General features: G+C 54.4%; 6 protein-coding genes across 8 annotated transcripts in view; 1 reads left to right on the forward strand and 5 right to left on the reverse strand.

Annotated features, from left to right (window-relative positions):
- Positions 1 to 13,222: 13,222 nt before the first annotated feature.
- Positions 13,223 to 28,161, reverse strand: LOC140897826 (L-amino-acid oxidase-like). Of its 2 annotated transcripts, XM_073310938.1 has the most exons (7): positions 28,099 to 28,161; positions 23,289 to 23,512; positions 20,974 to 21,080; positions 20,150 to 20,351; positions 18,308 to 18,361; positions 14,818 to 14,948; positions 13,223 to 14,078 (listed from the first exon to the last, which is right to left on the reverse strand). In XM_073310938.1, the coding sequence occupies exons 1-7, from the start codon at positions 28,109 to 28,111 to the stop codon at positions 13,265 to 13,267; spliced, it is 1,545 nt and encodes a 514-aa protein (XP_073167039.1). In that variant the 5' UTR covers positions 28,112 to 28,161; the 3' UTR covers positions 13,223 to 13,264. The 2 variants fall into 2 exon arrangements, with proteins under 2 accessions (XP_073167039.1, XP_073167040.1); XM_073310939.1 differs by lacking the exons at positions 23,289 to 23,512; positions 28,099 to 28,161 and adding an exon at positions 21,755 to 21,921.
- A 27,185-nt stretch (positions 28,162 to 55,346) lies between these two features.
- Positions 55,347 to 91,303, reverse strand: LOC140897542 (uncharacterized). The gene is made up of 7 exons (XM_073310257.1): positions 91,229 to 91,303; positions 87,342 to 87,798; positions 85,746 to 85,823; positions 83,658 to 83,785; positions 57,451 to 57,563; positions 56,699 to 56,827; positions 55,347 to 56,215 (listed from the first exon to the last, which is right to left on the reverse strand). The coding sequence occupies exons 1-6, from the start codon at positions 91,301 to 91,303 to the stop codon at positions 56,704 to 56,706; spliced, it is 975 nt and encodes a 324-aa protein (XP_073166358.1). The 3' UTR covers positions 55,347 to 56,215; positions 56,699 to 56,703.
- Positions 91,304 to 100,802: 9,499 nt separating this feature from the next.
- On the forward strand, positions 100,803 to 103,367 carry LOC140897771 (protein S100-A16-like). Its single transcript, XM_073310793.1, has 3 exons — positions 100,803 to 100,899; positions 102,577 to 102,746; positions 103,159 to 103,367. The coding sequence occupies exons 1-3, from the start codon at positions 100,803 to 100,805 to the stop codon at positions 103,297 to 103,299; spliced, it is 408 nt and encodes a 135-aa protein (XP_073166894.1). The 3' UTR covers positions 103,300 to 103,367.
- A 3,853-nt stretch (positions 103,368 to 107,220) lies between these two features.
- On the reverse strand, positions 107,221 to 114,110 carry LOC140897770 (zinc-binding protein A33-like). Of its 2 annotated transcripts, XM_073310791.1 has the most exons (6): positions 113,299 to 114,110; positions 111,979 to 112,074; positions 110,516 to 110,749; positions 110,128 to 110,150; positions 109,215 to 109,519; positions 107,221 to 108,700 (listed from the first exon to the last, which is right to left on the reverse strand). In XM_073310791.1, the coding sequence occupies exons 1-6, from the start codon at positions 113,722 to 113,724 to the stop codon at positions 108,177 to 108,179; spliced, it is 1,608 nt and encodes a 535-aa protein (XP_073166892.1). In that variant the 5' UTR covers positions 113,725 to 114,110; the 3' UTR covers positions 107,221 to 108,176. The 2 variants fall into 2 exon arrangements, with proteins under 2 accessions (XP_073166892.1, XP_073166893.1); XM_073310792.1 differs by lacking the exon at positions 111,979 to 112,074.
- Positions 114,111 to 114,563: 453 nt separating this feature from the next.
- On the reverse strand, positions 114,564 to 121,037 carry LOC140897668 (nuclear factor 7, brain-like). Its single transcript, XM_073310572.1, has 6 exons — positions 120,518 to 121,037; positions 119,142 to 119,237; positions 117,456 to 117,689; positions 116,974 to 116,996; positions 116,421 to 116,692; positions 114,564 to 114,908 (listed from the first exon to the last, which is right to left on the reverse strand). The coding sequence occupies exons 1-6, from the start codon at positions 120,944 to 120,946 to the stop codon at positions 114,874 to 114,876; spliced, it is 1,089 nt and encodes a 362-aa protein (XP_073166673.1). The 5' UTR covers positions 120,947 to 121,037; the 3' UTR covers positions 114,564 to 114,873.
- Positions 121,038 to 124,632: 3,595 nt separating this feature from the next.
- The window catches only part of DDR1 (discoidin domain receptor tyrosine kinase 1), a 30,107-nt gene continuing 15,271 nt past the window's right edge, over positions 124,633 to 139,468 (reverse strand). Inside the window, 17 exon segments of the mRNA XM_073310937.1 lie at positions 124,633 to 126,444; positions 127,433 to 127,582; positions 128,380 to 128,614; positions 128,852 to 129,052; positions 129,966 to 130,093; positions 131,061 to 131,299; positions 131,898 to 132,008; positions 133,341 to 133,539; positions 133,885 to 134,048; positions 134,299 to 134,457; positions 135,146 to 135,392; positions 135,723 to 135,909; positions 136,722 to 136,824; positions 136,937 to 137,083; positions 137,864 to 138,047; positions 138,049 to 138,078; positions 138,080 to 138,095. Of these exon segments, the coding sequence (XP_073167038.1) occupies positions 126,304 to 126,444; positions 127,433 to 127,582; positions 128,380 to 128,614; positions 128,852 to 129,052; positions 129,966 to 130,093; positions 131,061 to 131,299; positions 131,898 to 132,008; positions 133,341 to 133,539; positions 133,885 to 134,048; positions 134,299 to 134,457; positions 135,146 to 135,392; positions 135,723 to 135,909; positions 136,722 to 136,824; positions 136,937 to 137,083; positions 137,864 to 138,047; positions 138,049 to 138,078; positions 138,080 to 138,095 (2,641 nt within the window). The 3' untranslated portion in view covers positions 124,633 to 126,303.

Consider the following 139,468-nt stretch of genomic DNA (forward strand, 5'->3'; position numbering starts at 1 on the left):
GGAACACATGAGTTATGAGGAGAGGCTGAGGGAGCTGGGATTGTTTAGCCTGCAGAAGAGAAGAATGAGGGGGGATTTGATAGCTGCTTTCAGCTACCTGAAAGGGGGTTCCAAAGAGGATGGCTCTAGACTATTCTCAGTGGTAGCAGATGACAGAACGAGGAGTAATGGTCTCAAGTTGCAGTGGGGGAGGTTTAGGTTGGATATTAGGAAAAACTTTTTCACTAAGAGGGTGGTGAAACACTGGAATGCGTTACCTAGGGAGGTGGTAGAATCTCCTTCCTTAGAGGTTTTTAAGGTCAGGCTTGACAAAGCCCTGGCTGGGATGATTTAACTGGGAATTGGTCCTGCTTTGAGCAGGGGGTTGGACTAGATGACCTTCTGGGGTCCCTTCCAACCCTGATAGTCTATGATTCTATGATTCTATTCCTGTGACACTTGCCCCTCTCGGGTGATCAGGTCCCTCCCTGGAGTCCCGGTTCCCTGCTCTAGATTTACGGTGATTGGCGGTTTTTAAAAGCAGGTTGGACAAACACCTGTCAGAGATGGTCTAGATAAGACTTAGTCCTGCCCTGGGGGCAGGGGACTGGCCGAGATGACCTCCCGAGGTCCCGTCCAGTTCTCTGATTCTATGAGTCCACTGCTGGGTGACCCAGTGGGGGATGCAGCCTCTAGTGGGTAAAACAGGCTTCAGCCCGGCTTGTGGGGCGGTCGCTTCCTGTCTGGTCTCCCCCAGGCAGCGTGGGGGAGTGTGAGAAGGCCAGGGGAACCTGCAGGTCTGTGCACTCAGACACAGCCTACTGGAGGCTGGTGTATAACCAGGGCATCGGGATGCCGTGGGGATGGGCAAAGGGATAAACACGGAGACAGGAAACTATGGACCCAGAAGCCAGCCTGGGGTAGGATACATTCTGCATATAAGTTCCAGGAGGCTGGAAGGGGTGTGTGTGTCCATCCAACCCCCATCCCCGCTGACTCCGGCTTGCACAGAGACAGTTCCACATGGCCCGGAGTGGGAACGAGGCTGAGCAAGAGATGGGCAAAAATTGTCAACGTGAAACTTTTCGCCAGCCAAAAACTGCAGATTCCGGTCAACGGTAACATTTTATGGATGGGGAGTAAAATTCTTGGGGGGAAATTCAAGCTGAAACGCTTTCGTTTTCCACTCACGAGAGCTTTTCCTTTACAAATTTCCTTCTGTTTTATTTCATTAAAAAAAAAAAGTTTAAAAAACCCCCCAAGCCCAGAACTGAAATGAAATGTTTCCTTCAACCCCAAACTATTTCCCCCCCCTCGTTTCTTTGGAACAGCCGGTCAACCGAACAATCACTGTCTCACCCCGCTCTTGCTGTGCAACCTGGCTTCTGCATGGACGACGGGAGAATCCAGGCTGGGGTGACCCTCCGCTTGCAGATCAGCGGGATCCCCAGGGGACGCGATCCAGGCTGTCTCTTCGGAGCAGTCCAAAAAGTACCGACAGTCCCTCTGTGTTACGCTTTGCCCTGGCAGCGAATTTCCATTCGGGAGAATGGAATTCTCCAAGGGGAGAATGAATGAGTCCAGCCAGACCCCACTGCACTGCAAAGAGGCCGTGCTGGCAGGATGAGCGAGGCAGGTGCCCAAGGAATCCAAACCCCTAAGGGCTCTGTCGCGGGGGTAGCAGCCAGCCAGGGTGGGGCTCACGTGTTGGGTCTGGGCCATCATTAGTGTCTCTTCCTGCTGCGATGGCAGCTGGGTCTGCAGCAGGACGATCTCTGCTGTCTCCCCCCCCCGTCAGGTGTGATTCTTTCTCATCCTTCAATCCCCCTGACAGCCAATCCCTACCTCATCTTAACCTAGGGTGACCAGATAGCACGTGTGAAAAATCGGGACGGGGTGGGGGGTAATAGGAGACTATATAAGAAGAGGACCCCAAAATCGGGACTGTCCCTATAAAATCGGGACATCTGGTCGCCCTATCCTAGCCACTAGACCCTGCCCCCATCTCAGAGCTGGGATAGAACCCAGGAGTCCTGGCTCCCAGCCCCACCCCCTTCTAACCACTAGCTCTAACCACTAAACTCCACTCCCCTCCCAGAGCCGGGGAGAGAACCCAGGAGTCCTAGCTCCCAGGCCCCCCTGCTCTACCACTAGACCCCCCACAGCTGGGGATGGAACCCAGGAATCCTGGCTCCCAGCTCCATCCCCTCTAACCACTAGACCCCACTCCCCCAGGAACTGGGGATGGAACCCAGGAGTCCTGGCTCCCAGTCTTCTCTGCTCTAAACACCAAAATATTTAACTCTCTCTAGCAGCGATGTGGCTTTTCCGGGGACTCCCTGGGGCTGAGCCCCGGCACCGTCCCGTCCCTGTTTCTCACGCCGGGCCAGATCTATCGCAATGAATCCGCCCTGCCCCTTACCTGCGCTCCCTCCTCTCCAGCCCACTCATGCCCCATGTGCGGGGCGGATGCTCAGGCTGCAGCCCCAGCTCCCTTCCCCTCTTCAGGATCATTTCCCGGTGCGCTCAGATCCCGTGCGAATCCACCCAGCGAAATCCACAGAGCCAAGAAAATCCACAGAGCCACCCAGCGGTGGGAGACCGTCCCCTGCCCATCTCTGTGCTCCGGAGACGCGGGAGTGAATCTACTCCTCAGGGTAACGGCCTGCTGGGGAGAGTCTCACCTTCTGCTCTCTGCTTTTGTTGCAGTGGAAAAAGCCTCCCAAAATGCTCCTCCCAGGACAGCCCAGAAGGCGGGGCTGGGGTTCACAGAATCACAGACTATCAGGGTAGGAAGGGACCTCCGGAGGCATCTAGTCCACCCCCAGCTCAAAGCAGGACCAATCCCCAGCCAAATCATCGCAGCCTGGGCTCTGTCAAGCCTGGCCTCAAGGATGGAGATTGCACCAGCTAGGTAACCCATTCCAGTGCTTCACCACCCTCCTAGTGAAAAAGTTTTTCCGAACATCCAACTTAGGCCTCCCCCTCTGCCACTAGCAGGGCCAGCTAGTGGCTGGTTACAGCACTCGCAATTCATTGCGCTCGGGCACGACACCCTCTAAACACGTGTTGCCAACGTGCCCGGAAGGCGGCCGACCCCTCCGGTGCCTGTCCCAGGTAAAACCCACCTGCAAGCAGGTGACCCCCTGGGCCTGTCTCATTGCACCGTTAATCGGGGTGATCAGCCTAGCCCGGGGGCCAGATGAAGGTCTATCAGCACCCAAGCTCCCCCGGGGGGCTTCCAGCACCTCCAAACCCGGCTCAGAAATTCCATCTGGACAGGGAGGGGGTTAGGGCTAAACCCTGGGCCCGAGCCTGGGTTAGCCATGCAGCGTAGATGTACCCACGGGGTTTGGGGCTTGGCCGCAGGGGATGAGTTCAGAAGCTGTTGCATTATTTATTACTATTGTGGTAGTGCACGGGAGATCAAATCGCAGCTCGCGCTAGGGGCTGTACGTTATGCTAGGGGCTGTACAAATACTTTATTCCTGTTTATTATTTGTGTCACAGGGTCTGCCCAGGTTTTCTCCCTCTCCTCCCTGCGCCCTGTGTTTGGGCTGGTGCAATAAAGAGGCCCAACACCTTCTTTTGCTCTTTCACCCGAGTGTCTTTATTTACAGTGCTTGTGCGGCTCCCCTTTCCCCCAACCGCTAGTCCCCCCCCCGCCAGGGTCTCCTAGCCCTTGAGGCTCCCTCCTGTTGGCGAGGAGACAGAGAGGTAGCCCGCCTGTCTCCTCCCAGGCTGGCACCCTGGGGGGCGGGGTTCTTGCGCTTTTGGGGGTTTGACCCTCTCCTCGCCCCCTTCTGCTCCCTCCATTGGGTACCCCCTGACCCCTTCCTCAGGCTCCATGTCCCGACTCCGGGCTTTGCCCACCGGGGGTCCCCAGTCAGCTCCCAGTAGGACCGGGTAGGGCAAGTCCTTTACTGATCCTACCCGCTGCCCCCGGCAGCGCCCCTGGACCTCCAGAGGCCCCGGGTCTGACCCCCTCTTGGGTGCAGCGTCTGGCAGGCCTTTCCCCGGTCCTGCTCTCTTACTTCACTACCTGCCTGGGCCCCTCTGCCTCGACATCTTCTTCTGTTAGCCCCACCGTCTCCGCTCCTTGGGTCTTTGGACCCAAACACGCAGCGGGTCCGGGAGCCCCAGGAGGAATTGTTCTGCTAGGACCTGGTCCATGACCTCCTCCATGGTCTGGGCTGGAGGCCTCAGCCACCGGGTGGTCCAGGCGGTCAGCCTCTGGGCGAATGCCCTGGGCCTCAGACCTGCTGTCCAGCGGGCCGCCCGGAACCACTGACGGTATCTCTCCGTTGAGAGTCCCACTCGGTCTAGTGTAGCGGCCTTTACCGCCTCGTAGTCCCTGGCCTGGGTCTCGCCCCAAGCCATAAGCGCGGCTTGGGCTTCCCCTCCCAGGTACGGGGCTAGCCGCAGGGGCCCACGTCGAACGCTCCCAGCCTGCCATCGTCGCCACCCACTCAAATGACCCCAGAAATGCATCTGGGTCATCTGTGGGGCCCATCTGGCAGAGCCCCCACCCTGGTGTCCTGGTTCTATCCCTGGATGCCGGACTCACCACCCTTTGGAGGTTCTGTTGTTGGGCCGCTGACTGCTCCCGGATAAACTCCTGGAGGGCCCGCTGTTGGTCCGCCCGCCACGTCATCAGGGCCTGCCTTTCCATCTGCTGGGTCCGTTGCATCTCCTGCACCATGTTCACCAGCCACTTCAGGGTCTCCTCCATGCTGGCAGCCACAAATAACAATGGCTAACATCACATCATCCACTGCCTATTGACAGAGATTTGCTTTCCTCGCACACAGCAGCAGGGACAGTGACACTAGGGGCTGAAAGTGGTGACTCAGATGTAACCACTTGTTGTCCACTTAGAATGTAAACACCTTGGGGCAGGAACTGTCTTTTTGTACAGCACCTAGCGCAATGGGGGCCTGATCATAGGGCTTGCAGGCCACTTGCCATCAGAGTAAGTGTGTGGCTGACATGTCGTGTCTAACAAGTGGCAGCCATACACTGTGAGTTTGAGCCCTCTCCCTGGCAGCTTTCCAAGAATGTGTGTTGTGCACATGAGCTACATTCAGAAAGGTTTGCCCTGAGAGCGAAGTGTCTGGTTTCGTGCCAATGTTTCAGAGTCCGACCAGGAGTGTGGGATTTTTTTTTTTCAATGAAAAGTTTAAAATGTGATAGAAAATAGCACTTTCTCTCCCTTCGGTCTTTTCCGTCTGAAAAAAAGTTTCACCTCTTGTTTGGATCTCGCAATCAAATGGGAGTTCAGTATTTAAATATATTTGAGTCTCTTAACAGAGAAGAAGTTGGAAGTTGAAATAAAAATGAAAGTCTCCACTTTTTTACCCTGTTCAAAAAATTTCAACTCGCTGAAAAGCGAGTTTTCTCCATTTTCTGTCATAAAAAAGCAGGGGACCCCAAAATACGCACCTTGGAAATAATAAATAACAAGACAACCAAAATGGAAACGTTCACTTTAAATTTTCCCATGGAAAAATTGATAAAAAAAATAAAAATCAACATTGTACCATGAAAAATCTCAATTTTGATGAAACCCGATTTTTTGAGAGTGAAGAAAAATTTTCAGTTGACACACTTTGATCAACTCCAGGGAATACCCCCCTCATGGTATTTCAATTGTCAGCTGTTTGGGGTAGGGACTGTCTGTGAACTATGTGTATGTACAGCTCCAAGCACAATGGGGCCAAGATCCTGACTGGGGCTCCAATAGAGATAAGACCACAGGAACTGCCAGAGTGGCTGAGCCCTGGGGCCCATCTACCCCCGTATCCCATCTCCAGCAATGGCTGGCACCAGCCCCTCCAAAGCAAGGCGTCGTTAACACTGCATGAGGCCACTGGAGAACAATCTGCCCCCTGGGGACAAGTCTCCCCGCCCCCCAGGAATCAGAGGTCGGGGCTCATGCCCTGAAGCAGGAGGGACCGACCCCCGTCCTAACTCCTGGTGGGTTTTGATGTGTACTGTGAGAACTCTGCGCACCCTTTGTGGCTTCCCCAGGCCTTTGAACACGTGTGGTTTCGCTTTCTGAGCTGTCTGTTCCTACGATGCTGAATGGCTCCATCCCACTGTGTTGAGAAGCCTGAGTCGAGGTGCTGTTCGCTGGCTGTAACGTCCCCGCGCTGGAGCGTAGCCACGGGGGCCGGTAGCAATCTGTCCTGGCAGGAACAGGGGCTGCGAATCTCCAGAGTGATGGGGGATTTGGGGAGCCCAGGTTGCGCTGTCTTAAAGGGGCCAGATCGTCAGAAAGCGTCGAGCACCCGCCCTACGCAAACCAGCCCCGTCAAAGCTACTTCAGCTGGGCCCCAAAAACCATAGGGGCCAAAATCACCAGTAGCTCCAAAAACCCTGGGCCGTAACTATTGTGCGGTGGCAGCCAGGAGGAGCTGGGCTGGAATGAGGCAGGGAAGGAACTACGGTAAATATTAGTGGGGAAAAACCTTCCTGCCCATGATATGGAGCCAGCCAAGGAGCGCCCAGGGCAAGGCTGGAGAAACCCGGCACCCGGGATGTCGAAAACCATGGCCCCAAACCAGGGCAGAGCCGCCCGTGTGTGTCTGTATGCACACGATTCATCCCATTGCAATCACGGGGTCTGCTTGCACGTGTGCACACGTAGGCCACTGCTTAAGTGTTTGCTGGCTCATGGCTAGATCCACTCAGAATGAGATCCAGGAGGGCGAACCCTGCCCGGGTCCCTCAGGGGAATGGCTGCATCAGGGACGTGTAGGATTTTTTCCCTCTTCTGTAATTTCTCTGTAGGAGTTCTTGTGGCACCTTAGAGACTAAAGTCTCTAAGGTGCCACAAGTACTCCTTTTCTTTTTGCGAATACAGACTAACACGGCTGTTACTCTGAAATCTGTAGGAGTTTGCATCTGGTCACATACGTGCAATGAACAGATTCACCATCAGGAGGAACCCTCTCTGTTCATATCCAGGGATAGGATGTGGACACTTTAAACCTTTGTGCAAGCGGGTAAACACACTTAGAGTTGGAGAGATGAGATACCTATTGGTAACTGGTGATTTCACCAGAAATACACAAAGTGATGAAACGCCATTTGCCTCCTTGATGACAGACATGTATAGCTAGGCAAAGTCAGACAAATGGTGCTTGCCAACTGCATTAGAATTTGCTTTAAGGATAAAATTTTGACATTATAGGGTGACCAGATGTCCTGATTTTATGGGGACAGTCCCGATATTTGGGGCTTTGTCTTATATAAGGGTCTATTGCCACCACCCCCCAACAACCCATCCCCCCTTTTCACACTTGCTGTCGGGTCACCCTATCTTATGATGTTGACCGTTTGTGTTTTAACGGTTATAAACCGTGAACTTTTTTTCAATGTCAGCATCTACTGTCATTAAATAGCTATTGTCTGACCGGCCCCCCACCCCATTGTTTGACCACACCTCCCCCCATAATTTCCCACACCGGTGAAATTTTAAATCGATATCAGTCATTTTTTTTAAAGTTTAAAACCCCTCGTTTTGTGCAACTATGAAAATGTAAATGGATGAAAATAGAAAAAAATCATCATTGCCATATGATCCCTCAAAATTATAAACAAATAACAATCAAATGCCGTCAAGGCTCAATATACTTCAGTAATTTACAGGGAAAGGACTTGGAAGTGTAAAGAACAGACCATGCTGTGCGTCCACGGCATTGCTTGGTTTTGAAAGTGGATTTAAACTCGAACATCTCTACTAATATTCCAGCAATGCTAAAAATTCTACAGCATAAATAGCTATCTCAAACATTTGTACAAGCAAATTCCAATCAGACAGTACATTGGAGTATTCTGTATTTGTACTCCTGGTTTGTTACACAGGTCAGTCGACAGCACTTAGAGGAGAGGAGAGTGATCAGGAACAGTCAGCATGGATTCACCAAGGGCAAGTCCTGCCTGACTAATCTAATTGCCTTCTATGATGAGACAACTGGTTCTGTGGATGAGGGGAAAGCAGTGGACGTGTTATTCCTTGACTTTAGCAAAGCTTTTGACACAGTCTCCCACCATATTCTTGCCAGCAAATTAAAGAAGTATGGGCTGGATGAATGGACTATAAGGTGGATAGAAAGCTGGCTAGATCATCTGGCTCAACGGGTAGTGATCAATGGCTCCATGTCTAGTTGGCAGCCGGTATCAAGTGGAGTGCCCCAAGGGTCGGTCCTGGGGCTGGTTTTGTTCAATATTTTCATTAATATTCTGGAGGATGGCGTGGATTGCATCCTCAGCAAGTCTGCAGATGACACTAAACTGGGAGGAGAGGTAGATACGCTGGAGGGTAGGGATAGGATACAGAGGGCCCTAGACAAATTAGAGGATTGGGCCAAAAGAAATCTGATGAGGTTCAACAAGGACAAGTGCAGAGTCCTGCACTTAGGACGGAAGAATCCCATGCACCGCTACAGACTAGGGACCGACTGGCTCGGCAGCAGTTCTGCAGAAAAGGACCTAGGGGTTACAGTGGACGAGAAGCTGGATATGAGTCAACAGTGTGCCCTTGTCGCCAAGAAGGCTAACGGTATTTTGGGCTGTATAAGTAGGGGCATTGCCAGCAGATCGAGGGATGTGATCGTTCCCCTCTATTCAGCATTGGTGAGGCCTCATCTGGAGTACTGTGTCCAGTTTTGGGCCCCACACTACAAGAATAATTTGGAAAAATTGGAGGGAGTCCAGCGGAGGGCAACAAAAATGATTAGGGGGCTGGAGCACATGACTAACGAGGAGAGGCTGAGGGAACTGGGATCATTTAGTCTGCAAAGAGAAGAATGAGGGGGGATTTGATAGCTGCTTTCAACTACCTGAAAGAGGGTTCCAAAGGGGAGGGATCTAGACTGTTCTCAGTGGTAGCAGATGACAGAACGAGGAGTAATGGTCTCAAGTTGCAGTGAGGGAGGTTTAGGTTGGATATTAGGAAACACTATTTCACTAGGAAGGTGGTGAAGCACTGGAATGGGTTATCTAGGGAGGTGGTGGAATCTCCTTCCTTAGAGGTTTTCAAGGGTCAGGCTTGACAAAGCCCTGGCTGGGATGATTTAATTGGGGATTAGTCCTGCTTTGAACAGGGGGTTGGACTAGATGACCTCCTGAGGTCCCTTCCAACCCTGATAATCTATGATTCTATTCGAAGTATTCTTCCATTAGGCTATCTGTGTCTGTGCTATGGGTGAGGTTGGCATAGTTATGTCGCTCAGGGATGGGGACTTTTCACAGCCCTGAGTTCCGTAGCTATGTCAACCTAACTTTTAAGTGTAGACCAGGCCTGAGGCTAAAGTTTGTTTGTTTTTTAAATAACATGTCATTTTGGAAATCTCCGCATTAGGGTATTTAGCTTCAGGTCTTGTCTGTATTTAAAGCTGCCGTGGTTGAACTCAAAGTGTGATTTTACAATCATCTAGATCAAGTGATGTAAATCAATCACAGTGTGGACAATTTTCATCCAATTGAAAACAATTTTATGTCCATTTAACTGTCGTCTGCAAGGTATCAACCTAAACTAAAGCAATATAAGCTCGGTTTAAATCGAACGAAGAGTCTCCAGACCATAGGCTGTTGGGAATATATTTTTTTCTGCTATAAAAAACTGACGACCAAGATTGGTTTCCCACTTTTCTTGAACATTTGCATTGACATTTCTCTGGGTACAGCATGCTTTAGATGAAAATGGGAATTTTCCTTCAGTCAAAAAGCCATCTTCCATTGGGGGGGAAAAAAAGTTCCAACAGACCATTTCTGATCAGCTGCAGTCCACACTGCGGTCCAGAGGCACTTTCGAGCCTGAATTTCCCATGTTATAGGCATCCATAAATCCAGCTGAAGTCACTGGGAAATACCGGTGCTCAAAATCTCTGAGAACCAGCCCCAAAGGAAGGATTTTCTAAAGTGACCAGTGACCGCAGCCCAATGTGAGACACATTATATAAGAGTGAAAATAATTACAAGTTATTTATTTATTTACTTATAGTCACACCGAGACAACCAACTAAAATCATGGTCCTTTTGTGCGAGACAAAGCACATACAGGATACGTCTACACAGCCCATGGCTAAATTTAGTTATTTGATCTCTGGAAAGAACCATGAGTGTAGTCAAACAAATGGCTACCTCTTTTAGTCAATAATAGGCTTGATTCATCACCCGCTAAAGTCTCCATGAGTCTCTCCATTGGATAAGGTTCTAAACCAACAGAACTGATCCTTTCAATAACCACTCTTACAGGGCTTAAGTATGACTTAAGTGTGGCATAAGGCTTTGTTCTGTCCCACTGCGTGGGGTGAATTTCACCCATGTGCATATTTCTGTAGCTGTTATCTAAGTGGGTGCTTTATTATTAAGATGCCACCGTAACTGGGTTTCCAATACGTGTTTCTTTCTTTTAATTTTAACGTCCCTGCAAGGTAAAATGTCTTGAAATAATGGATATACGATGGCAACTTTAGGCAAACACTTACTTATGTGAGTAACTTTAGACATAAATTTGTCCCGCTGAATTTATACACAAGCTCAGAAGTGTTCGGCTCATTGGGGCCATAACTTTATCTTGATACTTCTTTGGTATTTGGGTTGCGATATGATGGGGGCTCCAGCAGATGCTGTGTGTTTCCCTCACTCAGCTCATCCAAGATGAAGCGGTGGCCGGGCTCAAGCAAACCCCCATTTTTCAATGGAAAAAAAAGGTGGGTTGACAAACTCTCGTTATAATACGATGCCCCGACTTTGCTTGATGCAAGGTGTCAAGGAAAAGCTCCGTTGGAGTTCCAAGTTAATACTTCGGGCCATGCTGCCGCCTCTTTTCGGCAGTCCGGCTGTACAAAATGGCTACAAACTCCGTGGATCTGGCCACAGGATTGTCCCCTGCATAGGAAACCCCCTCATAGTTCTGAGACCCTCTAGCACAATCTTCAGCACCTTCCCCCCTCCACTGGCATGGGCAGCATGGCTGGGCAAAAAGGGGATGATCTCTACCCCGCAGAGGTCTTTGAATACCCCTCTGTGTCACTGCCAGCTGGGATAAGGCATAGCAGCTGTGATCCTCCTCTAGTTTACTCCATAACTGGCCTGGCAGAGAGAGGTCCCCCAGATCAGGGAGACAAAAAGCTACTCGTCCCACCTCCCTTCCAAGCTAAACTCAGGGCTTGTCTACCCCGCTGCAGCTGCCTTGCTGCAGAGCATCAGTGAAGATGCTCCCTCCTGAATGGGATTCTCCCATCGGAGTAGGTAATCCACCTCCAGGTCGACGGGAGAATTCTTCCACTGACTTAGAGGTGTCTACACTAGGGGTTAGGTTGGTTTAACTGCATCATTCAGGGATGCGGATTTTTCACACCCTTGAGCGAAGTAGTTACACTGACCCAATTTCCTAGTGCAGACCAGGCCTCAGACTCAGCCCAAGGGAGAGGTCACGGGGGCACCCAGATAGCTGGTCATGCATTTCAGCTGGCTTAATTAGTTCACGTGTACTCCAGTTCTTTAATGTCATGAATGGGGTCCAATAAGTGTCATGCAAGCTGTCAGTTGAATGTTAGACCTCAGTATGCGGGGAAAAGGGGAGAACATCTTCAGAAGGACAATAGGCTTTACCTATTTCAGAGGTGAGTCAGAAACAGTAGCATAGAAAGCAAGGAGTACAGGACTCAGAGAATGGAGAGCAGGACTTTTGAAAGAAGGTTAAATGAAATTATTTGGTAAGTAGAGAGAGAAAGGAAGAAAGTTCAGTAAGATGTAAATATTTGCACTGAAGCCGAATGGCCAGACATCAGGACTCATAAGAGGTAGATTCTATTCCCGGCTCTCTGGCGTCAAATCCCAGTAACTCAGTGTCCCCATCTGTAACGTATGGTTAATAATACTTACCGACTTTGAGATATATGTATGAAAACCACTTCATTAGAGCTAGGTATGAATATTTCTTAATGAATGTAATTAGATTTATAAAATGTGGCTGTCCCACATTCTTTGAGCATATCTGTATTGAACTTTCTTGATTTTTCTCTATACTTACAATATATAGAGAGAACCTGGACTGATATTAAATGCCCTAAAACTTTATTAATGCAAAGTAAAGGTTGCTCAGTGATACCTAGTAGCCTTGCAGAATGTGTTAAAACAAAAGCAGATTAAGCTACAGTGAATTAAGGCTACTTTACTTCTGAATGAGAGTGTCCACACAGCTGGTTAATGCATATTAATGGGCTTTGACATCATACCTGCAGTAACTTGGTTTTAACTTCCCTGAGTGTCCTGGTGTGGATAGGCCGGAGATAATGCTAATAGACTGGGGAAGCAGCCAAAAGAGTCTAAGGTCACCGCGCGACGGAGCATAGCAGTCTGCTACTGGTTTAGGCAGTTTCCGCACCGCCCCATCTGGGCTTCACCTAAAGAGTCGGATTGTTTCATTCTCTCATTGTACTCCCCCCCCCCCAGCCCCCTTCCTTCTGTATCAAGCTTGTCTTATAATTAGATTGTAAGCTCTGGGGGTTGTGTAATGAATGGTCCTTGCTTAGAGTCTGGTTGGGGAGCGTGGCCTACTGGTCATAGTTGCAACCCCTGACTGCCAAGGGGGTTGTTGGGAGGGGAGCCTGGGCCAGTCAGCTCTGACCTAGGGCCATTTAGGATACCAGTAGCCTGGCAACCAAGGCTGCTTAAGGCTGTCCTCTTCCTCTCATTCCCCCTCCCCCGGGTTCAGCTTAGTTCAACGGCTTCCCCGGGTGGGGAAACCCAAACCACAATAAGTAAAGGGGGTTACCAAGGTGCAAGGTCCACAGGATACTTCCCTCTCTGGTTGTCTCTGGGGCGGGTCCTCCCTACCCTGGGGGGGGCGGGCGATGGGGGCGTGCTTTGGGCTGCTGGGTCAGAGCCTTAGGCTTCCCTCTGCTCTGCGCTGCTGGATCTGTGGGCTGCGGGTCCGCTCACCTCCAGCTCTGCCCCCCAAACCAGCTAATTCCCGGCCTTTTAATGCCTCCGGCAGAGGGAGCATTTGCTGCAGGCGTGGCAGGGCCGGGCTGGCTGAGCCCAGAGTAATCCCTTAGCTCCTTGTTGCCCAGGGTGGGGTTTGTACGCCCCATCACGAGCAGGCCCTCTCTCGCTTTCCTTCCGCGTTTTTGGAGTGACTCACACAGCGGGACACTTCGGCGCTACCCCAACCACAACCATAAGGACGCTCGATGATTAGCCGGGCAATTTTTAATTCCCCATCAGAATCCCCGTGGGTTTGCACCTTCACCACACGCCCATCCGTCCATTACACTTCATTTTCCTTCCGCTTTTTCTCTTGCCGCCGAGACGATGCAGGGATAGCGCCATGGATGTGCGTGGCTGCTCTCACAGCAGCTTTCATAGCCGTTTCGATCCAGGCGTGAGGGTGAGCGGCGTACTCTCCTGCAAAATAGACCCGCCCTTCATTCTGAAACAAAGCTTTGGAGTAGTCGACTAACTGGTACGGGGTTAAGGAAACATATGCTCCCATTGCAAATTTGTCCAGGCCCCATTTCTTGACCACATGTTCATCACAGACGTTCTGGATATAAGTCTTGGGCAGTTGGTGGACTTCTGCCAGGTCGTCCAATACCACATCAACGCACTTTTCATCACTGAGGGGAACGAAGAATTCAGCTTCATAGTCCCAAGTGTAGGAAGCCAGGATCACCCCCACCCCACTGGAGAAATTGTGGCCGGGGTAATAGATGAATCTGGAGGGGCGATCAGTGATTGACCTCCCTCTATAGATTCCATCCTTCTCCCAAAACTTTTCCCTGCAGGCCAAAAAAATCTTCACGTCCTTTGAGTAGTGGAGGGAGCGCAGGGCATGGGTCTTGTTGGAGGAAAGAGGGGGAGAAAATTTAATGAGCCGTGCGGCTTTTGCTGTGGTTGTGACAAGGACATAGTCAGCCGTCACTGAGAAGGAGAGCGACGAGTCTGGCCTGCGATAAAACACTCTCACTTTTTCATTGTCTTGTAGTATCTTCACCGCTGTGGAGTGAAATAGAATATCCTCGTGCATAGCCTTGTAGAAAGCCTCTGGGAGCTGATCGAATCCCCCCGTGATCTCATCAAAACTGAAAGAAAGGCAGCGGGGGGCAGGGGGGATGGAGGGGGAGATGATGGTAGAAGAATTACAGCTTCCATCAATAGTTCTCTGAGTGAATATCACAAAAATAATGAGCGGATCTGTAAGGAGCTGCTTAGCTGAAGATATAATTTACCCCTTCCATCCCCTCCTCCCCCAGTGACTACTTCAGTTCCGGCTTCTTTTATTACAGGCAAGTGCCAGGTCTGCGGTAGTTAAGGTTCAGACCAGCTTTCCGTTTAGAGCTTCACTTTTCGACATGATCTAAATTCTGCATGATTACTAAGATTGCCTTAGAATTAGGTGTGCCTCCTGGGGATGGCGTAGGGTTAGTAATCCCAATTTGGGGTCATTTGGCCAAAGGGTTCCCTTGGTACAACAGAGTGATGGTCACTATACTCTCGTCAGAAGTTAATTGCTGAATTGCATGGGAATTAGAAGCCATAGATAGACACTTTCAGCAATGTTCGTCTCCTCCCTTGTGAAAGTGGCCCCTGCCTTGTATGGCTAGAGAAATATAGTAACGAAACCTGCCCTCTATGACAGTTCAGACCATTGGTGCCTTCTCGAAAGAAGGCAACTGGCCGCACTGATAGATGGATGAGATACATCTATCTGATCCTCATCCTCATTGTATCAGAAGATGGATGGATAGATAGAGAGATCCTATCATAGATACATGTTCTTCTCCATATAAAGCAAGTCATTAAAGATACTCTTCTTCTTACCCGTCTTTGAATGCAATATCGTCCATGACAGAGTACAGAAAAGACAGGTGGAAACTACCATCTAAATTCAGCACGTCACCAATCATGTCAATGGCTCCTCTACTTAATTTTCCTTCTTTAATCAAATATTCCTGGTTGGGGAAGAGAGGAAGGGCAGAAAGTGCATGCATATCATATCCACATTGAAACTTGACAGCTGAAGAGATGAACATAGGAATTATTCAGTACCCATGAGGGTTAGCCAAAGGTCACACCCATAGAGACACAGAGACCCCTTGGCAAACAGTCCCCTGTTCTTTGCAAACATCTCTCAGCTCAGCCCTGACAAACTGACTACACCAAACACATCTTACAAGCTATTTATCTATGAAGAGTAACATGTAAGGTATCTACAGAAAGCTCCCAACTTGTCAAGATTCATAACCGTGGCGAGATGTATGTATGGGTAGTATTTAAGGAATAAAGTATTTATACTGAAAGTATGCTTGATGGACTTGGGGTAAAAATTAGTCACCAGGGCTACTGTGTCTAGGTGACAACTCTTTCAAACCAGAGGGACTTGTTCCCCTCGCTCGGTCAGCCAGGAGGTAATGCAAGGTTCTGTTCCTACCCTGGCCACATCCCAGAACAAATTATCAAAAAAGACCATTATAACAGGCAAGAGATCGCCCTGGCTATGAATCAAGGCAAAAGACTGTTTCTGTATAAATAGAGTGTCAGGGAAGGCGTTCTGGATTCATTCACTGAGAAAACCCCTTAAGGCAGTGGTCCCCAAACTGTGGAGGAACATTTGGGGGGCTTGATGGGGCCCAGGCCAGCCCCCATTGGGGGCAGGGAAGGAGCACCACCCAGCCCCACTCTGCCCCCATTTCTGCTCCAACCCCAGCTGAGGCCCTGGCTTCGGCTTCCGGCCCCCAACCATGGCCCGGCCCTGGCCTTAGCCACTGACCACAGCCCGGTTCCCGGCTGCAGCTCATCTCCCAGCCACGGTCCCAGGTCTGGCGGTGGCTCTGCTCCTGGCCCTGGCCCCAGTCACAGCTCTGGCCCCGATCCCCAGCTCCCAACCCCTGGCCCCACTCCCGGCCCTGGCTCCCGGGGGTGGGGTTGGGGGGTGCAGACAGATTACATTATGGGTAAGGGGGAGCATGACAGAAAAAGTTTGGGGACCACTGCCTTAAGGAGCAGGGGCCTTTCATGAACATTTTGATGCTGGCTCTGGTGAACCCAGCCAACTTTGCAACAGACTGAGCTTTGCAAGGGAAGCCCACTTTAGTCTATTGGCAAGGTGACTATTGAGAAGGGTACGCCCAGCTTTGTGGTTTATGCTTTTACGTTCTAGCCATTTGCTTCTGTCACTTTCACCTCAATTCTTGTTAAATACTTATTCTTTCTCAAACAAACCTTCTTTCGGTCTGTTATAAGTGCTCACCAGGGCTATGTGGTTTACAGGAGTGGTGGTTTAAAGTAAAACTGGTAAACTGAGGTACACTGCAGAGGAGCTGGGATTTCTGAGTAACCCGCGGCAGGGACTGGATATCACAGGGGAATGAGTCTCAGGGATTGGGGTTCACGTACTGTTAACCACCCGCAAGGCAAAGCTATGACCTGCACGGCCCAGAGGAGAGAGCTTGAGTGACCGAAAGGCTGGTGGCATCAGGGAGCTGCCATCCAGCTACCCCAGCAAAGACTTCCTCGAGCTGGAGGCAGGGAGAAACAAAGCGACTTAGGCCTTGTCTTCACTACCACGCTACATCAGTGCTGCAAGATTTAGTGGGCCTGTTGAAGACGCAATAAGTCGATGGGAGATCGCTCTCCTGTCGACTTCAGTACTCCACCTCAATGAGAGGGGGAAGCTACGTGGATGGGAAAGTGTCTCCCGTCAACCTAGTGCGGCATAGACCCGATAGAAATCAATGTCATTTATAAAAAGAATCCAGGTTTTCTCATCCTCCGCATGCCCCCCCCACCCAAACTCACTCTCCTGCTGGTAATAGCCCATCCAAAGTGACCACTCTCTTCACAATGTGTATGATAATCAAGGTGGGTCATTTCCAGCACAAATCCAGGTTCTCTCACCCCCTCACCCCCCTCCAAAAACCACACACACAAAACCTGGATTTGTGCTGGAAATGGCCCAACTTGATGATCACTTTAGATAAGCTATTACCAGCAGGACAGTGGGGTGGGAGGAGGTATTTTTTCATATTCTCTGTGTATAAATAAAGTCTGCTGCAGTTTCCACAGTATGCATCCGATGAAGTGAGCTGTAGCTCCCGAAAGCTCATGCCCAAATAAATTGGTTAGTCTCTAAGGTGCCACAAGTCCTCCTTTTCTTTTTGCGAATACAGACTAACACGGCTGTTACTCTGAAAAATGTCATTTACGTCGACTTAAGTTACGGAACTTGACTAGCGTAACTTAGATCAACTTCCAGTGTTAGTGTAGACAAGGCCTTATTGTCCCAGGTGACTGGAACATCAACTACCCTCCTGTGTGATTTGGCAGCTTCCTCATAACCAATCACTGGAGTCGGGTGGATGATCCCCTTCAGGACGCCATCCCTCATCCCTTTTGATTCACCGGGTGAAATCCTGACCCCAGTGAAATCAATGGGAGCTTTGTCATTGATTTCAGTGCGGGCAGGATTTCATTCCGAGTGTCCATAGCAAGATTTTATTGCCTTTGATTAAACAGCCAGGGTCCAGGTCAGACCTCCTACAGCAGTGGTTCTCAACCAGGGGTACACGTATCCCTAGGGGAACGCAGAGGTCTCCAAGGGGCTACATCCACTCATGTAGATCTTTGCCCAGTTTTACAACAGGCTACATAAAAAGCACCAGGGAAGTCAGTGCAAACTAAAATTTCACACAGACCATGACTTGTTTATACCGCTCTATAGACTACACACTGCCATGTACGTACAATATTTATATTCCAACTGATTCGTTTTATAATCATATGGTAAAAATGAGAAAGTCAGCAATTTTCCAGTAATAATGTGCTATGACACTCTTGTATTTTTAGGTCTGATTTTCTAAGCAAGTGGTTTTTAAGTGAGGTGAAACTTGGGGTACGCAGGTACACAGAGGAAGCGTATCTCATTGAAATAACCGTGGATGAGGGCACATAGCTGGATGCCGCTCAGAGACCCAGGGTGAGAAGGAGAGATGCCACGTCGGTTACGTAGGAATGGAGGAGGGTCCTGTCTTCACTGCACAAACACAGGGCAGATGGGAGCACAGAGACCGTTTGCTTTCTACAGACTGATGTCTTGGGTAGGGAGAGGCAAAGAAGATGTGGATCCGTGGCCCTGCCCTCCCCCTTCCACAAAGCAGAGCCCGGAGGACCACAGGGGAAAGTATGCAAGGCCCCATGAGGCAAGCGGGTTTGCTCCACATAGCCAGGAGGGGTAGGAGGATTCAGACGTCCTACCTCCGACCATGGACTGTGTGAACATGGCACAAGAGACTGGAATGCCATATTCAATTACCTTGACGGAAAAGGAGTCATATTTCTCTCTCAAAACTCTGCAGTCTGTTGTCACCTGGGGAGCAACGAAGAAAACAGTGGCTAGTTTCACAGTCACAGCTCTACCTTTGCAGATTGGTTATTTTCCCTGTTTGCCCTGATGTACTTACAGGTGGTATCCTAGTGACTATGCCCACAGAGGCAGGACATGAAATGACGTGCTCAGGTGAAAAAGCTGTTAACAAGATCTTTTTAATGGGGACATAGGCATGGACTTCTCCTCTAGCTGGGGCGTGCTTGCCCCCCCCCAGGCCTCACCCCCGCTCCACCCCTTCCACCAAGCCCCTGCCGCTGCCCCGCCTCTTCCCACCTCTTTCCGCCCCCTCCCCTGAGTGTGCCCCATCGCCACTCCTCCCGCTCCCTCCAGGAGCCTCCTGCATGCCGCAGAACAGCTGTTCAAGGCAGGTGGGAGGCACTGGGAGGGAGGGGGAGGAGTTGATCAGCGGGGCCGCCGGTGGGCAGGAGGCACGGAGGGGAGCGGGGAGCTGGCTGCTGGTGCAGTGCTAAGCACCTGCGAACTTTTCTACTTGGGTGCTCCAGCCCTGGAGCACCCACTGAGTCGGTGCCTAGGAATGGGGACAAGGAGGGGTCATTTTTGTTTTCCCTTCCCGCAGTTCTCCAGCTGACTCAGCTGCTTTCGCTCAGACTTTTTGAACAATAAAAGAAATAGTTTAAGGCAATGTCTGCGGTCGCACTTTTGTTGGCCAAACTTTTGTCCGTCAGTGGTGTGAAAAAACACCCCTCCTGATGGATAAAAGTTTCACCAACAACAACGCTGGCCAACAGCTAAACTGGCCAACAGGAGATGCCAAAGAGAGGGGTGTGTCCTCATCCCTACCCCTCCCAGGGCGTTCGATGCCGATCTCTGCTTGGGGAGCGCAGCTATGAAGCCTCTCCTGCAGTCAGGAGCCTGAGGCGGGTCTTGAAATCAACAGCACCAGCCTCGTCGCGTTTCCCAGGAGTTTGGGTACTCACCGAGCTTCTGGGAAACCTCTGGTGCAAGTCTTCCCTCTATCTGATCAGCAGTGGGGATTTGAACAGGGGTCTGTTCCTCTCAGGGCGCCCTCTCTGGTGACACATTCACCCATGTGTACATTGCTAGGACTTCGGGGGCCGTTTCCCATGGTTCTCTGAGCCGCTCTACGATTCTGTCCCAGAACTTGTTTGTATTTCCGGGCCCCCGGGGGTGGGGATTGTGGGAAGGCATTGGAGGACTATCAGGACTCCAGGGTTTTAGCTTGCACCTTCACTGCACACGCTGAGTTGCCTACTAGCTCAAGTGAACACAGACCCTTAGCTGGAGCACCCACGGGAAAAAATTAGCGGGTGCTTAGCACCCACCAGCAGTCAGCTGCCACCCCCTACAGCCCAGCACCTCCGGCCCGCTGGCAGGTCCAGCTGATCAACTCTTCCCCCTCTCTCCCAGTGCCTCCGGCCTGCTGTGGTCAGCTGTTCCATAGCATGCAGAAGGGGCTGCGGGAGAGGGGGAGGAGTGGGGACAGGGCGCGCTTGGGAGAGGGGCCAGACCTGGGTGGGAAGAGGTGCAGAAGAGGTGGGGCGGGGCCTATGGTGGAGCAGGGGTGGGACCTTGGGGGAAGGGGTTGAGCTGGGTTTGAGCACGCCCAGGGAAAGGAGGAAGCCGGCGCCCATGCCCTCAAGCCATGCCAGCTAGCCTGGGTTGAAAGGACCACTTCAGCAGAGCGAGATGGTTTTGTGTGTGGATGAAACAGGGTTTAGGACCAAAATCTAACTTTGAAGTGAAGACCTACCTACAGTACAGGAGTCCATTCCACAACACACATACCGTATCCAGTGTCTGGTCATAAAGTTCACTGGCAGATTTCCCCTTCTCTGTGGGAAGCAGAGGGTATTGCAAGATATCAGGGTTCTGGTCAACATCTTCAGATCTTGCCCTGACGTTGTTCACCAAATACCAGGCATTGTCGTTAGTGTTATAGAATGGGTTCAGTTTAAGTTTGAATTTGGTAATATATTCACGCACAATCCTAAAGAAAAGAGGAGTAAAAAGAGAAAAATTCCAGAATGAGAGAGAATGTTATGTGCTCATATATAGTCCCGAGCGTGAATGGTTCCATCCTACCTAGGTAAATTACATTATTTTTGTGTCATATGGCTCCAAATCCATATTTTACCAAATCCACATTCAACCCTGTTTTGCAGTAGATGAAAAATGTGGATAACTATTTCAATAACGATTATAAACATGTTCAGAATAAAACTTTTAGTTAAATGTGTCATGAAACATTTTGCCCAAACTGAAACAAGAAAATGCACTAAAGAATTTACTTTTGAAAAAATGACATTGGGCATTTGGGCTGGTGGAGTAGATCGCCATAACTCAACCCACCCTGCACTTCTGCCCACCCAGTCCCATCCCAGCTTTGCAGGAAGAGTTACAGCTCCACGGAGATTTCAGTTCATGCACACAGACTGACTATTTCATGCAATGCAATTAGTCCACATAAGGAAGCAAGGGGAGATTTTAACCTACTCAAATTTAAGGCTTCAAAGATTTTTTTTTCTTGGAATTATCATAAAAGTCTTTAAAACGGGGCTTTCACTGTTCTGAACAAGGTTGGCGGGTGAGGAGGGCGAACTGTGTCTTACCGGTGGTCTCTTGGCAAACGCATGGCTCCCAGCTCCGCATACCAATCGTTTCTTCGATAGGTCAAGATACGTCCTCCCACACGGTTGCTGGCTTCCAGAATCAGGACCTAGGGGCAAAACGCAGGTCATGATTTTCAATCCCTTGCTGGTACCTAGTAGCTGTAGGTAGGGCTTGATTTATCCCACATCCCTTCTTTTGTAAATGGGCATCAAAGAAAGAACATTAATGTTTTATCGAAGTAATTTCAGATGATATGTAAGCATACAGGCCTTGATTCAGGAAAGCAGGTACACATATGCTCAACTTGAATTTCAACTTCGTAAGACTTAAGCATCGGCTTAAAGTTAAGCATGTTCTCAAGCATGCTTCCAGAATCGGGCTGTATTCCTGCATTGGGTACTCAAGGAACACATTCCAGTATGGAAGTTTTCATAACAACAGCGATTTTTGCATTAATTATTAATGCCAGATTTTCAGGGAGGGAGGTTTTAAACCAACAACATCAACTAAGCACTTCAAATATAGAATCATAGAATATCAGGGTTGGAAGGGACCTCAGGAGGTCATCTAGTCCAACCCCCTGCTCAATCCCCAATTAAATCATCCCAGCCAGGGCTTCGTCAAGCCTGACCTTAAAAACCTCTAAGGAAGGAGATTCCACCACCTCCCTAGGTAACGCATTCCAGTGTTTCACCACCCTCCTAGTGAAAAAGTTTTTCCGAATATCCAATCTAAAACTCCCCCACTGCAACTTGAGACCATTACTCCTTGTTCTGTCACCTGCCACCATGGAGAACAGCCGAGCTCCATCCTCTTTGGAACCCCCTTTCAGGTAGTTGAAAGCAGCTATCAAATCCCCCCTCATTCTTCTCTTCTGCAGACTAAACAATCCCAGTTCCCTCAGCCTCTCCTCATAAGTCATGTGTTCCAGTCCCCTAATCATTTTTGTTGCCCTCCGCTGGACTCTCTCCAACTGTGTATATAAATACACAAGCTCTCTCCGTTGTCTTTTCCAGACTCGGGGGCTGTAGTTCTTGGGTGGTTTTGAGAAGGGGCTGTAGAGGATGCTTAGGCAACCTATAGGGATAATGGAGTTTGGTCTTTCCCATGGCCCAAGACAGTAGCTCTTTCTACGGAAAAACAAAACAAAACGCGAACAAACAAGCAAACGAGTAAGAGTGAAAGTTAAAGGTGTTATGGGTTAGTTAATATCAGTTTTCACAGGTAGAGAATTTTGTCAGAAATATGGGAACTGTTCTTGGAACATTTACTTGACGACTCACCATTTCCATAAAAGCCAGTGATTCGAATATTTTTAGCTGCATCATTATGTTTCATACAGCTATGCTATTATCACACTAATAACCTCAACCTCAAGGCAATGACCATGTTGTCTGGAAATCAAAATAATAGATTTTTCTTTCTTTCTTTCTTTCTTTCTTTCTTTCTTTCTTTCTTTCTTTCTTTCTTTCTTTCTTTCTTTCTTTCTTTTGCAATTCACTCAGTTTACTTAAGTTCACATCGTTTTGTTCTTCAGCATTGTTTCCTCTATCACAGAGCTGAGCAAACTACGGCCCGCATGCCGGATCTGGCCCCTCGGGGCTTTGGATCCGGCCCAAGGGATTGCCCCCCGTGGCGCCGCGGGCCCCACGCTGCTCTCAGAAGCGGCCAGCACCATGTCCCTGCGGCCCCCGGGCCGGGGGGCAGAGGGCTCCGTGCATTGCCCTCGCCTCCGGGCACCGCCCCCCCCCCCCCGCAGCTCCCATTGGCCGGGAATGGGGAACAGCGGCCAATGGGAGCTTCGGGGGAGGCACCTGGAGGCGTGGCAAGGGCAGCGTATGCAGAGCCCTCCCCTCCTTCTCCCCCAGGGGCCGCAGCGCTTCCCGGAGTGGCACGGTGTGGGGCCAGGGCAGGCTTCCTGCCAGCCTGCCCTGGCCACCCCGGAGCTGCTTTAGGTAAGCGGTGCCGGGCCGGAGCCTGAACCCCTCCTGCACCCCAACCCCCTACCCTGAACCCCCTGCTGCACCCCACACCCCTCCTGCACCCCACACCTGCCCTGAGCCCCCTCCTGCACTCCGCACCCCTCCTCTGCTCCAATCCCTTGCCCTGAGCCCCTTCCTGCACACCGCACCCCCTCCCCCACCCCGCACTCCCTCCCGCACCCCAACCCCCTGCCCCGGCCCTGCATACAATTTCCCCACCCAGATGTGGCCCTCGGCCCAAAAAGTTCCTATCCGAAAGGAATGATAAGACTATTTCAGAGGAAAACTGCCTCCCTGGCCTGTCTCTGGCTCCTCTTGGTCATTATAATTACCTCGCAACCAGCATCCTTCAGCAGTTGGGCAGCAGTGAGTCCGCTGATTCCTGCCCCGACAATCACCACCTTCTTTGAACAATACGCTTTTTCCAACCCATTTTTGGCAATAGCCACCAGTTCTTCGTAGTCAGAGTCCATAAAGCATTTTTCCCACGCCTTCAGTTTGCGAGCGAGACCCTCCGAGCTCAGGACTACTACAAGGAGGAAGAGCTGAAGAAATACTAGAACAGAGATGCAAAGAAAACACCCATGTTGAAGCAAACTCACTCTCTGAGACCATGCAGCTCAGTAACATCATTGACATGCTACTCCTCATCTCTAGGAAGAGGCTACCAACCTCAAATGCAGAGCACTGTTATATTAACAAACCAGGAATGTTATTACAATCCAATACAATCAGCATATAAACCCAGAGAAGGGAAGTCAGTTCTCAAATCCTCTCACAGTTCATGCATTCTTATAAACTGTAAAATATAAGAACGGCCGTACTGGGTCAGACCAATAGTCCCTCTAGCCCAGTGTCCTGTCTACCGACAGTGGCTGGTACCACACGTGGCCCACCACCCAGTCTACCATTGAGGGTCCTGGGCCCCACAGATTCACTTAGATCTGTGCATACCACAAGGATGTGATGATTTTGGGGGCCAGCCATCAGCTGAGGGAATGGTGCAGGAGAAATTCATCTACTGTGGACAATGTGACTGAACAAGGTCTTCAAGATTTAACTTCATGAGGTGAATTGAGGAACCTAACCAGAGTCTCTGCTTGATGCCATTAAAAAAACCTCAGTTCTGCTTTTGCTTTCCACAATTCAAGATAAGGTTTTTGTTTTTCAAAATGGAAAGCTGTGATTCCCCCTCTCGATAACCACGAAGCAGCTCTGTGTCCTGTGGAGCGTAGTTACGGAAGGATCACACAAAGAAATACGTGGTGCATGAGGTCACCAGTCCCCTAACCCCTTACAGCTTTAAAATGCAAATCCACACTCGAAACTCTGTCTGGAAGTTCACGGGCAGCCAGTGCAGCTTTCAAAGCAAGATTATTATGGTGTTCTCAATGGAAAACTCCTTCCAAGTGAGAACCCACATTTTCCACTAGTATCAGTTTCTGACTGGTCTAAACTGAAGGTGACGAAGGCATGGAAGTCCCACATTTCACAGCAATGGTGACTCTGCTCAGCAAAAGCAGATGAAAAAATATATTAATCTGGGCTATAACTCCATCCTGAGCATCCACCAGCACTCTTGGACCTAACCAAACCCCTATTTTGAGTTTCTAATGGTGTCCAGCCCCACCAGGAGACGAAAGGGCTACATGGAAGGATGTTCCCTGCTGCTTTTGTCTCACCCTTTTGAGCTTCCTTTATCTCCCTTTCCTGCTTGATGACTCTGTTGACTGCTTCAATGCAAATTAAGCAGCGCACACAATCGTCTGTTTGAGACAGAGCTGTTCGCCAACCTCAGTTTGGGACATGAGTTAATAACACCATACAGTGGACTCTTATAACTACATGACAATGTTGCCACACATATGTTATCAGGACAATATTAATCATCAGATTATGAGTTTTCAATTGATACCTTACAAAACATACTTGGTACAAAAATGATTACCATAGTGTGGAGGGTGTGGACACAGGGCTACATCCTGTCACAAATCCTGTTACTCTTTTTAATAACACAAGAACTAGGGGTCACCAAATGAAATGAATAGGCAGCAGGTTTAAAACAAATAGAAGGAAGTATTTCTTCACACAATGCACAGTCAACCTGTGGAACTCCTTGCGAGAGGATGTTGTGAAGGCCAAGACTATAACAGGGTTCAAAAGAGAACTAGATAAATTCATGGAGGATAGGTCCATTAATGGCTATTAGCCAGGCTGGGCAGGGATGGTGTCCTTAGCCTCTGTTTGCCAGACACTGGGAATGAGCGACAGGGAATGGATCACTTGATGATTACCTGTTACGTTCACTCCCTCTGGGGCACCTGGCATTAGCCACTTTCAGAAGACAGGACACTGGGCTAGATGGAACATTGCTCTGACCCAGTGTGGCCGTCCTCATGTTCTAAATAACTATCCCATGAAACCAAAAATGGTACAGGGTCACCACAGCCATAAACACCCATGTAACGTGTTTTTAATGACAGTGTTGGAACGGTTAGCAAAAAGCAAAACCAGGAAGGACTGGGTTAAAGCCATCGATCCTCTTGACAATTATTATGTTCTCCTTACTCTGCAATTATCCATATCTTCAGAGGTGCTATGCTCATATTGCCACCGGGAAGCAAGGGCTGGAGGATTGCCACCACACCTGTGTATTTGCAGGGACACTGAAGGGGATAGAGCATCTTGACCTTTAGCAGCATGATCTTGTTATTCCCACAGCTTATATGTTTCTTTTGTTAAAAGGGACGGGGGGCATGGACTCCTGGCCCTCCTGTTTCTGGCACTAGTGCACCACACCCAATTGTGGCCGTGTGTGACATTGTGCTTCAGTTTTCCTCATGTCTTTTATGGGCCTATTTTGTCTGTAGGAGTGCCCTGACCTTCCATCCATGACGCCTTCAAATGCCTGACCCCATCCAGGACCACAGCATCCTTTAGCACATGGCTCCTCAACCTTTCTTCTGAGGCCCCCCTGACAGGCTATAAAAACTCCACGGCCCACCTATGCCAAAACAACTGTTTTCCTGCCTATAAAAGGCAGGGCCGGCGTTAGGGGGTAGCAAGCAGGGCGAGGGTCCAGGGCCCCACGCCACAGGTGCCCTGCATAGCGAAGTTACTTGGGCTTCGGCTCCAGCCCTGAGCAGCTGGGCTTGGGTTTGGGGCCTGAGCGGCGGGACTTGGCTTCAGCTTTCTGCCCTGGGCCCCAGTGAATCTAACACCAGTCCTGCTTGGCAGACCCCTGAAACCTGCTCGTGGCCCCAAACAGGGCTGCGGACCCCCCACCTGAGAACTGCTGATTTAACAAATCCAACAGAAATATAAAAATAACGACATCTTCGGCCTCAGCTGGCCACCCCTTTCCTTTGCAGGCGGGACCCAGCTACCATGCCCATCTGACCTCAGTCTCCGGTGCTTCACTCCACCCCACGGTCTAGCCCTGGCTCAATTCTCCCCACCTTCCCAGGGTTTTGCAGGAAAGCTGTCATCCCTCAATGGCTCCAGAGAGCCACTCAGGCATCAGTCTCACCTTAGGGGCATCCTGTTTGCTTCTTAGTCCCTTAAACCTTCTATCAGATGCAGAGAGAGGGAACTCACTACATCCTCACTCCTAGGTCTCCTTCCCCAGCTGACCTCAGCCATGGAACTGCAAGGATCTCCTGGTGGGAGAGGTGTAAGGACGCCCATGTGAGCTGGAAATGGTCACTAGGCATTCATTTTTCTTGACTTGTTTTAGCTGTTAACAACCAGAATGTATCCAATCCTCCGTTTTTACTTAAAATGTATTTTTAAAAGAAAATTCAAAATTTCCCATCAACGTTTTTGTTTAGAACTAAGGTCAATTTTCGGGGAAAAAAATATTCTTCAAATGACACATTTTGACCACTTCGTTTTCCAGAAACATGCTTTGAATCAGCTATCTTCACAGAAAGGACAGACCACGTCCTATTCATGGAGCCCTTCCAACAATAAAAGGACGTGAAAGCAGTCACAGAATCAAAGAATTGTAGGACTGGAAGGGACCTCGAGAGGTCATCTAGTCCAGTCCCCTGCACTCAAGGCAGGACTAGGTATTATCTAGACCATCCCTGACAGGTGTTTGTCCAACCTGCTCTTAAAAATCTGCAATGATGGAGATTCCACAACCTCCTTAGGCAATTTATTCCAGTGCTTAACCACCCTGACAGTTAGGAAGTTGTCTAACCTAAACCTCCCTTGCTGAAATTTAAGCCCATGGCATCTTGTCAGTTAAGAAGAACAATTTTTCTCCCTCCTCCTTGTAACAGCCTTTTATGTACTTGAAAACACTTCTCATGTCCCCTCTCCGTTTTCTCTTCTCCAGACTAAACAAATCCCATTTTTTCAATCTTCCTTCATAGGTCATGTTTTCTAGACCTTTAAATGCAGGATAATTCAGGACTGTGAAATATACAATTTAACTGTAACAGGTGCAGGTGAAAACAGTCAGCCAAGGTATAATGAATAATAATAATAATAATTAATAAAATCTTCATTTCTCTTCCATCCACATTTCCAAACGGATATGGGACAAGAAATAAACAGGGCATCCAACATATACTGTGACGAAAAACAGCCTGCAGGTGGGCGCGCCCTTGCCTTGGTAACTCAAGGGAACAATTCCTAAGAACCCCTGCAAGAATTTCAGCAGCATCCGTATTTTGACTTTTGAGTCAATGTATTTAAAATCTCCAAGGCTTTTCTGGTGTATTGAAATAAATATGTTCAGCACTGACTTACAACACTGTTGTCCCTTCACTTGGCAAACATATCATTTGCTCTCTTAACGTTTTAACTGAATCTAATCACCAAGCCAAAGCCAAGGGAAGTGCAGAGCTGCTACACCTGTGTCCCACAGTAAAATTGATTTACTGTGTGACTGAGGCCAAGTGCAACTGAAAATACCACACAGCTGTTCGTTTCCTCCTACATGCACACTGAAAGAGGCGTAGAGGGTTCCGGGAGAAGCTCAGCTGAAAGTGAGGAAGAAAAAGACAAAAAGAGAGAGACGATAAGAGAGAGAGAAAGATGTGAAACAAGAAAGCCCATTGATCCAGTAAGATGTGCCCAAAGGAACAATGTATTCCATCGCTCTGAAAAAGTTCAAAGAGAAGTTTCACTCACAGAACCTGTCCATTTCAGATGGTGGGTGAAGTCATGCAGTTGACCTCTTATTTTATACCCACCTTTTATATAGACTGACTGATAAATATCCTAGCAGGAACTGCTGACTCTGTGTCTAGTGAAACAAGGAGAGGGCTGTCACATGGTCTTATGGGACCTCCTCCTGTGATGTGCTCATAGCCTGCGGGTTACTCTGAGTTGTGTCACCTCCATCCAGGCACATAGGACTTGGGAGCAAAGGAATTGTGGTAGTAGACTCTGTCCCATCTATCTTCCTCCACACCCTGCTGAATCTGGCAGCCTCCTAGTCTTTCCTGGAAACCACCCCAAATTTCCCTCCGTATCCTCATGAGCCCATATCTTCTCTCCTGTTGAAGCTGTTCCCCGGTGGAAAAAAAATAATTTAAGAAGTCATTGGCACAGAGGGACCGGATGCTGGGTCTCCCACGTCAACGCTTTAACCACTAGGCAACGGAGTCATTCTCAGGCTTGTTTTCTTTCTCTGGCCCAATGGTTCTTTCAATAGTTAGCGGGTGCTTTGTTTCGGAGGCACAAGTTGAAATCTGTATTTCCTGGGTTTCAAAACATTTGAAATTTGATTTTATTTGTAGAAAGAATGAGGAGTACTTGTGGCACCTTAGAGACTAACAAATTTATTTGAGCATAAGCTTTCGTGGGCTAAAGCCCACTTCATCAGATGCATGTAGTGGAAAATACAGTAGGAAGATATATATATATACAGAGAACATGAAAAAACGGGGGTTCCCAGACCAATCGATTAAGGTGGGCTATTATCAGCAGGAGAAAAAAAACTTTTGTAGTGATAATCAGGATGGCCCATTTCAAACAGTTGACAAGAAGGTGTGAGTAACAGTAGGGGGAAAATTAGCATGGGGAAATAGCTTTTAGTTAGTGTAATGACTCATCCACTCCCAGTCTTTATTCAAGCCTAATTTAATAGTGTCCAATTTGCAGATTAATTCCAGTTTGGCTGTTTCTCGCTGGAGTTTGTTTTTGAAGTTTTTTTGTTGAATAATTGCGACTTTTAGCTAGGCATGCTGGTAGCACAGGGCCTGAGGAGGGAGTCTACATAACCAGACAATCCTGCTGTCAGGGTGCCAACACCTGAGATGATGGGGCATCCAGGATTTCCAGGTTTATGGATCTTGGGTCGCAGATAGAAGACCCCTGGTCGGGGCTCTAGGGGGGTGTCTGTGCAGATTTGTTCTTGTGCTTTTTCAGGGAGTTTCTTGAGCAGATGGTGTAGTTTCTTTTGGTAACTCTCAGTGGGATCAGAGGGTAATGGCTTGTAGAAAGTGGTGTTGGAGAGCTGCCAAACAGCCTCTTGTTCATATTCCAGCCTACTCATGATGACGACAGCACCTCCTTTGTCAGCCTTTTTGATTATGATGTCTGAGCTGTTCCTGAGGCTGTGGATGGCGTTGTGTTCTGCACGGCTGAGGTTATGTGGCAAGTGATGCTGCTTTTCCACAATTTCAGCCCGTGCACGTCGGCGGAAGCACTCTATGTAGAAGTCCAGTCTGTTGTTTTGGCCTTCAGGAGGAGTCCACCCAGAATCCTTCTTTTTGTAGTCTTGGTAGGAAGCTCTCTGTGAGTTAGTGTGCTGTTCAGAGGTGTGTTGGAAATATTCCTTGAGTCGGAGACGTCGAAAGTAAGATTCTAGGTCACCACAGAACAGTATCATGTTCGTGTAACATGATACCGTTCTGTGGTGACCTAGAATCCTACTTTTTGTGTGATCTGAGCAGCCCCATTACTGTGGCTCTGGTTTCCTTGAGACCCAGCTGGAGCACACAGCCTATCCCATGGTCAATGTGCTGAAGGTTGAATGCTACAGGGCCAGATTCCCCAGCTGGTGTGAATCCGTTTTAGCCCCACTGGAGTCACCGGGCCAGTCCTCTAGCTGAGGCAGATAAGCAGAGCTCTGTTGGAGTCAATGGGGCCAGATCCTGAGCTGGGGGGATTCTGTGTTGCTTCACTGAATGGCGGTATGATTTCCCTGCATCTTAAAGTGCTGGAATGTCTGGGATGCTTTGCTCTCTCTCCGTTAGCAAGGGGTGTTACTGACCAGCCAGACTAGGCAAAGAAACCTCTGCAAAGCAAACTCCTCAGCAGCGAACAAGGTTGTTTCTGAGCGAAGACAGTCCGTGCTTTATGTCTTGGCACAATTCTACATAAGCAATGGGCCAGTGATTGTGATCATGTTTCCTTTCCTGCCTGAAGACAGAGGAGATTTCCTGGGTAGGACGTGAACACTGATGGTTGAGCTGGAAGAAAAACACCAGTAGGAGAACACTTCAACCTCCCTGGCCACTCAGTAAAAGATTTAAGGGTGGCAATTTTGCAACAGAAAAGCTTCAAAAACAGACTCCAAGGAGAAACTGCTGAGCTTGAATTAATATGCAAACTAGATACCATTAACTTGGGCTTGAATAGAGACTGGGAGTGGCTGGGTCATTACACATATTGAATATATTTCCCCATGTTAAGTATCCTCACACCTTCTTGTCAACTGTCTAAATGGGCCATCTTGATTATCACTCCAAAAGGTTTTTTTTTCTACTACTGATAATACCTCATCTTAATTAATTAGCCTCTTACAGTTTGTATGGCAACTTCCACCTTCTCTGTATGTGTATATATATATCTTCTTACTATATGTTCCATTCTATGCATCCAATGAAGTGGGCTGTAGCCCACGAAAGCTTATGCTCTAATAAATTTGTTAGTCTCTAAGGTGCCACAAGTCCTCCTGTTCTTTATTCGATAATACGGTATCTAAGATCTCGAAATCAAGATTAGAATGAGTCAAAATTTTCCCATCCTAACTGTTAATTGATGAAAAATTGAGTATTTGATTAACTGAAATTTTTCATGGCCAGTGCCTGTTGAGTTTTTGTCGACAGATGCTGAAAGATTTTCAGTCTTTTGATAAAATGTCAACATTTTTGCGGGGGAAGAGAGCAAATTTTTCCAACCATCTTCATTCGAGATAGTGATGGCTGCCATGGTGAACGCTAAGGGCAGGTCTTCACTACCCGCCGGATCGGCGGGTAGTGAATGATCTATCAGGGATCGATTTATCGCGTCTCGTCTAGATGCAATAAATCAATCCCCGAACACGCTCCCTGTCGACTACAGAACTCCAGCTCGCGAGAGGCGGAAGCGGAGTCGACGGGGGAGCGGCAGCAGTCAACTTGCCGCCGTCCTCACGGCCAGGTAGTCAACCTAAGATATGCTTAACCTAAGATATACTCTGAAACCTAAGATATGCCAAGTTGCATATCTTAGGTGGACACACCCTTCCCGTGTAGACCAAGGCTCAGACAAATGAGTAGATGGTAGATTTTTCTAAGATGTGTTGTTATCGCTCCATCTCCTGTGTGTTCATCTCTTCAAAAACATGTTTCCTCATGCTTCCTTCTTCCTTTCTCTCATCCTTTTCCACTCTGCTAAAAGGACCAGCAAAGAAATGGTTAATGCTGGCATTCCATGTGCCACAATTACACTTAAGAGTTAACTCTTCTTGAAATTAACAGGAGTGGAGAGTTCACACCTCTCTGATTCGTTGTTCTGGATCCTCTGTACACCTCAGTGACATGCAAGGAAGTTCCCCCCTCCTTGGAGAGATTGTCTCAGGCTCTCTGCAGACTCAGGCATATGTTACTGTATCGGTTACACGTGGGTCACATTTAGAAGGGTTCCTTTGCAGCTGTGATGGCTGGACACTTACTTTTTATTTTTAAACGACAGATGAGATGCTGCAGAATGTAAATATGCCCTGCAGACCCACATGAGTACCTCCGGCAGACAGGGCATTTCAAACCCCTGATGAGAGGGTGCCTGGTTTATATAAAAGAGGCTGTCTGAAATAAACCATAGCATTATATTGCTGTACACTCAGAGAACTCCAAAAGCATCAAGGAAAGCAATGAAGAAGAAACTGTCATTCGACCTAAAAGGTGGAAACATGGGGGGTTTGTTCTAATTTAAGACAGTAACGAGCTGTCCAGTACAAGCCTGATTCTTAAAGAATCCGAGCAGTTCTCAGACTGGATCAGATCTGGGGTCCGTCTACATCTTTGCGATTTAGTAGCAGGTGTATTATAGTCAAGAAACAGGAAACAATTCTTCCACACTACTCAGCCCTGATGAGGCCACAGCTGGAGTGCGGTGTTTAGTTCTCAGCAACACACTTCGGGAAAGATGTGGACAAATTGGAGAAAGTCCAGAGGAGAACCGTAAAAACAATGAAAGGTCTAGAAAATATGACACATGGAATCATAGACTCATAGAACTAGAAGGGACCTTGAGACGCCATCAAGTCCAGTCCCCTGCACTCATGGCAGGACCAAGCACCATCTAGACTATCCCTGACAGGCGTTTGTCTAAGCTGCCCTTAAAGATATCCAGTGATGGAGATTCCACAACCTCCCTAGGCAATTTATTCCAGTGCTTAACCACCCTGACAGGAAGTTTTTCCTAACGTCCAACATAAACCTCCCTTGCTGCAATTTAAGTGCATTGATTCTTGTCCTATCATCAGAGGTTAAGGAGAACAATTTTTCTCCATCCTCCTTGTAACAACCTTTTCACATGTCCCCACATGAGACAAGATTGAAAAAGCTAGGTTTGTTTAGTCTGGGGAAGAGAAGACTGAGGGGGGACATGGTGACATTCCTCAAGCATTGAAAGGTTGATATAAAGAGGAGGAGGAGGAATTGTTCTCTTTAACCACTGAGGACAGGACAAGAAGCAAAGGGCTTCAACTGCAGCAAAGGTTTAGGTTGGACATTAGGAAACACTTCCTAACTATCAAGGTGATGAAGCACCGGGACAAATGACCTAGGCAGGCTGTGGAATCTCCATCACTGGTGGGTTTTAAGAGCAGGTTAGACACACACCTGTCAGGGTGGTCTAGAAAACACTTAATCCCCTGCACCGAGGGGCAAGTTCCCTCCTGACCCCTAATAGTTAGAGGTTGTCTTCTGCCCTGGATGGATTGATGGATCACTTGATGATTCCCTGTTCTGTTCATTCCCTCTGGGGCACCTGGCATTGGCCACTGTTGGAGGACAGGATACTGGGCAGATGGACCTTTGGTTTGAGCCAGTATGGCCATTATGTTCATATGCCCTGAAATCAGGGAGGGTTTATAGCTCTTCAAAAACCCTTGGGTGTCTGTCAGAATCTTTACTGTTACACCTCTGGATGTTCTATTTTCCATAGAAATGCCTCCTTCAGTTTTGAATCCTGCTAAGCTCTTGCCCTCAATAGTCTCTTGTGGCAGTGAGTTCCGCTGGCTAATTGTGTGATTAAAGCAGTGCCTTCTACCGGGTTTAAATCTGCCACTTTTCCATGTAATTTGGCTATTCCACTGACACCCCCCCTTGTACTCAGCCATCCTCCTGGGGGAAGTCTTCTGTGTGGCTCCTCTCCTCTCACTCCCCCACCAGTATAACTCCAGAGGGAGGGACCTCCCCACACAGTGAAACAGGCCTCAAGAGGGGTGTTAAGGGATACCCAGATATGAACCAGGGACTTTCACAGCTGACAGCATGACCAGTTACAGCTTGAGTTAGAGAGCCAGGTTTTTGAAACAGGGACAATGATGGCTTATAGTCTCTGTGGATTGGGCACAGCGAGGGACACAGAAGACACTGACCGATGGGCCACACAACCAGAACAGCTGTTGATTGTGGGGCTGTGTGACAGAGTTGCTGGGGGAAAGTTTGTTCAGGGTCTCCTGGTGTGAACGGTGCAATGTTGGAATATCTTTCGGATGGAGACACCCACACAGCTGGCTGCATCTCCGGGTGGGGTGTGGGAGCGGAACAGATGCGATTTATCCCAAGTTGCTTAAGGGATCTGCAAATCCAATTCTCACTGACATTTGGGTGGCCAAATCCCATGGGCGGGTTTGAATCTGTCAGCCCAGCACCACAGGAATTGCCCTGCCTTTCCAGTTCGGAGCATTGCTCATCTCTGGCAGAAATCAGACCCCACCCTGACCCTCAGGAGGAAGAAGCCATCCCTGATGCATCGTCCTGAAATCTCATGGCCCTACTCGATTTCAAAGCCTATTGGCCAGAAACTCCCTCCAGCCGGGACTCCAAAGAGAGGAAGAGCTGGACAAATGCTACAGCTGGTCCCGGGCTATTGCAATGGGTCCGTTGGTACCACCTTCCCCTGCCCCGCACGGCACAGAACGATCTCCGCTCTTCTCAGAAACCCTCACAGTATCTTACTTAAATAGATGGAGCCACAAGTAATTCTGAGATGCTGACACACAGCGTCCGTCTCCTCTGCCCTGTCAGCAGTTGGCACAGGACCAGCGACACCAGGCCCATGTGATCTCTGGGTAATGCCCAGCAGAGGTGGCCGGGCAGAGACATGGAAGCGTGAGATACCCCTGAGCCTGCTTCCGCCTGCTCGGACTCAGAGGTAACCCAGGCTGGGGCAGGCTGAGACTCGGGGGTATCACAGAGAGCTGGGAGGGAGCAGAGACTCCAGCCATCCCCAGGCACAGGGTGAGCCCCTCGGGGGTCCCTTGCAGAGTGGTGCAGTCACAATAGCCCTGAGGCTGCTGGAATTACGCTGGGGGTCGACACAGCCCCCTGCCCCCGGTCTGGTCCCGAGAGCAAAGCTGCCGTGGCCCCGTTTTCCCTTCTCAGCTGCACGGAGCAGACGCTGGTGGCCTGAGCAACCAGCCCCGAGAGTTTATCTTGGCACCATTCGTACGTCACTGCTGGGCAGCTGTTCACGCACGGGGGTGCTGAGAGTCACCCCAGCCTTGTGTTCACAGACAGCTAAATGGGTGAGGGGGAGCAGCCCATGCCCATCCCACCCACATGCAAATCCAGCTGTTCCCTTGATAGCCTGGGACAGACACCCAGCCCAGCACACTGAGAAGGGCCCGCACCTTGCAGGAGGATACAGACACCAGGAGCTTCATCTCACAACAAGTAGGTTATCGCAGTATGAGAAAATGAGATCGAACCAATGTCAGTCCCTACACCTGCTTTTGAATACACATCTCATTTCCTGTCATTTTACAACCGTTCACTATGTTTTTCAATGGGATTCTCCCCTGCCACTGTGTGAAGGACAAAACTGGGAAACCAGCTAACTCTATGAAAGAAGCCACATGAAAGATGAAGACTAACTGACTATACAGGGTTCTACTTTCATAAGTTTATAGTTTTGTAGATTTTAAAGGTCAAAGGGACCAGTATTGCTCATCTAGCCTGACCTGCATCACACAGACCAAAGAAACTCACCAAAAGATTCAGCCATCAGGCCCTTGACGTGTGCTTGAACCAGACTGTGTTTTCTAGAAAGACCAATCCAGCCTTGGTGCAAAGACTCCACGTGAGGGAAAATCAACCTCGTCCTGGGGAAGCTGCTCCAGTGGTTAATCACCCACCCTCAAAAACACTGGGCCTTATTTCCTGTTTGAATTTGTCCCACTGCAATGTCCAGCCCTGAATCTAATTCAGCCTTTGTCTGCAAGAGTAAAGAGCCGTCTGCTCTCAGAACCCTTCTCCTCGTGTAGAGACTTATAGACCAACACCTCCCATGTGCCAGGTAAGTGCCCCAGCCACTGGGTATAAATGAGGGCCCTGGCATCCCCTCCTCCTGCAGTGACTTAGTAACTGACACCTAAGTCCTGTGGAGAATCTAGCCCCCAATTTTATTGTTTGGCCTAAATGATTTGATGAATTCACAAAGAGTTCTGGGTGACCCAAAACTGTGTTTTGCGTGGAATACACAATACAGTCAGATAATTGCCCCCAGCTTTGTTCTTTAGTCTGTTGTTCTTCTCCATGAATGCATTTCATTGTGATCTGTGTTTACACCCCTTTATATAATAGCTAGTTATTGGCACGGTAATAATGTCACGCTGTCACACTAGTGATGTATGGAAAATAAATGTCACAGTTGCCCATTAATGCACTGATTGTCCTCAGCATCCTACCCAGGAATGAACCAGATCTGGTGGTACTGATTAAGAGTTGCCAGAGATTGACAATGTTCCCCATTCAGTGGTGAGAAAGCCAGAGCCAGCCGGGCTGCAGTCGTATCTCTGCATCAGTGTGCGGGGCCCGATTTACACCACTGTGTGGTCATTTACACCAGTGCAAAATGCTTCCAAATCCCAACACTGGATACTCACCTTGCACTAGTGTCAGTGACTGCACGAGGGGCAAGACCCTGGGGAAACAGGCTGATAGCCTTTGACTGGGTGGAGAGGGCACATTTCTGTGACAACACATTCTGGTCATTTCTAGCAATGGAAAGACTAAGAACTCTGTGAGTTCATTTCCTGGAATGGAGCCTCTGTTGTTTATGCAGATCCCAGAGCCACTTGTTAAAAAATGAATCCCTCCTGATCCAAATTAACAAAGATGTCCCCAGTCTCATTATATGGCCTCATCATCATGGTATCTGAGCACCTCACAATCATGAATCTATTTATACTCATAAACACCCCTGTGAGGTATACCCCTGGCTGGTACGCCCAGATGAAATTTTTGGCCAACATTTTTTGGTGTTCCTGAGAATTTTCACCAGATCGGTAGAAATTTTTCAGTTGCTTTGTAACTTTAAAAAAAAAAAGGAGTTTGGCTGCTGAAAATGGAAACATTTTTGGTTTCTAATGAAACTCCCCCAAAATCTTGTCCAAGGTGAAATTTTCTCACAGAAACATCTGTCTTGAAATGAAAAATTTTGACCAGCTCTGCTCTGCAGTGACTCCTGAGTTATGAAATGTCTGGATTTAGACCTAACGCAACCACCTCTTCAGTTGAGGAGCTTCCCCTGCCAATGTGATTTGGCAAGAAACCATGAAGTAATTCCTATCTGTGGCAACTGCTGAGGCCTCCAGACCCCTGGGGCTTCAGTTCAACCCTGCCCTGGCTCAGTTTACACAGAGAAAATTGCATTTGACTATCCCATGACCCCAACGAATAAAAAGGCCGTCGGTCAGCCAGATGGGACATTTCCCTTCTTCAGTTTGGATATACTGCTGCCTAAATCATTCCCAACTCTTCTTTAAAGCCTTCCACAGGGAAATCATTATTATTACTAAACAAAGCATCAAAAAGCCTCCAGGGTGGGCCCCACTGTGCTAGATGCTGCACAAAAATACCGCTACGCTGGGAGATGCTGATGGATGCCATCAAGTGAGTCCTTTGCTCCTAGGATAGTCGCAGACCTCGTCAGAGTCCACGGGTGGCTAAGCACCCGCTGTCCGACACAATGGAAGGAGCAATTAAACCCCTGTTCTGTAGTAAAGGCAGCTGGAGACAATGGAGGGATCCTCCAAGGCACATGGCAGGGCAGAGCTAAGCCATGTGGGCCGAGAGGTTTCCCTGACTGCAAATGCAGGGGCTAGGAGACTGGTTTGCAGTCTGTGTGCATTACAGGCAGGAAGCCAGGGGAAGCAATTGTGAGCATGGCCCTGAGATGGAGCAAAGAGACTGAGCTTTTTGGGCACAGAGCTCAATGGAGGGGCAGACTTAGGGATTTCTGAGCAAGTACAAGGCCTGTGGTTATTTGTTTCTGTTGTGTTCTTCTGAAATACAAGAAATTACACCAAAAATAGACCTGACTCATGTCACCGATTTCTCATTCTAATGGAAACAACCCTGCAAGGCCCTGAATACGGGCAAACCGCTCAGGCCAAAGAAGCAACAATTGTAATAGACTCCTAAATGATCCCAGACACAGTTCTGAGTCAGAGGATGTCCTGTGGTACCGAAGGCCATTCCTCTTGAGTGGCTTCAAATTTGTCACCGTGCCCACAATTCACAGTGTGAAACTGAATATATCTGTGCAGTTACCTGCTGTGGTTTCTGTCTTATCTCAGAGGGCTACTGGGAGCGAAGATTTCAGATGCTTTCCATTCTCAGTTAGATCAACGTCCATTATGAGCAAGGGAGGTGTGAAAGCCCCGGAATGTTTTACAATCGCTCAGTGTCAATGTCCTGAACCTTGGTCACTCACTGTGGGCAGCAAACCACTACCTGGAACCTGAGGGCTGTTTCCGCCCCAGCTGAGCTCTCTCAGAGCATGTGGGATGTCCATGGGCGTGGAGATATTGTGCTGGATTCTTGGTTAGGACCTATCCATCCCTGTCGCTCCAATCAGGTTGCACAAGGGATCCGGATTCTGGCCGGAAACGGCCTGCGGAGAATTGCTCTGGAATGTAAAGCAGGAGGTGCTGGGTTACTATGCTGACAGCCTGCTCCTTCCACCGCTGATGCAGGGGTGTGGAACACCACTCCATTGATCCCCCCCCCCATTCGTTGGATCTCCTGGCATAAGCTAGAGTATTGTTATGTGGAGACAGAAACAGACACTGCCCCGAAGAGCTTAGCTGACGCAGAGAAGACAGACAAAGGAAGGAGCCTTGTTCCCATTTTACAGCTGGGGAAACTGAGGCACAGAGTCTTGCCCCAGGTCACCCAAGGACTCAGTGGCAGAGCCGTGAATTGAAATGTGATCTCCTGATCCCCAGCCCATTGGCTCAATCACAAGACCAACCTTCCCCCATGTGACCTTCACCCTGGACCTGTGTAGAACTGCACCCCCCATGTTAGGGCAGTGAGAATTTTCTCTAGCCCAGGGATTTTGAACGCATTTTAAGAACCTGTGGAAACCTGAGGCTTTGGTTACTGCAGAGCCTTTCTCAGCCCACTAGCCCCTGCCAGGGTAGCTGGATCGTTCGTGCTGACACATGGGTTCTGTCTGCCCTGCCCTCCTCCTTGTCGAAGTCACTTATACTTGTGCAAAGTGAGACTGAAACATTCCCAAAGCAGAATCTCCCCTCACCCTCTGTGCACAGATGCCACTCAGGCCTGATTCTCCATCACAATCAGGTCGCTTTGTGACAGTTTTCAGAGTAGCAGCCGTGTTAGTCTGTATCTGCAAAAAGAACAGGAGGATTTGTGGCACCTTAGAGACAAACAAATTCATTTGAGCTTAAGCTTTCGTGAGCTACAGCTCACTTCATCGGATGCATTCAGTGGAAAATACAGTGGGGGGATTTATCTACACAGAGAACATGAAACAATGGGTGTTACCATACACACTGTAACAAGAGGATCAGGAAAGGTGAGCTATTACTAGCAGGAGAGCCGGGGGGGGTGGGGGGGGTAAGGGGCAGGACCTTTTGTCGTGATAATCAAGGTGGGCCATTTCCAGCACTTGACAAGAACGTCGGGGGGTGGGGCGGAATAAAGAAGGGGAAATAATTTTACTTGGTGTAATGACCCATCCACTCCCAGTCTTTGTTCAAGCCTAAGTTAACTGTATCCAGTTTGCAAATTAATTCCAATTCAGCAGTCTCTCGTTGGAGTCTGTTTTTGAAGTTTTTTTGTTGAAGAATTGCAATTTTTAGGTCTGTAATCGAGTGACCAGAGAGACTGAAGTTTCAGAGTAGCAGCCGTGTTAGTCTGTATTCACAAAAAGAAAAGGAGGACTTGTGGCACCTTAGAGACTAACAAATTTATTTGAGCATCTCCAACTGGTTTCTGAATGTTATAATTCTTGACCTCTGATTTGTGTCCATTTATTCTTTTAAGTAGAGACTGTCCAGTTTGGCCAATGTACATGGCAAAGGGGCATTGCTGGCACATGATGGCATATATCACATTGGTGGATGTACCGGTGAACGAGCCTCTGGTAGTGTGGCTGATGTGATTAGGCCCTGTGATGGTGTCCCCTGAATAAATATGTGGACACAGTTGGCAACGGGCTTTGTTGCAAGGATAGGTTCCTGGGTTAGTGTTTTTGTTGTGTGGTGTGTGGTTGCTGGTGCGTATTTGCTTCAGGTCGCTTTGTGCTGCTCTGGAAGTGTAAACGCACCTTAAAATGGATGCAAACAGCCCCCTGGAAACTCCCTATGCAAGGGATCTCTGTGGCTGGTGTGGAGCTTTTGTAAAGACCTTGCAAACAGCCTGCCCCCAGGCCCCCCAATACAGGGTGGATTGGGGGTGTGGCCAGAGCACACTGTGCTATAGCTTTAGCCCATGCTGCCCAGGGCTCATGGGGAGCAGAATGAAATTAGAGCAGCCCTGAGGCGGCTCTAAATTCTGCTGAGGGCTGGACAGGGCCCTGCAGAGTCCCAGAACACGGGGAGCACAAAGGCAGCCTCTTCATTTGTTGAACCTGCCTTATTGATTGACTGCACCGTGTTGATTCCCAACCACAGGGTCTATGTGATTGAGAGCCAGGCCCCATGTACTTCTTCTGAGGGAGGGGAGACTGTGACAAGAGGTGTTAATCATGGGAAGTTGGCTACACTGTATGTCCGCAACCAGACGCTCTTGTTTCCCGTCTGTTCAGATAAGACCCTCTCATTAGACTCTTTGCTTGTTCTGGGAAATTCACCCGTTGATGGTGACAGATGCAACTGCCTGCATTGCTCAGACACGTTATCCGGCCTGTGCACATTTCCTACTGTGGGCAAAGCCACAGGGGCAGTGAATGTTCTTTTCTACTCTCCCTTGGTCCTGATCTCAAACCAGCCCCAGGCCAGATCCCCACTTTGTGTCAATCGGCCATAGGCAGTAGGTCCAATTTACACCTGCTGATGACATGGCCCGTTGTTTGCTAGTTTGTCAATGGGCCGTCAAATGACTTGAGGCCTAGAACGAACCCTGCAGCTGGGCCGGAGAGTCCAGCTTCACAACGGAGAAACATCTGACAGTTATTGCAACATTACCCTGCCCTACGGATACCAGACCTCCCCTGTGTGCAAAATCCCTGGTCCTGTTCATATGCAAACACAGCAACAAAACCAGCTTTGAGGAGGAGCTGATCACATCCCCCAGCATCACCTGGGCAGGGCTGTCTCTGGAGCACCGAGGAAGAGCTGGGTTCTGTCTCCCAGCCAGTAGCAGAGTAATGGTGGCCAAGGCTGGATCTTACATACCCAGTCACAGTCTGACGTCACCACTGCAGTGACAACCCCCTGCTCTGAGTGTGCGTGAAGTGAGAGCCCCTGCCAATGGCATGGAAGAGAACCAGGGCCAGACAGTCCCATTAGAGTGCTGAGCTGAAATACCCCCATTTCTCTGCACTCAGGAGAGCGGGATTTGGAGTTAAGACACTGGCCTGGCGCTTGAAAACCATGAAGTGACCTCCTAGCGTGGTCATGGAAAGCAGTTTGCAGAAGTAGGTTGTTATCTGGAGACTGAGCTGGAGGTGTTGCCAAAAAAAACCCTGGTCATCCTAGATGCAGAACTGGTGGTTTCAGATGTTTGCTAACTGGTATGGCCTTGCACAAAGTAGGGGTGGCTGAAGATATTTCTACATATTGATGAATGGATTGAAACAGTGAACAGTTGCAAAAGTAAAACACAACAAAGGAGATGCTGTTTTGTGCCCATGGGAGTCTGTTCCCATTCGCAGCACAACAGACTTTGCACATGCACAAGACCTATTAAGTAGAGCGGGTGGAAAATTTCCCCATGGAGCGGGTTTTTCATGGGAAAATGCTGGTTGGACAAAATCAAAATGTTCTGCGGGAACGGGCCAATTCCAATGCAATTTCGTTTAGAAAAAATCAAAGCCAGTGGCTTTGGGAAGGTGAAACTCTCCATGTTGATTTTTAGTTTACGTTACATGATGCATCGCAATAGGAAATTTAAACGTTGAAATCGAAACCATCGACTGAAAGCCAAATTTTAGACACTCCTTTGGCGGGAGAGTTCGAATTCGGCCGTTTCGTTCCCGTCTGGAAGGAACGTCAACTTCAAAACCCTGACACTTCCTGCGAAGGGAAATTCCGGTCCCTGCCCAGCTCCTGCAGACAGACAAACAGCAGCGGAGGGATGAGGCCTTTGGCAAGGTCAAGCTTGGTCTCAGGTGACTGGGCTCCCATTGGAGGGAGAGCAGCACTGGCTGGCTCACGCTTCACCGCTGGCGGTAGAGGCAGGGTGAAAACATAGCAGGAGCTCTGCCTGCCCCCCCTGCAGCTAGCCCTAGCTCGCCCCATGGCTGCAGCGCTGGAATCTCTTGGTTCTGAACCAGCCCTGCTCCAGCACCCAGTGTAGGGGGTTTAGGGGCACAACCAAAGCATAGACAGGATGCACAAGCCCATCCGTTCCAGCTGCAAGAACAGAGCGTGTGTGTGTGAGAGCCAGGCCCCAGGTGTTTCTTGTACAATCACAGGCAGGGCAGGAGCTATCTGGCAGTTATTTGTGTTGCTGGGGGAAGGGAAGAGGTGTTTAGTTTGGGGGTTTGGTTACACGTTATCCCGGCAAAAACCTTGTGTGGGCCTGGTGCCAAACATACGTGTGGGCCCCCATGGGGGCAATGGAGCATGGTGCGGGGGGGCCAGCCCCCGGAGCGAGGGGCCGGCCAGGGGTATGGCATGGCAGGGGCGGCCCCGCTCTGCCCAGCCCAATGGGAGGGCACTATTTACAAACCGGCAGCTGCCAGACGCACAGCGTCCTGCCCGGCCCTGTGTTGCCAGCATGCCCCTTTCTCTCGCGGGGTGAGCCATGCCGTGCCACACAGCCCCCCCACCCAACACTGGAACCCCCCCCATCAGTTCCCTATGGCCAGAGCCCCCTCAGACCCACTTTGCCCAGACCCCCCCCCGAGTCTGCCACAAATGCACAGCGCCCTGCACACCACCACCCCCCTCCGGTGCCTCCCTCTGCATAGCCCCACCACAACTGTCCGGCACCCCCCACACTCTAGTGCCCCAACACACAGATCTTCCCCACCCCCTCACAGCCCAGCGCCGCCCCAGGTCCCCCACAGACCCACTCCCCCAAGCCCTACCTCCTGGCCGCACTCACCGGCCCTCTGGGAGGCGACTGTGTCTGCCGGGCTGAGCTGCCAATGCAGCCAGGGCTGGTCCCGGGGCGGAGAATCAGGCTGGCCCGCCGGGAGTGGCACGACCAGCCAGGCCAGGGCCTGCCCCAGCCAGCCTCCCTCAGGACCCACTTTCCTGGAGGGGCCCAGCCAAGCCCCCCACACACACACACACACACATTGTCCCCCCATCAACTGGCTGAGACTGGCCAGGCTTCTGCACCAGTCCCAGGTGGCTCAGCTCCAGGGAGACAGGTGGGACTGCACAGGTGGTGGGAAGCAGAGGCTGCCCAGAGCCGGAGGTGGACTGGGGTCCAGCCAGGGGGCAGAGAGAATCATAGAATATCAGGGTAGGAAGAGACCTCAGGAGGTCGTCTAGTCCAACCCCCTGCTCAAAGCAGGACCAACCCCAACTAAATCATCCCAGCCAGGGCTATGTCAAGCCTGACCTTAAAAACCTCTAAGGAAGGAGATTCCACCACCTCCCTGGGTAACGCGTTCCAGTGTTTCACCACCCTCCTAGTGAAACAGTGTTTCCTAATAACCAATCTAAACCTCCCCCACTGCAACTTGAGACCATTACTCCTCGTTCTGTCATCTGCTACCATGGAGAACAGCCCAGCCCCATCCTCTTTGGAATCCCCCTTCAGGTAGTTGAAGGCTGCTGTCAAATCCCCCCTCACTCTTCTCTTCTGGAGACTAAAAAAGCCCAGTTCCCTCAGCCTCTCCTCGTAAGTCATGTGCCCCAGCCCACTGATCATTTTCGTTGCCCTCCGCTGGGCTCTCTCCAATTTGTACACAACCCTTCCATAGTGGGGGGACCAAAACTGGACGCAGTACTCCAGGTGTGGCCTCACCAATGTCGAATAGAGGGGAACGATCACGTCCCTCGATCTGCTGGCCATGCTCCTACTAATACAGCCCAGTATGCCGTTAGCCTTCTTGGCAACAAGGACACACTGTTGACTCATATCCAGCTTCTCGTTCACTGTAACCCCTAGGTCCTTTCCTGCTGAACTGCTGCCGAGCCATTCGGTCCCTAGTCTGTAGCGGTGCCTGGGATTCTTCCATCCTAAGTGCAGGACTCCGCACTTGTCCTTGTTGAACCTCATCAGATTTCCTTTGGCCCAATCCTCCAATTTGCCTAGGTCCCTCTGTATCCTATCCCTACCCTCCAGCGTATCCACCTGTCCCCCCGGCTTAGTGTCATCTGCAGACTTGCTGAGGGTGCAATCCACACCATCCTCCAGATCCTTAATGAAGATGTTGAACAAAACCGGCCCCAGGACTTAGGTTCCCTGTAAGCTGCACAGCCAGGCAGCAGCCTATTTAGCGCCGGGCAGGCGTGGCCGGAGTGGCCCAGACCCCGGAGTGGCCCAGCCCAGCCCAGACCTAGGTGCGGCTGGAGCAGCCCGGCCCAGCTCCAGACATGGCCAGGGAGGTGCAGCCTAGCCCCAGTCCCAGCCCGGGTGGAGCGGCCCAGACCCAGATGCAGCTGGAGCACCCCTCCCCTGGCCCAAACCCAGCCCTGGCCCGGACCTGCTGGGGCCAGGGAAGGGGCACCTATCCTGCAGCCCCAGCCGTGGAGCTGCCGTGGCGGGGAGAGGTGCCTCTCCCTCACAGCTCAGGTGTTGCTGAGGGGAGAGAGAGCTGGGGGAGTCCTCTCTCCTCGCCGCAGACCCATAGCCCCCTCCCGCACCCCACAGCCCAGGGACATCCCCTGCGGTTCAGAGCCTGTCCTTTGCCTCCAGCCCCACAGCCCTGGCTGAGGATGGTGTGAGGAGAGGCCTGCCCCCCTGGGGGACTGTCACCAGCTGGGGCAGGTTAGAGCAACTGCCCCTTCCCCGGCTCCTCTAGGCTACCCCAGTGCTGGGGCCAAGAGCCAGGGGCCTGGCACAGCACCCGCCCGCTGCCGTGACCAGCTGTGAATCCGGCCCTGGGAGGCTGGTTTGTGGGGTGCAGAGGGTGGGTGCTGCATGGGACAGGGGCCAGGGTGGGTGTGAGGCAGGTGGGTCGATGCGGCGGGTGCAGGAAAGGTGCTCAGTGAGTGCAGAGAGGAGGGGAAGCAGGGGGATGGGAAGGAACCTGCAGACACAGAGAGGGTCAAAGGGGGGTTCCTTTAGGGAGGGGACAGACCAGGACATGTCTGAGCACAGCGGGGAGCGGGGAGGGCTCAGGGGCAGGAGGGGAGTGGCCAGAGGAGTTAGGGATGAGGGGGTGGGTGGATGGAGCTAGAAGAGGAGGGTGGATGGGGGAGCTTGAGGTTTACGATGAAGGAGGGACAATAACCCCACCTAATGGCTAGTGCACTGCACTGCTCTGGGGCTTGAGCGACCTGGGTTCTATTCCCGCCACTGACCTACTGGGTGACCTTGGGCACCTCACTTCCCTTCTTTGTGCCTCAGTTTTCCCTCCCATCCTTTTTCTATCTAGACTATCAGCTCTTCAAGGCCAGGCCTGTCTCTCATGCTGTTTCTGTGCAGCTCCCAGCACACTGGGGCCGGTGGGTGCTCCTGGAACACTGGTAATAATAAGTAGAGGGCGATCTCAAGGGGGGCGATCGTGGGGAGGGCAGAGTACTGTGGGATTTTGCCATCTTCTGTTCTGAGAAGTTGGCTAGATCCTGGGCAGAGAAGGGGGCGAGGACTGGAGGAGGGAGTCTGAAGGGGAGACGAGGTGAGGTGCGTTGCAGACCCTGGACTCAATGCGGGAGAAGCAGGGCTGGGCAGTGAGACGTTAGGCAGAGCTGTACCAGGAGCAAACTCGCTTGCAGGGCAGGAAGTGGCGTCTGAGCATACGGTTTCCAAACATGAGGCCCAGCTGCAGAGCAAGTTTGTGGTTTGGGGCGGTTTATGCATTTCAGAGCAGCAGATTAAGTTGTGGTGAGGTGAGAAGTCTCGTCTGCATTTGTGACCACATTTCAGCACCAAAGTGCTGTATTTTTCACACCAGATTCGTGTCTCTGTTGTGTTTGTTGTTGAAAATGGTTCCCGTCAGACATAACCCTGAGACCTGGGTACCAGGAGAGTTCTTCACACTACAGGGCGGAATCCCACAGCCGTGTCTGCTTCCTGCGTAGATAATGTTGTGTGAGCTTTGTCCTTGGGCTACCTTGCACACTGAGTCCCACACGTGCGCCTTGACAGGCTGAGAGGGATGACGTGGTGGGAGCCAGGGCCAGGGCTTATAGAGACACCAGCTACCATCCAATGCATCTAGCGAATCCCAGGAGCAGACCACAGAACTGCTCTGTCTCATCCTCCATAAGAGATGCATGATCGGGGCACCAGAAGACGGGGGGCGGGGACCAGGGGGCCATGGCCCCATCACTTTTAAAAGTGGGAGGGCTATGTTTTTTTCCTGGCTTAAGGGCAAGCAACAGGGGAGGAAGGCGGGAAAAGGACCGAGCGGCGGGCAGGGCCTTTGGAGAAGGGGTGGAACAGGGGTGGGGCTTCATGGGGAGGGGTGGAACATGGGCTGGGCTTTGGGGGGAGTGGTGGGGTGGGGGAGGGTCCATGGTCTGGGTGCTTGTGTCCCCCCCGCCAGTTCTAAGGAGCTTCCAGCACTCCTGTTCTTGAGGTCTCACATAGACATGTGACCCTGTCACATGATACTGGAATCCATCTTAAACCTTCTACCTTTCCATTGAGAGAAAGGGGTGGGGGCCAAGCACAGACAAAAGGCTTCCGCCTTGTGCAAAAGCAATAAAAGGGAGTGGAGCAGGAGAAAGGGGGCGGCCAGTCATGAGAAAACCCCTGCTTACCACCTGGAACTAGAACTTATCTGCAGGAACTAACAAGGACTGTACCAAGGACTGGGCCCAGACTAGGAAGGAGTCTAGTCTGTGAAAGAAGCTTATTGGAACATCTCTGAGGGTGAGATATTACCTGTCATCAGTTTCTCAATGTATTAGGCTTAGACTTGCGTGTGCTGTTTTATTTTGCTTTGTGACTTACTTTGTTCTGTCTGTTATTACTTGAAACCACTTGAATCCTACTTTTATACTTAATAAAATCACTTTTGTTTATTAATAAACCCAGTGGAAGTAATTGTTACCTGTGGGGGCAAAAGGCTGTGCATATTTCTCTTTCTGTGTTAAAGAGGGAGAACACTTACGAGTTTTCCCTGTATAAGCTTTATACAGAATAAAATGGATTTATTTGGGGTTTACCTTGGACACGTCAAGCCATCTTTCTGTGTCTCAGTTCCTCAATCTACACACCTGCCACCTGACTTCTCCCTTGTAGATATAGGGCCTGATCCAAAGCCCATTGAAATCAACCTGGAGTTCTCTTCGCTTTACTGGGCTTTTATAAGGACCTTAAATTGCAAACATTTAGGGGCAGGGTCTGTCTCTTATTGTGGTCCTGTGCAGCTCCCAGTGTAATGGGGCCCTGATCTCAGCTGGGGCAGGGACTGTCTCTCGCTGTGGGTCTGTGCAGTACCTGGCACAATGGGGCCCTGATCTTATTTGGGGCAACAAGCTGCTTCCATAAAATACATCATCATAATAATATAATAGACCTAAATGAAGCATGTTCTCTTGGAATAAAGACTGAGTTGTAAAGTGACTAATACAAAATGTGGCATTTAAGCCTTGCAGTGATTTCAGGGTACTCTCCAAACTTAAACAGGTGCAGAAAGCAAGAACCCAAACTGATACATATTCAAAACTGAACTCAAAATAACCAGAAACTCACGGAGGGACACAGGTGTTGGTCATATCAGGAAGCCATATGGATGTTTTATCTCCACGGGAACCTACAGTCTAATCAGAAAGCCAATGAATGAGAAAAGATCTGACAAAATAATCCCCCTGGGGTAGAAATCACTCAGTGTAATTTCTGTAAAATATTTTACAAAGTCACTGACAACTGCACAGGGATCTTGTCTCTTTCAAGAAATCACTTAGGAATAAATATTGCCTCCCATCCCTGGGTACTGTCCACCTCGCACACACAGGGCTGGAGAGTGCCTTTGTCTAACGCAGCCCTGCAGGGACGTCCGGCAGAGAGAAGTGCCCCTCCATCCCCTCCAGCCCCTGCTTCAGCAGCTGTGTAACAGCTGGGTGGGGAGGGACTGGGAGAGATGGGAGCACCGCACCTAGGGGGGTGGCATTAATACTGCCCTATCTCCACTGGAATCAAACCTAACTAGTCTGTATTATTTCAATGGCTGTAGCCCAGAGCTGCATCAAGCACAAAACCAGGGCCCCATTGTGCAAGGTGCTGTACAAACTCCGTTTACACTCCAAGCGGAGGACAAAGGGCTACATTTCAGCCCCTACTTTCTGCCCCTGGCACCTCTGTCCCTGCTGCTGTGTGTGAGGACAGCCATGTCCCTGTAAACAGGCAGTGAATGATGTTACGTTAAATAGTAGCTGGCAAATTATAGCCCTTTCAAGGAGTTTGCTAGGCAGTGTAACTTACGAGTAGCTGGAGGGGAATGTAGCAGAACATAGCTAAGTAGAGGGTTTACCTTAAAATATATGAGAAAGGTTCTGACCTCACATTGGGTTTACACTGATGTAGCTCTACTGGTGTACACTGGTTTACACTGATGTAGCTCTACTGATGTAGCTCTGCTGTGGGGCTGCTCTGGATTTACAGTGGGGTCTGAGAGCCAAATCCAGCCCTGACTCCATTGACATGGGTGGAGTCACTCTGGATTTATCCTGGGGTCCTGAGATCCAAATCCAGCCGTGACTCCATTGACTGGAGTGAGGTCAGTCTGGATGGATCCCAGCGTGACTGAGATCAGAATCCACCCCTAACACTTTAAAAGGCCCACTTGGTTGGTTGCCTTTCCAGCTGCTTCCCCTCCTCTCCCATCATGGAACAATGTGCAACGATTTTAGCCTCCAGCAGGTGTGCAAAACGAGGAGGAGACACCGTCCTGGAACACATGAGTTATGAGGAGAGGCTGAGGGAGCTGGGATTGTTTAGCCTGCAGAAGAGAAGAATGAGGGGGGATTTGATAGCTGCTTTCAACTACCTGAAAGGGGGTTCCAAAGAGGATGGCTCTAGACTGTTCTCAATGGTAGCAGATGACAGAACGAGGAGTAATGGTCTCAAGTTGCAGTGAGAGAGGTTTAGGTTGGATATTAGGAAAAACTTTTTCACTAAGAGGGTGGTGAAACACTGGAATGCGTTACCTAGGGAGGTGGTGGAATCTCCTTCCTTAGAGGTTTTTAAGGTCAGGCTTGACAAAGCCCTGGCTGGGATGATTTAACTGGGAATTGGTCCTGCTTTGAGCAGGGGGTTGGACTAGATGACCTTCTGGGGTCCCTTCCAACCCTGATATTCTATGATTCTATGATTCTATTCCTGTGACACTTGCCCCTCTCGGGTTATCAGGTCCCTCCCTGGAGTCCTGGTTCCCTGCTCTAGATTTACGGTGATTGGCGGTTTTTAAAAGCAGGTTGGACAAACACCTGTCAGAGATGGTCTAGATAAGACTTAGTCCTGCCCTGGGGGCAGGGGACTGGCCGAGATGACCTCCCGAGGTCCCGTCCAGTTCTCTGATTCTATGAGTCCACTGCTGGGTGACCCAGTGGGGGATGCAGCCTCTAGTGGGTAAAACAGGCTTCAGCCCAGCTTCTGGGGCGGTCGCTTCCTGTCTGGTCTCCCCCAGGCAGCGTGGGGGAGTGTGAGAGCAGAAGGCCAGGGGAACCTGCAGGTCTGTGCACTCAGACACAGCCTACCGGAGGCTGGTGTATAACCAGGGCATCGGGATGCCGTGGGGATGGGCAAAGGGATAAACACGGAGACAGGAAACTATGGACCCAGAAGCCAGCCTGGGGTAGGATACATTCTGCATATAAGTTCCAGGAGGCTGGAAGGGGTGTGTGTGTCCATCCAACCCCCATCCCCGCTGACTCCGGCTTGCACAGAGACAGTTCCACATGGCCCGGAGTGGGAACGAGGCTGAGCAAGAGATGGGCAAAAATTGTCAACGTGAAACTTTTCGCCAGCCAAAAACTGCAGATTCCGGTCAACGGTAACATTTTATGGATGGGGAGTAAAATTCTTGGGGGGAAATTCAAGCTGAAACGCTTTCGTTTTCCACTCACGAGAGCTTTTCCTTTACAAATTTCCTTCTGTTTTATTTCATTAAAAAAAAAAAGTTTAAAAAAACCCCCAAGCCCAGAACTGAAATGAAATGTTTCCTTCAACCCCAAACTATTTCCCCCCCCTCGTTTCTTTGGAACAGCCAGTCAACCGAACAATCACTGTCTCACCCCACTCTTGCTGTGCAACCTGGCTTCTGCATGGACGACGGGAGAATCCAGGCTGGGGTGACCCTCCGCTTGCAGATCAGCGGGATCCCCAGGGGACGCGATCCAGGCTGTCTCTTCGGAGCAGTCCAAAAAGTACCGACAGTCCCTCTGTGTTACGCTTTGCCCTGGCAGCGAATTTCCATTCGGGAGAATGGCATTCTCCAAGGGGAGAATGAATGAGTCCAGCCAGACCCCACTGCACTGCAAAGAGGCCGTGCTGGCAGGATGAGCGAGGCAGGTGCCCAAGGAATCCAAACCCCTAAGGGCTCTGTCGCGGGGGTAGCAGCCAGCCAGGGTGGGGCTCACGTGTTGGGTCTGGGCCATCATTAGTGTCTCTTCCTGCTGCGATGGCAGCTGGCTCTGCAGCAGGACGATCTCAGCTGTCTCCCCCCCCCGGCAGGTGTGATTCTTTCTCATCCTTCAATCCCCCTGACAGCCAATTCCCACCTGGTCCTAAACACTAGACCCTGCCCCCATCCCAGAGCCAGGGAGAGAGCCCAGGAGTCCTGGCTCCCAGACCCACCCCCTTCTAACCACTAGACCCCATTCCCCTCCTAGAACTAGGGAAAGAACCCAGGAGTCCTGCCTCCCAGCTCCCCTCCTCTAACCACTAGACCCCACTCTTCTCCCAGAGCCAGGGAGAGAGCCCAGGAGTCCTGGCTCCCAGCCCCCCCCCCCCGCTCTAACCACTAGACCCCACTCCCCCCGGAGCTGGGGATGGAACCCAGGAGTCCTGGCTCCCAGCCCCCCCCCCCGCTCTAACCACTAGACCCCACTCCCCCCGGAGCTGGGGATGAAACCCAGGAGTCCTGGCTCCCAGTCTTCTCTGCTCTAAACACCAAAATGTTTAACTCTCTCTAGCAGCGATGTGGCTTTTCCAGGGACTCCCTGGGGCTGAGCCCCGGCACCGTCCCGTCCCTGTTTCTCACGCCGGGCCAGATCTATCGCAATGAATCCGCCCTGCCCCTTACCTGCGCTCCCTCCTCTCCAGCCCACTCATGCCCCCTGTGAGGGGAAGACCCAGCTCCCTTCCCCTCTTCAGGATCATTTCCCGGTGCGCTCAGATCCAGTGCGAATCCACCCAGCGAAATCCACAGAGCCAAGAAAATCCACAGAGCCACCCAGCGGTGGGAGACCGTCCCCTGCCCATCTCTGTGCTCCGGAGACGCGGGAGTGAATCTACTCCTCAGGGTAACGGCCTGCTGGGGAGAGTCTCACCTTCTGATCTCTAAAAGAACAGGAGGACTTGTGGCACCTTCGAGACTAACAGATTTATTTGAGCATAAGCTTTCGTGAGCTACAGGCCACTCTGTGTTTGTTGCAGTGGGAAAAGCCTCCCAAAATGCTCCTCCCAGGACAGCCCAGAAGGCGGGCCTGGGGTTCATTTATGCACCCGCAGTGCCAGCTAGTGGCTGGTTACAGCACGAAAAATTCAGGGAGACTTGGCACGACTCCCTCAAAACACGTGTTGCCAACGTGCCAGGAAGGCAGCTGACGCCTCCGGTCCCTGTGCCAGGTAAAACCCACCTGCAACTGCGTGGCCCCTCCCCGGGCATGTCTCACTGCATCGTTAATCTGGGTGATCGGCCTGGGTTAGCCTCCTCCTGGGGGCCAGCATCCCCACAGCTAAGCTCTCCCTGTGTTACCGTTTCCTCACTGTTGCCACGCTCCTTTGTGCGGGTCTTGGGCAGAGGTGAAAGTGAGCCAGGTATGGAGCAAAGAAGTGGAGCAGGCAGTCCCGGCTGACTTTCACCTCTTTTGGCCGCGTAACAAACAGTTTAAACTCAAAGCTAATAAAAGCTTGGAAAGGGAAAACTCCCTGTCACCTTTGTTTGTTGCCTCTCTCCCTCTCCTCCTCCAGCCAGGCTGCGGAAGGCAGGTAGGCTCCCCGCTTTCCCCCGCCTGGCACTCCCCTATAGCTTGCAGGGGGACTGGCTGAGGGAGAACTGCTGTCTCCCCCCATGTCAGGTGTGATTCTTTCTCATCCTTCAATCCCCCTGACAGCCAATTCCCACCTGGTCCTAAACACTAGACCCTGCCCCCATCCCAGAGCTGGGATAGAACCCAGGAGTGCTGGCTCCCAGACCCACCCCCTTCTAACCACTAGACCCCATTCCCCTCCTAGAACTGGGGAAAGAACCCAGGAGTCCTGCCTCCCAGCTCCCCTACTCTAACCACTAGACCCCACTCTACTCCCAGAGCCAGGGGAGAGAGCCCAGGAGTCCTGGCTCCCAGCCCCTCCCCGCTCTAACCAATAGACCCCACTCCCCCTGGAGCTGCGGATGGAACCCAAGAGTCCTGGCTCCCAGTCCCACCCCCTCTAACCACTAGACCCCACTCCCCCCGGAGCTGAGGACTGCCCAGGGTGCCTGCCGCCTGCATAAGAACAGCTTAAACTCAGGGGTTCCCTCCGCGGTTCAGACCGCGGGATGAGGAGCCATTTCTGGCATCCTTGTTCATTTCACTCACAGGTGGGGGAGGGCAAGACCAGGGCGGGGCAGTTCTTTTCTGCCCCCTTGTTGAGGGGATCTCCAACAGTAATCAACAAAAACTACAATAGGCATTTGGCTGCACATCTTAAATCCAGAGCTAATAAAAGCCAGTGGAAGGGGAAAAGTCAATTCTGAAATTTCAAAAGCCACTGGAAGGGGAAAACTCAGTTTTGAGACTGACAGAAATTTCACTGACAGTTGTTGGGGGGGGGGGTGGGAGGTGAGATCAATTACTTGGCCCTTAATCACAAGGGGGCCCTGATCTCAGCTGGGGCAGGGACCGTCACTGTGTGTCTGGGCAGCGCCCAGGACAAAGGGGCCCAGATCTCAGGGGGGGTTACTAGGGCAACGTTAATAAAACTTTCCATTGACTTAGATGCCCTTTCAAGTTGAGTCGCCCCCTCGCTGCCCAGACACAGCGGCGCTATCCCACCCTGTGATATAACCCCATGGCCAGACTCTGCCGGCCCCTGGCCCGTCTCTGGGGTCCCAGCCCCGGCTCTGACCCTGCTGCCAGGACATGGGGCCCGTAGGTGGGAGGAGGGGGCTGAAATCGCTACCTTGGTCCCAGCTGGGGAGGGGCCCCCCGAGCCGCCCGACTTGGGCCGCAGGTTCAAGGCCGTGTAGCCCTCCTCGTCCTCCATCGTGTCCGAGTGAGAGGAGGCGGCGAAGGTGCGGGCAGGGGGTGGGGGGGCTGGGCTGTGAGATCGCACAGGAAGCTGAGCCACTGGGCTGCAGTCGCGTGGTTGGGGGGGGCCACGGTCAGAGGCTCCGGCCTGAATTTCCTCTCTCTGCTCCGGCAGATGTTGGCTCTGTCACACGAAAGCTCCCAGCCAGCCCCAGACGCCCCCCCGTCCTCCACTCCCTGAATGGGATCAGCTGCCCTGACACCAGGGTGAGGGGCGCAGTGTCAAAAATCTGAGCTCTATGGACAGGGTCAGAGCCTCTGCAGGTGCCGCTCAGAATCAGTCCCAAAGATCGAGCCCAGCCTATGATCGGACCCAGCGTGTGGATTTCCAGAGGGATCGACCCCCCCCCCCCATCCCCAGCCCAGGATCAGGCCCAGCGAGTGCCTGAAAACTCATTATTACCAGAGAAAAACAGCTCAGAGCACTGGGGTGAGACGGAGCCCCTCTGTGGGCCTGCAGTTCCCAGCTGCAGGTGGCAGGTGGCAGCCAGCCGTCGGGAAGGGGAGAGCACGGGGTGTGCGGCTCTGGTGTGACCATTTGCCGGGGATCCCAGCGCCAAACGCCCCCCAGCCGGTCAGGGGGGGCCATGATACCTCCCTGCGTCACCAAGCAGGGGGGTGAAATGACCAGGGCCAGAATAGCCCATAGACAGGCTCTGCCCCTCACCCTGGCATCAGGGCGGCTGCAGCTGCATTAGGGTGGAACGGGGGCGGCCATCACCGTCTGTGACCAGCCCCTGCCTGCCTGAGCCGACCTCTGCAGCAGCTGCGAGCCCCTGAGGCCGGACGCTCTGACCAGAGCCACCCAGCGCCTGACACGCTGGGTTGCAAGCCGCACTTTGAAAAACACTGGTCTCGGGCACAGAGAAGGGTTCTTCTGGCTTGGAAATGAGAAGGGGAGCAGCCCAGCCTGCTGTGTCCCTCCTGTCAGGGGCCCAGGGCAGGAGCCTGGCCCGGGCTGTGGCTAGAGGCCAATGGACCAGCTGGGGCCATCAGGAGGTGCTGTGGACCCTGTAGCCATGGTGCAAAGGGGCCGGTGTGAAACCTGCAGCCTGGCGTAAGGACGCATGGACAGGTTCACACACGTGTGTGTGTATAAACACGTGTGTACGTTATTATCATTTTTATACTAATATTATAAAATATAGAGAGCTATCGATATAATGATATCTAGAGTAAACCAGCTCCCGGGAGGGAAACTTCTTTTGTAAACCTCATGTGAATGGCTCCTCCCACTGCAGCAGGGAAACTGAGGCAGCAGCTGCATCCTGCCAACAGGGCTGTGAGCGCCTCTCCCCGCAAGGCCGAATGAACCGAGGACAGTGTGTGTCTCTCTCCTTTTTCTGCCCGATCCTCTTCATCTTTCCCTCTGCCTGCCAAGGGGTGATGTTCTCTAGGGGAAGGGCTCGCCACTCACTTGGGGAAGGGCTTTTCCCTGGACTCTGCCTAGAAAGGGCAGGGCTCAGCCTGATGTCTCTGCCCTGGGAAGGAACTTGTCTGTCATGAGCACAGTGGAGAGAGAGAGAGACTGCGTGTGTGTGATATCAAACAGCCAGGCTGTTCTCTTTCTGGCCATGCACAATCCCCAGGAACAATTCCTGATAGACAAACTGCAAACAATTACACACGAACCCACACCACCATGCTAAGCATCAAGTATGACACCAGTGGTTAGAGGCTCCAACTGAGATCAGGGCCCCGTTGTGCCGGGCGTTGCCCAGACACACAGCGAGAGACAGTCCCTGCCCCAGCTGAGATCAGGACTATATTGTGGTCCCTTCACCATCTGAACAGACAGGACAGAAAAAAGGGTGGGAGAGGAAACTGAGGCACAGATTGGGCAAGTGACTTGTCTAAAGTCACATAACATGTCAAAGCCATGGTTCGAGTCGCTCTGTGACCCATCAACAATAAACACACCCAGCTTTCGCACGGTTTAACAGAAACCTTTAATGTCCCCATGATCATGATGATCCCTAGCTCCGATCTCAAGCTTTGCATCTGTAGATCTCAAAGTGCTTCATGCAGGAAGGTCAATATCAATATCCCCATTTCGCAGATGGGGAAAGTGAAGCACAAGGGCGATGTTTACACGGCCGTTGGACACCTGCGCCTGGCTCATGCCACCTAACCCGGGCTCGAGCGAAGGAGCGGTTTAACTGCAGGGTAGATGCTGGGGCTCTGGTTGGAGGCCACACCGTCTCCCTCGTGTGACAGCACCTTCAGCATGTTGCCTTCGTCCAGCCCCAGGACCAAACCCTGACCGGGCCAGCGCTCGCCAGCCCTGTCTCTTCCGCGGACCGGACAAGCTCTGTCCTGTTGCACTCACAAGCCCAGTTGTCTCGGGGGCGGCTCCTAAAGACACTTGGGTCTGTTTGGAAGGTCACCTCTCAGCCTGGCCAGCCGCCCTGCCCTCCAGCTTTGCCAGGCCATCTCCTCCTGGGCTGCCGGGCCACGGGGTAACAGGGCGTTCGTTAGCCCCCAGCCGTCCCCGTAGTGCCCCCCTCACTGCCATGGAGCACCCCAACCCGGCTCCTCTGACAGAGACAGTGACCCCGGAGAGCGTCAAATAATGCACAGGGAAAGCTTCCATTTGGGATCGGGGTTGGGGGCACTGATCTACTTAAAGGTGCTCTAAGGAGGTAGCAAGTGGACAGCACATCCACACAGAAACCTCTGAAGCTGAGACCCCATCGTTAGTGACAGGAGTTAACGATCCGTTAGGGCAGGATGGGCAGAGGTGCGTCAGGTCACAGGCTGGACGGGAGCAGTGGGTGCGCCGGGGAAGAGAGCGGAGAGCGGAACCTGGCAGAGAGGTGAAAGGAAATGAATCGGGTGAAATCCAGGGGAAAGCCCAGATCCCCAGCTGGGGTCAATCAGTTCTGCTCCACTGGACACCGAATCGGGGCTAATTTACGTGACCTGGGGCAGACTCTTCTCTCCCAGTCCTGGGTGGGGTGAGGGATAAATTGCCCCAGGGCTCTGCAGAGCCTGATACCTGCAGCCCAAGCCCTGCCCCTGCAGAGCTCTCCAGCCCCAGCTGGAATACGCAAAGCCAGAGATTGGAATCGCTCTTCTCTAGGCTGAGGTAGCATTGGGAGCCAGGACTCCTGGGTTCCATTCCCAGCGCTGGGCGAGGGGGAGGGGCTGGGAGCCAGGACTCCTGGGTTCCATTTCCCACTTTGCCACCAATTCTCGGTGTAATTTGGGCAGGTCAGTGTCTGCCGCTCGGTTTCCCCTCGTGTGACACGGGGATAACGGTGCCGCGCTCTGAGGTCTCCCCCGTACCCTGCTCAGAGCAGGACGGCGTCTCGCTGGCAAATCGACTGCAATCCAGAGCCGCAGGTGTCAGAATGAAGCCGATTCCCCTTCACCATCCCACAGCTGTTCCCCTCAGCCGGGCCTGACACCGGGAGCCTGCGGGACAGAGGAGAGGGCCCCTGTCAGCGCGTGTGGATCCATCACACGCAGTCGGTAGCGGCTCTTCCCTGTTCCAACGGGATCCACAGCCATCGTCTCCTCCGGCTCTGCCCTGGGGGCTGCCCCCTCTCCCCACTGTCAGGGCCCTGGCCAGGATCTCGAACAGCCTCTCCCTGCCCAGAGCCCAGGGACCTGCTCCAGCCTCCTCCTCCCCGCTGGGCTAGACCCTGTCCATCTCCCTCCCCTGCTCCGCGTCCCCTCCCCACCGGGCTGGGCCAACGCTGCCCCCTCCTGGTCCCCTCCTGCCTCTCTGGCGGCTCTGTGTCTCCCCCTCCCCCCTGCCCCATTGTCTGGGGGATCCCCAGGGCTCTGGCCTGGCCCCTTTGCTCTTCTCCCTCCACACCCCGACTCTGGGCCACCTCCCCTGCCCCCAGGGCTCCAGCTTCACCTCCTCTGGGGACCTGGGGGGGGAATAGAAGGGTCTTTGTCGTCACCTTACACTGAAAATGACTTCCCCCAAAGTCCTGACCTTCCCCCAAACATCCCCTCCCCCATCTCTGTCCCCAGCCCCTGCTGCCCACAGAGGGGAGGGAAAGGGTTTGACTCAAGGAATCACTCACAGGGTCTGATCCAGCAGGGAGCCGTCCAGCCAGGTCCAGGCCTTCTCCGGGGAGGGGCGGGACAGTCCGACCCAGAACTGATACGTGCCTTGTGTCAGGGCCTGGAGGGACTCCTGCAGGGAGTGTGGGACAGGCAGCTGGGGACCAGAACCTGCTCTCGGCTCTTTTCTTGCAAATCCAAGTTCTCAACAACTTTAGCCCCAGAACTACTGTCTGGCTGTCCACCTATCCCTGTACACACCTATCCATCCCCACGCATACCTGTCCATCTCGCCAAGTATTCCCCATGTAGACTCTTCTGTCCACCCAGCCCCACACCTACCCCCTCTCTCTGTAGCCCTCAAGCCTCATAACTCTCTCTCTCTCTCTCACACACACACTCACACTCAGCCCCTCTCTCCAGCTGAGTTGTGTTGGGCGCATCCCAGAAGGGGGAGGGTACCGGTAGCTTTAATCCACCATTGTCAGTCCCTGATCTCAGGGCTGGTGATTTAGGCTGAGATTTGTCGTAGCTGCCTAGGGGATTTGGACACCCTGATATTAACAATTCATGGGAGTGGGGTGTCCAAGTCCTTTAGGCAGCACTGACAATCCTAGATCCACCATGTAGCATATACGAGTCCTCGGACTCTCTACCCAGGGCCCAGGCCTGCAGGGGCAGCTCCCGCAGGATGTTACCGTCCCCTTTACCAGCTCCTCCTTGTCCTGGATCACCAGCAGCTGGGAGCCCCTCGCTGAGCAGTCGGAGCGGCTCTCGCTCCACATTTTGGTTCTGCTGCCGACCCAGTAGCACTTGTCCCTGTGCAGCCGCCAGTCCGTGGGGCAGAGTTTGCACCCAGAGCCCCCTGCAGAGAGACAGGATTCATTAATGCTCTGAGCCCTCTGGGCCTCATTCCCGGCTACTCCCTTCCTGTGACGGGGCTGGGATAGGGATAAAATGGGTTTGAATCCCCTTTGTGCTCCCTGAAATCTGGGGTTAGGCCGGGCCCTGCCTGGCTCCTGGCGTCAGTTAGAGCAGCCTCGGGGCTGCTCTGCCTTATCCATTGCTCCCATATGGGCCCTGGGGAGCAGAGAATACCCATAGGGCACTGCCACCCATGCCACTGCTCCCTACTTTGGGGGTTGGGAACAGAGTGTGTGAGGGGCTCTTACTCCAGCCCCACACTAGGCAGGGAGGTCTCCAGGGCAGAGGGGACCTCATGGGGCTATTTGCATCCATTTTAAGACTACATTATTCTGCCAGAGTGGCCTAGAAGGGGCTTAGGACAACTGAAGATGCGTTGGGGGCTGGTTAGTGGAAATCTAACAGGATATGGGAGGGGAGGTGGTAACTGGGGAGCACAGGAGAGAAGGTGGGATCCCAGGGATGGCTGGGAATGGGAGGGGGTGAGTCCATGAGACCGTCTCTCTGCTGGGATCTGTCCCTGCTCTGCAAGCATTTGTCCATCCTGGTATTAGATTATTTTAAGACCCCCCTTGAGCAGTACCGGGCATGGCCACTAGATGTCGCTCGCCCCCCCCCCGTCTCAGCAGAGCCCTCACACCCAGTCCCAGCTGAGGCAGGTCCATTCCTAGCCTGGCACCCAGCCGGGCTGGTGGCTAGATCGGTGCAGCCAGCAGGGGGCGGCGTGTCCCTGCCCTGCAGGATCCCCACGGGCTGGGACGGCCGCTGGGTTTCCACTGGCCGTGCCCGGGGCGGAGGGCGGCTCAGAGACACACGAGCTGGGGTTACCTGCTGGGCCGGGCTGGGCCGGGGGGCACAGCTGGGATCGGAAACGCTCCAGGCGGGCGCTGCATTCTGCCGTGCTGGGGTCTGCGCTCCCAGGGGGTGTCGCTGTATCTCTGCTCCCGGCTCCCTCGCTCCCAGGGGCTGACGGGGTCCATCCCTTCTCGGACATCAAGTGGGAAACTGCAAAGCAGCGTCGGTGGGAGTGAGGTGGCGGGTCAATGTGATGGGGAGTTGCTGGGGAAAAGCACCGGCTGAGACACAGGGCCTGGCCCAAAGCCCACCCAGCCCCATCTCCACTGACTCCCATGGGCTTCAGAACAGCCCCAAAGGGCCACAGTCCAAAAGAGTGGCTTGGGATAGAAAATCAGTGGGAGTTGGGTGCCTAAACCCCTTGAGCCTCTTTGAAAACCCACCTCATCTTTGCATCTAGTTATCCAGCCCCCATCAAAGCAGTATCAGAACACCTCAGAGTCTTTGCTACATTTCGCCTCCCAACCCCACCCTGTGAGGCAGGGCGCAGGGCTGTTAACGCCTGCTATTCAAGGGGTTTAGGCACTTAAAGCTGCAGAGAGGCCCCGAGTGGGGTTTTCAGAAGAACCTAGGCCCAGATCCTCAACAGGATTTAAGCACCTAACTCCCTTGGCTGTTGGGCACCTAAATACATTTGAGAACTTGGGCCCTAGGAACCTAATGCCCATTGACTTCAATAGGCGTTAGTCATCAAGTGGGTTGTTTTTAGGCGCCTAGATGCAGTGTTAGGTACTTAAACTCCTGTGGAATTCCAGCCTTAAGGGACCAGCCCAGGGTCACACGGGGAATCAGTGGCAGAACCAGGAACAGGTCCCAGAGCTCCTGAGTCCCAGATTAGCACCAAAACCAGTGGCCAGCCTTCCTCTCGGGATGCCTGGGAGCTCCTGCCCCGTCCCACCATCCTGTGGCGAACAGCCAGCTCTGTCTGACATGTCAGCCTGGCGATGGGAACACGACCTTCAGGGGGAAACATTCCCAGCCACATTTTGGGGACGCCCCTTCTCCATTTTATCCACCAGCTACATTTCCTCACTATTACGTGCTGGGGACAGTTGTATGGAAACGCCCACGGCTGACGAAAAGCTGGGGGTCCACTAGGATCATTTCCCCCTGCCCCCAGATTTTGAAGCAAGTGGAAATGTTTCAAAATTTGAAATTACAACAATCCCTTTACAACTCCCCAGCCGGTGGTTCAGCCGAGTGCCCAGCGTGATCAATGGAAAGGCAGCGTGAGGAGGAAATCGGGATTCAGACTTAGCTCTGCCGTATGACCTTGGCCAAGTAAATTCAGCTCATTTGCTTTGACTGTCTTGTCTACTGAGATTCTGAGCTCTTGGAGGGGCAGGGACTGTCTCTCCCTGTGGGTCTGAACAGCTCCTGGCACAACGGGGCCCTGATCTCAGCTGGGGAAGGGACTGTCTCTCCCTGTGGGTCTGTACAGCTCCTGGCACAACGGGGCCCTGATCTCAGCTGGGGCAGGGACTGTCTCTCCCTGTGGGTCTGTACAGCTCCTGGCACAACGGGGCCCTGATCTCAGCTGGGGCAGGGACTGTCTCTCCCTGTGGGTCTGTGCACCACCCAGGACAATGTGGCCCTGATCTCAGCTGGGTTACTAGTGCAATGTTAATAAAACTTTCCATTGACTTAGATGACCTTTGAAGTTGAATCGCCCCCTCACTGCCCAGTCTAGTGTGGAAACAGCTCCTGTCCTCATTTTACTTCCTCTCCTGTACCACAAAGAGAAACCACCTATGTCGCTCCGGCCACCCAAGTAAACAAGGTTACAAACAGGGACAGGGCAGCAAACGGCATCTTCTGCCCAGAGCCCAGCTGGCTCCTTACAGCCCAGCACAGACACATTCAATAGGCCGTAGGCCCTTGGACCAGCCTTCTCTTACTGGTATTATATCTATGACTGTGGAGCCGAGAGGCCCAGCTGTGCCCAGACACAGAGAGAGACAGTCCCGGCCCCAGCTGAGATCAGGGCCCCGTTGTGCCGGGCACTGCCAGACACACAGGGAGAGACGGTCCCTGCCTCACAGAACTTGCAATCTACTTAGACGAAGGAGGCACAATCTCCATTTTATAGATGGGGAAACTGAGGCCCAGAGCACTTGCCCACAGTCACACAGGGAGAGTATTTCACGTCAGCGTGAAGGTGGTGCTCTTAAATTCCTAAAGGGCTCCTGAAAATCTCCCTGTAAATGGACAAGGCAAATCATCGGCTGGGGAGGGAATAGGAACACAAAGGCAAAGTGCCTTGCGCAAGGTCACCCGGCAGATGTGGGACTAGAACCCAGGTCTGGGCCGGGTCAGGCCGGGGGGCACAGCTGGGATCGGAAACGCTGCAGGCGGGCGCTGCATTCTGCTGTGCTGGGGTCTGCGCTCCCAGGGGGTGTCGCTGTACCTCTGCGCCCAGCTCCGTCGCTCCCAGGGGCTGCCGGGGTCTGTCCCTTCTCGGACACCAAGTGAGAAACTGCAAAGCAGCGTCGGTGGGAGTGGAGGCGACTGGTCAATGGTACGAGAGTTGCGGGTAAAAGCGCCAGGAGAGTCCTGCACAGACAGAGGGGCTGCCCCAAAGCTCATTCAGCCCCATTGCCACTGTCTCCCATGGGCTTGGGAGAAACCCCAAAGGGACACGGTCTGAAAAAGTGTCTGGGATTGAAAATCACTGGGAACTAGGTGCCTAAATCCCTTGGGATTCTTTGCAAACCCAGATCGTGTTTCCACCCATTCTCACCCTCAAAACGACCCCCAAAACAGGCTGCATGGGGATGGCCAGACTGAATCAGACCTGGGGCCCATCTAACCCGGGAGCCCAACTCCAAGGCTGGACAGCCCCAGCTACTTCTGAGCAAGGAGCAAGACAGCCCCAGTGGACAATGATACCTTGTCCCCCAACTTAGACCCTTCCTGCCCATCACTTAGAGGCTCATTGATGCCCTGAAGCAGGAGGGTTTATAGCCCCTGCCAAAGCACTTGGGTACTTCCTAGCCCTCTGGCTGGTCTCTTTCCTCATATATGTGTCCTGATCCTTCACTGAGCCCTGCTAAGCTCATGGCGCCAGTGAGATCCTGTGGCAGTGAGTTCCACAGGCTCATTGTGACTGAGCATCCGTTTTAAATGTGCTGCCTCTCAATGTCACTGGCCGCCCCTCCCGCAGTGTCTCATCCACGCTGCCAACTGACGCACCCGGACAGATAAAGCTATAGCCCTTGGTGACTCACCACAAACCGCCAGCAAGAGCAGAGACAGGATGAGATTCCCAGCCCCTAGAGCGACCTGAAGCCAGCCAGGACACTGACGGGAACCTGTAAGGAAACACAAGCAGAGCCGGGCTGAATTAACGCTACTCTAGATCCTGGCCTCAGGCCCCAGCTCCAGGAGTCAGATGATTGTACCAGGGTCTCAGCTTTCATTTAGAAGAGAAAGGCAGTTTTCAGCCCTCACAGAAGGGGAGAAAAGATTGAAAATGTGACCCCCAAGTGTTACTGTTACAGCAACACTGCCTGACTTTGGAGAGAGCCTGCACCAATTGCATGCACCCTGCTCCATGAATTGCAAAAACCCCTGTTTTGAAAGCTCTGCAAACCCCACCAGATGCATCCGATGAAGTGAGCTGTAGCTCACGAAAGCTCATGCTCAAATGAATTGGTTAGTCGCTAAGGGGCCACAAGTCCTCCTTTTCTTTTTGCGAATACAGACTAACACGGCTGCTCCTCTGAAACCGACCAGATATGCGCAGGAAACGAAGTCTAGTAGGTTGGAGCAGTGGGGCTGGGGCCCAGGACTCCTGGGTTCTATCGCTGGCTCTGGGAGGGGAGTGGGGTTTAGTGGTTGGAGCAGGATGTGTCTGGCAGCTAGGACTCCTATGTTATAGCCTCAAACCTGGCAAGGCAGTGGGGTCTAGTGGGTCAGAGCGGGGCAGCCTGGGAGCCAGGATGCCTGGGCTGTATTCCCATCTCGGGGAGGGGAATGGGGTCTAGTGGGTGTGTCCTTGTGAAAGATTTTCTCCCTTATCTGTGCCTCAGTTTCCCCCTATTGACCCATCTTTTTGGCTTCCAGAGGGGAAAGCTCCCCATGAGCGCTCTCACTCTTGCTCTGTCACTTTGTGGATCCCCCACGCTATTTACCTCTGTCCGGGGCGCTACTCCGCCCCCACCCCGTGATATAACCACATAGCCAGACTCTGCCGGCCCCTGGCCCGTCTTTGAGCCAGGACATGGGGCCCGTAGGTGGGGAGGAGGGGGTTGAAATCGCTACCTTGGTTCCCGGGTGGGGAGGGGCCTCCCGAGCCGCCCCGCTTGGGCCGCAGGTTCAATGCCGTGTAGCCCTCCTCGTCCTCCATCGTGCCCGAGTGAGAGGAGACGATGAAGGTGCGGGCAGGGGGGGGGGGGGGGGCTGGGCTGTGAGATCACACAGGAAGCTGAGCCGCTGGGCTGCAGTCGCGTGGTTTGAGGGGCCATGGTCAGAGGCTCTGGCCTGAATTTCCTCTCTCTGCTCTGGCAGATGTTGGCTCTGTCATGCGAAAGCTCCCAGCCAGCCCCGGACGCCCCCCGTCCTCCACTCCCTGAGGGGGATCAGCTGGCCTGACACCAGGGTGAGGGGCGCAGTGTCAAAAATCTGAGCTCTAGGGTCAGAGCCTCAGTAGGTGCCGCTCAGAATCAGTCCCACTGATCGACCCCCCCAGCCCAGGATTGGGCCCAGCATGTGTGAGAGTCGATTTCCACAGGGCTCGACCCCAGCCCAGGATCGGGCCCAGCGAGTGCCTGAAAACTCGTTATAGCCAGAGGAAAACAGCCGGGGTGAGACCGATCCCCTCTCTGGGCCAGCAGTTCCCCGCTGCGCCCTAGGTGGCAGCCAGCCGTCGGGAAGGGGAGAGCACGGGGTGTGCGGCTCTGGTGTGACCATTTGCCGGGGATCCCAGGGCCAAACGCCCCCCGGCTGGTCAGGGGGGGCCATGATACCTCCCTGCGTCACCAAGCAGGGGGGTGAAATGACCAGGGCCAGAATAGCCCATACACAGGCTGTGCCCCTCACCCTGGCATCAGGGCGGCTGCAGCTGCATTAGGGTGGATATACGGGGGGCGACCATCACTGTCTGTGACCAGCCCCTGCCTGCCTGAGCCGACCTCTGCAGCAGCTGCGAGCCCCTGAGGCCGGACGCTCTGACCAGCATCCCTGCCCCCCGCCCCCCCCCCCAGCTGCAGCTTCCTGGGTGATCGCACACCACAGCCCCTCACTGCCCTCCCCCCAGCACCTGCCCCACAACTCCTGACTGCGCCCCCCCCACCCCCCGCCACCTCCTCGCTCTCCGGCACAATGCAGGAACAGGAGGGCTCCCCAGCACTGAACCTGTGGCCCCAGGAGGGGCGCGTGGGCGTCCCGTCCCCAGCCCGGAACCAAGGTACCGAAATCCACCCCCCTCGCCCACAGGGGCTCTGTGTCACAGCCCAGGGGGCAGGGTGGTGGCTGCCACCCCAGGGCGGGGAACAGGGGGGAGAATCTGGACGGAGCCGGGATCACACTGGAGATGGGCCGGACTGGGCCGGGGGAGGGGGAGCGGCTGATCCCACAGACCCCTGCCCATGGGAGTAACCTGACTCCAGATCCCCGCTGGGGGGAACTGGCCGTAGCCCCGCTGGGGTCACTGGGGCCCGATTCCAGCTGGGGGGAACTGGCCGTAGCCCCGCTGGGGTCACTGGGGCCCGATTCCAGCTGGGGGGAACTGGCCGTAGCCCCGCTGGAGTCAGTGGGGCCCGATCCCCACTGGGGGGAACTGGCCGTAGCCCCGCTGGGGGGAACTGGGGCCCGATCCCCGCCGGGGGGAACTGGCCGTAGCCCCGCTGGGGGGAACTGGCCGTAGCCCCGCTGGGGTCACTGGGGCCCGATTCCAGCTGGGGGGAACTGGCTGTAGCCCCGCTGGGGTCACTGGGGCCCGATCCCCGCCGGGGGGAACTGGCCGTAGCCCCACTGGAGTCAATGGGGCCCAATCCCCGCTGGGGGGATCTGGCCGTAGCCCCGCTGGGGGGAACTGGCCGTAGCCCCGCTGGGCTCAACGGGGCCCGATCCCCGCCGGGGGGAACTGGCCGTAGCCCCGCTGGGCTCAACGGGGCCCGATCCCCGCTGGGGGGAACTGGCCGTAGCCCCGCTGGGGTCAGTGGGGCCCAATCCCCGCTGGGGGGAACTGGCCGTAGCCCCGCTGGGGTCACTGGGGCCCGATTCCAGCTGGGGGGAACTGGCCGTAGCCCCGCTGGGGTCACTGGGGCCCGATCCCCGCCAGGGGGAACTGGCCGTAGCCCCACTGGGGTCAATGGGGCCCAATCCCCGTTGGGGGGAACTGGCCGTAGCCCCGCTGGGGGGAACTGGCCGTAGCCCCGCTGGGGGGAACTGGGGCCCGATCCCCGCCGGGGGGAACTGGCCGTAGCCCCGCTGGGGGGAACTGGCCGTAGCCCCGCTGGGGTCACTGGGGCCTGATTCCAGCTGGGGGGAACTGGCCGTAGCCCCGCTGGGGTCACTGGGGCCCGATCCCCGCCGGGGGGAACTGGCCGTAGCCCCGCTGGGGTCAATGGGGCCCAATCCCCGTTGGGGGGAACTGGCCGTAGCCCCGCTGGGGGGAACTGGCCGTAGCCCCACTGGGCTCAACGGGGCCCGATCCCCGCTGGGGGGAACTGGCCGTAGCCCCGCTGGGGGGGAACTGACCGTAGCCCCGCTGGGCTCAACGGGGCTCGATCCCCTTGGGGGAACTGGCCGTAGCCCCGCTGGGGGGAACTGGCCGTAGCCCCGCTGGGGTCACTGCTCTGTGCGTCAGCTGACGGAACGGCGCACTGGGCTGATTTACACCAGATGAGGATCTGCCCCCCTGAGGGCAGAATCAGGCCCTGACGTTGCCAGTGAAATTTGTGCCCCCGACCCTTCTGTCCCGCAGAGTCTCCCCAGGTCCACAAGGCTCCGGGCGCGCGGCTCTGGCTGGGATCGTGCTGAGCCGGGTGGGGAAGTGCCTGGGATAGACCCCACGCCGAACTCCCTGCGGCTGGGGCCCTCTGCCTAGGATCCTGCCCCTGGGACAGCTCCTGGCTCCCTCAGATCGCAAACCCCGCTGCAGGCTGGGATTTTCCAGGAACACCTGGGCCAGCACCCGACAGGCCAGAGCCAAAGGCAGCTGTTGTGCGTGTCTGTGTGTGGACGGGGTGTGTGGAAGAAACCCGGAGTTGGTCGCCAGCCTTGAGCCCATCTCTAGCTCTGGGGGAAGCTGAGTCACGCGGATGCAAACTCAGCTGGGGTTTGGCAGCGCAGAAGTGCCACCTAGTGGCCAGTTCGGGGACTCACGGGGCGAGAAAACAGCTTTCCAAACAGCCTGGCCTCTGGGCAGACACTGTGAGCCCCCACCCCAGAGTTGACCCTCCAGATAGACAAAGGGTGGATTGGTATCCCCATTACACAGACGGGGAAATGGAGGCACAGAAATGCTCAGACACCGGGGCCACCTAATCCAGTGGGTTTCAACCTTTTTTCATTTGCAGACCCCTACCATTTTTTCAAATGGACGTGCAGAGCCCTGGGGAAATCTTACACATCGTCTGCGGATCCCAGGTTGAAAACCACTGACCTAATTAATCTCTGGCAGGGCTTAACATACAGATTAAGTGATTTTCCCAGGGTGACCCCGGGCAGGCTGTGGCAGAGTTGAGAATTGAACCCGGATCACTGAATGCCAGCGCTTTATGGTCCCCTTCCCGTCCTCTTTTCAGCCCAAACGACCCCAAAGTACAAGGAGCAAGGAGATCTATAGAATTCACTGCATCCAGCCCTGAAATGCAGCCCCCTCTGGGGTGGGTTGTGGCAGCTGTTCACTAGCCCACAGCAACGCAACGGTGAAGAGGAATCCTGTATCCACCTGAACCTGCAGGAGGAATTTCGGGAGGCAGAAAGGAAACCCACCGGCGATTCACCCCCGCCCCCCAGCACAGCACCCCCTTGTACCTGCCTCGCTCAGCACTGATCCAGAGGAACTTTCCGTCCAATTAACGCTGGCTCTCCCGTTTCCTCCAGTGGACGGATCCGGGATCAGATGCTGCCCGCTTAACCGGCTGCTGCCCAGGAGCAAACGCCATTGGTTTTCTCAAGCCATGTCTCCCGCTCAGTCAGGTCCCGATTGCTCGCGATCCAGGAGCGGGGGGAGAGGGTAAAGAGCAAAATGCTGTAACTTCCCCTGGAGAGCTGGGGATTTCACTGGGTGCCAGTGAATACGAGGGCTGGTGGCGTTTCCCCAGTGTGGGGCCAGGGGGCGCTGTGCTGCAGAGAGCGGGGTGGGGACCCAGTAGGGGAGTGCTCCCCCGCACAGTCCGTGTGGCTCCAGGGCAGCACTAGGGGGCGCTGTTCTACAAGGATCGGGGCGGTGGAGCTCAGTAGGGGGCGCTCTCCCCTCGCACTCAATGCAGGTCCCAACGCCCGACCTCTGGAGATTGAGGGCTGGATTATAGCCGGGGAAAGGCTCTGGTGTGTCTACAAACCGGTGTGTCTACACACAAGTACTGACAGCTCGTCCCGATTTTACTGGCATCGCTCTGCTGCTACAACTCCCCACACAGATGGATACGCTGGTCCCGACGTAAGAGCGACTTGTTATGATTTAGCTCCGACTCGGGGTCCTGACCCAAAAGGGGGTCGCAAGGCTACTGTAGCCGGGTCGTGAGAGTTACCACACATCATACATCTGGGTTTTCCCGGATACGGCCTCTTTTTTGCTCCTCTGATCTCCCTCCAGGTGGACAAATGTCCGTGATTTGGTGTTGCCACCCTTACTTCTGCGCTGCCTTCAGAGCTGGGCGGCCGGAGAGCGGTGGCTGCTGGCCGGGCGCCCGGCAGGGCCGCCACCGGCTCTCACGCTTTGTGTGGGTGGCTGGGGGAGTCGTCACAGCGGGGAAAAAATTTCTCCTGCTACAGGCCACAGCTGTGGGCTGTTAAAGAGGAATCGGGCTCGGGCTGACACCTGCCCTGGCGACATCAACTAGATTTGCCAGAAAGAAGCCGTGCAGCTCTAACCCCTGCCATGAATGCTCTGTGCTTGCGTATGAGTCCGGTCCTGGGCTGACAAAGAGCCGAGGGTGACCGTCACAAACTGAATTCGAGTCCACAGTGCGGCACAAAAGGCGAACGGCGTTCTGAAGGCCAGAGGACAGCAACAAAAGCGATTGACGGTTTAGAAAACCTGACCTAGGAGGAAAGGTTAAAAATGACCATGTTTTGTCTACAGAAGGGAGGCTGGTAAATATGTTAAGGGCTGTTATACAGAGGACGGGGATCAATCGTTCTCCAGGGCCACTGAAGGCAGGACAAGAAGCAATGGGCTTAATCTGCAGCAAGGGAGATTCAGGTTCGACATTAGGAAAAACTTTCTAATTCTAAGGACAATTAATCTCTGGACTAGGCTCCAAGGGAGGCTGTGGAATCCCCCTCACTGGAGATTTTTAAAAGCAGGTCAGACAAACTCCCATCGGGGACTGTCTAGGTTTACTTGCTCCTGCCTCAGCGAGAGGGGACTGGATTTGAAGACTTCTCGAGGTCCCGTCCTTTAATCATTCTCGCGGCTCTTCTCTGACCCCCATCTCTGATTTAGCAACATCCTCCTTGACCTGCGGGTACTACAGCTGGACACAGGACAACAGCAGTGGTCACAACAGTGCCAGATACAGAGGTCTAGTGTCCTAGAGCAGTGGTTTTCAAGCTGTGATCCGTGGACCCTGGGGGTCTGCAGGCTATGTCTAAGATTTCCAAGGGGTCCGCACCTTGAAATGTTGTAGGGGTCCACCAATGTACAAAAGTTTGCAAACCACTGTCCTAGAGCCCTGGGGCTGTTTGCAAGTCTATGAGTGTGCTGGTACAAGGGGTGGGGAGAGAATCTGGGATCAGGTCCCTCATATGCTGTGCCAAGGGGGTGTGAAACATAGTACCAACAGGGTCGAAGCATATTCTCAGTTTGCACTATTATAAATGACTGCAGCAGGGAGGGGGCACAAATGAATCAGGTGCTAAGGGGGGGTCTTAAGCTAGGAGGGAGACACCCCTGAGGGGGAGAGTGGAGCAGCTGGAAGAATTTGGGGGGCCAGATTAAAGGGGGTTATATGAACATGGGCTTCTCCAGCCTACTAACTACTAAGTTCTTGGCCTCTGTGATTTCTTGTGACAGTGAGTTCCGCAGTCTCATGACATGTTATATGTACAGATATTTCCTTTGATCCAGTTTGAATGTACTTATGAGTTTCATTGACTGTCCTCTGGTTCTTGGGACAGAGGGAATAATTCCCGACCTCCCTTCTCCATCCCATTCGTTAGACTTTTATCCTGTCCCCCAGTATCCATCTCCTCTCTAAGAGAGCAATCCCAGTCAGTTCAATCTCTCTTTGCGGGACAGTTTTTGTAGGCCACTGATTGTTCTTTCTGCCTGTTTGTTAGAAAAGGGCTGTCATTTTCACGTAGCGACACACAATGGCCGTATGGTAGTGCCTCACTGATGAAAATGCCACAGACTCTGAATATCTGATCTCAGAGACCCCAGCATAAATCCGGAGTGACCCCCCTGCAGTCAATGGAGTCGGGGCTGGATGCTGATCTCAGTGACTCCAGTATAAACCTGGAGTGACTCTCCACCCCCTCAGAAAATTAAAGGAATCATGGCTGGATTCTGATCTGCGTGACGCTGGTGTAAAATACAGAGTGACCGCTCTGAAGGTCCACCCGTTTACACCGCTTGGGAATCTAGTCCACTGATTCCAATTTGCGACAGCTGATTCACACCAGCTGGGGATCCAGCCCCACTAGGAGCTACGGCCTATTGACGCCAGCTGGGGGTGTGGTCTGAGGGGACTGGAACTTGCCCATCTCGCCACCACCCTGAGTGCTCGCTGACTGCCCTGACCGATTACGCAGGACCAGCTGCTCAGCGTGTGACTGAGGTTTGAGGTTGGCCTGGTTGACACCCTCAGTCACAAGACGAGGCATTTCGAGGAGGGCACTGGTGTTTCTGGGAACCCAAACCTCTTTCCTTCGGGGCTGTTTGTGCACTGAGATCGCCCCTGCCTGCCTCCAGCAGCCACCACAAGCTGCTTGGCCCAGGATCCTCAAAGAATTCAGGATCGGGACCGCTGTGCTGCCCAACCCTGCAACAACCCATTCCCACCCCGATCTGAAACGGGTTTAGAGGCGGGTCGGACCCGGATATGGAGAAGGAGACTGCTCGGCTCTTTCCCTTCCCTCACTGCCAGTGTAGGTTTGAGCCCAACCCGCTTCCCACAGGAATGGTGGGGAGTCCTGATCCTGTGTCACCGCTGATATTTCTGCACTGTTGCTGCTGCATTTCCCCGTAGTCACGTTGACACTGTGCCTGGAAACCGTAGCTTCACCAGGAACTTGCACTGCCAAGCCACCGAGCGCTGCAAAGCTTGTGGGGAGGAAGAGAGAAAGGAGATCAAAGAGCCTCATGGCCACAGGCGCTCAGGGCTGCATCCTCCTTCTAGCCATCTGCAGAGACTTTGCTGAGTCAAAATTCAGACCACCACGTAGCTCCAGGACACGCCACTCAGACCAGGCGGGCATGTCATCCGCTCTCCTCTGGCCAGTGACAACTCCTCCGGAGGATGGGTCAAGGAATCCTGCAGCGATTGGCTAACCTGCCCCCAGGGGAAAATTTCTTCCTGACCACAATATTAAAGAGGTTGAGTTCTGCCCTGAAGCATGAGAGTTATTTAATATTTAATATATATTTTAATGTATTTAACAGTGGGCTCTTCAATCGAGCAGAGAAAGCTCTAACACAATCCAGTGGCTGGAAGTTGAAGCTAGACAAATTCAGGCTGGAAATAAGGTGTAAATTTTTAATGGTGAGAGTAATTAACCATTGGAACAATTTATCAAGGGTTGTGGTGGATTCTCCGTCACTGACCATTTGAAAATGAAGACTGGATGTTTTTCTATAAGATCTGCTCATTTGGGCAAGTTCTCTGGCCAGTGTTATCCAGGAAGTCAGATTAGATTATCATAATGGTCCCTTCCAGCCTTAGAATCTGTGAATGCGGAGATAGACTGTGGAACTCTCTGCCACAAGATCTCACTGGGGCCACAAGTTAGCAGTGTTTAGAGGAGGATCACACCTTGATTTGGAGAATGAGACTCTCCAGAGTTATAACAGGAAGGGGTTCACAATCGCTGTGGTTGGCAGGGCTATAAACTTTCCTGCATCTGGGCAGAAACCAACCTGTGACCACGAGGTGTCAGGCTGCCAGTCCATAACCCACAGCCACTGAGTTCGACTCACAGTCCCTAGCTTTTCTTCGCACTCACCCTCCCTCTTCCCTTCCTTCCTTCCACTCTCTCTCTGCCTGCCCCAGCTCTGAGGACGAGAAACTGGTGTTTCCTCTATGCCGCATCCAGCGAGGGCTCACGTGGCGGGTGGCGGTTTGCGTTTCACACATGCATTTCCCCTTTCCCAGCCGGGCAGACTGACAACCCCACTGAGTCAGCCCCCGGCACCCCATGCGCACCCAACTCAGCCAGCCCCGGCGCGGATTGTCCCCTGTTACCCAATTTCTAGAGCCTGAAACGCCCCCAGTCATGGGGCTCCCTTAGGGGGAGGATTTCCCCAGAAACCGCCCCCTCTCTGTCTCCTCCACTTCCCAGCCCTGGGGTCTCCCCCAGCCCTTCGCCCTCTGGCTCGGGGCCTTCAGCCCATCAACCCAGCTAGGAGATCTCTGGCCGTGTGCCACCAGTGGGAGCCTTGGATCAGACCCTTGGTCTGCAGATCTGAGCTAAGACAGCCTCAATCCCTGCCCACCCCCCACCCCACCCCCAGCCCCCTGCCCCTGGGAGCCAGGTCAGTGCAAGGCAGACCCACTACCCGGCCGCTCAGAGCTCTGACGGAGCCCCTGGGCTCGGCAGATCCTGGATCTCTCAGTGGAGGAGAGGGGAGACCCTGTGTGTGAGGGGAGGCTACAAAGTGGGAGCCTGATCCTAATTCCGAGGGAGCTTAGGGGGAGGGGGGTGCATCCCCACACCCCAATCTCTCGGGGAGGGGAATTCTGCATGCTGCCTGATTTGGGGTTGGAGGGTGCAAGTTGGGGGCTTATTCTCAATGCTGGGATCTCAGTCCATTTACACCCCAATCCCATGGGGAAGGCATTGAAGCAGGGTGACCTCCCTGAGTCTGTGTTTGGGGGGACTACCCCAGATTGGGCCCCCATCTCAGCTCTGCAGGGTTTCCCGCATGTCTGTGTCTGGGGGGCACCTCCCCATTGAGATGCTGTGTCCAGAGTGCACCCTGATAAATGCTGGGGAGCTGGCTGAACCCCTAATTGTGGGGGGTAGCTTTCCTGGGGTGCATCACCCCTTGACGGCAGGATGGAGGCTCTGTGGAGTTCAGGGTAGGGAAGCCATCCAGATGTTGGCACCCCAGAGCTGGCTGCAAGAGATGAAACCAAATTTCATCCCAAAATTCCAAACTGATTTCATCTCGCAGAGTTCCAACTGAGCTAATTGTTGGGGATTTTATTTTTAATTTGAAAAAAATATATAAATCAAAGGGTTTCTTCCATGTATGCAAAATGTGCCCATTTCAAAAGTGGAAGAAAGAAGGAAATACAATTTCCAGCCATTTCTTAAATGGGAAAAAGGCAAAGGAAATAAAAGGAACATAAAGGAAGGATAAAAAAAACCCCACAAAAAAGTAGGAAAAGCCAAAATAATCTCCAGAAAGATAAGAACAGGAAAAAGAAAAGAAAAGAAAGAAAGAAAGAAAGAAAGAAAGAAAGAAAGAAAGAAAGAAAGAAAGAAAGAAAGAAAGAAAGAAAGAACCCGAAAAATATAATCTAATGCCAGCAAAATAATAATCATAAAATGAAGAACTCAGAAACTTGGGGGTGGAAAAGGAAAAGAAACAAACAAAACCTTTGAAAATATGAAAAAAAGGGTGAAAAAAAATTGGAAAAACTCAGAAATCTGAAAAAATAGAAAAACCCTGAAACTTGAGAAAATTGAAGAATGGAAGGGGGGGAAAAAGACCAGCCTGAAAACATAAACAAAGAAACGAGTGAAAAAAACAAACCAAGCCACCCCCAGTTAATCTGCACAAAACTAAAACTGAGAAACCAAGACAGCCAGACTTTACTACGTTTCCTGTGTTGACTGCCCGGGCTTTTTGCATCATGCAGACAGACCCTGATTATTGTGGGTGTTACAGAGCAAATGAGACCTCATCCCCAGCTGAGATCAGGGCCCCGTTGTGCCGGGCGCTGCCCAGACACCCAGCGAGAGACAAGCCCTGCCCCAGCTGAGATCAGGGCCCCGTTGTGCCGGGCAGGCCTGGAGACTGACGTGTGGAATTAATGAAGCTATGCCCTTGGCCTCACTGAAATCTTGTGGCAGAGAGTTCCGCAGGCTACCTGCATGCTTTGAGAGGAAATATTATTTCCTTTGATCTGGTTTCAAGTGCCCTCCTTTCAACACCATCAACTTTCTTTTGGTTCTTGTACCCTGAGACAAGGTGAATCTCACAGAACCCTACTGACCTCTCCTAACCCCACCCATTGTTTTGGGACCCTCTGTATTTGCTATGATTAAACGGCCCGTGGCTAGCAGAAATCTTCTCCCCATGTTGGGTCTTATAGACTGTGATCAAGCTACCTGTTATCCGGGCTGTGGGTGAGCTAAACAGATCAAGCGCCGGAAGGCAGCTCTCACAGACCTCAAGTCCTTTGCGCGGCTCTTATCTGAGCCCTTTCCAACTTAGCAAGAGCCTGTGTGAATGATGGACGCCAGAGAGTCTCCAGTAAGGATCTCCCCAAGGCTGTATACACTGGATCTTGGGGCACCCACCTGGTTAACCCCTGCCTCCAGTGAGAGGGAGTCTTGCTTACAGGAACTGGTGGTCAGTTCCCTAACCCCACCAGCCTTTCAGCTTCTCAAGCCCCCTCCTCCGGGCTAGGCCAGTCCTGTCTCTGGCTTGCAAGTTAACAATAGGTGGAGCCCAGTCCCCGCACCCCTTTGCTGCACTCCCCTGTGACATCCAGCCCTGACACTGGCTACTCACAGAGATCTGCCCCCGAAGGAGCAGCGGGCCCCCTCACTTTATGTCACCGCTCCTGTAAACCACACCACGAATCACAAGCGGGTTTGTTTCAGGAAGGACGGCGATTCCACTAGAAACAAGAAAGCGTGATCCGATTCTGCCCAAAACACCCCCGTTCATCATGGCACCTCCATGGGTGGGTTCAAAGCATCCTCTGTGTTATGCTGAAACAGTCTTTTGGCTTCATCCATACAGCTGGTGATCCCCGGGATGCTGCAACGTTCCTTTTATACCTCCACGTGGGATGTATTGTTGGCCATTGCCTTTGATGGTGTTCCCTTGACTGTTCAAGATCGGGGCAAAGGCAGCCAACTGAGCCTCAGATGACATCGCCGGCTAGCCAGGGATGGGTGGCAACTAGCCCCCTGCACTAACAAGCCCTGTAGACACCTTCTAAACTGAAGACCAGTTACAATGTTCCTTAAAAGCTACCTGTGCGCACATCACTCTATGATCCTGAACACGGCTAATTTCAGTAGAGACCTTATACGTTACACTTGATGGACAAACACCCGGTGAGCAAGGCATTTGATGGAGTGAGTTTGTCGGGTCTGAGACGAGCATTGCTTGCTTTGCCAAGAGGCCTTTATGTCACTGACACCACCTCCCTACGCCTGCTCTTAGCCACAACGTCGCGGACTGAAGTGCAGACGTAAGAGATTGGGGTGAGATCTAAAACCCACATGCTTCAGGGCATCGCTCAAGCGCTTTCATACAGCGGTCAGGAAGAAATGTTCCCTGGGGGCAGTGTCATGGAGGTCACTCACGATTCGGGTGCCTCCTGCTGGCCTCTCTGGGGATTAGCTCTTGCCAGACCTGAGGCTCCCTTCTGACACTCGTCCGCGTACCCAGCCACCTCTCCCTGCGACTCAGGGTGCTCGTTCTTCATGGCTTGGCCCTCTGACTAGGTCACTATAGTCCTCACCTTCTGGCATCCCAACTTCCCACTGGACAACTGTCCTAGGCAGCCTTCTGCCCCACTGCCTGGTCTGTGCCACTTCCCCCGTGGCTGGTAGGGGAACCTGGGCCCACCCTTTACGCCAAGTTCCAGTCCAGGGGCCTTACAGCCAGCAGCCAAGGTCTGCACAGCCCCTTACCTTGTTACGGTTTCCCCAGGCTGCTTCCTACTTTGCCTCTATCGGGCTCTTTCTCCACCCTCCTCTGGGTATGTCCTTCCCTCAGGGCCAGGACCCCAGAGCTTCTCTTCTCCCCCTGGTTCCTCGTCTCCCAGTCCATGGCTGGAGAATCACTCAAGGCAGCTCCTTCTGCCGCCAGCTTCCTGGCTCTGCCATAGCCCTGCCTGTTCCTTGTCAGCTGGGCTCTATTCCCAAATCAGGGGTTGCTTATCCTGCCTCATTCCCTCTCAAGTTAATCAGCCCCCTTCTCAGCCTCCTTTACCCCATCCCAGTGGGTCTGGGGTGAACATCCCGTCATGGGCAAGTTATCTAGTCACTGCGTGGTGCCTTGAGCAACGCTGAGGGCCTTTGTGGTTTCTGGGATGTTTGATCTCCTTCTTCCCCACCAGGTTTGCAGTGCGTGGTGGTTTTGCAGCACCGGCTCATTGCAGAACTGCGGTTTGCGAGCTAAGCAGCAACATGACGAAGGGGAAAATCCGCCGCGGGGAGCATAAATAGCTCAGCTCCCACTGCAGGGCCTGGACCCAGAATTGTGCCAGCAGGCCGAGGGTTGAGATCAAGCCTGATCGCTGAGCAGGTGAGTAGCTACGTGGAGGAGGCTGGATGTCTTTGGAGATCAGCTGCCTTCCCACTTGTTCCACTGCTAGGTCCTGCTTGGAGCGTCCCCATGCAGAATCCAGGGAGGTTGTTGTCCCCGCTCTCAGGGATTAACTGTATCCACCTTCCCCATCTGGGGATGGCAGGGAGGAGTCCAATTCCCAGGTACGCCGGGTTCATCTCTCTGGCACACATCCAAAGCATTGCTTTGATGAGGGTGTCTCTCAACTCCTGGCTGCCTGTATTTCCTCCCTGACGTCAGGGATGGCTTTCTGTGCAAAGTCTCCCCCTTCCTCCCCACCCCCCACCCCGATTCTAGAAAAGCAGCTTTGTCAGGAAACCTTGCTCCGATTCCTGATTTGAGTCCAAAGGTACCTTGATTCTGGATAGTACAGGTTCAAAAATTGAGCTGGTCAATTTCTTTGCGACGGGAGCATTCGGTTGAAAAATACAGCGCCCGATTTCATCAGCGTCCGATTGTTTCATGGGAACACGCTGATTTTGATGGCCTTTTCCACAAGTCAAAATGTTTCATTTCAATGTTAGCGAGACAAGGTGGGTGAGCTCATCTCTTTTATTGGACCAACTTCTAGGGCAGACATGGCTACCACAGCATTCCAGCGTTATCTCTTTATTTGGACACGTGTATGATAGCAAAATATTCATTTGCATGTTATTATACTTTAGATATTCTATTTAATATTATGTATAATCTAGTTACTAATAAGTAGAATAGAAAGATCAGAAGATAAAGACAAAATGAGGCTTGACAGCGGCTTTCATAGAATCATAGAATATCAGGGTTGGAAGGGACCTCAGGAGGTCATCTAGTCCAACCCCCTGCTCAAAGCAGGACCAATCCCCAATTTTTGCCCCAGATCCCTAAATGGCCTCCTCAAGGATTGAACTCACAACCCTGGGTTTAGCAGGCCAATGCTCAAACCGCAGAGCTATCCCTCCCCCCAAAATAAAACATCTTGACTAGAGCTGGTGAAATTTCTGGGCAAAATATTTTTCTGGTGGACAAAGCAGCTTCGGTGACCCCAAAACATTTAAGGGATTTGTGTCTATTTGGCTAAATTGTAAGAAAGCGGGGGGAGAAAAACCTTCACATTGTTTGAAAAACATCCAAATGTCTCAGTTGGAGATTTTTTAAATGAAAATTTTTGGTTGCTGGTTTCTTTGGGTTGAAATAACTTTTCATTTAGAAACTCCCTGTGGCTTTGTTTTGAAAAACCCACCCCTTTAAAAAGCGCCCAAACTGGAACGAAACATTTCGCTTCTGGTCAACCCTAATGTTCTGCTTGCCTCCAAATAATTAGCACGGCGCTTAGTGACTTGATGATGTGCCAGAAATTTTACAAACTGCATTTTTTCATTCAGCCCAAAATAAATCCCCCCTCCCCACAATTGTCGGCAAACCGGGGCCGGGGGTGGGGGAGAAATCATTATTTGCCCTGGTCTACTTTTGACCCTTTTGAAACAAAATAATTCGGTGGCCCCGAGCTGAAATAGCTTGGCATTTTCATTTTGCGGGGAAGTTTGGCTTTTTGTTCCAATTCAGAACAATTCCCCCCCCCCCGTCCCCCGCAAAATGTTAGGATTTCCTGTGGAATGGAAACACCCCATTCCCAACCAGCTCTAGTGGACTCAGGGCCAGATTCTGACCTCTGTGAGTCCAATGTAAATCCGGAGTGATCCCACTGATATCAATGGAGTCAAGGCTGGATTCTGATCTCAGTGACCCCGGTGTAAATCCAGAGTGACCCCAATGGAATCAGGGCTCAATTCAGATCGAGGGTCAATGTGGAGTGAAGCTATCTCCCTGCACGTGGCATTCCCACTCGAGGTTTCCTGTGTATCACTCTATTATCTGTCTCTCACACTCTTCCCATCCCTCACTCCCTGGAGGGTTCCCTCTCTCAACAATCTCCTCCTCCCATGCTCTCTCCTCTCTCTCTATCAGTCCATCTGCCTCCCACCCCAGCTCGCTTCTTTATCCCTCTCACTGGGTTTCCTCTCCCAGGTAAAGCCTCCTCAGACACGCTGATCCTACACATCTCGATGGCTCCCAGGCTTGCGGGGCATCTCTGGAGGACAGTGGGGCACAGTTGCCTTCTCCTCCTGCTGCTTTCCAGGGCTGTTACCTCCATCCAATGCCAACCTGAGCCATCAGGTAACCGAGAAGCCGATTGCTCTGTTGAAACTTTCAACCTTCTTCCAGCACATTGATTATTGATGTCACTATCCCATCAACACGGATCGCCAACAGGATCTGAACCTAGGACCTCCATCAGAGCCTTTTACCACTTGAGCTAAAAGGGCTACTCCATTTGAGAGCAGAAGTAGTAGGTTGTTATCCTCTAGTCTATATGGGACACGCACACTGTAACCTGTGCTAAACCAGTGTGGCCCTCTGGTTCCCTCTAGTGGCTGAACCACATAGAGGTTGATAAATCCGCTACAGGATTTGGCGTTACACAGATGGCTCTTTTAGCTCAGGCATTACAGGTGCATGCTCTCCACAGAGCTGAGGAGAGAACCCAGGAGTCCTGGCCCCCAGCCCCCACCTGCTGTAACCTACCAGACCCTCCACCCCTCCCAGAGCCGGGGAGAGAACCCAGGAGTCCTGGATCTCAGCCCTCCACCTGCTCTAACCTACCAGACCCTCCACCCCTCCCAGAGCCGGGGAGAGAACCCAGGAGTTCTGACTTCCATCCCGCCACCTGCTCTAACCACTAGACTCCACTCCCCACGCAGAGCTGGGGATGGAGCCTGGGTATTCTGAATGCGTATCCAGTGCCCTGTCTACATCACGTTCCCACTCATAGCCCCACAGCCCTGCCACCTCATGCTCTCCTCTCTCACACGCCGGTCCCTGTCTGCTCCCCCTTCTAGGCGCTGGCGATTGCCCCCATGCCCACTGTTCTGTGCCCAGGGGCAGCTCCTTGCGCGTCCCGCTTCACCTGCCCGCCACCCTGGACCTTTACAAGTGGCACAATTCCACGCTGACATGGGACCACGTCTACACCTTCATCAACGGGACATCACACCAGCTGCTGCGTTCCTTCCAAGTGCGGGTCTCTGTGTCCGGGGGCGACTTCGCGGTGCAGGGCGTACGCAGCGGGGACGGGGGAGTCTACATGTTCCAAGATCTGGATGCGACGTGCCTGGCCCGGCTCCATCTGGTGGTGTTGGGTAAATTCAGCCCAGGGGGCGGCTCAGCCTCATTGTTTGCTCGGAGGGTTTGGTGAGGGGTGGGGGAATTTTCCATCTCAGTCGGGGGGTGGAGCAACCCAATGCACTCCCCTGAATGAAAACGTAAAATGCCCACCACCGGTTCGTCCCGAAACTTCTGTGAGGGCCAGGGACCGCACTGCCCCATCTTGTGAAGCTACTAGAGCAAGCTGACCATGCCTCAAAACTTTTCAGAGAAATGTATCATTGGACAACAGTGATCGGGAACAGGGGGGCCTCGGTCCGAGATGGAATTTCTGGGAGAAGGAGCAAGAACTCAGACTAGCCAATAGGGCTGGAGGTTAGGGTACGCACCATGAGATGCAAATTAACTTTTTCCATAAAAGAACCCCCCCCCCCCGCAGTAGCCAGCCTTGGAACAAACTTCCTTCCTCTCTCTGTTTGCAGAACCTGTGGATTGGAGATGGTACCTGCTCCTTCTCATTCCAGTTTCGGCGGTTCTAGCCCTTGTGGGCTGGAAGCTAAAGGACGTGTGGGCGAGGATAGCCGTGGGCGACCAAGAAGGTGAAGACAGAAGGCTGTAGATGTGACCAGGGATCCCCCAAAATCAGCCTGTCGCTGTTTGTGTGTGTTGGGGACACAGAGGTCTGCCCACCACTCCCTTAATTATCCACACAGCTGAAGGCTGGTCTCCGTAGGCGTTCTACCCGGGTAACACACGCAGTGGTGAATCCACAGCTGTGTGTGCATAGTCACACACTTCCAGTAGCGCTGGTGCAAGCTGAGCCACGCCTCCGTGCATGGTGCATTGCATCGTGGGTAGTTAACCCAGGTGCTCTATGGCCCACTGGGTAAATTTTGCACTAGATTGTAGGATAGTTCCAGGAGGCCAGCGGGGGTTGCCTCCATGCTGTATCCCAGAATTCACCAAGGTAATTTTTGCACTGCATTGTGGGACACTTCTCAGAGGCCCAGAGCACCCGTGAGAAAAGGGATCAAAGGACCACAGTTTCCCCCTGCCCGCCTTCCCCATATCCCAGAATTCACTTGGTGTGCATGCCACTTCCAAACTGATCTCTGAACATGGAGCTCCAGGTCCTACTGAAACAGTAAACCAGTGCTGGCATAGTGGAGTGCCCACAGTGTGGTGGTGGTCTCTAGAGTCATGCAAGCCAAAATACCCCTTGGGATGTTGACTCTGAGCCCTAATGATGGTACTTGACATATCAACATGCTTAAGGGGTTGGTAAACTTCATTTGAGAGGGAGGCTGACCTTGTGTTACAGGACTGTACGCTATCCCCAATTCTGCCATAGCCTCTCTGTGTAACCATGGGTAGTTACTGCATTGCTCAGTGCCTCAGTTTCCCGCTCTGTAAAATGAGGATAATAAGCCTTTCGTGTATTTAGATGATAAGCCTTGCAAGGTAAAGACTGTCAGTAAGGCTCTAGGGCATCTGGTACAATGGCTGATCTTGGTTGGTGTGACTGTAATATAAATAATAAGGGAGAGAGAACATTGTCATCACAGAAGATGCAAATTGCCCCTCAATGGGGCCTGGCCACCACACTGCCCTGCTCAGATCGGCTTGTGATGCAGAGTGTGACGGTGCACTCCATCGGATTTTATGAAAATATGCTAATGAGTGTGAATATAATGTAACTGGAATATGTTTCAGGCAAAAGATCTCTTGTAAGGTATCATTACAAAGCTTATAATCTACTGAGTGTGGTCATCCTATTTGTATGACTGTATCATGCTTGTATCTGAAACTAGAAATATGAAATATAACTCTGAGGTCCTATTGTAATTATGCAAAGTGTGGGCCATCAATGGTGGCTTGGAATCTTGATGACTCCCATTAACCAGGACAATTGACTGTAGATGGCTCTGTTTACTTGCAAGCCTTCCTGTGAGTCACGCTGGGAAGAATGAAGGCTTCAGGGTCTCACAGGACATATGACCATGTCACCTGGTACTGGAATCCATCTTAAACCTGGGACTTTTCCATTTAGAAGGAGGGGTGAGGACCCAATGAGACAAAAGATTCCCGCCTTGTGCCAAAGGTATATAAGGGGGTGGAACAGAACAAGGCGGCTGCAGTAATGAGAAATCCCCCAGTTACCACCTGAGCTGGAACAAGGACTGTACCAGGCGAAAGGATTGGGCCCAGACTAGAAAGGAGTCTAGTCTGTGAAAGAAGCTTATTGGAACATCTCTGAGGGTGAGATTTTATCTGTATTCGGTTTCCTACTGTATTAGGCTTAGACTTGAGTGTTTTTATTTATTTTTCTTGGTAACTTACTTTGTTCTGTGTGTTATTACTTGGAACCACTTAAATCCTACTTTTAATAAAAGTGATTAATAAAATCACTTTTGCTTATTACTTGACCGAGAGTAAGTAATTAATGCCTTGGGGGAGCAAACAGCTGTGTATATCTCTCTATCAGTGTTATAGAGAGCGGACAATTTATGAGTTTACCCTGTATAAGCTTTATACAGAGTAAAACAGATTTATTGGGGGGTTGGAGCCCACTGGGAACTGGGTATCTGGGTGCTGGAGACAGGAATACCTGCTAAGTGGCTTTCAGTTAAAGCCTGCAGCTCTGGGGGACATGGTTCAGACCTGGGTCTGTGTTTGCAGCAGACTAGCATGTCTGGCTCAACAAGGCAGGGTTCTGGAGTCCCAGGCTGGCAGGGAAAACGGGCTCAGAGGTAATCTCAGCACATCAGGCGGCAGTCCCAAGGCGGTTTCTGTGACCCAACCCGTCACACAAAGCACTTCAAAGGATGTGGCTGCAACGTGTATTTATTATGCACTGAAGCGTAAAGAAAAGTCTGTGTCATACAGTCATTAAGACCAACAGTTGAAATTCAGTGCCACTTATTTATACGGCCACATACAATCTTGCTTGATGTATACTGCATAGGTCTGCAAACAGAACAAGCGCTGAGAATAAAGGAAATTCCCTTTGAGAGATGCTCTACTAACGATCAGATGAATGCTTGCTGCCAGTGGGTTAAAGATAACAAACACACTTCCAGTTATGAACATAGACCTATACGTTTCAACCAGTGTAAAATGCAGGGATGCTTTCAAAGATGTCAGGGATGATTTTAAGGCCAGAAGGGAAAATGAAGTCATCTAGTCTAACCCCGGCCAAATAACTCCTCCCAGTGGTTATCAGAGGGAATTTTTGTCTGGTCCCTGGATCCAAATCTCACTGGTGACCCAAACAGGATGTGGGGTGACTACAAAATGCAAGAAGATCCCATGTGATATTATGCTTAAAGCTTGGGCAGCTTTAGTCTGCAGTGGGAAATGCGAGGGGGAAATGAAAATGAGGAAGAAAGTGTTGGCTAATGTATCACGCTCTTCTCTTCCATGATAAAAGCGAAGGAGGGCGGGGGATGGGAAATTCCAGCTTCGGTGGATCCACCGGTCTGAGCTAGCTTCAGCGACAGGACGCCAAGTAACACCAGCTGGGAATTTGGTGTGTTTGTCTTTAACGGAGCAATATTGATTCACACCTGCAGGGATCTGGCCCCATTGATTGCAATGAAGTGACGGCTGAGTCACACCTGCTGGGGGTCTGGCCGCACTGACTCCAGCAAAGCGACACACATTTACACCAGGTGGGGCTCTCACCGGGGAGCTTGACATCTGTTCTTTCTCGTCTCATCAGCCCCTTCCAATCTTAAACGAAAGACCGTTCAGGCAGAGAGCATGCAGGCTTGCACTGGATTTCACCACAGTGTCTCAGGTTACTAAGCAGTGTGGCAGCAACCGGTGGAACTCACTGCTGCAGGAACACAATTCCACCTAATGATGATGGTAAGTGTGGGTTTGAGAGGAGAAACGGCAGCATGTGTGTGCAATCATACAGCAGGATCAGAAACTTAGGCTGGCATATAATTCCTCTGAGCCATCTGGTATGGGCATCTCTTGGAGGACGTATATCGTCGACAGTGTCGTGACGGTTGCAGCAGCATCTGTGGGTGAACCTGTCCCCGAGGTGTCCTTGTTTCTCATGGACAGAACATACTGGGGAAGGGAATCACAGTGTGAAGTTGACTCTGATCATTCAGCGGGCGACAGGGAGTGTTTCCAAGTAGGAGCCCAGTTAGTGGGTGTGGTAGGGGGCGTTAAGGGGCAGAGGCCATGTTAAGCTACCTTTCCACTCATAGATATGAGGACGGACACACACAGAGAGAATCCAGTGTGATTCACAAGGGCAAATGGGGTGTGAGACGTTCCCTCCAGCAGGGGGCAGTGTTATTTCTCTCACTCACTCACACCCGCACACACACGGTTCAAGGCATGTATAACATATTTCCTCCAGCAGGGGGCAGCATTCACACACACACAGACACACGAAAGGGGGGAGAACCCGCTCACCTCGCCCACGATCAGCACCAGGAGGCAGAGAACCAGGCCCGCTAGGCACAGCCGGACAGCATTGGGCATCACAGCTCTCCCTCCATCCAGCGTGGCCCATACCGGGGCGAGGGGCGGCGCCGTGTCCCCTGCAGAGAGGAAACCAAATTCAGAGCCCTGCTCAACAGCACAGCCCTAGGGCTCACCGACACCCGCCCCCCTCCGCACACACCCGCCTGCCTGTCACGGGATTGGGGGCGGGGGGGTCAAGCATGGATCACCCCGGCCCTCAATGTCATGACGCCGCACAGGAGAGCTGGGATCTAAGCCGAGAAGCCTGGACCAGGAACCTCCACTGACCCACACGACCAGGACTGTTTTGCAGTGCGGACGGGGCTCAGGCCCCGAGACAGAAGGTCTGCGCAGCGCAGGGCGGCCGCGTGAGCACAGCTGGGAGCCCCGTGGCCAACCACCATAAGGCCAGATTGAGCAGGCAACTCCCAGGCCGCAAGCCCCGGGGCCCACAGATCCGGGTTCACAGTGCAGGGTAGACGTAACATAAGAGGGGCTGGAGCGGAGACCCGGGACGCAGGGCCACAGGGGGCGAAGCTGGGAACCGGAGGCCTGGGGAAAGAATCATAGAATCATAGAACATCAGGGTTGGAAGGGACCTCAGGAGGTCATCTAGTCCAACCCCCTGCTCAAAGCAGGACCCATCCCCAACTAAATCATCCCAGCCAGGGCTTTGTCAAGCCGGGTCTTAAAAACCTCTAAGGAAGGAGATTCCACCTCCTCCCTAGGTAACGCATTCCAGTGCTTCACCACCCTCCTGGAGAAAAAGTTTTTCCTATTATCCAACCTAGACCTCCCCCACTGCAACTTGAGACCATTACTCCTCGTTCTGTCATCTGCCACCACGGAGAACAGTCTAGATCCATCCTCTTTGGAACCCCCTGTCAGGTAGTTGAAAGCAGCTATCAAATCCCCCCTCATTCTTCTCTTCTGCAGACTAAACAATCCCAGTTCCCTCAGCCTCTCCACATAAGTCATGTGCTCCAGTCCCCTAATCATTTTTGTTGCCCTCCGCTGGACTCTTTCCAGTTTTTCCACATCCTTCTTGTAGTGTGGGGCCCAAAACTGGACACAGTACTCCAGATGACGCCTCACCAATGTTGAATAGAGGGGAATGATCACGTCCCTCGATCTGCTGGCAATGCCCCTACTTATACAGCCCAAAATGCCATTGGCCTTTTTGGCGACAAGGACACACTGTTGACTCATATCCAGCTTCTCGTCCACTGTAACCCCTAGGTCCTTTTCTGCAGAACTGCTGCCGAGCCATTCGGTCCCTAGTCTGTAGGGGTGCCTGGGATTCTTCCGTCCTAAGTGCAGGACTCTGCACTTGTCCTTGTTGAACCTCATCAGATTTCCTTTGGCCCAATCCTCTAATTTGTCTAGGGGTATGTCTACAATACGAAATTAGGTCAATTTTATAGAAGTCAATTTTTAGAATTCAATTTTATACAGTCGATTGCGTATGTCCACACTAAGCGCATTAAGTCAGTGGAGTGCGTCCTCACTAAGCCCTTTAGATTGACGGAACGGGGTTGGTGTGTGGACGCAGTCATTTTTAAAACGACCTAATGAGGCTAAATTCTACCTAACGCCGTAGTGTAGACCAGGGCTAGGTCCCTCTGTATCCTATCCCTACCCTCCAGCGTATCTACCTCTCCTCCCAGTTTAGTGCCATCTGCAAACTTCCTGAGGGTGCAATCCACACCATCCTCCAGATCATTTATGAAGATATTGAAGAAAACCGTCCCCAGGACCGACCCTTGGGGCACTCTGCTTGATACCGGCTGCCCACTAGACATGGAGCCATTGATCACTACCCGTTGAGCCCGAGGATCTAGCCAGCTTTCTGTCCACCTTACAGTCCATTCACCCAGCCCATACTTCTTTAACGTGCTGGCAAGAATACTGTGGGATGCGACACAGAGCCAGGAACAGAGCCGAAATCCCCTGAGTCCCAGCTCGGTGCTGTAACACCAAGACCTGCCCCCTCCGCCCCACCCCCCCACACTGTGCCCCTCTGTTCTCCTTCCTCACCCTGCAGTTCGGTGCTGCTGGCAGGTGCTGGCGAGGTGGGAGGCAGGACGGTGGTGGGGTCTGTAGGGAGACTGGGGTCTGTAGGGAGACAAGCCAGAGCAGGGTGGGTGAGGGGGTTGGCAGGAGGGAGGGATCCCCTGCCGGGCTCTGAGTTCAACTCTGCACTGGCAGGGCCTCCCCAGGGAGCGGACTAGAGGCCGTGACGGGGGTGGGGGGCAGCACCATGGGACAGGGGCTGGCCAGGGTAGGAGAGTAGGGCGGGATGGCAGCTTTGCAATGGGATCCGTGGGGACAGCTGGGATGCCAGAACCCTGGCGGGGGTGAGATCCCCATGCGGGGAAGGATCAGAGATATAGGATCTCTGGTAGGGGGTGGGATCCCCATGGGGGGAAGCGGGGATGCTGGATCTCTGCTGGGGAGATGTGGGGGGGCAGGATCCCCATATTATGTGGGGGAACAAGGTTACAGGATCCCACGGGGGATGGGGGTGAGGATAGGAAGCAGGGAATGGGGGAGGGACGGGAACACGAGGGGGAGGGGAGGGGTTGCAATGTGGGATCCAATGGGGACTGGAGAAAGCAGATGGGGCAGGGGTTGGACCATAGGGGGTGGGGGAGGGGCTGGGACGTGGGATCCCATGGAGGGTGGGGGAGGGGAGGGAACGGGGGAGGGGTTGGGACGCGGGATCCCCTGACTCTGAGATAGCGCGTGGGGGAGGGGTTGGGACGCGGGATCCCCTGGGAGGACGGGGGAGGGGAGGGAGCGGGGGAGGGGTTGGGACGCGGGATCCCCTGGGAGGACGGGGGAGGGGAGGGAACGGGGGAGGGGTTGGGACGCGGGATCCCCTGGGAGGACGGGGGAGGGGAGGGAGCGGGGGAGGGGTTGGGACGCGGGATCCCCTGGGAGGACGGGGGAGGGGAGGGAGCGGGGGAGGGGTTGGGACGCGGGATCCCCTGGGAGGACGGGGAAGGGGAGGGGAGGGAACGGGCGTGGGGCGGGGGTGGGGCTGAGCTGCGGGGGACGGGGCAGGGGCCGGCCGGCGGGATCCCCTGGGAGGACGGGGGGGGGGAGGGGAGGGGAGGGAACGGGCGTGGGGCGGGGGAGGGGCTGAGCTGCGGGGGACGGGGCAGGGGCCGGCCGGCGGGATCCCCTGGGAGGACGGGGGGGGGGGGGAGGGGAGGGGAGGGAACGGGCGTGGGGCGGGGGTGGGCTGAGCTGCGGGGGACGGGGCAGGGGCCGGCCGGCGGGATCCCCTGGGAGGACGGGGGAGGGGAGGGGAGGGGAGGGAACGGGCGTGGGGCGGGGGAGGGGCTGAGCTGCGGGGGACGGGGCAGGGGCCGGCCGGCGGGATCCCTGGGAGGACGGGGGGGGGGGGGAGGGGAGGGGAGGGAACGGGCGTGGGGCGGGGGTGGGGCTGAGCTGCGGGGGACGGGGCAGGGGCCGGCCGGCGGGATCCCCTGGGAGGACGGGGGGGGGGGAGGGGAGGGGAGGGAACGGGCGTGGGGCGGGGGTGGGGCTGAGCTGCGGGGGACGGGGCAGGGGCCGGCCGGCGGGACCCCGCCCCGGCTGTCCCCGCCCGCCCCCCACCCCGGTTACCTGCGGCGGGGGCGGGGGCCAGGGTCAGGTTGACCTCGGCCACGGCCAGCACGTCCAGGCCCAGCAGGCTGACGCGGTAGATGCCGGCGTCCTCGGGCCGGGCGTCCCGCAGCAGCAGCGAGGCCTCGCGGGGGCCCAGGCCGGCCCGGCCCTCGTAGCCCCGGCCGCGCTCCAGGGCCAGGCGGCAGGACAGGCGCCAGGGGGCCGCCCCGCCGCAGCCCCGGGCCGCCAGCAGCAGCACCAGGCGGCCCGTGGGCTGGAAACGCCAGCGCACCTGGAAGACAGGGGGCGGCGGGGCCGGGAGCCGCAGGGCGGCGGGGAGCAGGGCCGGGCCCCCGGGGAGCGCGGCCACCGGGCCAGCCGGCACCGCCAGCGAGAGCGGGGAGCAGCCGCCTGCCGGGAGAGGCAGCGGGAGTGCCGGGGGTGGGGGGCGCTGTGCGGGCCCCCCACGTCCCCTCTAGGCGGCTCCCCACGTCCCCCGCCGCCCGGCCCCCCGCTGCCCCCCCGCACCCTCGCCCCCGGCTCCCCCGCGTCCCCCGCACCCAGCCCCCCGCTGCCCCCCCGCACCCCTCGCCCCGGCTCCCCCCGCGTCCCCCGCCGCCCGGCCCCCCGCTGCCCCCCCGCACCCTCGCCCCCGGCTCCCCCACGTCCCCCGCCGCCCGGCCCCCCGCTGCCCCCCCGCACCCTCACCCCCCGGCTCCCCCACGTCCCCCGCCGCCCGGCCCCCCGCTGCCCCCCCCCGCACCCTCGCCCCCGGCTCCCCCACGTCCCCCGCCGCCCGGCCCCCCGCTGCCCCCCCCCGCACCCTCGCCCCCGGCTCCCCCACGTCCCCGCCGCCCGGCCCCCCGCTGCCCCCCCCCGCACCCTCACCCCCGGCTCCCCCACGTCCCCCGCCGCCCGGCCCCCCGCTGCCCCCCCCCGCACCCTCGCCCCCGGCTCCCCCACGTCCCCCGCCGCCCGGCCCCCCGCTGCCCCCCCGCACCCTCGCCCCCGGCTCCCCCACGTCCCCCGCCGCCCGGCCCCCCGCTGCCCCCCCCGCACCCTCGCCCCCGGCTCCCCCCGCCGCCCGGCCCCCCGCTGCCCCCCCCCGCACCCTCGCCCCCGGCTCCCCCACGTCCCCCGCCGCCCGGCCCCCCGCTGCCCCCCCCGCACCCTCGCCCCCGGCTCCCCCGCGTCCCCCGCCGCCCGGCCCCCCGCTGCCCCCCCCGCACCCTCACCCCCGGCTCCCCCACGTCCCCCGCCGCCCGGCCCCCCGCTGCCCCCCCCGCACCCTCACCCCCGGCTCCCCCGCGTCCCCCGCACCCAGCCCCCCGCTGCCCCCCCCCGCACCCTCGCCCCCGGCTCCCCCGCGTCCCCCGCACCCAGCCCCCCGCTGCCCCCCCGCACCCTCACCCCCGGCTCCCCCACGTCCCCCGCCGCCCGGCCCCCCGCTGCCCCCCCCGCACCCTCACCCCCGGCTCCCCCGCGTCCCCCGCACCCAGCCCCCCGCTGCCCCCCCGCACCCTCACCCCCGGCTCCCCCACGTCCCCCGCCGCCCGGCCCCCCGCTGCCCCCCCCGCACCCTCGCCCCCGGCTCCCCCGCCGCCCGGCCCCCCGCTGCCCCCCCCCGCACCCTCACACTGGGCCCCCACGTCCCCCACACCCAGCCTCCCACGGCCCCGTCGCCTGGCCCCCCGCTGCCCCCCCCCTCGCCCCCGGCTCCCCCGCACCCAGCTCCCCGCTGCCCCCCCGCACCCTCACGCTGGGCCCCCGCGTCCCCCACACCCAGCCTCCCACGGCCCCGTCGCCCAGCCCCTTACTGCCCCACCCGCACCCTCACACTGGGCTCCCCCGCACCCCCACCACACAGCCCCTCACTGCCTCACCCACACCCTCACACTGGGCCCCCCACAGCTGCCACAGCACCACCACAGCCCCCCCACACTGTGCACCCTGCACCCCCCCTCCCCACCACACCCCGCCCCCCCCAACATGCCCAACTGTACCCTGGTACTGTGCCCCCCCTTCTTTCTTGAAGTAACCAAAATATTTTTCGCTTTCACACTCGTCCCTTTTCTCCTTCCCATCTTCCCCCATCCTCTCCCCACAGCCGTCTCTCTCCCTCCCCCGTAGAAGCAGCATCCCCCCCCCCCCAAAAAACCCTTTTGCTCACCCACAAAGACCCAGAGCAGGAACACCCCGACCATCTCGCCTGGGGCCAGCTCCCTGCACCACCGTGACCCAACACCGCCACTAGCCTTCCCCGCCGGTCCACAAAACCTGCCTTGACTCTCACACCCTCCCACACACGAGAAGACGCCTGGAGCCAGGGCCGGCTGGATGGAGCCAGGGTTTCCGCTGGGTGTCTCTTCTCCCCCCCCCCCCCCCCATGTTCTCCCGTCTCGTGCTCCTTTCAAATGTGGAAATGAATTATCCCCCCACCCCGGGCTGGACAGCGGCACTGACTGGCGCTCCGGGGGGAGCGCCTGGGTTCAACAGGCAACAATGACCTGAAAGCTCAAGGTCGCTCACCCGATGAGGCTGGTTCTGCTTCCAGTATGATTGGGCAATTATTGGTGGCAGCGGTGGGGAACTACTTGCCAGAGCCAACGTCAGCTGCAGCCACTAGGGGGCAGCAGGGTAGCACCCCACCCCCCTCAGGGGGTCTGATATTCCACCCAGTAGATGGTGTGAAATTTAGAACTGGTGCCCTCTAAAGGGGAAAAACCCTTCTCTGCTTCTCTGGGCAAGCCAGTTCCCCCCACCCGCCCCGGGGCTGGGTCAGAACGGACGACCCCTAGAAGGGAGAGACCCCATGTCCCAATCCCCGGGCATCTCAGTCCGGATATTCCCTGGCGTTGCCCCTGCCACAGCTGCATCCCAGATGGGTCTGTCTGGCCTCGTCCCAGGTGCAGTATGGGACGATGCAGCTCAGGCAACGGCCACTAGGGGGCGAGATCCAGCTGTTGGAACCTGCTGTCACATCTGTTCTGTGCTGAGCATAGAACCCGATGTGCCCAGCCATTATGACCCCCCCGCAATAGAACCAGCATCCCCAGTACACCCACACCGAGCCAGGCTGGGAGCACCCTGGGTGGTCAGGATGTGGGGGTGTGGGACACAGCTGGAGGGGAGTTCTAGGGGGCGCTGGGTGCGGCAGAGTGGGGGTTATGGGGCCATGCTTCTCATTCTGGGGGGGCTTTACCCAGGCGGGGTCATGGAGGTGCGGGCTCTGCCCTATGTTGGGAAGGTGGCAGGTAAGGAGGTGGGTATACAGGGAGGTATTAGGATGTCTAGGCAGTATACTGGGGGGTACAGGTGTATTGGGGTGTGCTGGGAATAGCCAGGGGGAATCAGGGGATGTATTGGGGTATACCGGAGTGCTATGGGGTCTACAGGGAATGTATTAAAATATAAAGGAGGATGGGATATGGGGCCTTTCCCCTGTAGAGGGCGCAGGCTGGCTCAAGGGGGATTGGAATGGGACACTGGGCCTTTCCTCTCTGTGGGGCACCATCTGTGATCCGGGCCCACAGTTGGGGGTCGGCTGGCTCAGGGAGGCAGGGAATGGGACACAGGGCCTTTCCTCTCTAGGGGGCACTGGCTGTGATCTGACCCCATGGTGGGGGACTGGCTGGCTCAAGGAGGCTGGGAATAGGAGATGGGACCTTTCCCCTCTAGGGGGCACTGTTCTGATCCAGCCTCAGGGTGGGGCAATGGCTGGCTCAGGGAGTGGGGAATGAGCTATGGGGCCTTTCCCTGCTAATCAGTTCTAATTTCATATCATCAGCTGGGTAAAACCGATCCCCGTCCCCACTGGTGCATATAGGACCCTATCGCCCCCTAGTGGCTGCAGCTAATCAATGGCACACACCGTCCCCCCTGGGGTCCCACTATGAGTTACTCACCCTGAGTCTTTCCCCAGCTCCCAGCGCCTGCCCCCTCCTGCATCGCTTTGTCGCCCGGGGCTCGACGGCCGTCATCCCGCTCCGGCTGCCCCGGGGGAGCGTTGCCCTGTGCAGAGTGAATGCCCACAGGCCCCGCTGCGACTGGCTAATGGTGCTGATCCGGGGCCGTCTATACTACTTCCTGCAGGCCTTCAAGGGCCACCTCATCCTCCACACATCGGGCCTCGTGGTGCAGGAGATGAAGAGAGACATGGAGGGGGAGTACTGGGTCCTCTCGGGGAAGAACAGAACCTGCCTGGCCCGCATCCTCTTGACGGCTGTGGGTGAGTCTCTTTCTGGGGGGCGCTGGTTCTGGTCCAGGCTGGGAGGCGGAGGGGGGACTGGCTGGTTCAGGAAGTGGGCCTTGGGGCATTTCCCCTCTAGGGGGCACCGGCTCTAATCCGGCCCCAGATCAAGTCATGACACGAAGAGGTGTGATATCAGTTGGTGGGTCTGAGCGCCCTGGTACCCAAACCACAGCTATTCCCAGGCTGGCAGCCCCAGTAGTGAGGCTGAGGACAGGCAAACGAGTGGGGCACCGGGACATGGAGCCTCGGGCAATGGCTGTGGACGACTGGGTTCAAGGCTGTGCTCTGTCACGTGGCCTAGCAAAAGTCCCCTCCTTGAGCCTCAGATCCCCCTTCCATCCTTTGTCTGTTTAGACTTTGTAGCAGGGACTGTCTCTCCCTGGGTGTCTGGACAGTGTCTGGTGCAAAGGTGCCCTGATGTCAGACTTCTAGGTACTATAATAATTGTGGCTCAAAGAAACCAAACCACTCCTGTAAACTGGGGGATTTTTGGTAGGGGGGGCAGGGGCAGAAGGAAATCTGCCCATCCACTGACCCTACTGTGGGTAAACACAGACCTGAATCTCAGCTGTAATGGTTCTTCAGGGTGCTTGTAATAGCAATACCCCAACTGGCCATGAGGGGGTGACAAACACCCCCAGAGCTAGAACCAGGTGAGCCGACTTCTCCCTTAACCCGCTGCTCTTGCAATTCCAGGGCCGCTGTTTTTCTACCGGTTTCTCCTTGTCATCCCTGGCCTGCTGTTCATGGCTGTGCTGGTGCTGATGTGGGACTGGCTTATAAAGGTCCGTGCTCACCCATTCACCACTGAGGGGCAAAGACATGGGCCAGTGATCGCTGATTCATAGCTGGCTGTAACCCCAGCAAGACGTCCACGTGAAACACACCAGCACAGCCTGATAATCTAGAGCTGCACCCACCACCCATCCAGCCAGAGCCCTCTCCTATGACACCGAATGGGCACACTACCTCTTCCACCCCATGTTCAATCACTTGTAAATATCTCAACTTGTACATTTCTAGGATAGTTGATTTTTAAAATACTGAATCAGTAACCAATTGGTTTGGTTGTTTCTTGGTCCAGTTTTTTTAAATAAAGTCTTTGTTTTTAAATTTAAAAAACCTGGAAAACATAAAAAGGTTGTAAAAAGTTTGTACTGGTGGAACTCCATGCCACAAGATTAGCTCAACAGATAGATTTGGAGAAATTGGATGGCTGGATGAAATGGGATGTATCTGGATTAGAGGGAGGGGTGTATGATCATGGATGGATCGCAGCATATGGGTTGGAGGGATGGATAGGGAGGTATATCTGAGGATTGATGGATGGATGGATATGTATGGGGAGAAAGGTGTGGGGGGATGTCTTTATGTGCATATGGGTGGAGGGAGAGAGAGGTATGTATGGGGATGGATGGATTGATATATGTGGGGTAGAGATGGATGTATATGGATGGGTGGGTAGATGGATGGATGGACGGACAGGGGAGGTATATAGGCTGTTAGATGCATGGATGGATGGGGTGGCTGGAGGGAGAGGTATGAATGGGGATGGATGGATGGATGGATATCTGTGGGGATGGATGTCTATGGATTGGGAGGGAATGTATGTAGATGGACTGAGAAATGGGGGTGTGACAGGATCCCTGGGGTGCAGCCTGGGACTGTGGGACCGCGGTGCCCCCTGAACTGTCTCCAGCCTGGGCAGTCTCTCACAATGCCCTGCTAGTGACCAGCAGCAAACCCCTCCAGGTGCTGTGATCACTCAGCACAACCACATGTGGAGACCCAACACCCAGCTACATTGCGTGAATGCTCCCAGAGCCACTCATGAATCACACAGAGAGAGGCACCAGCCAAATTATCTTATCAAATTATCTGGCCATTATCTTTGAAAACTCGTGGCGAACCGGGGAAGTCCCGGATGACTGGAAAAAGGCTAATGTAGTGCCAATCTTTAAAAAAGGGAAGAAGGAAGATCCTGGGAACTACAGGCCAGTCAGCCTCACCTCAGTCCCTGGAAAAATCATGGAGCAGGTCCTCAAAGAATCAATCCTGAAGCACTTGCATGAGAGGAAAGTGATCAGGAACAGCCAGCATGGATTCACCAAGGGAAGGTCATGCCTGACTAATCTAATCGCCTTTTATGATGAGATTACTGGTTCTGTGGATGAAGGGAAAGCAGTGGATGTATTGTTTCTTGACTTTAGCAAAGCTTTTGACACGGTCTCCCATAGTATTCTTGTCAGCAAGTTAAGGAAGTATGGGCTGGATGAATGCACTATAAGGTGGGTAGAAAGCTGGCTAAATTGTCGGGCTCAACGGGTAGTGATCAATGGCTCCATGTCTAGTTGGCAGCCGGTATCAAGTGGAGTGCCCCAAGGGTCGGTCCTGGGGCCGGTTTTATTCAATATCTTCATAAATGATCTGGAGGATGGTGTGGATTGCACTCTCAGCAAATTTGCGGATGATACTAAACTGGGAGGAGTGGTAGATACGCTGGAGGGGAGGGATAGGATACAGAAGGACCTAGACCAATTGGAAGATTGGGCCAAAAGGAATCTGATGAGGTTCAACAAGGATAAGTGCAGGGTCCTGCACTTAGGACGGAAGAACCCAATGCACAGCTACAGACTAGGGACCGAATGGCTAGGCAGCAGTTCTGCAGAAAAGGACCTAGGGGTGACAGTGGACGAGAAGCTGGATATGAGTCAGCAGTGTGCCCTTGTTGCCAAGAAGGCCAATGGCATTTTGGGATGTATAAGTAGGGGCATAGCGAGCAGATCGAGGGACGTGATCGTTCCCCTCTATTCGACATTGGTGAGGCCTCATCTGGAGTACTGTGTCCAGTTTTGGGCCCCACACTTCAAGAAGGATGTGGATAAATTGGAGAGAGTCCAGCGAAGGGCAACAAAAATGATTAGGGGACTGGAACACATGAGTTATGAGGAGAGGCTGAGGGAGCTGGGATTGTTTAGCCTGCAGAAGAGAAGAATGAGGGGGGATTTGATAGCTGCTTTCAACTACCTGAAAGGGGGTTCCAAAGAGGATGGCTCTAGACTGTTCTCAATGGTAGCAGATGACAGAACGAGGAGTAATGGTCTCAAGTTGCAGTGGGGGAGGTTTAGATTGGATATTAGGAAAAACTTTTTCACTAAGAGGGTGGTGAAACACTGGAATGCGTTACCTAGGGAGGTGGTAGAATCTCCTTCCTTAGAGGTTTTTAAGGTCAGGCTTGACAAAGCCCTGGCTGGGATGATTTAACTGGGAATTGGTCCTGCTTTGAGCAGGGGGTTGGACTAGATGACCTTCTGGGGTCCCTTCCAACCCTGATATTCTATGAAATTCCCCCCCCCCGCCCCCACAAGCTCCCAGCACTGTACCCCAGGAATATACCGTCTTGCACTGCTCAAGATGGGAAATGCAAATTTATTAATTGGTTCACCACTTCGTCAATGGAAAGTGGATATACACCAGCCTTTATAAAACCTGAGCAGATTTACCACAAACTTCAGGTAAACTCACTGGTAAAGATAAACAGTAAAACAAATGTATTGACTACATAAGATAGATTTTAAGTGATATTAAGTGATAGGCAACAAGTCAGAGGTAGTTACCAAAAGAAAAGAAGATATAAGCATGCAGTCTAAACCAGTGGTTCTCAAACTTTTTTTTTCGCAGACCACTTGAAAATTGCTGAGGGTCTCGGCAGACCACTAAATGATCTTTCCCAATGTTGTTTGTACCTTTAGCTAACTATTGTAAAAAAAACCCTTAATAATAAACATTTTTTGTTCTACATATAAAAGCACACAACTCATATTTTAATGTTAGTAGTCTTACCTATCTAATATGATGGATGTGCCTCTGTTCCCCGCTGCAGCAGCCCCCGAGCTGGGGCTGGAAGGGCTGGGGGGGTCTCTCCCCGTCAGCCACAGCCCAGGAGCTGGGGAAAGTGGCTGGCACCGCAGCCCTGCACGTCCCAAATTCCCCCCACCCCCTTCTTCTCACGCTACTTCCCCCCACCTCCCCCTCCCACTTACCCCCTATTCCCCCCAAGGCCACCACCTCACCTTACATGTGCATCTTCTCCAGGGTCCAGGCACCTAATCAGTGGAGCCACCATGCCTGCGCGACTCCCCTAATTAGGTGGGTGGCCTTTCACTCTCTCACGTGCAACCGCTCAGGTACACACCTTAGAGGGAACTATCCGCGGACCACCTGAATGGAGCTCGCGGACCACTGGTGGTCCATGGACCACAGTTTGAAAACCTCTGGTCTAAACTCTCAACCCTATTAGACTGGGCAATATCTAGATTAAGCACTTTTTCTCACCGCCCTGGATATTGCAGTCCCTAGTCTACAAGATTTCACCCTTGAAATCTGGGCCAGTCCCCTCAGTTGGAGTCTTCAGAGCGTCCTGGTTGCTTGCAGCATAGATGGGGGCAGGAACAAAGGCCAAGCCTGGGCCCCCGTGTTCTGCTTTATACCTCAGTCCATGTGCTTGGAGAACAGAAGTCCAGGCATGTCTGGGCGGCATTGCTGAGTCTCCAGGCAAGGTGAGCAATTCCCCTGGTGTGGCCTCAGGAGGGTGAGTCATTGCATTGTAGCTCCCTTGCTGCACAATGGCTGTTTGTTGACACCCCGCCTGAGGCATTGGTTACTTTCCGTGCTGTTGCCTCTGGGAAGCTAATATCTGGCTAATTCCCAATTTACAGCATGTTTTATTGACAACCGTACAACACAATTCTCATAGCTTCATATGCCTGAATGATACACATCTCTGGAGGGAGAAATGACTTTCAGCAGATCATGACCTTTCCCCTGATACCTTACAAGGCCTGCTGTATATGTGAGATCACAATTATATATAAATGAGGAATGTGGGGGTTACAAGACGCTCCCCGAAGGTACCATATGTCACGGAGGCATGTTTGGAGGTGGCTAGATAAGATTAAAAAGTAAAAGAAACATCTCTAGGCAGAAGCCAGACTTTAAAAAATATTTTCCTTAGTTTCTGCCTCGTGCTTGGATTTGTCCATATCAGCAGAGAGGCATGAAGAGCTGGTGGGACCTGGCCCGTGGGTGGGAAAGTCACAGAGCGAGATTCTCCAGTTCTGTCTCCGACAACATCACGGCCGGCTGGCAGCACGCCATGCCTGACTTCTCAGGGGTAGCTGACCTTCTGTTTGTCTACTTCTGAGACTACAGCCTGCGAGCCCATTTTAAGCCAGCCCGCGCGCTCCCACTAGGGAGTGGATCTGGGGCTTGCCCCGCTCTGGCGCTCCAGCCGGGGAGCAGGATCAGGGGCTGCACCACGCAGCTCCTGGAAGCCGCGGCATGGCCCCGCTCTGGCTCCTACAAGCTCCAATGGCCCCCTCTGGCGCTCCAATGGGAGCTGCAGGGACGGTGCCTGCAGATGGGGCAGCATGCAGAGCCGCCTGGCCGCGCCTCCGCATAGGAGCTGGAGAAGGACATGCCGCTGCTTCCGGGAGCCACTTGAGGTAAGTGTTGCTGAGAGCCTGCACCCCTAAGCCTCTCCCCACGCCCCAGCCTCCTGCTCCAGCCCTGCTCTCTGAACCCCTCAATCCCAGCCCAGTACACCCTCCTGCACCCCAAACCTCTCATCTCCAGCCCCACCCCAGAGCCCGTACCCCCAGCCAGAGCCTGCACCCCTTCCTGCACTCCTACCCCAGCCCTGATCCCTTCCCTCCCTCCTAACCTGTCAGTTCCAGCCCAGAGCACCCTCCTACACCCCAAACTCCTCATCCCCAGCCCCACCCCAGAGCTCGCACCCCCAAGCCGGAGCCCTCCCCCTCCCCCCCCCCACACCCACTTCTCCACCCCAGTCTGGAGCCCCCTCCCGCACCCTGAACCCCTCCTTTCTGGCCCCACCCCAAAGCCCACACCCCCAACCAGAGCCCTCACCCTCTCCTGCACCCCAATCCCAATTCTGTGAGCATTCATGGCCTGCCATAGAATTTCTATTCCCAGATGTGGCCCTTAGGCCAAAAAGTTTGCCCACCTGTATTATACCAACATAACAGCTTCTCTTTATTAAGCTAAAGAGATTTAGCTCCTGAGTCTCTCACTATAGGGCAGGTTTTCCAGATCTCATATCATTATTGTAGCTCTTTCTGAACCCTTTCCAGTTTGTCAACCTCCTTGTTCAGGGGTGGACCCTAGAAATGGACCCTAGAAATGTGCAGAGCTGATCCCCTGCTCCTACTCAATATCCCCCTGCTTCTCCATCCAAGGGTCACATTTACCCTCCTCGCTGCACCATTGCCCGGACTATATCTGGAGTAACATAGGGATGAATCAAACCCTCTGCTGTCTGATTCTTCTTGAATCTAAGGCCCCTTTGCATCTCTCCAGCAGGGTGAAGGAGTCGCAGAGAACTGGAGCTAGCTGAAATTTTTCCGTTGAGAATATTGTATTTGAAAAAGAAAGCATGAATAATATTCGTCAACAAAATGGGTTTTCCCTATCCTTTTCCAGGGTTTTTCTACAAAATCCCCCATTTTTTTTCAGTTTTTCTTCCCCCCCCCCCCACTTTTTCTGCAGTAATAAAAAGTGGGTGGCGGAAATGAGCCTCGGGAGAAGGAGGAGTTGTAACGGGGGGGGGGGAGAAAAACAGAAAAAAACTGAAATTTTCATAACCACCAATTTTCGATGGAAAAATATCAAAGAACCTGGTAACAAATTTGAAATGTCAGTACTTTTTGTGAACTCGTTTTCCTGCTTTCCAACCAGCTGCAACTTGAACATTTTGTCTCTTACAAACATTCCCACCCTCCTCTTAGTATTTATTATTTGTACTGCAGTAATCCCAGTCACGGAGCAGGGCCATCTGTACAAGCAGAACAAATGCAATGAGACACCCAGAAGATTTAAGAGAAAGGTGTGTCTCTTTATTTCCTGGGTCCAGGGAACAGCACCTGGTGGCTAAATTAACTAATTCTGTTGAAGTCACTCCCTCTAGTGAAATAATACATTCCCAGTTGCCTCAGGGTGATATGTATCTCTGCTCATTGGGAACGGGCTAAAGGTGGGCGAATGAAGGGACCGATCCAAGAGGCATGGAATATTTTCTGGTGCAGTTTGCAGAAATCCATTCACCCCTAGCTGCGCTGACTCCAGGTAGCAGGCGACTCTGTTGATCCCACTTCTGCCACCAAGCCAATCAGATGAACCAACATGAGGATTTTCAAAGAGTGAATTTCCTAGGGACTCTTGGAAAGCATGTGATTGGTTTTGGGTAGTCAGGGGCATGGCTGAAGGTCATCTTGGTCAGTACACAGCTGAGCAATGAGACTTCACCCCAAACCTCTTCCCAAGGATGGTGGATAGGGCCAAAACAGAATCTTTTATTGGGGTCAGGGTCAAGTATTGAATCAAAATCTTCAGCTGCCAGCCTAATGTCTTAAGTATGTGCCTGTTCCGCCCCACTTGACCTTACAGCATTGGGCTGGGACTCAGGAGATCTGGGTTCAATTCCCAGCTCTGCCACGGATGCCCTGTGTGATCTTGGAGAAGTCATTGCATTTCTGTGGGCCTCAGTTTCCCTATCTGTAAAATACAGGATAACATGAGGATTCCTTCATACTCACTGCTTTTTGTGACATTTTATGAACTTCTACTCACTTTCTTACAGCTGGGCTCACAATTAGGATACATGTGTAGGCCCAGTTATTACAACCAACCTCACTCTCCACCCAGAACAGACTCCAGGAGACCTAACTCCAAGCCCCACACTGCTGTGATCCATTAGACCCCCCCCTCTTCTCCCAGAGCTGGGTCTAGAACCCAGAGATCTGGTGCCCCATCCCTCACCCTAGCGTACTCGATCCATCCTCCCATTCCAAGCTCTAGGGATAGAACCCAGGAGTCCTTACTTACAGCCCCCTCTGCTCTACCCACTAAGCCCCACTCCCAGAGCCCAGGATGTAACCTAGGTGCCCTGACTCCTCTGGCGCTAACCTAGTAGACGTCACTGCTCTCCTAGTCCCAGGGCTCGGTTACAGACGTAACTGTCCTGCTCTGTCCAGCTTGGGGGAGACCTCAGCTGGAGTATGGTGTTGGGGGACCGGAAGCTGAAGAATGGGACCGAAGGAGCAGACCCACGAGATCCTGCGAGGCCATGACTGTGTTGGAAGGTGGAAAGGTTTCTCCGTGTCCCAGAATGTGGTAACAGGCCTATTTACCTATTTCACCTTGTCTGTCACTATTCTTCTGGCAACAGTGCAGGTCCAGACACGACAATAATTCTGTCTGAGAGAGCAGGCGTGGGAGGTCATCTTCTGTTGGTGTCCAATAAAGGATGTGGCCTCCCCCACCTCGTCTGTCTAATAGCCTGTGCCCAGCACGGCTACACCACCACGGTGTACAATAATCCTGTGTGGAATTGTGGAAATAAAGGCAACATTTGATGAAGCCTAAAGTGGGTAGACTTGTGACTCTGTTCCCGGGCTCACGCTCCCAACAATGTCCAGTTCTGGCCGTCACCCTCCGGGAAAGAGGTGGGAGAGAGTCCAGAGGGGAGTAACGAAAATGATCACAGGTGGCGAAAACCTGACTGAGTGGGAACGGTTAAAGGGTGACGTCTCGAGGGCCCTTCTAGCCCGACATGTCTATGATTCTATGAAGAATGATTCGAGGTCTGGAAGACGGAGGCACTCAGTCTGTGTGGTTGACCCAAGAGAAGGTTAAGCGGTGGCTTGATCATGGTCTACAGTTCCCTACGGGGGAGAGGCTCTCTGGTCGTACAGGGGGAGAGCATCACTGCTAGCTGAGGGCTCCTTCATCTAGCGGACGAAGGCACAATGAGTCCCCAGCGGCTGGAAGGAGAAGCGAGCGGTGGCCACTGGGAGCCCCCCGGGAACCTTCTACTGCTGCAGTGCGAGGGGGGCTCCTCTGTTCACTGACACGAGCAGAGCCCTATGCCTCAGCAGCTGCAAGGCACAGGGTTCAAAGCCTCCCTCCACCATGTCCTGCATGGCGCCCCCCATGGGACGCTCCGTTGGGGGGAAGGGTAGAGCCCTGTGCTGGGGCGAGCAAAGTTAAAACTCCTGCTCCCCACGTGCGTGCGCGCTCTTAACAAGTCAGCACTGGTGCTATCTCCGTCTGGGAAAGATGCCAGCAACCGTCCAGCGCCTGGGCTCGGGAGATGGGGAGGGGTTTTCCATGGATGTGGGACCGGTTGCCTAACGAGAGGCTGGACTTGAATGAGAGCCAGATGCAAGGCGACATTAACTGACTGCCCAGGTGCAGGGCCGGACAGAGAGAAAAGAGAACGAAGGGGCGGGCTGTCATCCTGTGGAGGTAGGTGTCCCCCCTGCCCCTCAGTTTGGGGGTTGGAGAGACTCTTAGAGCAAGAAGATGCAATAATTAGGGGGTTCAAGCATGGGAGGCTGGGAGCCAGGACTCCTGGGTTCTATCCCCAGCTCGGGGAGTGGGGTCTAGGGGATTAAAGCAGCAGGACTGGGAGCCAGGACTCCCTAGTGTCTATTCCTAGCTCAGGGACAGGGGAGGGACCGGGGGGTTGGAGCACAGGACTTGGAGGATGCTGGAGAGATGCGTCCTAATCTCAGCTCAACCCAAGCCCTCGGTGCCCTGTTATTGTGCCCACCAGTCCAATGCAGTGCACGGCCCCTTTGAGGCTCATTTAATCCACCTTTTTAAAGAGCCTGGAGATTTTAAATCCACTTTTTTTAATCCACCTTTTTAAAGAGCCTGGAAAAATAGAGAAAAAGCTAGGGAAAGGGCTGCTGATCTCCTCACTTCCTGTGCACAGCTCCAAATACTTGACTTAATGACCATGGAGTTGTAGAAATGTAGGACCTAGAGAGATCGTCTAGCCCGGGTCCCCTGCACTGAGGCAGGACTAAGCATTACCTAGCCCATCCCTGACGTGTGTTTGTCTAAAATCTCCAGCGACAGAGATTCCACAACCTCCCTAGGCAATTTATCCAAGGCAGAAAGTTTCTCCTAATGTCTAACCTAAACTGCCCTTTCTGCAATTTGAGCCCATTGCTTCTTGTCCTAGCCTCACAGGTTAAGGAGAACAATTTATCACCTTCCTCTTTACAACAACCTTTACATACTCGAAGACTGTTCTCATGTCCCCCCTCGGTCTTCTCTTCTCCAGACTAAACAAACCCAGTGTTTTCAATCTTCCCTCTTCGGTCATGTTTTCTAGCCCTTTCATCCTTTTTGTCGCTCTTCTCTGGACTTTCTCCAATTTGTCCACATCTTTCCTGAAAGGTGGCACCCAGAACTGGACACAATCCTCCAGCTCAGGCCTTATCAATGCGGAGTAGTGCGGAAGAATTACTTCTCGTGTCTTGCTTACAACGCTCCTGCTAATGCATCCCAGAAGGATGTTCTCTCTTTTTGCAACAGCGTTGGCTCATATTTGGCTTGTGGTCCACTCTGACCCCCAGATCCCTTTCCGCAGCACTCCTTCCTCGGCAGTCATTTCCCGTTTTCCCAAGTGGAGTACTTTGCATTTGTCCTCATTGAATTTCAGACCATTTCTCCAGTTTGTCCAGTTCATTCTGAATTTTAATCCCGTCCTCCAAAGCAGTTGCAACCCCTCCCAGCTTGGTATCATCCGCAAACTTTACACGTGTGCTCTCTGTGCCACTGATCATTGATGAAGATATTGAACAGAACCAGAACCAGAACAGATCCCTGCGGGACTCCACTCAATATGCCCTTCCAGCTTGACTGTGAACCACTGATTATCTATCTATCTATCTATCTATCTATCTATCTATCTATCCCCAGACACCCCCTCTATTTATCTATCTATCTATCTCCATACACCCACTCTATCTATCTATCTATCTATCCTACACTTGAGCGGGTCTGGCTATCTCCAGCAGAGGGCAATGTTGCACAAGCAGATATTCCCCAGGAAGGCCAAGACATGGGCCCTTGGCTGAGGTCTCTGGGGCTGATGGGACCCTAAAGGCGGCATCTGCCTTTGCTTTGCAGGTGGAAGGAAGCCGGCCAAGATGGCTGGGAAAGATTCTGAGCTGGAGAAAGGCCTCCATGCCATCGTGAACACCTTCTACAAATACACCAAGGGCCCGCCTGGAGCCAAGGTGCTGGACCATGCGGCTTTCCAGAAATTGCTCAGCAACGAGCTGAGCCATCAGCTCAAGGTGAGACCCGGGTACTCGCACCCCAAGGCGCCGGCAATTGCCAGTTGCTCACTGCTGGCAAAGGGGGCTCTGGCGGTGCCCCTCAATCGCGACCCTCAGCCCCCTGCTGCCCCAGCTCTGCCGGGGCCTCTCAAACCCGACCTGTAGCCCCCTGCGGCTAGCCCAGCCCTGGGCTCCCCCTTTCCTGCCACCAGCTCCGATGATGCCCCTTAATTCTTAATTCACCCCTCCTTTATCCACTTCTGCCTCTAGCTTGTAGCTCAGCGACACACAGACACACACACATCCCCGCGTAGCAGGTGTGATTCCCTCCAGCCGGGGGCATCCCTCGTCCGCCGCCCCACCAGTCGCAGCCTTCACTGGCCAGCTGCTTCCCCCACTGAGGCTTTGCCTTGTCTCCCTGGTGTTTCAGGAAGCCCAGAGCACAGAGGCAGGGAAGGACCTGTTGAAGAAGATGGATACAGACAACAACCAGCTCATCTCCTTCGAGGAATACTGGGAGCTGGTCACCTTAATCTGCCAAGCCATCGAGCGTTACAATTACAGCAAATAGAGACTGTTGAGCAGAAGCCAGTGGGGAAACTGAGGCAGGCTCCTAACTAGGCAACTCCCCCAAATCCTTCACCTACAGAAGTTAAAGCAAACCTGTCCCCCTCCCCCTCCTCTAAACCCAGTTGCCCTAAAACTCACCAGCTCGCTCGGAGACTGGAATCTGTCTGCCCACCCCTCCTCCCACTGCTGGGATCCCCATTCCGGCCTGCACCCCCCACAGCTCCCACCGCCAGGATCTCCACCCCGCCCTGTGCTCCCCACATCTCCCCCTCTCCCACCACCGATATCCCCACCCCGCCCTGTGCTCCCCACATCTCCCGCCTCTCCCACTGCCGGGATCCCCACCCTGCCCTGTGCTCCCCACATCTCCCGCCTCTCCCACTGCCGGGATCCCCACCCCGCCCTGTGCTCCCCACATCTCCCCCCTCTCCCACTGCCGGGATCACCCCGCCCTGTGCTCCCCACATCTCCCGCCTCTCCCACTGCCGGGATCCCCACCCCGCCCTGTGCTCCCCACATCTCCCGCCTCTCCCACTGCCGGGATCCCCACCCTGCCCTGGGCTCCCCACATCTCCCCCCTCTCCCACTGCCGGGATCACCCCGCCCTGTGCTCCCCACATCTCCCGCCTCTCCCACTGCCCGGATCCCCACCCCGCCCTGTGCTCCCCACATCTCTCGCCTCTCCCACTGCCCAGATCCCCACCCCGCCCTGTGCTCCCCACATCTCCCGCCTCTCCCACTGCCCAGATCCCCACCCCGCCCTGTGCTCCCCACATCTCCCGCCTCTCCCACTGCCGGGATCCCCACCCTGCCCTGGGCTCCCCACATCTCCCCCCTCTCCCACTGCCGGGATCACCCCGCCCTGTGCTCCCCACATCTCCCGCCTCTCCCACTGCCCGGATCCCCACCCCACCCTGTGCTCCCCACATCTCCTGCCTCTCCCACTGCCGGGATCCCCACCCCGCCCTGGGCTCCCCACATCTCCCCCCTCTCCCACTGCCCGGATCCCCACCCCGCCCTGTGCTCCCCACATCTCCCGCCTCTCCCACTGCCCAGATCCCCACCCCGCCCTGTGCTCCCCACATCTCCCGCCTCTCCCACTGCCGGGATCCCCACCCCGCCCTGTGCTCCCCACATCTCCCGCCTCTCCCACTGCCCAGATCCCCACCCCGCCCTGTGCTCCCCACATCTCCCGCCTCTCCCACTGCCCGGATCCCCACCCCGCCCTGTGCTCCCCACATCTCCCGCCTCTCCCACTGCCCGGATCCCCACCCCGCCCTGTGCTCCCCACATCTCCCGCCTCTCCCACTGCCCAGATCCCCACCCCGCCCTGTGCTCCCCACATCTCCCGCCTCTCCCACTGCCCAGATCCCCACCCCGCCCTGTGCTCCCCACATCTCCCGCCTCTCCCACTGCCCGGATCCCCACCCCGCCCTGTGCTCCCCACATCTCCCGCCTCTCCCACTGCCCAGATCCCCACCCCGCCCTGTGCTCCCCACATCTGCCCCCTTTCCTGCTCCTGGGATCCCTCCTGGCCTGCACTCCCCACACCATCTGCCTTGCCCGCTGTAACTTGGTCATGTTGCTTGAATAAAGAACCCAATTTGTCTCTTTTCATACCACAGTCGCATGGGGCTCGGTATTGCGCTGAGTCGGCAGAAGGCAGTGGGCGTGCTGGAGGGAATCAGACCTGCCGTGTGGGGTGAGGGGGGTGCCCCCCACTGGAGGGAATCAGACCTGCTTTCTGTGTGTGTGTGGTGCCCCCTACTGGAGGAACTCAGAGTTGGGGGGGGTGTGAGCGACAATCTAGCCCAGGGGTGGGCAAACTGTTTGGCCCGAGGGCCACATCTGTGAATAGAAATTGTAATGGGGGGCCATGAATGCTCATGAATTGGGGTTGGAGTGCGGGGCAGGGGGGGAGGGCTCTCGTTGGGGGTGCGGGCTCCTCGGTGGGGCCAGAAATGAGGAGTTCAGGGTGCGGCAGGGGGCTCCAGGCGGGGATGCAGGCTCTGGGGTGGGGCTGGGGATGAGGTGTTTGGGGTGCAGGAGGGTGCTCCAGGCTGGGATTGAGGGGTTCGGAGGGCAGGAGGGGGATCAGGGCTGGGGCAGGGGGTTGGGGGGGTGGGGAGAGACTCAAGGATGCAGGCTCCCAGCGGCACTTACCTCAAGCGGTTCCTGGAAGCAGCAGCCTGTCCCTTCTCCGGCTCCGACACTCAGGCACCCCCCATGCAGCTCCCATTGGCGTGCTGGAGGGGGCCATGGGGGGGGGCACGGGTGCACATAGTAGCAGGAGCGGCGCCCTCCTGTGGCTTCTGGGAGTCGTGTGATGTGGCCCTGACCCTGCACCCCAGCCCGTAGTTTGCCCATCCCTGCTTTATGGGGGGTTTTTTCCAGCTCAATTGACACAGATATTACCTAGCATTGGTCCCTGGGGGACCCCACTAGAAACGACCCCATTAGACGACAATTCCCAGCAAAAATTCCTTTGGGGCATCTATCAGCAAGCCAGTTTTTAAGGCAGTGGATGTGGGCTGCCTTGGTTTTTGCCTAGGGCTAATTCTCGAGGCAGGCTGGCGTGCAGGGCTAAGTCAAATGCCTTCCATATGGGATGTCAGCTTTCCTTTGAGTGTACGATGTTGACAGAGTAATCCTTATTTACCTAACTGGGGAGCTCATAAAAAACCAATACTGAGTTTGTCTGACACGACCTGTTTGCCAAGAAACCAGGCTGATGGGAAACTAACACAAGGTGCCCGGGTCTCTTTGTTCATTTCGCCTTAGGCCATGTGGGGATGTCTTGCTCCGTGTTGCAACATATGACAGATTCCAGGCCAAATTCCCTGCTGGTGGCGAACGACCCTTGATTCAACGGCGTTCCAGCCACTTGCCCGAAGGCTTCACTTGGCCCTGACTTCCTAGGAAGTTCCCACTTCTGTATCTCAGATACAGGTCAAGAGTGCACAGAGGCAGCCCTCCCTGGGCTAGATCCCCAGCCGGTGTCAATCGGACCTCGCTCCGTTGGGGCCCATGGAGCCAGAGCCCCAAATGGTGCAAGTCAGCGCTGGATTCAACTGGGCTCCACCCGTCTGGCACCTTTGCCTTCCAGCCCAGCTCATCTTCAGCGTTCACTGCCAAGAGACGGCGGGAGACCCGTTTCCCCCGGGAACCTCGCAACTCACTCAGAGGGCCGAGTCAGCGGTCTGCAACGGCTCATCCGTAAGGCTACGATTTCGTCAGGGATATTTTTAGGAAAAGTCAGGGACAGGTCACGAGCCATAAACAAAAATTCATGGAAGCTGTGAGCTGTCCCTGACTTTTACTAAAAACATTCCTGACAAAATGGGGAGGGAGGAGGGGCCAGCACCCTGCCCCGTTGCGTGCAACAGCTGGGAGCTGTGGCCCCCGCCCTCCCTGTCCAGTGGCTGGGAGCTGGGGAGGGGCCACCAGTGGAGGTGGGAGGGGTCCCCCACCTCCCACAGCAACTGGGAACTGCGGGGTCCCCCTCCTCCTGCAGGGGCTGGGAGTTGGAGGGTCCCCCACCTCCCATGGTAAGTAGGAGCTGGGGGCGGGGGTCGCCATCCGCAGCAGCTAAGCAGCTGCCAGGGTCCTCCTGCTGCCCGCGGGACTGGGAGGGTCCCCCACTTCCTGCAGGGGCTGGGCAGCTTGGGGGGCCCCCATGTCATGGAGGTCTCTGGAAGTCACGGATTCGTAGCCTTACTCAGCTGACATGCTCAGCTGGTCCGAGGCCAGAGAAATCAATTTCTCCCCCAGGGAAGGAGAGAAGATGCATAATCCTATATGTTTCAGAGTAACAGCCGTGTTACTCTGTATTCGCAAAAAGAAGAGGCCTTGTGGCACCTTAGAGACTAACCAATTTATTTGAGCTCGCGAAAGCTCATGCTCAAATAAATTGGTTAGTCTCTAAGGTGCCACAAGTCCTCCTTTTCTTTTTTTGATAATCCTATATGGGATTTGAACCTATAAAATCAGGAATCCAGAGTCTGATGTGTACATCCAGAATGACCCCTCCAGAGTCAATGGAATCAGGGCTGGAGTCTGACCTCAGCGACCCCAGTGTAAACCCAGAGCGACTCCACTTCAGCCAGCAGCGTGTACTTTCGAAGTATGCTAGCGTAAAGCGAAGGAAGTCCAGCAGTTTCACTAGATTTACAATTTGTAAACCCAGAGTAAGAGAGGTTGACTCAGTTGAATTACTCCAGGTTCCCACCAGCGTAACGGAGTAATAAACTGATGGATTTAGTTCACTGCATTATTGGGATGTAATTGAAGAATAACTCCAGAAAGGCCAGCAGCGTTACTCCAGGTTTACACTGGGGTATAATTGAGGAGCCAGTCCAGGAACCACATCGGATTCATGTTGGTGTGACTGCAAAATAACTCTGCTGACTGCGCCGGTGTTCTACTGGTACAAATCCAGAGTAACTCCAGTTAGTCCAGTGGAATTATTCCAGGTATGCTCACGTATCTGAGGAGTAAATCCATGAACTTCAATGGATTTACCTTGGTGTAAAGGGAGTAACTCCACTGCCTTCGCCTCTAGGTTGCGGGTTCGAATCCCATGGCTGTTGGGTTGGCTAAAACAAGGTGGTGGGATCTTGGCTTGTTCTAGGGAAGGGGCCCTGAAGCCATCATCACTGATCCTGCTGTTAACTAGCCCCCTGTCATTGGTGGATAAGCCAAGACTACCCGGGCCTCAGGAACTGAATAGAGAAGAATCCGTCCAGTTGTAGGACTCGGGTACATCAGCAGAGGGTAACGTGGGGCAATTTGGCCATGGCACCAAGATGGCTCCAATCAGGCCCCAGGGTCGGGGGACTGGCTGGCCCAGGGCGATGGGGCCTCTCCCCTCTAAGGGCGTCAGAGCTCCAGGTCCCACATGGAGAGGGGCTCGCTGGACTGGGTGCTCAGGAAGGGAACTATCTCCTCCACGAAGGAGTCCTGGAAGGTGTGCAGATGGCTCAAGCTGGAGCTGTTGTAGAAGGACAACTGGCCGCCCTCGAAGTCCAGATACACCCCCACCTTCTCCAGCCTCCCGCAGACGGACAGGGCGAGGCAGGGGTCCGTGAGAGCCCGGTACTGCCCCCCTCGCCGCTCGATGGCCCACACCCCTTCCCTGGCCCGGAAGCGGATGCGCCTCTTGCGTTTCACGGACCTCCGGGCGGCACCCACCACCCAGTCGGGGCTGTCACCCACCCGCACCTCCCAGTAGAGCCGGCCGCCCGCGCAGCCCTCCCGCCCCACCACACAGGGGCTGGCCGTGAAGCGCTGGGGCTTACGGCGCCAGAACCGCCGGCCCGGGCTGAACTTGACCCCGGTGGCTTCCTCGATGAGGACCAGGCTGGGGTGGGCCGAGTGGCAGTCCAGGGTGATGCAGGCTGGCACTGCAGGAGGAGAGAGGGAAAGGAAGGGGTTAATGGCTGGGCTGGGTTCTCTGGGAGGGGAGGGGGATTCCCCATCAATTAAAGAGATATATTCTCCCCCAAGTCAGTGCTGGCCCTATGGGAGCACGAGGGGGCACTGTGTTGCAGGGAGCATAGTAGGGGGTTCGGTAGGGGGTGCTCTCCCCTCACAGCCAATGCTGACCCCAAAACCCCACTGCAGGGCTAGGGGGCGCTGTGCTGCAGGGAGCAGAGTGTGGGACCAGTAGGGGGTGCTCTCCCCTCACAGCCAATGCTGACCCCAAAACCCCACAGCAGGGCTAGGGGGCGCTGTGCTGCAGGGAGCAGGGTGTGGGATGCTTTTTCCAACACTGGGGGCATGCAAATCAATACCATGGGAACGGCACCACCCCGTCGCCTTCCTCTTCCTTAGCCTCTTCTTCCTCAGCCCCCAGCACCCCCTCCTGATCTCCCGCCCCGCTCCCCACAGCCCAGAGGCCGAGTATGGTCACCTCACCTGGGTGGACTATCCCCAGTAGCTCCTTCCAGGCATAGAACTGCAGGGGTCCCTTAAACTCCCCGAGGTTCAGGTCCACAGGAACCACCCCATCGTCTTCCTCTTCCTTAGCCTCTTCTTCCTCGGCCCCCTCCTCGTCTTCCTCCTCTTCCACCTCAGGTTCCTCATCTTCCTCATCCTCTTCCTCTTCCTCCTCTTTCTCACATTCGTCCGTGTCGTCATCACTGGTTCTCAATTCCTCTTCCGCCTCCACCTCGTCCGGCTTCTCCGCCTCCTTCCCCTGGGCTCCCTGCCCCTCCCGGACCCTGTGGAAAAGCTTGAGGCTTGACGTGAGTGGCCCTACCGTGGTTTTCGAGGATAACGGCCTACCACCGCCGGCCAGTGGGGTTATGAAGGGAACAGCCTGCCCACCACCGCCAGCCAATGGGGTCGCAAGGATAACGGCCTACCTACACTGTCAACCAATGGCATCAGGAGGGTAGTGGCCTATGTACCGCGGCCAGCTAACGGAGTTACTGCTTTAGCTCAGGGGTAATGTCTGGCGTGTGTGTGGTCAGCTGGCCTGCAGAAGACAAAAGCCTACTACAGCTACTAGTTTATGGTGGTACTCCCATATGTCGAGCGGTAGAGTTCAGAGTTCGCTGGGTGCTCATGAGAGGATAATAACCTACTATGGCTGCCAGGTAAGGGTGGTACTCCTGGAGCTCAAGTGGTAGAGTTCAGCGTGTGCTGGTCCATGGGAGAGAACAGCTTATCCCTGCGACCAGCTAGATGGAGTAGCTCCTGTCGCTCACACGGTAGCGGCCCCTCCTCCTATGTCTGGTGGACCCTGGATTGAACCCTGCAGGTGACCTATGAACTCAAACTTTCTCATGGAAATTTTGAGCGTGGGGACAAACCCAAAGATACTCACCTCTCCATCAGCTCCTTGGCATCCTGGAGGAGAGGAGAAAAGGGATGGGAATGAGTCAACACCCGAAGGAGCTACCTCCGCCTCCCCCCACCTCTGTCTATGGGAGAAACTCTGCTCTGCAGCCCCATAACTGCTGCCTCACCCCAGTCAACAGGACCCTTGTTTCCTCCCTCGACCAAGTTTTGGTCCCCAACTCTGTTCCCTTTCAGTCCTATCAACCCCCATTGACCCATCTCTGCTGGCACCCATACCCCAGCTCTTCTCCCCTGCCCCTTGCAAAGACCTATCCCGCCCCCCCAGGCGGGCTCTGCCCCAGTTCTGCCCCCCTCCAGCCTTCCCTGTCCCCTCCCAACCCTCCCCCAGCCAAGGTCTGGCCCTTTCCCCTCACCTTGAGGAAGCCAATGTTGTCCTTGCGCTCCAGCCCCATGCGTACCCTGGAGAGGGTCTCGGTCCAGGAGGCCACTTTCCCATTCAGCTCCTGGAGCTTCTCTTCCATCTGCACCAGGTTCTTCTTCCTCTGTCGCTCCAGCATCTCCTTCAGGCCCAGCTCCCGCAGACTCAGCAGCTGGCGCATCTTCTCAAACTCCCCCGAGATGTGGTCCCACAGGGACTCGGAGCAGCTCTAGGCGATGGAAAGGTGTGGGGGGACAGGATGGAGACCTCAGTGGATGCCTGATCCATCAGGCACCAGACCTACTTCTGCACCAGGGATGGGCAAACTTTTTGGCCTGAGAGCCACATCTGGGTGGGGAAATTGTATGCAGGGCCATGAATGTAGGGCTGGGGCAGGGGGTGGGGGTGTGGGAGGAAGTGCAGGGTGTGGGAGGGGGTGCAGGGTGCAGGAGGGGGTTCAGGGCATGGGGTTGGGGAGGAGGAGGGGTGCAGGGTTCAGCAGGGGACTCAGGGCAAGGTGTTGGGGGCTCAGGTCAGGGGCTGGGATGCAGGAGAGGGTGCAGGGTGCCGGAGGGTATCAGGGCATGGGGTTGGGGAGGAGGAGGGGTGCAGGGTGCAGCAGGGGACTCAGGGCAGGGGGTTGGGGGCTCAGGGCATGGGATTGGGTGCAGGAGGGGTTTGGGGTGTGGCAGGGGGCTCATGGCAGGGGTTTGGGGTACAGGAGGCGTGTGGCAGGAGGTTAGGGAGCTCAGGGCAGGGGGTTAGGGTTCGCGGTGCAGGATGCAGGAGGGGTGCAGGGTGCGGGCACCTCAAGCGGCTCCGGGCTGGCAACAGCGTGCATTGGGGCTAAGGCAGGCTCCCTGCCTGCCCTGGCCCCGCGCAGCTCCCAGAAGTGGCCAGCATGTCCAGCAGTGGCTCCTGGGGGTGGGGTGGGGTGGGGTGGGGCGGGGCGGGGCAGACAGCTCTGCCGTGCGCTGCCCTCGCTTGCGGGTACCACCCCCGGAGCTCCCATTGGCCACGGTTTCCCATTCCCAGCCAATGGAGGCTCCGGGGGGCGGTGCCTGCAGGTGAGGGCAGCGTACGGAGCCCTCTGCTCTGCCCTTCCCACAGGGGCCGCAGGGACGCGGTGCCAGCCAATTCCTGGAGCAGCGCAGGGCCAGGGTGGGCAGGGAGCCTGACTTAGCCCCATTGCACCATGGGGCTGGCAATCCCACGAGCCAGATTGAAAGCCCTGATGGGCTTGATACGGCCGGCAGGCCGTAGTTTGCCCTCCCCTGTTCTACACCAAGGCCCATTGCAGGCTGAGGATAGAACCCAGGAGTCCTGGATCCCAGGCACCCCTCCCTGCTCTGACCACGAGACCCCACTCCCCTGCCAGAGCTGGGGAGAGAACCCAGCAGCCCTGCCCTCCCTGGGTCAAGCCCTTGTGCCCATCTAGCCCGGTATCCAGCCTCGTACCTGCAGCTCTGTTATGTTCTCCTGCTGGTGGCACTGGCTCTGCACCAGCCTCTTGAGACCTTCCTGCAGGGGCTGCAGAGACGCCTTGAGCTGTTCCTGGGCAGCAGAGATCCGGGGTCACCGGCTGGAGCCGGTGGGGACCGGCTGCCACCCCATCGAGATTCCCCGCCCAGCAATGGGATTTCAGTCCCAGATCCCTCCCGGGAATTTCAGCCCTGCCCAGACCTTCCCATTGGCTGCCCTTCCCCAAAATCCCTGCCTCCCAGGAACGGGCAGCCAATCAGAGCTGCGGCAGGTGGCAGGCAGAATGTGCTACCTTCCCCCACCCGGGAGGGGTTTTCAGGTAGGGGAGGCAGGAGCAGAAAGAGCCAGACAGTTCCAGCCACAGGTTAGTCCGCTCCCCCCACCACGCTGGGAGCAATGGGTCAGACTGCTCTCACCCCCCTCACAATAGGTCAGTCCACTCCCACCCTCTCCTGTTAACAATAGATCAGTCCACTTCCTACTATGAGCAAGAGGTCAGTCCTCTCTCCCCTCTTCCCCTGTGAGCAATGGGTCAGTCCACTCCCCTCTTATCCGTGAGTAGTGGGTCAGTCCACTCCCCCCTGAGAGCAATGAGTCAGTCTGCTTCCCCCCTCCCCCTGTGAACAATGGGCCAGTCCACTCCCCCCCCCCCGCAGAGTAATGGGCCTGTTCACTCCCCCCTCCCCCTTGATGAGCCACCCCCTGTCCCCGTGTCCCCCCCCCCGATGAACAATGAGTCAGTCCACTCCCCCCCCACAGAGTAATGGGCCTGTTCACTCCCCCCTCCCCCTTGATGAGCCACCCCCTGTCCCCGTGTCCCCCCCCCCATGAACAATGAGTCAGTCCACTCCCCCCCCACAGAGTAATGGGCCTGTTCACTCCCCCCTCCCCCTTGATGAGCCACCCCCTGCCCCCCCCATGAACAATGCGTCAATCCACACACACACACACCCCCCCCCTAACACAAGCCCTGGGAGGGGGAGGGACGAAGTGCAGGGTGGGGGCAGGACTGACACGTGGCTGATCGTGATCAGCACTGATGTGGGTCTCGACTTGTCTCTGGGGTGGGGGGCCCAGAAAGCTCTGATGTGGGGATGGGGGCACTGGGTTCACATGGGGCTTGAAGTGGCAGAATTAAAGGCTGGGCTGGGAAGCAGCCGGAGGCCAGCTGGGGTGGGCAGAATTGAACCCACGAGACCCTGCCTAGGGAACCCAGGAGTCCTGGTTCCGCCCTCCCTCCCCCCAACCTCTGAACCCCACTCTTCTCCCAGAGAACCCAGGCATCCGGGCCCTCACCTGATATTTCTGGACGGCGTTTTTGATGGGCAGGAAGTCGTGGCCGCGGTGCTGGGGCAGGTCCCGGCAGATCACGCACACGGGCCCCTCGTCCTGGCTGCAGAAGAGTTTGAGCGGCTCCTCGTGCTCTGCGCAGAAATACCAGCTCCCGCCTCCGCCCGCCTGGGCCCCCTCGTCCAGTTTGAGCAGCCGGGCTTTCTCCGCCAGGCTGCACAGGGCCCGGTTGAGGGCCACCCGGCGCAGGGCGAAGGGGTGCCGGCACTCGGGGCACAGCCCCCGGCGCTGCCCCTTGGGGACGCAGGGCTCCAGGCAGGCAGCGCAGAAGCTGTGTCCGCACTCCAGCATGCGGGGGTCCCGGAACAGGGACAGGCAGATGGGGCAGAGCAGGTCCTCCGTGAAACTGGAGATTTCCCTAATTGAGGCCATCACGGGATGGGGACGTCCCTTCTCCCCGGGGCCGGGACGCCGCTGGGCCGGGGCGTCCCTTCTCCCCGGGGCCGGGACGCCGCTGGGCCGGGGCGTCCCTTCTCCCCGGGGCTGGGTCCTTGCTGGGCCGGGACGTCCCTTCTCCCCGGGGCTGGGTCCTTGCTGGGCCGGGACGTCCCTTCTCCCCGGGGCTGGGTCCTTGCTGGGCCGGGACGTCCCTTCTCCCGGGGGCTGGGTCCTTGCTGGGCCGGGGCGTCCCTTCTCCCCGGGGCTGGGTCCTTGCTGGGCCGGGACGTCCCTTCTCCCCGGGGCTGGGTCCTTGCTGGGCCGGGACGTCCCTTCTCCCCGGGGCTGGGCTGCCCTGTCTCTGCCCCCAAACCCAGAGGCACTGGAGCCGGCTGCAGTGCAATGTGGCCAGGCTGCAGCTGCAACAGGACCCGCCTCCTCTGCTGACTCAGCGATTCCTCCTGGGGCTGCAAGGTGCCTGCCTCCTGCCTTCCCCCCCACCCCCCAGCCCTGACTCAGCACCGCTTTGTTTTCACCATTCCTCCCATTAACCCTCGCCTCTCCAGGGCTGCTGGAAATGACTATGCACCTCCGTGATTGGCTCTGCCAGCTGCCCTGGCTGTGCAGACAATGTGCGGGGGGAGGGGGGGTCATGGTGAAGTCATTTTGGGGGACAGACTGAGCAAACACCTCCTCCCCCCTTCCTGAAACTGCCCCACAGCAGGCTGTGAAGCCTGGGAGCCAGGACTCATGTATTCTATCCCCAGCTCTGGGAGGGGAAGCGGGGGCTAGTGGGTGGGAGCAGGGGGGGGCTCGGAGCCAGGACTCCTGGGTTCTGTTCTGAGCTCTGGTTTATTTGATTCATACACTTTGAAAATGTCCTCGTAACCAGGTTAATATCGTCCAAAGACTCGATAAAATCAGCTACTCATGCAACACGCAATGAAATGACGGTGTCCTGCCTGCTGGGCAACCCAGGTACATTTCCATGGCTTGTCTCTCACACTGGCAGGCTAGAGAGGCTGGATCCTGGTGGCTTCACTCTCCACCAAATCTCCCCCCTCAAAATATATGGCAGCTTTTCCTCTGAATCCGAATCTCTGAGGGCTGGGATCATCTGCACAGATGCATCCCAGGTGGTCGTCAGTGCCACGTGATAGATCCATCATGGACTGTGTCTAGAAAAGAAAAATAGTTGAATATTGATACCTTGCAGAGATGCAGCCAGCTCTGGGGTGGGGCAGCTGGGTAACAGCCACACAGCGACACAACATGGGAATGGCTTGCCTCAGTCAGGGTTGCAGCCAGCTCTGGGGCAGGGCATCTGGGTAACAGCCGCACAGCAACACCACACGGGCATGGCTCGCCCAGCACTGAGATGCAGCCACCTCAGGGGTGAATCTTGGCTCCCCCACGGTGTCTCCTAAAGGTAGGACTGTGACACTGCACCCCATATTCATCATAGTGGCATGATTATGACATAATTATGATGTATTTTGTACAAGATGTGTCCTGTGAGGTCTCTATGAAAAGTTGTTATTTGCTGGATATGATTATCCTATTTGTATGCATGTATCATTTGTGTATCTGAAGTTATGAATATTGACTGTGTAGCTGTATTTCAAATGGGCTTACCCTGGGTAACACCCACAACTAGCCTTCCAGGTACAACAATGAAGACGCTAGGCAGTGCTGATGGCTCATCAACAAAGACAATGGACCACAGAAGAGCTTAGCCTTCCTATAAACGTTTCAGCCAGCCTATGAGTAATGGCTTCTATGCCCCAGCAAGGGCATGTGACCAGACCACATGACACTAAACTCCAGTTTGGTGCCTGTATTCTGCCACAAACCAGGCTGGGAATTTAGCTTGAAACAAAGGGGTTCCCGCTGTGTGGAGAGACTATATGAGGTGGGGCGTGACATCATGACTGGTCTTCACTCCCCCACAACTCAACACCTGAAAGAAGCTCTGGAAGACAAAGGACTTGGAATGGGGGAGGGGAACCGAGGCTGCCAGGCAGATGTGGCTTGTGCCTTAAGAATCTGCAAGCCTGCTTGTACCGTCAGTCAGGGTGAGATATGGCTAATTCAAATCCTATCGATCTAGTATATTAAGCTTAGCTTGTGTTTTTGTTTATTTACCAGGTAATCTGCTTTGATCTGTTTGCTGTCACTTATAATCCCTTAAAATCTCTCCTTCTGCAGTTAATACACTTGTTTTAAGGTTTTATCTTAACCAGTGTGTCTTGAAGTGAAGTGCCTGGGAAAATCTCAGCTTGGTGGACACAGGCTTGTTGTGCATATCTTTCCCACATCGAGGGGAAAGCAAACTATATTAATGAGCTTGCATTGTACAGATCCCCATGCAGTGCAAGACAGTATAATTCTGGGTTCATACACCAGCAAGGGTGCAGGGCTGGGGAGCTGGGAAATTGGCTCCTGTCTCCTGTATGTCCTTGAGTGGCTTAGGTAAAGCATTCAGGTAGCTCAGCTGTGTGCATGGCACCACCTGCTGTCATGCAGGGTGATAACAGGGCCTGGAAAGGCTGGCTGAGTCACCAGCAGACCCGCGTGAGAAGGGCCAGCCCAGTTAAATGGTTAGGGTCACAGCAGTTCCCACGGCTCCCAAACTGCAGTCCGGGGGGTGACAACCCGTCACAAGGATAAGGGTGAGAAACCAGCCTGACCTGCTTGGATGGTCCCCAGCATTTTCTGCCAGGCCTCAAAGTCCAGCGATTCCTTGAATTCCTCGAGAGCTGGGTCCACAGCAACGATATCCCCATCTTCATCTTCCTCCTCCTCCTCGCCATTAGCATCATCTTCATCTCCTTCCTCCTCCTCGCCATTAGCCACATTTTCATCTTCATCAGTCGAATCATCTTCATCGCCACTGGACCCTTCATCACTTGCACCATCCTCTTCCTCCTCCTCATCGTGGCTTGACTGATCCTCCCGGACTCTACAAAGAGAGAAATCTACTACAGCAGCCACCTGTGTGTGTGCACACAGATCTCTCTCTCTCTGCGCACGTACGGATCTCTGTGTGTATGCGCACACATACGGATCTCTGTGTGTGAGGGCGGACGTGTGTGTGACGCCATGTGCAATTGTGTGTGTGTGTGTACAGATCTCTGTGGGACTCCATGTGTGATTGTGCGTGTGTGTCACAAAGAGAGGAACACGCAGACCAAAACAGTAGCCCTAAAAAGGAAGTGGGGGGAGGGATGGGGACACACTCACCTTCTCATCAGCTCCTTGATGCCCTAGATTAGGGAGAAAGAGACAGGATTGACTCCTGGAACTACCCTCCACAGTAACACTCCATGCCCCGTTGTGGGTGAGATACCAGCCCTATGGGACAGCCCTTTCCCAGCTCCCCCTGCTCAGCCCCAATTCCCACCCCTGCCTCATCCAACCACTACTGTCTCCAGCTGCTTTCCCTCCCTACTCCTTCTTCTGCATGTTCCTCATGCCATACACCTGCCCATCACCCCTAACCTGCTTCTGCCTCGACAGCCTGTTCCCCTCCCAGAGACTCCAGGAGTCCTGACTCCCAGCCCCGCTGCTCTAACCCACTAGACCCCACTCCCCTCCCAGAGCTGGGGAGAGAACCCAGGAGTCCTGGCTCCCAGCCCCATTACACAATCTCCCATCCCACAGCTCCATCATGTAGCGCCTCCCAGCCATGTTCCCATCTCCTGGCAGATGAAATCCTGCCTCACCCTGAGGAAGGCTGTGGGATCTGAGGTGTCCAGCCCCACCCGGGCCATGGACAGGGTCTCGCTACGAAAGGTCACTTCTTCATCCAGCTCCTTCAGCCTCTCCTCCATCTCCGCCCGGTTCTCCTCCTTCAACCTCCCCACAGTCTCTTTCATGCCCTGCTCCTTCTCCTGCAGGATCTGATGGAGAACCTCAAACTCCTCGGTGATATAGCCCAAGAGGTCCTGGGCATAGCTCTGCAGAGGGTGGAGAAACCAGCAGGAGGTTCAAAACACACCACCGACGGAGCATTTGCAGGAGGCAGGATGACCGGTCCCTCAGTTTCCCCAACTGTACAGTGGGGAGAACTGCACTTCCCTACCTCACAGGGGAGCTGGGAGGGTGAGCACAGGAAAATGGAGTGAGATGGGAATTTATTTGACAAAATGTTTTTTATAGAAAAATTTGGAAAAATAGAAATTGTGTGTGAAACAGGGTTTGGACATGACAAATCTCCTAAATCAGGAAACGTTTGGCGGGGAAGGTGAGCTAAAGGGCCAGGCCATGTTAATTTAGGGACAGTCACTGACTCCTAACAATAATAATACCTAGCACTTTTCATCCTCAGATCTAGCAGCCCCTGACAAGTTTTCCTGGCTCTGCCAACATCTGGGGTCTGCTCTGTAATCCTGAGTCCTGGCTACTGGCCTGTCATTAACGAGCATTCATCAAAAACCAGACTTGTGGGAAAGGCTGATTTTTCAAAAGGGGGTTTTCCGAAGGAAGTCAGTGTCATAATCCCTGTCTGACAGGTAGGGAAACTGAGGCACGGATTGGGGCAATGAATGGCCCAAGGTCATCCCGCGGCAGAGCCAGGAATAGAACCCAGGTGTCCTGAATTCCTTGCCAGTGCTCGAGCCACGAGGGCAGAGGTGGGCAAAATTTTTGGCCCGAGGGCCACATCTGGGTGTGGAAATTGTATGGTGGGCTATGAATGCTCACGAAATTGGGGTTGGTGTGTGGGAGGGGGCGAGGGCTCTGGCTGGGGGTACAGGCTCTGGGGTGGGGCCAGAAATAAGGATTTCAGGGTGTGAGAGGGGCCTCCGGGCTGGGCCATGGGGTTGAGGTGTGGGGGGGGGGCTCCAGCTGGGGGTGCTGGCTCTGGGGTGGGGCTGGGTATCAGGAGTTTGGGGTGCAGGAGGGTGCTCTAGGCTGGGACCAAGGGGTTTGGAGGGTGGCTGGGGCACGGGACGGGCTCAGGGGTGCAGGCTCTGGGTGGCGCTTACCTCAAGCAGCTTCCGGAAGCAGCGGCGTGGCCAATGGAAATTGCGGGGGCGGCGCTTGGGGCAGGGGCAGCACGCAGAGCCCCCTGGCTTCCCCTAAACGTAGGAGCCGGAGGGGGGACAGGCCACTGCTTCCGGGAGCCACGGCATGCGTGCGTGGAGTGGACCCCGACCCCGCTCCCCGGTTGGAGCAGGGCAAGCCACAGACCCCCAGCAGGGGCTGGAGGGCCGGATTAAATCGGTTGGCGGGCCGGATGTGGCCCACGGGCCGTCGTTTGCCCACCCCTGCACTAGGGTATGTGGCATCGCTCTCCTAGGCCTATAGCCATGGTCCAGCCAGTAGGAGGTGACAGCGAGCCCACACTGTAAATGTAGGTTAAAGCCTGACCCAATCTCGGGACCATATGAGGGGGATTTTGGCAATACCTCCAGCTCTGCTATGTTCTCCTGCTGGCGGCGCTGGTCCTCAGTGACTGAATTCAGATTGTCCTTCAGGGGGACGAGAGATGCCTTCAGCTTGTCCTGTGCGGCAGAGAAACCCACCCGTCAGCGAGGGTTTTTTACCCTTTCCTCACAGGTCAGGTTTTCTCAACCTTTGATCATTTTCGTTGCTCCCCTCTGGACTCTCTCCAGTTCGTCGACGTCTTTCCTCAGGGGCAGCGCCCAGAACTGGATGCAACATGGCAGCTGAGGCCTCACCAGGGCCGAATCGAGCAGGACAACGACCTCCCGCGTCTTACATACGACACCCGTTCACACACCCCAGACGATCAGCCTCTTTTGCAGCCGCATCACCTTGGTGACTCATCTTCAGTTTGTGAGCCACTGGACCCCCCAGTCCCTTTCCAGCAGCTCGACCACCTGGCCTGTCGTTCCCGGATTTGCAGCCGTGCATTTGATTTTTTCCTTCCGAGTGTAGTACATTGCCCGCGTCTTTATTGAATTGCATCTTGATTTCAGACCCATTCTCCAGTGACACAGCGAGGAGTCCCCCCATAATGAACTGGCCCCCCAGCTGATGTAACAAGACAGGAGCTGTGCTCGGGACAGAGTCCGGGAGCGTCCCCCAGCCTAGTTTGATCTACTTAGACCCCAAATTCCCCTCCCAGAGCCGGGGATAGAATCCAGGAGTCCTCACGTCCAACCTCTATCTTCCAACCCAGTAGATCCCACTCCCAGAGAACCCAGGCTTCCTGGCTCTCAGCTCCCTCCCCCCCTCTAACCACTAGACCCTGCTCCCCACTCAGAGAACCCAGGCGTCCTGGTTCTCAGACCTCCCCCCCACTCTAACCACTAAACCCCACTCCACTCCCAGAGAACCCAGGCATCCTGGCTCCCAGCCCCCCTGCTCTAACCACGAGACCCTGCTCCCCACTCCAAGAACCCAGGCGTCCTGGTTCTCAGACCCTCTGCTCTAACCACTAAACCCCATTCCCCTCCCAGGGAACCCAGGTGTCCTGGCTCTCAGGCCTCCCGCTCTAACCACTAAACCCCACTCCCCTCCCAGAGAACCCAGCTGTCCTGGCTCTCAGGCCCCCCTACTCTAACCACTAGACCCTGCTCCCCACTCAGAGAACCCAGGCATCCTGTTCTCACACACTCACCCCCGCTCTAACCACTAGACCCTGCTCCCCACTCAGAGAACCCAGGCATCCTGGTTCTCACACACACACCCCCGCTCTAACCACTAGACCCTGCTCCCCACTCAGAGAACCCAGGCATCCTGTTCTCACACACACACCCCCGCTCTAACCACTAGACCCTGCTCCCCACTCCGAGAACCCAGGCATCCGGGCCCTCACCTGATATTTCTGGACGGCGTTTTTGATGGGCAGGAAGTCGTGGCCGCGGTGCTGGGGCAGGTCCCGGCAGATCACGCACACGGGCCCCTCGTCCTGGCTGCAGAAGAGTTTGAGCGGCTCCTCGTGCTCCAGGCAGATGGACCATCCGGACCCTTTTCCGCCCGGCTGGGCCCCCTCGTCCAGTTTGAGCAGCCGGGCTTTCTCCGCCAGGCTGCACAGGGCCCAGTTGGTGGCCACCCGGCGCAGGGCGAAGGGGTGCCGGCACTCGGGGCACAGCCCCCGGCCCTGCCCCTTGGGGACGCAGGGCTCCAGGCAGGCGGCGCAGAAGCTGTGTCCGCACTCCAGCATGCGGGGGTCCCGGAACAGGGACAGGCAGATGGGGCAGAGCAGGTCCTCGGCCAGGCTGGACGCGTCCAGAGCAGACGCCATCCCAGCCCCGCGCCCTGAAATGTCCCCCGGCCGGGCGGAGCCACGGGCCCCGGGGCTTTTGCTTTCGTTTCCCGCACACACATGTACACCGCCCTGCCAGAGGAAAGGGAGAGCCCGGCAGCTGTCACCGCCTCGCACGCTTCCGCCGGCGCTCCAAAGTTCAGCTTCTTTTGTTTGCATAAGTCAGAAACAATGTCCAGAGCTGGGGAGAGAACCCAGGAGTCCTGGCCCTCCCCGGCTCTAACCCACTAGTCCCCACTCCCCTCCCAGAGCTGGGGAGAGAACCCAGGAGTCCTGGCTCCCAGCTGTAACCACTGGACCCCACTCCCCTCCCCTCCCACAGCTGGGGAGAGAACCCAGGAGTCCTGGCTCCCAGCTGTAACCACTGGACCCCACTCCCCTCCCACAGCTGGGGAGAGAACCCAGGAGTCCTGGCTCCCAGCTGTAACCACTGGACCCCACTCCCCTCCCACAGCTGGGGAGAGAATCCAGGAGTCCTGGCTCCCAGCCCCCACCCCCCGCTCTAACCACTGGACCCCACTCCCCTCCCACAGCTGGGGAGAGAACCCAGGAGTCCTGGCTCCCAGCCCCCACACCCCCCCGCTCTAACCACTGGACCCCACTCCCAGAGCTGGGGAGAGAACCCAGGAGTCCTGGCTCCCAGCCGTAACCACTGGACCCCACTCCCCTCCCACAGCTGGGGAGAGAACCCAGGAGTCCTGGCATCCAGCCCCCACCCCCACCCCCCGCTCTAACCACTGGACCCCACTCCCCTCCCACAGCTGGGGAGAGAACCCAGGAGTCCTGGCTCCCAGCCCCCACCCCCCGCTCTAACCACTGGACCCCACTCCCCTCCCACAGCTGGGGAGAGAACCCAGGAGTCCCGGCTCCCAGCCCCCACCCCCCGCTCTAACCACTGGACCCCACTCCCCTCCCACAGCTGGGGAGAGAACCCAGGAGTCCTGGCTCCCAGCCCCCACACCCCCCCGCTCTAACCACTGGACCCCACTCCCAGAGCTGGGGAGAGAACCCAGGAGTCCTGGCTCCCAGCTGTAACCACTGGACCCCACTCCCCTCCCACAGCTGGGGAGAGAACCCAGGAGTCCTGGCTCCCAGCTGTAACCACTGGACCCCACTCCCTTCCCACAGCTGGGGAGAGAACCCAGGAGTCCTGGCTCCCAGCCCCCCCCCCACTCTAACCACTAGACCCCACTCCCAGAGCTGGGGAGAGAACCCAGGAGTCCTGGCTCACCTGCTCTACCCCCATCCAACCTCTCCCTAAACCAATGTGTACAGGGGTCGGGGGGGGGTACAAGGTACAGCCGCTTTCTACACCCCTAATCCCTCCTGGAGCAGAGGCTGCAATGAGGGTTTCCACCAGTAGGGTGCAGTCGTGCTCTGAGGTATGACGTGACCCCTGCTCCCTCCGCCCCACCCCACCCCACCCACACCCACAGTCTCCTGCTGCTCAGTTTACAGGGTCCCTCCTAACTGGCTGCAACTTGCTTTTCATCTGTTTGTTTTTCCACTCCCCTCTTTTCAGTCTCTCTTCTCCACCCCACCCCCCTCTCCCCAGTTCCTGGCCTGCTCCCCAGCTCTGAACCAGGTCTTCCCACCCTGCAGCAACTCTCATCTGTTCATTTTCTTTCTCTCTTTCCTCCCCATTCTCGCCCGCCCGCTCCTGTGGGGAGCCAGGTCCTACTGACTTTCAGCCACTTTCTCTTTTTCTTCCCCCATCTGCCTCCATCCCTCCAGCCTCAGTTTTGTGACTGGGTCCCCTCCCTGCCTGCTGCCATCTACCTGTATTTGCTCCGTCTCTCCTTCCAGCCCTTTTCCCCCTAGTTTGGAGCTGGGTCCTGCCAACCGGCAGCAACCTTCCAGGTCCTTCTCTCATTCGTTTGTTCCTGGACTCTTCCTTTTCTTGTTCCCTTTGCTTGGATTCTTTCTTTGTTCGCCATTCCCCTTTTCCCAGCTTGTAACGGGTTCTCCAACCCACCAGTTTGCATTCTCTCTCTCTCCTTCTTTCATTCCTTTGTTCCTTCGCTTTCCTTCTTTCAGGGCCGGCATAAGGGAAAATGGCACCCGGGGTGAACTTGTTTTTTGGCCCCCCGGCCCGTGTGTGTGCAGTGCCCCCCAAAATTGCTCCAGCCCCCGTGGGTGCACCCCATTGCCCCTGGCTCCCCGCCCTCCCTTCACCCTCTAACCCCTGCACCCCTAATCCCCGCACTTCCCCTGCACCCTGTGCCCCAATCCCTGTATTGTGCCCCCTGCATCTTTAATCCCTGCACCCCATCCCGTGCCCCTAATCCCTGCACTCCCCCCTTTACCCAACCCCCCCCCCCCCATGCTGCGCCCACATGGGGAAACTGACCTGGATACATGGATGCCCTGCTGTTCGCTCCCCGGAACGCTGCTCCTCCACGCCCCCCAGGGGGCTGTGAGGAGGGGCGCGAGGTGTGACAGTCAGGGCTCCTGGCATCCAGGTCACTTTCCCCACCTGGGCTGCATAAGGGGAGGGCAGGAGAGCAGCGGGGAGCAACGCACTGCCACATGGTGACCCCCCCGACCGCAGCGCCCTGGGCAGTCGCCCGGGTGGCCCACCCCCGAGGCCAGTCCTGCCTTCTTTTCCCTTCCTTCCATCCCTTTTTCTCCCATTTTGTAGCCTGTAGTACCCAAGGTCCCCTCCCAAGCCGCACTGACTTTCATTCTCACTCGGTTACTCCTTTCTTCACTACTTTCTTTTCTAAATAGCCACCTCTCTTCTTTCCCCGTTTGGATCCAGGTCCCATCCCAACCTGATGCAACATTCATTCGTGCATTCCTACCCACGCCAGAGGAGCTCACCCAGCAATTCTGGCATCCAGCCCGTATCTGGTGGTTGAGCTAGAATGTATTTTGGATAAGACCAATTTTATCTTGATTTACAGACTCCAGGGAATTAGGAATCCACAAGGTTCCTAAGTAAGTTGTTCCAGTCATTAATTACCCTCCCTCTTAAATCATTGCACTCTTTTTGTAAGCTGAATGTGCCTAGCTTCAAATTCCAGCCATTGAATCTCATTCTATCTTTGTCTACTAGATTAAAAAGCCTTCTGCACTCAATTTTCGCCCCATGTGGGCCATGATCAAATCACCTCTTAACCTTCTCCTGGATAAACTAAATAGATCGGGCTTGTTTAGTCTGTCACTATAATGCAAGTTTTCCAAACCTGGAATCGTCCTTGTGGCTGTTTACTGAAACCAGGGGTGCCGGAACCGGGGAGGTCGGGGGGGACCATGCCTGCCCACTTTTTTACATGGGCGTAGTTTGCGGACGGAGGGCTGCATTGCCCCCTCAAACTGAATAGTGTAAGTCCCAGAACAAATCCAATTAGACACTCCCTCATTCAATAATGATTTCCCATTGAAAACTATGTCTTGAGATTTATCAGTATCTCAATTTTTACCCATTTCATGTGGGCTGCATTGATCTTTTCAGAGTGCTAATTTTTTTAATTGGGATGTTGTGTGGTACAAAAGTCTTATTGTATTACGTCAACAGAGTTACCTTTCTCAGCATTGTATATATAGATCAACCAACCAAAGTTGTGAAATCATCAAAAAACAGTATCAAGTTTGTCTGACAAAACTTTACAACCTAATTCCCACAACTTTTTATGAGGAAAGCAACTTCAAGGACACAGGTATAGAAAATGCAAAGCTTTTATTCACCACATAAAAGGAAACAACTAAACAACAACAACAAAAATCTATATATTAGTGTAAAAATCTTTTTTTCTCTACTCGCCAAATATGTACAGATCCCGTTTCCAAATAACAATAGTAAAAAAGAAGAAAAAACTACCAAGATTAGCAAGGAATTTAAAAAATGAATAAAAAGCATTTGACAGGGTTGTGTGTGGGTGGAGAGAGACAAAAACATACACATCCAAATCATTAAATCTATATCATAGTCACCAATATTTACTCCTTGGAAACAAAAATATGACCGGTTTCAGAGTAGCAGCCATGTTAGTCTGTATTCGCAAAAAGAAAAGGAGGACTTGTGGCACCTTAGAGACTAACCAATTTATTGTTACGACATTTATTTATATGTCAGGGGATTTCAGAGAAGTCTAAGGAAATTTAGTGCTCAAAAGCTCATTCATTTCTATGAGCACTTCACTCACCTTCACCTCCTTTGGGAAGCTCAGCTCAAGACTTTGCAAAGTGATTAGTGATTTCGCACCTTAAAGGCAGATTTTCTGAGAAGGCCCTTTGGCGTCGTGCCTCTTTCCCTCTACAAAAATGAATGCACCCTAAAACACTAGTCACCAGTGAAAATCTCACTGCCCCCAGACTCTGTAGTATGTTATCTACAATCTCTTGCTCCAAGTCTCAGGAGGAAGTAAAAATTAAATTACAAACAATGATGCCTGGATCCCCAGCTGGTGCCAACCAGCAGCAGTTGCACTGATGTTGACGGCATCAGCTGGGGATCTGGCCCTGCTAGAACAAACAGTGTCTCTTGCTTTGTTAGAGCAGATCACCGGCCCCCTCTCGACCAGTCTCCCTCCTCTGAGGGTGGCCTGGTTGCCTCCAGGCTATTTCATTGTTGTCCCGTCCCTTCGCCCCACCCCTCCCTTCCCTTGTCCATGTCAGTAGCAACTCCTACATCCAGTGTTCAGTTCACCCCAGTGCCATGACACCAAGGCACTATTTTCCCCCCAGTGTTAGTCCAGTCCAAGTGAAATTAAAATAATACAGAAGTCTGATCCCCAAAGCCAGTTCTGCCAAGTCCCTTTTGGAGTCATCCCCGCTGCAGGACGGCAGTGGGGAAGAAAGAAAGAAACAGCCTCCAAGGGATACAGAGGGGAAGAGTAAAAGAGGGAATGAGGGAAGGGAGGAGTAAGGAGCAAGGAAGGGTAGATGGGAAAAAAGGGAGTGAGAGAAAGAGGGATTGAGAGACGTAGAGGGGATGAGAGATGGTGACAAGAGAGAAAGTGAGAGAGGGACATGGAGTCTGTGTGTGAATGAGTGAGAGAAAGAGAGAGTGGGATAATGAAAAAAGGATGAATAGATAGAGAGAAGAAGAAATGTATCGATAGAAAGGGTCAGGAATGCCTGGAGAGAGAAGTGAGCTAGCTAGCTAGAGTGGCAGGCAGGCTGGCCAGCCAGGGATGGACAGATAGAGGTAGGGCCAGACACAAGGACAGATGCCCCTTAAGACGCCCCAGTAGAGAAGCTTCCAGTTCCCAGATCCAGCTCCCCACCCAAGCTCCTGCACAGACGACCCACAGCTGTAGCTGGAGAGATGCAGAATAGAAGCTGATGCCTGGGGGTCCACATGGGCTGGTGCCCCCTCTGCTCAGCTTGGCTCACACCATGTTGAGGGCGTCCTCAGACAGGAAGCGGTGGATGTGCTGGAAGGAGGGACGGTCCTTGGACTCGCGGACCCAGCAGCGCAGCATCACCTCATAGAGAGCCAGGGGGCAGGCAGGGGGCCGGGACAGGTATATCTGGGGGCAGAGAGGGGTCAGTGAGTGCCTATCCCACAAGCCAGCCAGCTGTCCCGCCCTGGTGCCAGATCAGAGCCAGCACACCTGTGACATAGTGTACCTCCATATTCACCCCTTGTATATGGTTATGATATATTACCAAGTATGCCTTGAGAGGTATCATTTGAAAAGTCATAACTTGCTGAACATCATTGTCCCATTAAAAGCTGTGTGTGTGATTGTAAACTGAGATTTTGCTACATGTTTGTTACTGAAACATATTGTGAGTCTGGCAAATGCCCACAGACTAGCTTCTCAGAAATCACAAGGGATTGTAAACAAAGGCCTTGCACGTCACCCCAAATGTCACGAACCAGAAGGTGCAAGCAAGAAATGTACAATTCACCTGAGAGATGCTTCGAACCTCACATACACAGGGGACTGCTTTGTCTACACCCCAGCAGGGCAGGTGGGGGGATGTTCCTCAAGGAGAGGAGGAGGATATAAAATAAGGGCATTACCATTTTGACACATGGACAGCAGATCATTTGGAAGACAAAGAGAAGAATAATTGAACTGTGTATTTGTGTGGGAGCGGGGAGAAGACTCACATTTCTAGGGTGCAAGGCTGGAGCTGCGGGTATTTGTGGGTGTCTCCCCGTGTACTATTCATGAGTGGCTGGGAGAGGATTCGTGTAACTTTGCTGGGTGCGACTTCACATGCTGATGACTGTGTGAGGGCAAAGTCTGGAGGGGCTCCCCTGAGCTGAGGGGGTGCAGAGATGCCACAGTCCAGGTTGTACCCTGGGGGATGTCACAACCTCCTAGAGGGTACAGGCCCAATTTCCACGCCCTGAGTCAACCCTGGAGCTGGAGGGAAGCCAGTGCCCCCTAGAGGGGAAAGACCCCATGTCCCATTCCCCTGCCCCCCTGAACCAGCCATTCCAATGCCAGGAACCGGATGGGAACTGGCGTCCCGGGGGGGGTGGGAATGCCCTGTCTCCAGTACCTGCTCGCCCTGGTCCCGGAAGAACTGCCCAGCATTCTCGATGACCTGCTCGTCGGTGAGCTGGCTGTAGGGTTGCTCCTGACACAGCATCAGCACCTCCCAGAGCGTCACCCCGAAGGCCCAGACATCGCTGGCCGTGGTGAACTTCCCCTGCATTGGGGGGCAGGGTTAGTGCGTGTGTGTACAAACCCCAAGATGGAACTCTTCCCCCCCATCCCAGTCCTCTTTCCCTGCTCCCTCCTCCTGCCCCATTCCCCTTTCCCTACCCAAATTCTTTCCTCCTCGGAGCTGTAATGAGGCATTTTAGCGCTCGGGGCAAGCAAGCATATTTGCGCCTCCTGGAGCTGATGTGTGGGGGGCGGGGGGGCACGCAGGGTCATGTGCCATACTCCTGCTTCCCATTTAGCACAGAGGTTTTCAAACTGTGGGATGCCCTTCCTCCCTGCCAGGGTGCACTCCACAGTTTAAAACAAATTACCTCCTGCCAGGAGCCAGTGGGTCAGAAGCTGGAGGAAGCCGACAAGCCTGCTCAGGCCCCTCCACTCTCTTCCCTACCCTGCTCCCCAGGCCGGGCCACCTCTGCTCACTCCCACACCATTCACTCCCTTTCCCCCTCTCTTCCAGCCTTTTCACCTTCTCTCCTTTCCACACTCCCCTTTTCCCCTCCCTTCCTCCTTCTCCCCGTCCACACTCCCCCGCTTTCCCTTTTCCCACTCCCTGTCCATTCCCCACTTCTACACTCCTCCCTTCTCCCCTAGACCCCGCCCTCTCTCCCCAACAGCCCCCCCTCCCCCCCAGGAGGATGCACTCTCAAGCCATCCAGCAAATGGGCTGCACACTGCGCCCCAGGATGCCGGCATAGTCCTCCCTCCACTAGCCCCACCCCTTTCCCCAGGCCCCACCCCCTCTGCACAAGACCCCGCCTCCGGTGGGGGGGGGGGTCTCACCATGAGGATGCACTCCCAGGCCATCCAGCGGATGGGCAGCACGGCGCGCCCCTGGATGCGGTAGTAGTCCCCCGAGTAGAGGTTGCGGCTCATGCCAAAGTCGGCGATCTTGATGGTGAAGCCCTCCCCCACCAGGCAATTGCGCGTGGCCAGATCCCGGTGCACGAAATTGAGAGAGGCCAGAAACTTCATCCCCGAGGCAATCTGAGCCGCCACGTGGACCAGCGTGGGGTAGCTGAACAGAACAGGAGGAGAGGTCAGAGATATTCCCAGCATGCACTGGGGCAGCTGAGCAGAAGAGCAGTGGGAAGGGATGTCGTCAGAGATATTCCCAGCATGCACTGAGGTAGACAAAGGGAGGGAACATCAGATATTCCCAGCATGCACTGGGACCCCCGAGCCCCACACCAGGGTGCAGGGTTGGCTGGGCTAGGCCTCCTTGGCCTGCCCTGGGGATAGTACCGGGGGGTACCTGATGGTGGGGGCATCGCTGGTGCTGCCCCCCAGCTTGTCCTCCAGCTCGTGGCTGCTGAGAAACTGGTTGAGGTCCCCGTTCTCCATGTACTCGGTGATCATGCACAGGGGGTCGTCCCGCACACACACGCCCAGCAGCCGCACGATGTTAGGGTCCTTCAGCCGTGACATGATCTTCACCTCCTTCAGGAAGTCGTTCCTTGGGGTGGGGGCAAAGGTCTCATCAGCACCCCATGGTGCACTCATAGAATCATAGAATCATAGAATATCAGGGTTGGAAGGGACCCCAGAAGGTCATCTAGTCCAACCCCCTGCTCAAAGCAGGACCAATTCCCAGTTAAATCATCCCAGCCAGGGCTTTGTCAAGCCTGACCTTAAAAACCTCTAAGGAAGGAGATTCTACCACCTCCCTAGGTAACGCATTCCAGTGTTTCACCACCCTCTTAGTGAAAAAGTTTTTCCTAATATCCAATCTAAACCTCCCCCACTGCAACTTGAGACCATTACTCCTCGTTCTGTCACGAGGGAATAATCCACGGCTGCACAAGCATCCCCCTCGTGCAACATTCTGGTGTTGCACATGCATCCCTGTCGCATGCTCACAATGGGACAGTCCAAGGGGCCACAAGCTACCTTCTCATGCAGTCATGATGAGCGAGCCATGGTGAAACGACCATCTGCCTTGTGCAAAGGAAGGTCTCTGGTGACACACCTGTCTCCCCCAGTACAACAGGATGTTCTGAGTTTGCACGCGCATTCCCTTCTTGTGCACTCACAGTGGATGGTCTGAGGTGTAAGAAGCATCCACCCCATGCAATGGGACATTCCGTGTTTGCACAATTGCCCCCCCTTCCCTGTGCACTCACAATAGATGGTTTGAGGTCACAGAAGCATCCTTCCTTGTGCATCGGGACGTGCCATGTTTGCACACGTGTCCCTCCTCTTGCACTCACAAGGGATGGCCTGAGGTCTCACAAGGAACTCTCCCTTTGCAGCAGGAGATCCTGTGTTTCCACGATCACTCCCCCCGTGTGCACGGAGATCCTCCATATTTGCACAAGCATCATCCCCCACCTCTCCCCCCCCCCACCCCACAACTCTCATGCACTCACCTGGCGTTCTTGGTAGCATCAGAGCGCAAGATTTTCACGGCCACCAGCAGGGGGCGCCCCTTGCGCACGTTGAATGGGAATTCCAGAATGGGCAGATCCTGGGGACTTTCCACCTCGCAGAGATGCACCTGAGGGCGGGTAGAGAGCAGCAGCCAATCAGCACCTGGCAGGGTCAGCCACATAACCCACCCACTAATACACCCTCCCTGGGACTCATCGCAGCCTCCCAGATCCTTCCGCCTATAAAATAGCCCCCCCCCCCCCCCGCTTCCTCAGAGCGGGGATGGGGAAAGAGGAGGAGGAAGGTGTGGAGGGGAAAACAGGTGTACCAAGAAAGACAGACAGAAACAAAGGGGAGTTGGGAAAAGAGATAGACAGAGAAGGTGAGAAAGTAAGAGTCAAGGCTGGTTGGAGGGAGAACGGACAGATGGATAGAGAGAAAGAAGAACGAAGAAGGGAAGAGAATAAAAGAACGAATTATGAAATAACACGAGAGGCTGAACCAAGGGAACGAACGAAAGAATGGAGGAAAACGAATGAAAGAACAAATGGATCAAATAACGCATAAACGAATGCACAGACGAACACACGCACGAATGAAAGAAACAAAAGAACAAAGAAAAACTACTGACTGAAGGAAAGAAGAAACAAATGAGTGAAGACGGCAAAGGAAGTACAAACTCATGAATGAAGTTATGATAAAAAGGAAATCACTACCAACTGAATAAAACCACGAATGAATGAATGGATGAAGGGAAGACTGAAAGGAGCAACGACTGCACTAGCGACAGAAAGAACAAAGGAACCGACAAATGCATAAACGAACAAGTGAACGACTAAATTAGTGAAAGACCAAAGGGGCAAACGAACACAAGACTGAGTGCCCGAGGCAAAGGCTGAACTCGTGAGTGGCAAAACCAACAGACGGAGGAATGAACGAAAGGCTCAGGGGAGGACCAAAGGAATGAAGAATGGAAGAACGGATGAAAGCACAACATGAAGGGCACAATGGGAGAATGAGCCGAAGTGAAAGCAGGCGGAAAGCTGGGACGGTGGCGGGGAAGGGAGGACGGCGCATGGGGTTCAGGGACCCACCTCTCCAAACTGCCCCTCCCCTAGCTTCTCCTTGAAGAGGAGACGCCCCCGGGGGAACTCCCCCAGGGCCATGTCCTTGCCGGCCAGCGCGTCCACGGCCACAGCAGGCACAGCGTAGGTGTTCCCGCCCGTCACCCCCTGCAGGTTGATAATGTCTGCCTCGGCGTAGTGCGGGACATTGTTCTGCGCCGCGGCCTGGCCCCCGGCAGGGTCTGGTTCCATGTAGTCGCCGCTGCAGGCTGCGGGGGGCAAAGAGACTGGGGGTTAGCGGGGATGTTCCTGTCAGTGGGGAGACCCTGATATGCTCCACCCCAGAGCTGGCTGCATCTCAGTGCTGGGATCCCTGTATAAACAGCTGCCCCATCCAAGAACTGGCTGTCTCTCAGCGACGGATGTGGGATCTCTGTATAAACAGCCACTCCACTCCAGAGGTGGCTGCAACTCAATGCCAGACAAGGGATCCATGTATGAACAGCTGCCCCAGCCCGGAAGCGGTTGCATATCAGGCAAGGGATCCTTCTGCAGCGTCGTTATGTGTGAATGCGCCCCACCCCAGAGCCAGCTGCATCCTGGCATCAGGATGAGGAGTCCTGCAGAGCTGAAGGTACAATGTTATCTCTTATCAAAGCCCCGACCCCTCCCGGTCCCATAAGCCAAAGCAGAGAGGTTCATGGGAGTAGAGGGCCACGGGTCAATGCCAACCTGGGTTATGCATGCAGACAGGGTGGAAGGTCGGACAGGTGGGAAGCAGAGAGCGCCCCCTAGAGGGGGACAGAGGAATGCAGCCCACTAGCTGCTGCGCTCCCAGGTCGGGCCGCCACGTGGCGCCCTCCTTACCATCTGTGTTGATTGGCTTAGCCCCGTCGGCTGGCGGGCGAGCGAGCCCTCCCATTGGCTGGGCGTATGTGGCCAGGAAGAGCCGATAGGCCGGGTTGTTGAGCAGCAGAGCTGTCGGGAGAAGGGGATGTGGGGCGGGGATGGGAGGGAGAGACAAGCGGATGGATGAGAACGGACTGACAGACGCACACGAGAGGGGTGGGGCATGGGGAAGGGGGTGGGGCTGCATTATGCTCCTCCCCTTTAGACCCCATCTTTCCCGAGACAATGGAAGGGAGACAGACATTCCTGACACATGAGGGTAATAAAGCCAGGCCCCTTCTCTGGGGCAATAGAACCCAGGAGTCCTGGCTCCCAGCCCCATGGCTCTAAGCACTAGACCCCACTCCCCTCCCAGAGCCGGGCGTCAGTCACTCTCTGTGGCCATGGATGGGGGAGGACACACAGGATGAGATGTGATGGGAGGGGTAAACACAGCAGGATGGGGGAGGGGGTCCCAAATCTGCAGCTGAGGGGGGAGGGACAGCACCAGAGAAGGGGGCATGGGAGGAAGCTGCCTCCCCCTTCCATCTCTCTGCCCACCATGGATTTTCCCTCCATCCATCTTTCCTTCCTGGCTTTCTCTGTCCCCTTCCTGCAGCCCTCCTGCTCTCTGCCACGGGCCTCCTTTCCTCCATCTGGCCCTTCCCCATTCACACTCTCCATGACCCTCTCTCTCTCATTCCTGCTCTTTCTTCCTCCTCCACCCCCTGAAATCCCTGCATCTCGCCACTTCTTGGTCTCTGCCTTTCCCTCCCTCCCTTTTCTGCCCACTTCTCCATTTCTCCCTCGATCCGTCAGCCAATCATCCTGCTATCTATCGCTTCATCCCTCCATCTGTCCATATGTCCATCCATCCATTTATCCATCCATCTCGCCATCCCTTCATCCATCTGTCCATCATCCAGACATCTGCCCCTTCATCCACCTGTCCATCATCCATCCATCCACCTATTTATTCATCCACCTGTCAGCCCATCCATCCATGTGGTCATCCATGCATCCACCTATTTGTCCATCCATCAGTCCCTTCATCCGCCGGTCCACCATCCAGCCATATATCCATCCCTTCATCCTCCCGTCAGTCTATCCATCCATCCATCCACTCATATGGCCATCCATCTGCACATTTTCCTGTCTGTGCACCTATCCATCCACCCATCAATCCATACAGTCATCCGCCTGTCCGTCCGTCCGTCCATCCACCCACCCACCCCTCCATCTCGTCATCCATCCATTTGCCTGTCCACCCATCTGTCTATCTGCCTGTCAACCTATCCACCTCTTTCTCCCACCCCTTCCATCTACCATCCTGTCCCCTTGGCCTTGGCTCTCCATGCTTGGATGGATCCTCTCTCTCCCCATGGCATGGCTGGTGGGTCCCTCCGATTCCCTGCCCCTCACCAGAGTTCTCGGCACCATGGGGAAGCTCGGGCAATTTCATGCGGGCACGGCTGGGCTCCTGATACTCGGTCTCCCCCGAGTGGATGCGCTCGTAGCGGTTCGAGTGGCGTTGGGAGCCCATCGTGTTGTTGATGACGATGGTGTCACCCGGGACCGACAAGTGCACGGTCAGGTCATCGTCGGAGATTCGCCGCTGGGCCTGAGGGGGGCAGCAGAGAGATCACACCAGCCCTTGACACTGACCACAACACCCCACTCCCCCCCCACCCAGGGTAAGGAATGAACCCAGGAGTCCTGGCTCCCAGCCCCTGCTGCTGTAACCCATTAGACCCCAATCCCAACCCCCAGAGCTTGGCCAGAACCCAGGTGTCCTGATTCATGTCTGCCCCACAAAATGTAGGAGCAGCAAGCGTGTTAAGGAATATATAGGTATATGCTCTGTAATGCCACCGAATGGCAAATATAACACACACTCACATCCCTATCCAGCTCTGCCAGGGCCCCTCAATCCCAACCTGCAGCCCCCTGGCCCCATCTCACTTACTTTCCCCAGGATCTTTTTCCAGTATTGCCTCCAAAGGATGAGGAAGATGACGACCAATAGCAGCAGGATGATGGCCACCAGGCAGCCAATCAGAATGGAGGTATTGCTGTTATCATCCTTGGCGATTGGCTGGCCAGATTTGGACTCTCCTTGGACCTCGAGGTCTGAAATGTAGAGAGAAAAGGAGAAAATTTGGGACCAGTCTCAGTGGGCGGATCCCAGGGAAGAAGGCCACAGTAACCGCGTGCACTGTCCCACCCCTTGCCGAGTGGCTTACCCTGTATGCATCCGATGAAGTGAGCTGTAGCTCACGAAAGCTTATGCTCAAATAAATTGGTTAGTCTCTAAGGTGCCACAAGTACTCCTTTTCTTTTTGCGAATACAGACTAACGTGACTGTTACTCTGAAACTTACCCTGGAGTGTGAGGTTGGACGTGACCCCAGTGTCTCTGTGAAGTGGGGAGCCAGGGTCTTCCAGAACAGGGGGGGCTGCAGCACCCCTGCCCGAGGGCCGGGGGCCAGCCATCGGGGGCCAGTGGCTTGTTCCAGAAATGGACACGTTGTCCACCACATCTGGGGAAAGAGAGGGAGCGAATGAATGGATGACAAATGAAAGAATGAACTCAGGAACACACTAATTGAAGAACGAGAGGGGGTAAAAGAAGAACCAGTGAGTTAACCATCAACAAGAACCAACTAATTAATGAGTGAGAGAACTATCAATGAAAGAACAAAATAAAGAGCTAATGAACCAACAAAGCAATGCACCAATCAACATGACCAACCAACCAACTAACCCACCTACCATCCAGCCCACCACAAATGAACCAAAGTAACCAACACATTAAACAATGGCATAACCAACCAATCAAAGCACAAGCCAACCAACCAACTCATTAAGGAACTGACCAGCCAATGAACCCAACAAATGAACTAAACTAACCAACCAACAAGCCAATCAAAAAGCTTACCAAACAGCTAACCAATGAACTAGCCGACCAACCAGCAAAATTCACCAGACAACCAATCAACCAGGCCACAAGTCAACTAACCATCAGCCAGCCAGCCAACCAGCGAACTAACCAACTAATGAAGGAAAACACGGAAAAACTCACAAAAGAAAGACTGACTAATTAATGAAAGATTTAATGAAATAAATAATGAGCGAACCTACAAAAAAATTTGCCAAAGACCCTGAATGAACAAATGAGCTAACAAACTAATTGATTAATGGATGAGCTAACGAACGAACCCAACTCACCTGAGAGGAAGGCGATCTCACTGAAGAGCATCCAAGTGCTGGAGAAGTGGAAGTGGCATTGTAGGAATCGCCCAAGGTGCCCCTCCAGGGGCACAGTGACTGACCGGGCACTGGGGTCCTTGACGTCCACGGCCAGCATGTGGGAGACGAGTTCAGGCTCCCAGGCTGTGGGGAGGCTGCGTTTGAACCTGCAATCCACCTGCCGGAATATGCTCACCCCCCGCGTGTGCATGTTATTGCAGTGGACCTGGGGGAAGAAGGAGGGTCAGCCACGGAGAGGACACCAGCGCCCCATAGAGGGCAAATTCCCGCATTCCTGCACCCTTGAGCCAGCCAGTTCTTCCACTCTGGGGCAGGATGGGAGCCGGCGCCCCATAGAGGGGACAGGCCCCGTGTCCCATTCCCCATTCCCTTGAGCCAGCCAGTCCCTGTCCTGGGGCCGGATGGAAGCTGGAGCCCCATAGAGGGAAAAGGCCCCATATCCCATTCCCCACCCACCTGAGCCAGACAGTCCCCCGCCCTGGGGCCAGATCGCAGCCAGTGCCACCTAGAGGGGACAGGCCCCGTGTCCCGGTACCTTCATGTAAGTGAAGGCCCGCAGGCTGTCGAACTCGAACTCCATCTCCATGTAGCCTTTGGGGAAGGAGTCATTTCTCCAGCCCACGTAGTCGTAACCCGGCCAGACCCGCAGCTCCTTAGTCTGGGTGAAGTCGTCCAGCCCCACCACGCCATCCGTCAGCTGCCCCAGCCCCCCAAACTGCAGTCTGCCAGGAGGAGACATAGCACCATGGACAGGGGTAATGCCAGCTCCCCACCAGCCCTGAGTCAGGTGCTGCACTGGGAGGGGGATGGCCCCCAGGGGTCCCTCCAGACCCATAGGAGGGGGACTGGCTGGGACTCCTGGGTTCTGGCACTGAGGGAGTGAGATGGGGGAGACCAATGTATCAGGCTGGTACACTGGGGAACAGGAAGGGGGACCTACAGGAGAAGTCAATACACCCATCTTCCAATCTATCCATCCACCCACCAGATCCATCCACCCATCTACTCATCTAGTCACCAGATCCATCCAACCATCCACCTACCAGATCCACCCATCTTCCGGTCTATCCATCCACCCACCAGATCCATCTGATCTATCCATCCGCCCACCAGATCCTTCCACCTTCCGGTCAATCCATCCGCCCACCAGGTCCATTCATTTTCAGGTCTATCTATCCATCCATCCATCATCAGATCTATCTTTCCATTCATCCGTCAAACCATCTTCAGTTCTACCTTGTCAGATACATCCATCCACTCATTCTCTGGCCTGCCTATCCATTTACTCACTCATTCTCAGATCTAGCTGAGGGGGAAGGGGATTGTTTAGGGGACCAGGCAGGGGGTCAGGGGCCGGCAGAGTGTTTGTTTAGGGGTTTGGGTGGGGGTTCACCAGGGGGGGACATGGGAGTCAGTGGGGATGGGGGCCAGGGGACAAGGGTGGGAGGGCCAGCAGAGAGTGGAGTAGGGTGTGAAGGGGCGGATCAATGGGGGTGGGGGTGGGGGACGGGTATGGGGGGCAGTATAAACTCACTTGCTGACACTGTAGCCGTCATAGGTGGAGTCGTTGAGGTAGACAGGCTCCGACTGGAGGACCATGGTCTGGCCCAGGGGGGCGGTGTAGGACTGCAGCCCGTCTGCAGCGGGAGACACAGAGGGATGTGCGTCAGCCACCTTGACCCACACGATGTGGGGCGGGGGGGGCGGGAAGGTAGAGCGAAGTAGGGGGTGGGGGGCAGGGAACCTCACCGCGCCAGATGCAGCCGTACAGCTCCACGCGCAGGCAGACGCTCATGACGCGGTCGGCGCGGGGGTAGAAGCGCACGTAGCGGGCGATGATGGGCGGCCCCAGGTCCTTCAGAACCACCTCGTTGGTGTTCTCGTTCCCAGAGATCACCTGGGCCGGGAGGGGTTAATCACTCCCGGAGCCGGAGCCCCGCCCCTCGCGCCAGCCCCACCCACCCCATTGGGACCTCCCCCACGGCCAGACATCACAGCCCTGGGCCCTATCACATCACAGCACAACATCACATGACACCATGGTGTTGCCACCCTCCACCCCCCCCATTTGATGTCAGCGTTGTCGGATTGTGACATCACAGCCTAGAGTAATGTCATCACCCTCTTGCAGGAGCCGGATGATCCCTGTAACACTGTGACCCCCACCGTGACTGGTGTCCTCAGAGTCACATGGTAGGAGGATGTCACAGGCAGGTGGACAATGACTATGTCTGAAGGGGCAATGACATCACAGAGATGACTGTGATGTCACAAGCGGGCATGATGTGACATACAAGGGGTTTTGGTGTTACAGACAAGTCATGATGTCAAAGTCGCATTGAGGAGACCTCACAGAGGGTCATGAGGTCACAGACAATGATGTCACAGGGAGCCGTGACATCACAGGACGACAGTTATGATGTCACGGGGGTGGCGAGAGAAGGGGAAAGTCCAGCATGACGGAGCCTGGGCATGAACCTACCTTCCCCAACTCACTGCCCCCCTCCCTCCATTGCCACCCCTCCTGCCGCTGTCCCCTCACCACACCCGCCCCCCGCAGCCCCATTGCCCCTCCACCCCCTCATCTGCCTCCCTTCCCCTTCCCATGCCCCTCCCCGCACACCCTGCTGCCCCAGCAGTCTGTCCCCTTTGCCCCTCCCCACATCCTCCCCCTACCCTCGCTGCCCCAGCGGTCCCGCCAGGCGAGCCAGTGGTGCTGGTCACGGCTGTAGCGGAGGCGGTAGCCCCGGGCAAACTCCTTGCCGTGGCCCCCGGCGTGGCGGCCCTGGGTGCCCACCAGGGTCAGGAAGTGCAGACGCCGCAGGTCGACCTCCAGGAACTCGGCGTCGTTGGGATAAACGGGCCCCCGCCGGGCACCACGCCCCGTCCCCCGTCGCTCGTGTCCAGCCTGCGCCCGGGGACATGACCCACAACGGGGGGGTTAGCCCCGGGGATATTGTAGGGTCTCTCGGAAATGCTGGGGCTGCGCGGGCCACTTGGTTACCGTTGGGTCTCCGATAAGATTTGGGGCCGGGTTGTTATTGTAGGGGTGCCCCACAGTCCTACATAGGCCCATTTGTTATCCTAGCATCTTTGATACGCACCCGGGTCGCTTTGTTCTTGTAGGGTCTCTCAGGAGATCTGGGCTGGTTTGTTCTTGTAGGGTTTCTCAGGAGATCTGGGGCTGGTTTATTCTTGTAGGGTTTCTCAGGAGATCTGGGGCTGGTTTATTCTTGTAGGGTCTCTCAGGAGATCTGGGGCTGGTTTATTCTTGTAGGGTCTCTCAGGAGATCTGGGGCTGGTTTATTCTTGTAGGGTTTCTCAGGAGATCTGGGGCTGGTTTATTCTTGTAGGGTTTCTCAGGAGATCTGGGGCTGGTTTATTCTTGTAGGGTTTCTCAGGAGATCTGGGGCTGGTTTATTCTTGTAGGGTTTCTCAGGAGATCTGGGGCTGGTTTATTCTTGTAGGGTTTCTCAGGAGATCTGGGGCTGGTTTATTCTTGTAGGGTTTCTCAGGATCTGGGGCTGGTTTGTTATTGTAGAATAAGAGCTGGGGCTGATTTGTTCTTTTAGGATCTCTCAGGAGATCTGGGGCTGGTTTGTTCTTGTAGGGTTTCTCAAGATCTGGGGCTGGTTTGTTTTTGTAGGGTAAGAGCTGGGGCTGGTTTGTTCTTATAGATTCATAGATATTAAGGTCAGAAGGGACCATTATGATCATCTAGTCCGACCTCCCTGCACAACGCAGGCCACAGAATCTCACCCACCCACTCCTGCAAAAAAACCTCTCACCTATGTCTGAGCTACTGAAGTCCTCAAATCGTGGTTTAAAGACTTCAAGGAGCAGAGAATCCTCCAGCAAGTGACCCGTGCCCCATGCTACAGAGGAAGGCGAAAACCCCCAGGGCCTCTTCCAATCTGCCCTGGAGGAAAATTCCTTCCCAACCCCAAATATGGCGATCAGCTGAACCCGGAGCATGTGGGCAAGACTCACCAGCCGGATACCCAGGAAAGACTTCTCTGTAGTAACTCAGATCCCACCCCATCTAACATCCCATCACAGGCCATTGGGCCTATTTACCATGAATAGTTAAAGATCAATGAATTGTCAAAATCATGTTATCCCATCATACCATCTCCTCCATGAAATTATCGAGTCTAATCTTAAAGCCAGATAGGTTTTTTGCCCCCACTGCTTCTTGTAGGGTCTCTCAGGAGTTCTGGGGCTAGTTTGTTACTGTAGGGTAAGAGCTGGGGCTGGTTTGTTCTTGTAGGGTCTCTCAGG

Source organism: Lepidochelys kempii, chromosome 14 (genome assembly GCF_965140265.1).
Source record: "Lepidochelys kempii isolate rLepKem1 chromosome 14, rLepKem1.hap2, whole genome shotgun sequence".
In the NCBI taxonomy this organism is placed as follows: Eukaryota; Metazoa; Chordata; order Testudines; family Cheloniidae; genus Lepidochelys; species Lepidochelys kempii.

Bases quoted from the DNA above. Each gene is read 5' to 3' on its own strand.
- LOC140897826 (XM_073310938.1), bottom strand. The intron at 21,081-23,288 runs GTAATTATAATG...TTTTGCCCCTAG, and splicing joins TGAAGGATGCTGGTTGCGAG to GTCCTGATTCTGGAAGCCAG. The intron at 14,079-14,817 runs GTAAGAAGAAGA...CCTTTCTTTCAG, and splicing joins GATATTGCATTCAAAGACGG to TTTTGATGAGATCACGGGGG.
- LOC140897542 (XM_073310257.1), bottom strand. From the start codon at position 91,303: ATGACGGCCGTCGAGCCCCGGGCGACAAAGCGATGCAGGAGGGGGCAG. The intron at 87,799-91,228 runs GTGAGTAACTCA...GGAGCCGCCTAG, and splicing joins GAGCTGGGGAAAGACTCAGG to AGGGGACGTGGGGGGCCCGC. The intron at 85,824-87,341 runs GTAACCGGGGTG...GTCTCCCTACAG, and splicing joins GGCCCCCGCCCCCGCCGCAG to ACCCCAGTCTCCCTACAGAC.
- LOC140897771 (XM_073310793.1), top strand. From the start codon at position 100,803: ATGAGAGCCAGATGCAAGGCGACATTAACTGACTGCCCAGGTGCAGGG. The intron at 100,900-102,576 runs GTAGGTGTCCCC...TTTGCTTTGCAG, and splicing joins CGGGCTGTCATCCTGTGGAG to GTGGAAGGAAGCCGGCCAAG. The intron at 102,747-103,158 runs GTGAGACCCGGG...CTGGTGTTTCAG, and splicing joins AGCTGAGCCATCAGCTCAAG to GAAGCCCAGAGCACAGAGGC.
- LOC140897770 (XM_073310791.1), bottom strand. From the start codon at position 113,724: ATGGCCTCAATTAGGGAAATCTCCAGTTTCACGGAGGACCTGCTCTGC. The intron at 110,750-111,978 runs GTACGAGGCTGG...TCCATCGCCTAG, and splicing joins AGAACATAACAGAGCTGCAG to AGCTGCTCCGAGTCCCTGTG. The intron at 108,701-109,214 runs GTGAGGTGACCA...CTCCTCCTGCAG, and splicing joins ACTGGGGATAGTCCACCCAG to TGCCAGCCTGCATCACCCTG.
- LOC140897668 (XM_073310572.1), bottom strand. From the start codon at position 120,946: ATGGCGTCTGCTCTGGACGCGTCCAGCCTGGCCGAGGACCTGCTCTGC. The intron at 117,690-119,141 runs GTATTGCCAAAA...CACCCTCTGCAG, and splicing joins AGAACATAGCAGAGCTGGAG to AGCTATGCCCAGGACCTCTT. The intron at 116,997-117,455 runs GTGAGGCAGGAT...TCCCTAATCTAG, and splicing joins ATCCCACAGCCTTCCTCAGG to GGCATCAAGGAGCTGATGAG.